This window comes from Trachurus japonicus, chromosome 24 (genome assembly GCF_045865225.1).
Source record: "Trachurus japonicus isolate A0001 chromosome 24, Traja_1.0".
Lineage (NCBI taxonomy): Eukaryota > Metazoa > Chordata > Actinopteri > Carangiformes > Carangidae > Trachurus > Trachurus japonicus.
In genome coordinates this window covers 19,238,728-19,358,645 of record NC_140930.1, presented here as the reverse complement: position 1 = coordinate 19,358,645, position 119,918 = coordinate 19,238,728, and the positions used below count along the sequence as shown (strand labels likewise).

The 119,918-nt window shown below is 40.1% G+C and overlaps 1 protein-coding gene and 3 long non-coding RNA genes across 8 annotated transcripts; all 4 read right to left on the bottom strand.

Moving 5' to 3' along the window:
- Nucleotides 1–1,336: 1,336 nt before the first annotated feature.
- LOC146961881 (uncharacterized) lies at nt 1,337–8,972 on the bottom strand. Of its 3 annotated transcripts, none has more exons than XR_015035224.1 (4): nt 7,503–7,639; nt 5,473–5,590; nt 4,386–4,597; nt 1,337–4,208 (listed from the first exon to the last, which is right to left on the bottom strand). It is a non-coding gene; the product is annotated as an uncharacterized LOC146961881 (long non-coding RNA). The 3 variants fall into 3 exon arrangements; XR_015035225.1 differs by lacking the exon at nt 1,337–4,208 and adding an exon at nt 8,950–8,972 and having other exon boundaries at nt 4,224–4,597; nt 7,503–7,588; XR_015035223.1 differs by lacking the exon at nt 1,337–4,208 and having other exon boundaries at nt 4,224–4,597.
- Nucleotides 8,973–10,684: 1,712 nt separating this feature from the next.
- LOC146961879 (uncharacterized) lies at nt 10,685–88,885 on the bottom strand. The gene is made up of 5 exons (XR_015035220.1): nt 88,801–88,885; nt 87,007–87,124; nt 77,314–82,638; nt 11,574–16,242; nt 10,685–11,471 (listed from the first exon to the last, which is right to left on the bottom strand). It is a non-coding gene; the product is annotated as an uncharacterized LOC146961879 (long non-coding RNA).
- LOC146961880 (uncharacterized) lies at nt 19,543–54,190 on the bottom strand. Of its 2 annotated transcripts, XR_015035221.1 has the most exons (4): nt 54,064–54,190; nt 50,375–50,487; nt 43,839–49,135; nt 29,614–30,535 (listed from the first exon to the last, which is right to left on the bottom strand). It is a non-coding gene; the product is annotated as an uncharacterized LOC146961880 (long non-coding RNA). The 2 variants fall into 2 exon arrangements; XR_015035222.1 differs by lacking the exons at nt 29,614–30,535; nt 43,839–49,135; nt 50,375–50,487 and adding exons at nt 19,543–22,050; nt 25,049–25,166 and having other exon boundaries at nt 54,064–54,121.
- A 3,624-nt stretch (nt 88,886–92,509) lies between the features above and the next one.
- On the bottom strand, nt 92,510–118,165 carry LOC146961878 (uncharacterized). 2 transcript variants are annotated; one of them, XM_085770953.1, is made up of 3 exons: nt 115,494–118,165; nt 112,254–112,775; nt 92,510–96,981 (listed from the first exon to the last, which is right to left on the bottom strand). In XM_085770953.1, exons 1-3 carry the CDS (start codon nt 118,153–118,155, stop codon nt 92,918–92,920), a joined length of 7,248 nt encoding a protein of 2,415 aa, XP_085627079.1. In that variant the 5' UTR covers nt 118,156–118,165; the 3' UTR covers nt 92,510–92,917. The 2 variants fall into 2 exon arrangements, with proteins under 2 accessions (XP_085627079.1, XP_085627080.1); XM_085770954.1 differs by lacking the exon at nt 112,254–112,775 and having other exon boundaries at nt 92,510–94,017; nt 114,501–118,165.
- Nucleotides 118,166–119,918: the final 1,753 nt, after the last annotated feature.

Below are 119,918 nucleotides of genomic sequence, written 5' to 3'. Positions count from 1 at the left end.
TGACCATAATCATCACCATGATCAAAATAATAACCATCATCATGACCATAATCACCACCATGATCAAAATCATAACCATCATCATGACCATAATCATCACCATGATCAAAATCATAACCATCATCATGATCATAATCATCACCATGATCAAAATCATGACCATCATCATGATCAGAATCATCATCAAGATCAGAATCATCATCAAGATCAGAATCATCATCAAGATCAGAATCATCATCAAGCCAGGGACAACTGCGATTTGAATGGCGTTTCCGTTTTGGAGCAGCTCTGCCTTTTTCTTTCTTACGTAATTTGGTTGATTCGTTTGACGCTTTCTCAAACACAAATGGTAGTTTGAAGACCTCATTTGTTCGGTGCAAATTCCTCTGGTAGGTTTTGGCTACGAGTTTGACTTTAGATGCAGCAGCAATAGAAAATACCCAACGTCTGTAATTCTGTGAGCTTATATCAAAGTTATAGTCAAGGATGTCATACAGAGTTTCCGGGTAATAGTGTCCTCGTTTCATTACAAGGAATTTATGTATCTCAGCCACTACAGCTCTGGTCAATAACTTTAAGTCAAGTTTCTCCTTTGTTACTGATTTTGATGTCACATCTAGGTCCAGACCTATCTTTGAGCAGAGTGGAAACATTTCTGCACTAGTCAGTTTAGGTGTCCATACTTGGTCAGCACGACTATGATCAGTCAACATGGCGGCTTCTTCCTTCTTTGTGAGCAGTGCCAGCTTTCTTTTTTTGATTGTTTCCTTCCTTTCATTGTGCTGCGTGGCAGAGTCGTCTTTCCGTTTTCTCACATCTCTACGGCCTTTGTTAGGACGTGGCTGTATAACAAAAATGTCATTGAACCAGGTTGGACCGTTGTGAAGAAGTGCTACTCTCTGCAACACTTCTACAGGATTCACATCTTGGCTCTGAATGTAAATGTTAAAGTTGTGTAGAAGAACATCTATTGTGAACTGTTTTTTTAGTCCACACAATTTTTTAGCAAAGTGAGCCACTTCCTTTATAACTGCCCGTGTCAATACATGCAGGGCAAGTTTACGTTTTGGTTTGTCTCTGTCCACACACAGGCTTAGACCTAAGTTCTTGCAGAGTGGGTAACTGTTCATGATCTTTTCTTCTTCTGCCTGGAAAGCAGTGGACAGATCCTTTGTAGACTTGTGTGCTGAGCTGTTTCCTTCAGAAAAGACTGTGTCAGTCATGGAATGTGGATGATGATCAGATGGATCCTGAACATGTTTTGAATTTCTGTCTTGGTAACATTTGGGGCAATATTTACCTTTTGCGTAAGTGGACTGATCTATAGAACTTGTGTCAGGGAGCTCAAAGGGCATTTTCAGGATTCTTAGTTTCTCATTATGACCAATTGCTCTGACTTTGTCGAAAACACGTTGAGCAAAGACACTGCGGCAGACCTCATTGTTGAAATTTAGATGAAAATTGTACTCAAGTATCTCTGTGATGAACTCTTTGTGGGCCAATTCCAGTGCTGCACCAAGAGTGCTGATTTCAAGCATGATCCCATTGGTCAGAAATTTTGATGGATCTAAATTTTGTTTTATCCCAGATGCCACATTGAAATCAATACCTAACTTTTTGCATCTGGAATAAGAATAAAATGGACAATGTTCGACATGAGGAAATGAGAGGATTTGCTGAATTTGAGTTTCACGCAATGTCCATAGCAATAAATCTGGCACATTGTCTTGTTCAATGTGAGTTGAAGGCCCTACAGTTTGGGTTTTGGTTGGAGCCTGGGAAAAGTCAGTACTACATGTATCTAAATTTGAGTTGTTCTGGCAGTCTTTCTTTATCGTCGGCAGATCTTCAACTGTGTGCTTTATCTCCTCGGAGCCCGTCAGATTTTTGTGATTGTGTTCATCTAAATTTTGATTTTTCAGACAACCCATTACCGCCATGGCTGAGAAATCTATTGTTGTGTACTTTTTCCTGGAGACTGACATAAAAGCTGCTAGACATTTTTGTTCCAGTATAACAGGAATTTGTGCGAGAATAGTTCTGGCAAGGTCAGAATCTCCGTTTGGTTGATCAAGATCAAAGTTGTGTCTGAGGATATCCAGACAAATCTGATCAAATGTTCCACACAACTTTTCTGCAAAGTTTGTCACTTCAGTCATTGCTCCATCGGTCAATTTATTGATGTCAAGTTTTTTAATTTCTTGACTGGAGATTACATTGAGCTTCAGACCAATGTCCTTGCAGAAGGGATAGAGGTCCACTCTGTGTTCTTTAGTTTCATCATGTGGATCAGAAGAACATGTGGGAGCAACATCACTCTCTGTTGCACTAGACATACAGCTGAATTCAGGGTTGACACTGCCCATGCTTTGATTGGCCATGTTGACTGATGACACAAAATCAGGAAGTTCAAAAACCTCTTTTGAAAGCTTGACTGCATCTTCACAATTTTTGAGCCATTTCACTCTGTTCATGAGTTCAGATGCAAAACTTTTCTTCTGGTGTTCACTCCAGTTGTCTAAGTCATAGTTGTACTCCAAAATCTCCATGATGAACTCTTCCTGGGATGAATTTATTGCCAAAGCAAATTTAGCAATTTCATACAGTGTTGACGTATTCAAAGAGTCAACACTTAAGTTCTGCTTTGGGCCGAATCCAACATTATATTCTAGGCCTAATGTTTTTGATTTTTTCAATGCGCAGTACTCCTTGTCAAGTGAGAAAAAGATTTGTTGTACACGGTTTGTACGTAACTTCCACATGTTGCTCTCTGTTTCCATTTCTTCTTCCTCCATGTCATATTTGTATAAAACATTTTCCTGAATCTCTGTCTCCTCTTCAGTTCCAAACAGCTCTCTTTCATTGGACTGAGTTACAAATGATGGGTCCACATTGAACTTTACACTTGGTAAAGTGGACGAACCATCAGTTTCTATGTCTAGGCCCAGAACTATCCCTTTGGAAATGTGATAGTAGTCTCCACTACTCCGCTTACATTTCTTTGCTTTTACAGCTCCTGTATATTCTTTCAACATTGTAGCTTCTTCCTCCTTTGTTAACAGTGCCAACTTTCTTTTTTTGGTCATTTCCTTCCTATCATTTTTCTGAATGGAAGTGTTCTCTTTCCATTTTGTCACATCTTTATGACTTTTGTAAGGATGTGGCTCAATAACAAAAATGTCATCGAAACATGTTGGGCCTTTGATTAGAGGTGCCACTTTGTACAAATCTTGGCACTGAATGTCAATGTTAAAGTTGTGTTCAAGAACATCCTTCATGAGCTGATATTTTGTTCCACACAATTGTATGGCAAAGTGAAACACTTCCTTCACAACCCCCCGTGTCAATACATGCGGATCAAGTTTACTTTTTGGTTTGTCTTTGTTCACACACAGGCTTAGACCTATTTTCTTGCAGAATGGGTACTTGTTCATTATCTTTTCTTCTGCTGCCTGAAAAGCAGTGGACAGATCCTTTGTAGACTTCTGTGTTGAGCAGTTTGCTTCAGCCAAGACTGTGTCAGTCATGGGATGTGGATCATGACCAAGTTCATTCACAGGGTCAGATACATTGTGAAAAAGAGTAGAATTTCTGTCTTGACATTTGGGGCAATATTTACCTTTTAGATAAGTAGATTGATCTATAGAGCTTGTGTCAGGGAGCTCAAAAGGCATTTTCAGGAGTCTGTCCTTTTTTGTTTTGACACTTGCTCTGATTTTGTCGAAAACACGCTGAGCAAAGACACTGCGGCAGACCTCATTGTTGAAATTCAGATGAAAATTGTACTCAAGTATCTCTGTGATGAACTCTTGTTGAGCTGAATGCAGTGCTGTGGCAAGAGTGTTGATTTCAAGCATGATCCCATTGGTCAGAAATTTGGATGGATCCAAATTTTGTTTTACGCCAGATCCTACATTGAAATCAATGCCTAATTTCTTGCATCTGGAATAAGAATAAAGTGGACAATGTTCTCCATGAGGAACTGTGAGGATTTGCTGGATTTGAGTTTGCCGCAATGTCCGTAGCAATAAATCTAGCTCCTTGTCTTGTTCAATGTCAGTGGAACTCCTAATATTTTTTGTTTTGATTGGAGCCTGGGAAAAGCCAGTACTACATGTAGGGTTAGAGTTTAAGTCATCTCTGTTGTCATCATTTTCTGAATCTGTGGCTTCATCAGAGTCTAAAGGACACGTGTAGTAGAAATCATCCTCCGCTGTATTGGAATGATGACACAGTGCATTTGTCTCTTCCTGTTCAGTATCTTCTGGTCCGTGTCGTTTAGTGCCACATTCTCTTGTTGTTGAAAGAGATATTTTTTCCTGTTTAAGTTTAAGATCAGACTGATTTATTTTGCTCAGTCGGAAATCAAACAGACGGACTTCCACTCTGGGCAGAGCTAATCCTTTCTCAAAGGTATTTTTCTGAAAGGAAAATGGCTCACTTTTAAACTCAGAACTGATTTTGGTACCAGTGGTGAGAAGTTGCTTGTCCTCTTCCTGCAGCTGTGGTGTTGGGAACCAAACTTCATTTTCTTCCTGTTGACTGTCCTCGTTGTCCATCTTCAGTGGTCTTCTTGATCTGCTCGTCTTTTGGAATACTAAAAAACAGCAACAACAAAAAAAACATATGTAATTAATCATTATATCATTATGATTAATAAGATAATCATTATTATCTTATTCATAACTATTGTGTATGCCCAAGATGGGACATGAAGGATGTCTACACCACTTGCAAAGTTTGAGCTATTTAAAATGTTACAACAAAATTGATGGGAGAATGTGTGCACCCATATGTGTTTATTGTGAAAAGGTATAAAAAGCTCACGCTTAGAATTTCAAGAACTGAAACTGAATCATAAAAATAAAAATTGTGAAAAAATCGGAAAATAATGGGCCATCAGACTCATTAACCAACACTAACACTGAAATAGACAGCACTGCAAATTTCGTTGCATTTTAAAAGTTGATTTAGCCTGTTTAATAGACTTTACGATTATGAATCAATATCTTTAATGGGCTAGTTCAACATTTTGGCAAATTCGTCTAAAGCCATAATCCCTATAGTCATAGGGGTGGGTTCATTACTTTTAATTATTGGTGCATGCTGTTTTGAGATCCGCGGGGCAGAGACGCAAGCTGCTCAATGAACACAATAGAGGTGAACAGTACAGGTCTCCTGTCCCTCAAAACTCATCAAATACACAACCCAACAACTACAAACAGCTCTTGCGGAGAAGTTGTGACCTGCACATTCGCCACGCTATGAAATAATCACGTATAATTATGTAACATTACGACACATGAAGCAAATACTCGAACGCTGGAGCTATGATAGAACTGGAGACGGACCGGACACGCACCAAAGTCTACGTGGCTGAAAGTCGGAATGGAGCAGAGACAGATCCAGTGGAAACTGGGAGTAAGATTTGGAGTGGATTGGTAAATATACTGTGTTCAATTTGCAACTCACCTTGGAAAACATGATCAGCTCAGCTGTGACTTGCTCCAACATCTCTGGGCCACATTTCGTACTGGCATCCTAGATATCCATCCAATCAGTGATGGGATTGTGCTGGTTCAACGAAGCCCTGAATGAAACACAATTTTGATATTTTACAAAAAAACAAAAAACAAAGCACACAGACAGTATACACATACACATAGTGCTCTCAATACGAAAAATAATATTCACAATTCTCTGTAATGTTGTTGGAATGTAAAGATAAATGACTGGAGGTGGATGCATTGTTACGGCCCCAGCCTATGGCTGTGTCCTGTCTGTGTGTGTCTGCGTGGGTGTGTCTGCTGTGTGGGTGTGTTTACAGGCTGCTGATTGTGGACCGGCTGGAAGCGCCTGTGTATGGTTCCCTGATTGGCTGGCTGATATAAACCTCTGCCGTGGGCTGCCTCGCTCTCTTACTCATCCCAGAGACCTCCAACCTGCTGCACCTCTTTTGTTATGTTCTGCACCTGACAACATGCACCACACATACTACATCACCCAAACACCTGCACACACCACTGACGCTCACTCCCACACCCCATCGCACATTTCCTTTGCTGTCAACGCAATAAAGTACATTGTATTTTGATCCATCGTGCTGCCTTGCCCTTTGTGTTGTTGCGGCCTCAGAGCCGGGCGTAACAGCATAAACATTTGTTACAAATCCAAATGATAGTATTATTAAGACAGAAAATTTGCTAATGATACAACACTCAATATAACTCAACTTGGCTAATGGGGAGTGTAGTGTTCACTTTTCCTCAAAATTTCTCCCTCACATGATTTCACTGACCTCATGACGTCTTCGTTGACGTCACCGAAAAGATGTAAGAAAGTTGGAGTACTATTTTTTATTCTCATGTCTCGCTCACTCCTGCACATTCACATTTAATTATGAAAGGTTTGGCATGATGTTCCAGTGGATTGTTAATTGTCAGACAAACCTCTAAAATCATGGTGTGACAGGAAAAAATAGACATGGACAAGTCATTCTTGTTATGGTATAACTACTTTTCAAGTGAATAATTCAAATATGGCCACTAAAAGCTGTATATTTGGACATAATTACAATATTCAATATGTAATATTGATAGATCTTGTTTTGATTGTGAATGCAATGGGCCTTTCCTGAATTTCACTGTTACTATCTCATTCACTAGCACAATCAATTGTTTTGTCAGTGGAGAAAATCATTGTTATTGTTTGCCACTAAAAGACAAAATTTCAGTGAGATCAGTAGAGTGAAGATTGTGATCATTGTAGGCTAGTCACAGATTTTTAACTACTGTGCTCTCAGCACAATGGTATACCTAATCTGGCTTTGCTTTGCTGACTTTTGTTATTGAATTTATTGTCCAAGACCTAATCTGATCTCTTTTTGTCAAATAAATATTCAGTTTACTATACTGTGTGGACATCTTTGCCCAACCAGTAACACTTTTGTGCATATTAATGCTGCTTATCTTCTGCATTCTGGGTAACTTAGAGTAGGCTACTCTTCCATGATAATCGCTATAAAAACTTGTTTTCAAAATGATTGAAATTGATCATGATCAACATCACAGTTTCCACTCTTATCTTTATATCTAAATATCGTGTTATGTCTCACTGCTCGTTTCCTCAAAACAGTAACCTAACTTCCATCCCCGGAGAGTCCCAGTCCTATCACAACGTCTTCTCTCGAGCGCAGGCATGAGAGCCAGGGAGCCGGCTGCTGCTGACCCCGGTTCAGCGACGTTATGAGCTCTTTATGCGCTGTAACAATGGTGTTACGGGCAGCTTACTTCTTTAATTGAAATAAATCACGGAAACATGCCACTTTATCACTTAAACAAGACCAGTAGTTGTATAAATCGTAGAGCCAGGGCCAGCCCATTATCTCCACCCATCGCGGTGTCGCTGCTTGTCGACTTCAGGTCGACTTACGTTACGTTAGAGAGGTTCATTCTCCGCCATGATAGAGAAAAAATGGACGAGTCAGACGGAGGTAGACTTACCAAACAATGCACAGTAGTTTGGTTTTCCTTTTTGGCACCACGCGTGGTTTCAAAACAAAGTCCTGTGATCAACCAACGACGGAAACCTCTGAACGATAAACACGGGAGTTTAAACAGGAAGCATACAAGACGGCAGAGCTTCTTCTTCTTTTTGTTTTCCGGAAGTTGGCATCCAGCACTCGGTGCAATAGCTCCCCCTTCTGTTCTCAGACCACAACACACAATAACCATAGTATAGCTACAACCTACCTTATAAAAAAAGCCCTTAACTTAAGAACTTCACTACTGCCCTGAGTTGTGCTCTCACACATTTTCCATTAGGCTACTCCCTTTAAATTAAATTCTTGGACGTCCTAACTCCCTCATCATTACTACTACTACTCCTCATCACCCCTCTCTGTGGCCATATGCCCTACAACTCAACCTTAAATCTCATTTTCACCACTTCCTCTCTCCTGTGCCCCATGCTGTATGTGAAATAAATAAAATGCCTCCCTTTGCCCTCTCTCTCCCACCTCTGGCCACTGGTTTTCCTCCAGATGACACGCTTAAGTTAACATCAGCCTTACTGATACTCGCTTCTATTTCTATTCTTCCTTTCCTTAACGCCCTCTTTGCTAACTCATCTGTCCTCTCTTTCTTCCTCACCCCTGCATGCGCTGGTAGTGGTACCCACATACATTTAACTTGACCTCCCCTATTCACTATTCGACTAAAGAACTCCATATAACATGTTGGCAATGAAATTATTTCAAGAACTGACAAAGAATCTGTAGGGGAAATAACTTCCACTATTTGCCATTCAAAGGAAAAAGACAATGAAGAGAGAGAACTGTGATCATTGTAGTCATACAGACTGTTACTGTAACTACTGTAGTACTATGGTCTGTACCTGATATTGATTTACTTTTGTTATTGAACATATTGTCCCGGACCTAACATGTTCTGTTTCCCCTCATTTTTGGAGCTAAATATCATATTATATACCATTGTGTAAACAGAGCTCAAGATATTAACCCCCTTAATGATACTGAAAATATAAATATATAAATGTTTATTCAATGAAGCTGAAGTCACAGAAAAAAAGTTGATACATTTAAATGCTGTATGTAGTATAAAAAAATGCAATAGTAGTAAAGATATTTTTGAAACTAAATCAGAAAAATATAAAATATGCAACACAGGAAAAAAAAACGTCTTACCCAGTAAAAAGTTCAAATATATATAGCTACACTACAGACCACTTTATCATTGTAATATTTTTTCCTGTTTAATTATTTTTGGCCAGTAGATGGCATAGTAGAGCCACTGAAGCCCCAAGAAGCTTTGCCCTTGAGTGAACCAATTTGATGGAATGCTTCTTGAGGCTTCATCTGGCCATCACTACCCTTGTTGGCACCACGCGTGGTTTCAAAGCGAAGTCCTATCGTCAACCCACGACTGAAACCTCTGCACTACAACCCGGAGCTCTGCTCAGTGTTATTTAAAAAAAAATAAAAAAAGTATGGATACATTGTTTATGCTCTTTTGATTATATCTTTACCTATGGCGATCAAAAGATTAGTATCACTTGATTTGGAGGCATCAGTGTTTACCTTATAATTCAGAATAATTATTCTCTATGTCTGTGAACTATGAAGGATCTATTCTTGAGGTCCCCTATTCTTTCTGCCATTGCAATTTAATGATACAATAACTGATAACCTAACTTAAGTGATGGAAATTAATTTACAGGTACTCAAAAAGTCATTTGGCAATGACACAGTTGAAGACAGGAACAAAATTAGATCTCCAAATGACGTGGGTACTTTATTCACGTTTTACTCTTTAGAGTTTGGCAGATGGCGTTCCAGTGGTTGTGTTGATTTGTCAGGCAAACCTCAGAAATCATGGTGTGATGGTGGAGAAAATCGCATGAGCAACATATAGGCTACACATATGCATGCATACATTCATACATTTATTTTGATTGGGAATACAATGGGGCTTATATGAATTCCACCAGTACCCCCCTGCTCATTAGTATAATCAATCATTCTGTCAATGGAGAAAATAACTTTCACTATTTGCCATTCAAAGGCAAAAGACAATGAAGAGAGAGACTGTGATCACTGTAGTAATACAGGCTTTTAACTTCTGCAGTTGCTTTTTCTCAGCACCATGGTCTGTACCTGATCTTGCTTTACGTTGTTATTGAACATATTGTCCCAGACCTAATAGCCTATGTTCTGTTTTCCTAAAATAAATGTTCAGTTAGAAATACATGTTGACATCCCCTGTCCAACCATAAGCAACACTGTTCATATCTTACCAGCAACTCCCGCATGACAAATTTTAATGGTGCTGCTTAGCTGGGCCAATTAAAACATGTTTAGTGCTTAATGAGCTAGCCACCTACATAAAGTCTTTTAAACAAATACCAGAGAAAAGTTTCCTTGGTCCCTGTTCTTTTTCAAACACTCTTCCACGATGTTGTAAAACGTCAGTGTGAACGCACTTTTAGAGTTAGTCTTTGTGCTAAAGATGAAACTGATTTCAAAATTACAGCAATGGATCATTATCAACATCAGTTTCCCCTCATCTTTTGAGCTAAATATCACATTTCTACCTTTGTATAATCAGAGCTCAGAGCTTGAATCAATGATACTGAAAATGTAAATGTTTATTCAAGGTAATAAAGCTTAGGACACAGAAAAAGGTTGATACAATGAAATGCTTTATGTATTAAAAGAATACAATAGTAGTCTATCAAGAAACAAGACACTTTCATTTTCATAGTACCTTGTGCAGTGTATTAAAAATATTGTTTAAACTATATCAGAAAAATATAAAATATACAACACAGAACTTTTTCATTTTTGTAGTATTGAATTGTGATACGATACATTCTCTGACAGAACAGTTGTCAGAAAAATACAGCTAACACCACTATTGTTTTGTATTGTAAAAAAGAAAAAAGAAAATCTCACGTGTAAATCATTAGTTAGATCATAATGATATCATCTCCATTTGATGTTTACTTTTTGTTTTTCAACACAGACAACATCATAAAGGTTGGACACAACTGGCACATTTTCTCACTCCATTTTAACGTAAATACTGTCATTGTCTTGTTGTGTCGTTATAATGCAGAATACTTGGGATCCTACAGATTCACCTGGGATTTTCACACTGCTCTCAGTGTTTGGACATACAGCTAGAACACCATCTCCTTCAGATACTTGTGGTCCGGCCAGATACTGGGCCTCCTCAGTTTCTGATTCTGTTTTTATGTTGCTTTCAGATGGTGGACACATGGCTAACAAACTACAACCAAGGGATCCAACAGGTTCACTTATTTCCACAGTGACTGGTTCAGGTTTAACAGCAACATGATATGATTCATCTTCATCCTCTTTGATCTGTACGTCTTGGAGAGAACCATCACAAACTCCACTCACTGGACTCTCTGTCTGCTGTTTTATTGTCTCAGGGTACGTGTCGGACTTGATGTCCTCCTCATGTAACCAAACTTCCGTATTAGTCTGCACATCAACAAGACAGGCATTACCGACGTCTGAACAGCATTTCAGTTGCTGAGCAGTCATCTCTGCTTCTGGTGATGTGACTGGTTCTGGTTTAACAACACCATAATGTGAATCATCTTCCTCTTTGATCTGTATGACTTCTTGGAGAGGACCGTCACAAACATGTCTCCCTGGACTCCCGGTCACTTGCATTATTGGCCCAGGATGGTTCATCCACAGCCTCATCCACGTGTTGACATCGAGAACATCGTCATGGCTGACAGGTGAACGGGATCTCAACTGCTGAACAGCAGTTTTTTTCTGATGAGATTTACCAGTTTTCTTATTTTGTCTCTCTTGCACTGAGTCGTATGCCTTGTCTTCAACTTCCATATTAGTCTGCACATCAACAAAACCGGCATGTCTGGCATCTGAACAGTGTTTCTGTTCCTGAGCAGCTTTGCTCTCTTTATTTTTTGTCTTTTCTGCTTCTTCCACACATACTTTGGAATTTTTCTGATTTTTTCTCTTTTGTATTGATCCATTTGACGCTTTCTGTTCAAACACAAATGGTAGTTTGAAGACCTCATTTGCTATGTGCAAATTCCTCTGGTAGGTTTTGGCTACGACTTTGACTTCAGATGCAGCAGCAATAGAAAATTCCCAACGTCTGTAATTCTGTGAGCTTATATCAAAGTTATAGTCAAGGATGTCATACAGACTGCCTGGGTAATAGGGACTTGTTTTCCTTATCAAAAATTTATCTATCTCCATTGCTACAGCTGTGGTCAATAGCTTTAAATCAAGTTTCTCCTTTTTTTCTGATTTTGGTGTCATGTCAAGGTCCAGACCTATCTTTGAGCAGAGTGGAAACTTGTCTGCAGTGATCAGCTTGCATGTCCTTACTTTGACAGCACCACTCAGATCAGTCAACATTGCGGCTTCTTTCTTCTTTGTTAGCAGTGCCAGCTTTCTTTTTTCGAGTGTTTCCTTCCTTTCATATTTCTGCACGGCAGAGTAATCTTTCCTCCTTTTATTTCTAGGAACTCTCTTAGAACATGTCTGAATAAGAACAATGTCATTGAACCATGTTGGGCCATTGTGAAGAAGTGCCATATTCCGCAACAGTGCCAAAGGATTCATTTCTGGACCCTGAATGTCAATGTTAAAGTTGTGTTCAAGAACATCCCTCATGAGCTGATGTTTTGATTTTTTTCCACACAAATTTTTGGCAAAGTGAAACACTTCCCTCATAACCCCCCGTGTCAATACATGCAGGTCAAGTTTACTTTTTGGTTTGTCTTTGAGCACACACAGGCTTAGACCTATTTTCTTGCAGTGTGGGTAACTGTTCATTATCTTTTCTTCTTCTGCCTGGAAAGCAGTGGACAGATCCTTTGTAGACTTGTGTGCTGAGCTGTTTCCTTCAGAAAAGACTGTGTCAGTCATGGAATGTGGATGGTGACGAAGTTCATTCACAGGATCAGATGGATCCTGAACAAGTTTTGAATTTCTGTCTTGATAACATTTGGGGCAATATGGACCTTTTGGATGAGTAGATTGATCCATAGATCTTGTGTCAGGGAGTTCAAAAGGCATGTTCAGGTAACTTCTTATTTTGGGGCTTTGAGCAACTATTTTGGCTTTGTCAAACATATGGTGAGCAAAAACACTGTGGCAGATCTCGTTTTTCAAATCTAGATGGAAATTGTACTCGAGTATTTCCATGATGAACTCCTTGTGGGATGATTTAAGTGCCTCAGCAAGAGTACTGATTTCAAGCATTATCCCATTGGTCAGAAATTTGGATGAATCAAAATTTTGTTTTACTCCAGATGCCACATTGAAATCAATACCTAACTTCTTGCATCTGGAATAAGAATAAAATGGACAATGTTCGACATGAGGAACTGAGAGGATTTGCTGAATCTGAGTTTCCCGCAATGTCCATAGCAATACATTTGCCTCATTGTCTTGTTCAATGTCAGTGGAACACCCTACATTTGGTGAAGTCATTGGAGCCTGGGAAAAGTCAGTACTACACGTATCTATATTTGAGTTGTTCTGGCAGACTTTCTTCATCGCCGGCAGATCTTTAGTGTGATTTATTTCCTTGGAGCCTGTTAGATTTAAGCGATTTTGTGCATCTAAATCTGGATTTTTCCAACAACTCATTGCCATGGCTGAGACATCTACCATTACCGTTCTTTTTAGAAAAGCTGCTAGATGGGTGTGTTCCAGTAAAACAGGAATTTGTGCGAGAATCATTTTAGCAAGGTCAAAATCTCCGTTTGGTTGATCAAGATCAAAGTTGTGTCTGAGGATATCCAGACAAATCTGATCAAATGTTCCACACAACTTTTCTGCAAAGTTTGTCACTTCAGTCATGGCTCCATTGGTCAATTTGTTGATGTCAAGTTTTTTGATTTCTTGACTGGAGATTACATTGAGCTTGAGACCAATGTCCTTGCAGAAGGGATAGAGGTCCACTCTGTGTTCTTTAGTTTCATCATGTGGATCAGAAGAACATGTGGGAGCAACATCACACTCTGTTGCACTTGACGTACAGCTGAATTCAGGGTTGACACTGCCCATGCTTTGATTGGCCATGTTGACTGATGACACAAAATCAGGAAGTTCAAAAGCCTCTTTTGAAAGCTTGACTGCATCCTCACAATTTTTGAGCCTTCTCACTCTGTTCATGAGCTCAGATGCAAAACTTTTTCTCTGGTGTTCACTCCACTGGCCAAAGTCATAGTTGTACTCCAAAATCTCCATGATGAAATCTTCCTGGGATGAATTCATTGCCAAGGCAAATTTTGCAATTTTAAACAGTGTTGACTTATTCAACAAGTCAGCACTCAAGTTTTGCTTTGGGTCAAATCCAATATTATATTCTAGGCCTAATCTTCTTGATATTTGTAATCTTCTTGTTCTAGTGTATGTGCAGTACTCGTCAAGTGAGAAAAGGATTTGTTGTACACGGTTTGTACGTAACTTCCACATGTTGCTCTCTGTTTCCATTTCTTCTTCCTCCATGTCAAATTTGTATAAAACATTTTCCTGAATCTCTGTCTTCTCTTCAGTTCCAAACAGCTCTCTTTCATTGGACTGAGTTACAAATGATGGGTCCACATTAAACTTTACAGTTGGTAAAGTGGACGAACCATCAGTGGTGGGGAGGAAAGACTGATTACCTAAACAACTTGGTTCTGACTCACTGTGGGTGTCAGTACTTGTTGGATTTTCTATGTCTAGGCCCAGAACTATCCCTTTGGAAATGTGATAGTAGTCTCCACTACTCCGCTTACATTTCTTTGCTTTTACAGCTCCTGTATATTCTTTCAACATTGTAGCTTCTTCCTCCTTTGTTAACAGTGCCAACTTTCTTTTTTTGGTCATTTCCTTCCTATCATTTTTCTGAATGGAAGTGTTCTCTTTCCATTTTGTCACATCTTTATGACTTTTGTAAGGATGTGGCTCAATAACAAAAATGTCATTGAAACATGCTGGGTCTTTGTGAATAAGTGCCACTTTGTACACTTTGTACAAATCTTGTCGCTGAATGTCAATGTTAAAGTTGTGTTCAAGAACATCCTTCATGAGCTGATATTTTGATTTTTTTCCACACAATTTTTTGGCAAAGTTAAACACTTCCCACACAACCCCCCGTGTCAATACATGCAGGTCAAGTTTACTTTTTGGTTTGTCTTTGTTCACACACAGGCTTAGACCTATTTTCTTGCAGAATGGGTACTTGTTCATTATCCTTTCTTCTGCTGCCTGAAAAGCAGTGGACAGATCCTTTGTAGACTTCTGTGTTGAGCAGTTTCCTTCAGCAAAGACTGTGTCAGTCATGGAATGTGAATGATGACGAAATTCATTCAAAGGATCAGATGGATCCTGAACAAGTTTAGAATTTCTGTCTTGATAACATTTGGGGCAATATTTACCTTTTGCGTAAGTGGATTGATCTATAGAACTTGTGTCAGGGAGCTCAAAGGGCATTTTCAGGATTCTTGTTTTCTCATTATGACCAATTGCTCTGACTTTGTCCAAAACACGCTGAGCAAAGACACTGCGACAGACCTCATTGTTCAAACTCAGATGAAAATTGTTCTCAAGTATCTCTGTGATGAACTCTTTGTGGGCTGAATGCAGCGCTGTGGCAAGAGTGTTGATTTCAACCATGATCCCATTGGTCAGAAATATGGATGGATCCAAATTTTGTTTTACTCCAGATCCTACATTGAAATCAATGCCTAATTTCTTGCATCTGGAATAAGAATAAAATGGACAATGTTCTCCATGAGGAACTGTGAGGATTTGCTGAATTTGAGTTTGCCGCAATGTCCATAGCAATAAATCTAGCTCATTGTCTTGTTCAATGTCAGTGGAACTCCTAATATTTTGTGTTTTGATTGGAGCCTGGGAAAAGCCAGTACTACATGTAGGGTTAGAGTTTAAGTCATCTCTGTTGTCATCATTTTCTGAATCTGTGGTTTCATCCGAGTCTAAAGGACAAGTGTAGTTGAAATCATCCTCCGCTGTTTGACTGGTACACACATTGGAGGGATGAGACAGTGGAGTTGTCTCTTCCTGTTCAGACTCTTCTGGTCCATGTCGTTTAGTGCCACATTCTCCTGTTGTTGAAAGATATCTTTTTTCCTGTTTAAGTTTAAGATCAGGCTGATTTATTTCTTGGAGAGGACCATCACAAACTCCACTCATCATCACTGGACTCCCTGTCTGCTGTTTTATTGTCTCAGGGTATATTTGGGGCTTGATGTCCTCCTGATGAAACCAAACTTCCGTATTAGTCTGCACATCAACAAGACAGGCATTACCGACGTCTGAAAAGCATTTCAGTTGCTGAGCAGTCATCTCTGCTTCTGGTGATGTGACTGGTTCTGGTTTAACAACACCATAATGTGAATCATCTTCCTCTTTGATCTGTATGATTTCTTGGAGAGGACCGTCACAAACATGTCTCCCTGGACTCCCGGTCACTTGCATTATTGGCCCAGGATGGTTCATCCACAGCCTCATCCACGTGTTGACATCGAGAACATCGTCATGGCTGACAGGTGAACGGGATCTCAACTGCTGAACAACAGTTTTTTTCTGATGAGATTTACCAGTTTTCTTATTTTGTCTCTCTTGCACTGAGTCGTATGCCTTGTCTTCAACTTCCATATTAGTCTGCACATCAACAAAACAGGCATGTCTGGCATCTGAATGAGGTTTAAGTTTCTGAGCAGATTTGCCCTTTCCATTTTTTTTCTTTTTTGCTCCTTCCACATATAATTTGGCATTTTTCTGATTCTGCCTCTTTTGTACTGATCCATTTGTCGCTTTCTGTTCAAACACAAATGGTAGCTTGAAGACCTCATTTGCTTTGTGCAAATTATTCCGGTAGGTTTTGGCTAGAATTTTCACTTTAGATGCAGCAGCAATAGAAAATTCCCAACGTCTGTAATTCTGTGAGCTTATATCAAAGTTATAGTCAAGGATGTCATACAGACTGCCTGGGTAATAGTGACTTGTTTTAGTTAACATAAATTTATTAATCTCTGCCACTACGGCTGTGGTCAATAGCGTTAAGTCAAGTTTCTCCTTTGTTCCTGATTTTGATGTCACATCCAGGTCCAGGCCTATCTTTGAGCAGTATGGAAATCTTTCTGAATCAGTTAGTTTAAGTGACTTTCTTATTAGAGCTCTATGAAGACAAGTCCACGTGGCAGCCTCTTCCTTCCTTCCTTCCTTTGTAAGTAGTGCCAGCTTTTGTGTTTGGGTTGTTCCTTTCTTTTCATTTTGCTCTGCAGTACATATTTCTGACTGTTGAACAACATCTGTAGAGTCTCTGTGCGGCCATGAAAAATCAATTTGAGTGGAACTCCCTACAGTTTGGGATTTGATTGGAGCCTGGGAAAAGTCAGTACTACATGCATCTAAATTTGGGTTGTTCTGACAATCTTTCATCATCACCAGCAGATCTTTTTCAGATCTTTCTTTTTTCTCTGTATGCAGCACCTGCTTTTGTGTTTTACTTGATTGCTTCTTTTTTTCTGACGTTGTATCTGACTGTTTAACGACATCTGTAGAGACTCCATATGGCCATGAAAAAATGTCAAAAATATCATTGAACCATGTGGGCCCTTTATTGTATCGTAGGGTCACCGCTTTATGGAACTGCAATGCATGGTTAAGATTTTGGCGCTGAAAAATGCCAAAGTTGAAGTTGTGTTCAAGAACATCATTTAATACTTTACGTCTTGTTCCACACAGTCGTTTGGCAAAAAAAGCTATTTCCCTCATAACACCCCATGTCAATAAATGTGGGTGAAGTTTCTGTCTTGGTTTGTCTTTGTTCACACACAGGCTTAGACCTATTTTCTTGCAGTGTGGGTTACTGTTCATTATCTTTTCTTCTGCTGCCTGGAAAGCAAGAGACAGATCCTTTGTAGACTTCTGTGCTGAGCTGTTTCCTTCAGAAAAGACTGTGCCAGTCATGGAATGTGGATGATGACGAAGTTCATTGACAGAATCAGATGGATCCTGAACAAGTTTAGAATTTCTGTCTTGATAACATTTGGGGCAATATTTATTTTTTGGATAAGGAGACTGATCTACACAGCTTCTGTGAGGGAACTGAACAGGTTGGTTCTCGAGGTCCCTTCTTTTAGATCTTAACAAAACACCTTTTCCGATCACAATGTTCTGAGCAAAGACACTGCGACTGACCTCATTGTTCAAATTCAGATCAAAATTGTACTCAAGTATTTCTGTGATGAACTCTTTTTGGGCTGATCCCAGTGCTGCAGCAATTGTGCCGATTTCAAGCATGATCCCATTGGTCAGAAATTTAGATGGATCTAAATTTTGTTTTATTCCAGATCCCACATTGAAATCAATGCCTAATTTCTTGCATCTCGGATAAAAATAAAGTGGACAATGTTCTACATGAGGAACTGTGAGGATTTGCTGAATTTGAGTTTGCCGCAGTGTCCATAGCAATACATTTGTCTCATCTATTTCAGTGTCAGCAGAACTCCCTACATTTGGGGTACTGACTGGGGCCTGGATGGAGCCAGTTGAAAAATCAATTTGAGTAGAACTCCCTCCAGTTTGGGATTTGATTGGAGCCTGGGAAAAGCCAGTACTGTCTAAAGTTGAGTTGTTCTGGCAATCTTCTTTCATCATCAGCTGATCTTCAGGTGAGTTCTTTATTTCTTTGGAACCTGTTAGATTTAATATACTATGTGATTCCAAATTCGATGTCATCTGACAATCCATTGCCTTATCGGAGATATCCTTAATTGTGTATTTGGTTTTATAAGTTAATATTAGAGTTCTTAGACGTTTGTGTTCCATTATAACAGGAATTTGTGCGAGAATAGTTCTGGCAAGGTCAGAATCTTCGTTTGGTTGACCAAGATCAAAGTTGTGTCTGAGGATATCCAGACAAATCTGATCAAATGTTCCACACAGCTTTTCTGCAAAGTTTGTCACTTCAGTCATTGCTCCATTGGTCAGTTTGTTGATGTCAAGTTTTTTATTTTCTTGACTGGAGATTACATTGAGCTTCAGACCAATGTCCTTGCAGAAGGGATAGAGGTCCACTCTGTGTTCTTTAGTTTCATCATGTGGATCAGAAGAACACGCGGGAGGAACATCACTCACTGTTGCACTAGACATACAGCTGAATTCAGGTTTAACACTGCTCATGCTCTGATTGGCCATGTTGACTGTCGAAACAAAATCAGGAAGTTCAAAAGCCTGGATCTTCCAGCCTGGAACTGGATCTTCACAATTTTTTAGCTTTCTCACTCTGTTCATGAGTTCAGATGCAAAACTTTTCCTCTGGTCTATGCTCCAATGTCCAAAGTCAAAGTTGTACTCAAGAATCTCCATGATGAACTCTTCCTGGGATGAATTCATTGTCAAGGCAAATTTGGCCATTTCAATCAGCATGGCATTTGTTGAAGAGTAAACATTGAAGTTTTGCTTTGGGCCAAATCCAACATTGTATTCTAGACCAAAGGTTTTTGAGTAACTGAATGAAGACTCATCAAGTGAGAAAAGGATTTGTTGTACACGGTTTGCACGCAACTTCCACATGTTGCTTTCTGTTTCCATTTCTTCTTCCTCCATGTCAAATTTGTATGACACGTTTTGTCGATTCTCTGTCTTCTCTTCAGTTCCAAACAGTCCTGTTTCATTAGGCTGAAGTTCAAATGATGGGTTCACATTTGAGTCTGCAATATGTAAACTGGAGGAACCATCTGGGGGGGTGAGGAAAGGTTGCCGATTACCCAAACAGCTTGGTAATGATGCTTTTACATCTGCTGTATATTTAGTCAACATGGCTTCTTCCTTCTGTTTTTGTAATGTCAGAATTCTTTTTTTGGTTGTTTCCTTCTTTTCGTTTTGCTCTGCAGTAGATATTACTTTCTGTTTAACGACATCTGTAGAGTCTTTGTGTGGCCGTGGAAAAATGACAAAAATATCATTGAACCATGTGCGCCCTTCACTGTATTGTCGTAAAGCCGATAGATTGAACTCCTCTGAAGGACAGAAACGTTGGCTCTGCAAAGTGCCAAAGTTAAAGTTATGTTCAAGAACATCATCAGTTAGTTTGTTTATTGTTCCACTCAATCTTTTGGCAAAACTAACGATTTCCTTCATAACCCCCCGTGTCAATGTACAAGTGTCCAGTTTGACTTTTGGTTTGTCTCTGTCCACACACAGACTTAGACCTATTTTCTTGCAGAGAGGATAACTGTCCATTATTGTTTCTTCAGCTGCTTGGTAAGCAGCAGACAGATCCTTTTCAGGCTTTTGTGCCAAGCGGTTTGCTTCTGCAGAAACAGTATCAGTCGAGTAATGTGGACGAGGATGATGAACGTGGTCAAGGTCAGATTCATCCTGACAAAGCTTAGAATTTCTGTCTTGATAACATTTGGGGCAATATCTGACCCATGGATAAGCAGATTCATCAATGACTCTAGAGTCAGGGAGCTCAAAAGGCTTTTTCAAATTTCCAGTTTTGAGAGTCTTTGTATAAGCAAAGCAGCGCGTTTCAGTTTCCTTTGCAAAGACACTGCGACAAAACTCATTGTTGAACTTCAGATGGAAATTGTACTCCAATATCTCTGTGATGAATTCTTTTTGGGATGACCCCAGTGCTGCAGCAAGAGTGTTCATTTCAACCATAATGCCATTGGTCAGAAACTTGGATGGATCAAAATTTTGTTTTATTCCAGATCCCACATTGAAATCCATGCCTGCTTTCTTGCATCTCGAATAAGAGTAAAGTGGACAAGGCTCTATATGAGGAACTGAGAGGATCTGTTTTATTTGATTACTCCGCAATTTCCACATCAATAATTTGAGCTCATTTTGATGATTACTTTCAGTGGAACTCCCTACACTTTGGTCAATGATTGGAGCCTGGGAAGACGCAGTACTACATGTATCTAAATTTGGGCACTCCATGTAGTCCATCACTAGTGTTGACAAATGTTGCGGTGTGTTTTTTAATTTCTTGAAACCTCCTATATTTGAGAGATTTTGGTGCTCCACTATAATAGGAATGCGTGTGAGGATAGATTCAGAAAGGTCAGCGTCTTCATTTTGAGAGTCCAGATCAAAGTTGTGTCTGAGGATATCCTGACAAATCTGATCAAATGTTCCACACAATTTTTCTGCAAAGTTTGTCACTTCAGTCATTGCTCCATTGGTCAATTTATTGATGTCAAGTTTTTTATGTTCTTGACTGGAGATTACATTGAGCTTCAGATCAATGTCCTTGCAGAAGGGATAAAGGTCCACTCTGTGTTCTTTAGTTTCATCATGTGGATCGGAAGAACATGTGGGAACAACATCACACTCTGTTGCACTAGACGTACAGCTGAATTCAAGTTTAACACTGCCAATGCTTTGGTTGGCTATGTTAACTGATGAGACAAAATCAGGAAGTTCAAAAGCCTCTTTCGAAAGTTTGACTGCATCTTCACAATTTTTCAGCTTTCTCACTCTGTTCATGAGTTCAGATGCAAAACTTTTCCTCTGGTCTTCACTCCAATGGCCAAAGTCAAAGTTGTACTTCAGAATCTCCATGATGAAATCTTCCTCAGATGAATTCATTGCCAAGGCAAATTTAGCAATTTCGAGCAGAACATGAGTAGTCAGAGAGTTAACACTCAAGTTTTGCTTTGGGCCAAATCCAACATTGTATTCTAGACCAATTTTTTTTGATTTTTGGAATGTGCCGTACCTTTTGCCTTGTGAGAAAATGATTTGTTGTACACGGTTTGCACGCAACTTCCACATATTGCTCTCTGTTTCCATTTCCTCTTCCTCCATGTCATATTTGTATGGCACATACAAACATGGCATTGGAACCTCTGCGTTCTCTTCGCCCACACACAGTCCTCTTTGATCTAACTGAGTTGTTAATGTTGGAACACAGGAGGAAACATCAGTGGTGGTGATGAAAGTTTCATGTGTACCTACACAACTTGACTCTGGGTCACTGTGGATGTCAGAAGTTGTTAGCTTTTTTAAGTCATCTTTGTTGTCATCATTTTCTGAATCTGTGGCTTCATCTGAGTCTAAAGGACACATGTAGTTGAAATCATCCTCCACTGGTTGACTGGTACACACATTGGAGGGATGAGACAGTGCATTTGCTTCTTCCTGTTCAGCATCTTCTGGTCTGTGCCGTTTAGTGCCACATTCTCTTGTTGTTGAAAGAGATCTTTTTTTCTGTTTATGTTTTAGATCCGATGAATTTCTTTTGCTCAGTCGGAAATCAAACAGACGGACTTCCACTCTGGGCAGAGCTAATCCTTTCTCAAAGGTGTTTTTCTGGAAGGAAAATGGCTCACTTTTAGACTCGGGACTGATTCTGGTACCAGTGGCGAGAAGTTGTGTGTCCTCTTCCTGCAGCTCTGGCGTTGGGATCCAATCTTGATTTTCTTCCTGTTGACTGTCCTCGTTATCCATCCTCAGGGATCTTCTTGATCTGCTGGCCTTTTCTGTATGTAGGTAGAGGGGAAACATATTAGTGATACATATACTGTATCTGAGCCTTAAGTTATGCTCAGTGTAAATATGTTAGCATCCCATTCATTTGACGATAATGTCACAGTAACAAAGAGGATTTGTATAAATGGCTCACTTTTAGACTCAGGACTGATTCTGGTCCTCGTTATCCATCCTCAGTGATCTTCTTGATCGGCTGGCCTTTTCTGTATGTAGGTAGAGGGGAAACGTATTAATGATACGCATTATATCTGAGCCGTATGCTTAGTGTAAAAATGTTAGCATCACATTTATTTGACTATGATATCACATAGTTTAGAGTAACAGAGAGTATCTGTAAAATTGTGCATCTTAGTTTGAGCTTTTTAAAATAAACCAAAAAAAAACTGCTGGGAGAATGTGTGTACCTATATGTTAAAGAAGCTGTATGTAAGACTGTGGCCAAAATGGTTGCTGCAGTGAAATTCAAAACACTGCCGTGTGTTGTTTCCCCTGTGAATCACCAGCTGTGTGTTTGTGGATCTGTGTCGATCTCGACAGGAATGAGATGCGTGTGTGTGGTTGGTGATCCACAAATGCAGAGTCACACTTCACAAACAGAATTTTCCGTTTTACAAATGGCTTTTGTGTTTTTACAAATGGAAAATTATACATTTACAAATACCCAATATATTTACAAATACACATTTATTTGTAAAAACCAAAATACAAGTTACAAATTATAAATTTGTATTTGTGGATAGCAAAACACGTGTGCAAACCAAGGAACATTTGTATATCACCCTCTGTGTGTTTACAGGTATTTATGAGACAAAAATAACTCCATACTGAAACTCCATGTTGCCAGACAGCTACATGCTAACCTCTGCTCTCCTCACTCACAGTCAGTCTCAAATGTGTTACCACAGAGTTAAAGGTAGGGTTGGAGATCCAGGAAAAACGCCCTCTAGCAGGCCACATTTTAAAAATACACCAGTCAAATGCCCAGCCCCTTTCCTCAGACTTCTCTCTGAAGCCACGTCTTCACCTTTCTGCGGACGTAGGTGAAGACAACCAATGCGCGTTGCCAGAGCTACACTGCCACCCACCAGACTGGAGTTGCAGCTTTTCCGCGGACATATGTGAAGACTTGTCATAGGAGGGAGATAGGAAGAGAGACAGCAGCTTGATTGACACATCACGATCCAACTGATTTTTATGTGATGTTAAAGAAAGATGGTTCGATGCTGTTTTTACAGGACTTCTCTCATTTTTGTGAAAAAGCACTCAATTAATCGGTTGCAATCGAAGTGTGGAGATGATTTCGTAAAAAATGCTCCAGAATAGGATCATCAACCCAACCTTTAACGTCACAAGCAGCTCTGTGTTTTCACAGTCCGACATTTCTCCTCCACTTTCTGACCGTCGGATCATAACACATGATGACCGAAGACAGGCGAACTGAGCGGGCCGGACTCATCTTATGAACCGCTCCACACATTCACCATTAGGCTACTTTATTTACCATCGGCTCCATTTCACCACATTTACTGCCTCTTTTCCAACTTTAACTTTGTATATAGCTTTAGCTGCAGCTCAAACCACTCACCACCCGCAGGCGGTGTATCAGGCAGAGAGATATCAAGGAAATATGACCATAATGACCGATAACAGAAATCAATCTTTTTTTTATAGCAATCTCAATTGGAGATCGCTTTATCTCCCAGCTGCAGCTCAGTGGTAGCTTAACTGGTAGCTCGGCAGAGGCCGAAATGCCACTGACTGTGTGATTGGGAGAGAGCTGTAGGTGGCGCAACAGGCCACAACACAAAATCAAATCATAAACATGAATTCTTAAATTTTTAAATGCAAATATTCTGGCTGTACTATTGTTGTCAGACACTTGAAAAAACTACCTTAATCCGAAACTGGACAACTGAAGTGCATGTAATGCGTTAGTCCGACTAATATCGGAGTTCTCTAATGGAAATCGATTTTCTTCAACATGTATATCTGACTGAAACTGGACAATGCAAGTGCGCATGCACCACAACAGTAGAGACGGCACAAAGTGGAGCAGAGAAGCTGCCTGAACCCGGCCAAGTAAAGAAAAAAAAAACCCAGCATCAGCACCAATTCAGTGCTTTTCACATATAGTGCGACCGGTGAGAGGATGTGTTTTATATATATTTAAAAAAGTGTACCCGGCCCACATGGGCACGTCTAGTCGGGGACTGTAGTTGAGAATTTATTAATCTTATTAAGTAATGATATATATTCCGTTTTTTACTGGTTGACAGGACAGCAGGCTGTAGTAACCCGCTGAAACGATGCATATCGTCACCTGAGGAGGCAGACACCATGACAGTTATTCGATTATCTCTGTTGCATGTAAACTGGGACAAGGACAGAAGTCCGACATGTCCGAAGTCCGAGTATTTCAAATTAACACTATTTCTTACAGTTTCTTTAACTGTTAACAGAAACTGGATCATACAAATAAAAATTGTGATGAATATAAAATGTAGCTTTCCTCTCTAGTGCTTAGATTTCTCTTGGTCGCTCTGTATAATTGCATACGATGATTGATAAAAAATTATTAAAAGCAAGTTCACCGTTTACCAAACCCATGGACGCATGGCTCCAACCCTCTGACTTTACTATTGGCCAACAATGACACTGGTTACCTTTAAAATTTGATTTAGCCTGTTTAATAAACTTTTTTTCACCTTGACTTCCTACAATTATGAATCAAAGTCCTTAAGTCAAAGACGGTAAACTGATACTGGCAGTGTAAAATATATTTCAGTTGAATACATATTTGGTGTACATGAGGAAGGAAAGGCTGTGTCCCTATTAACATGTATTTCCTCCTCTTACCTGAAGCTATACCGATCCTTTAGGAGTTATGTCTCTGAAAACATGACACTGGTTAAACCAACTGATTATCTCTGCTCACTCCTAAGACTTGGAGTGAAATGGTAAATGTACTGTGTTCAATTTGCAACTCACCTTGGAAAACATGATCAGCTCAGCTGTGACTTGCTCCAACATCCCTGGGCCACATTTTGTACTGGCGTCTTAGATATCCATCCAATCAGTGATGGGATTGTGCCAGTTTAACATAGCCCTGAAAGAAAACACAATTTTGATATTTGTCAATTCTTCCATGTATTGTTTCCACCGCATTCATAAAAGACTGATAACAGCAGTGATCTTATTCCTGACCATTTCATAGACTGTGAGCGTTGCAAACAAACCAACTAGCCATAAAATATATTGCAAAAGTATTTTGTCAGATAACTGGATCACGATATGAGTCAAGATTTCAGTTGGGATGGTCATGTGTGCTATTAATTAAGAATTAAGAATAGGTGCACTTGCGTGTAGTAATACAGGAGGTCAATGTGTGGAAAAAAGGTACTCCTATGTATAAAGAGAGAGAGAAAAAGATAGACCCTGGTTTCCGGGCCGGGTATGACTACAGGTTTGAGCCAATAAAAGTGACCCGATTCTCGACCCGAACGCAGCCCCCCCCCCAAAAAAAGAAGAAGAAAAAAAAAAGGAAGCGCATGGTTCGACCCGAGTTATTTGTATAGGCTGCTATGCTTTTGATCGGGTGGTGTTGTTCAGTCCGGCCCGTTGAGAACTCTGACTGACCCAAGGAAAGAGCCGAAGCCTAACCTATATATGGTCTATGGCTGGAGCACACATTTATTTACAAGAACAAGAAGTTTAATCGGCCAGTATTTTTTTTTAATTGGTTCCGATTAAATGAATGCTGCTCTGGATCCGACTCTTTCCTTCCTTTATTACTCTTTTAAAAAGGAAAAAGAGAGAGAGATGATCCTCAATAACAAGAAGCATTTTGTTTATGCAAATAAATAAATCTGTCTAAATTAGATATTAATATGCCACAAAACGGGGCGGTGTTTAGCTCAGTTGGTAGAGCCCCGTGTGTAGAGGCTGTAGTCCTCGCTGCAGGTGGGCCCGGTTCGAGTCCCGCGTCGGACGGCCCTATCCTGCGTGAATGCCGCAGCGAGGGTTTTGACAGGAGTTAGGAAGAGAGAGCACATCTCTCCCACCTTAGCTTCTCTCCACTGGCTTCCTGTAGGATTTAGAATAGACTTCAAAATCCTTCTGCTGACTTATAAGGCTCTTAATAATAAAGCTCCAACCTATCTGAAAGACCTCATCATTCCTTACTGTCCTACCAGAGCACTTCGCTCCCAGAACGCAGGTCTGTTAGTGACTCCCACTAAAAACAGACTGGGAGGTAGAGCCTTCAGTTACCGGGCTGCTCTACTGTGGAACCAGCTCTCTCCATGGGTCAGAGAGGCAGACACTCTAACTACATTTAAGTCTAGACTTAAGACCTTCCTTTATGACAGGGCTTTTAGTTAGGGCTGGTTCAGGTAGCTCTGAACCATTTTATAGCTACGCTGCTATAGGCTTAGACTGCTGGCGACACATCTGGTTACACAGAGCCCTCTCCTCTCCTCTCCTCCCCTCTCCCCACCCCTCCTCAGTATATTTTTGAACTGTCATTTTCTGTTGTACTTTGTAGTTTGGCCTTGGTGTCTCGCACTCTCTCTGTGTTTCCGCAGATCCACCGGAGCTCCATCTCTCTGCACCAGCCGCAGCCTGCATCGCCCCCCCCTCCCACCCTTTCCCCTGCTGTTAGACCGGCCTCCCCTCCCTTCCCATGGACCAGTCTACCACCCAGTCCTCCCATCGAGCTGGCCAGCTCTCCCTGCCCCCCCCCCCCTCACCAGAGGCTGCCTTCATCAACTCCTGCTAACATTTCCATATTTCGCACATTCTGTGACATAAACTGTAAACTGTTTTCTTGTCTGTAACAACATTTATTGCACGTCTGTCCGTCCTGGGTGAGGGATCCCTCCTCTGTTGCTCACCCTGAGGTTTCTCCAATTTTTCCCTGTTAAAAGGGTTTTCCATGGAGTTTTTCCTCAGTCGATGTGAGTGTCTAAGGACAGAGGATGTTGTTACAATGCCATGTAAAGCCCTTTGAGACAAACTGTTTGTAAAAACGGGCTATACAAATAAAATTGCCTTGCCTTGACCCCCCTCTCTGCCTCCCATTTCCTGTCACACTCTGAACTGTCCTATCTAATAAAGGCATGAAAAGCCAAAAAATATACTTAAAAAAAAACAAAAAACTGAACTGAACTGAACTGAAGACAAATGACAAAGCTCCTGGTGAACGTGCACGTGAGAGAGGGGGGTGGGGGTCAGTTGTGTGATAGCAGAATCAGCAGCTGGATTTTTCACCCACGGTCAGTATAGGTGCAGACTATAGGCAATTAGTGTGTCGATGTGTGTTTATTACTTTTTTGTCTTTTGTGTGATTTCGCGGGTGTGAATGCGGCGGCGGCGGGGGGGTTGTTAAGCGCCGCCCGTCGCCATGACGACCGGCGGTACTATCCTGTAATGGAAACGGTCTCTAGAAGAAGAGTACCTGGCTGGTACCAGAGCCGAGCCGAGCCGAGCCGAGTCGAGCTGGTACCATGTAGTGGAAACGGGGCATTTGTCTCACTGGTCTTTTCCTCAAAACAGTAACGGCAGAGAACTTCTACTGGCTCTGGTAACGGGTCGCCATCTTTGCTTTATCGCAATGTCTTCTCTGGAGCGCAGGCTGCTGAGCTTGGATCAGGGACGTTATGAGCTCTTCGTGCACTGTATCATGATATTACGGACAACTCACTTCTTTAATTAAAAAAAAAATCACGGGAGCTTGCCAAATCACTTTAACACCACCAGCAGTTGAACTATAAAAATCGTAGACCCGGTGAACATCTCCACCCATAGCTCTGGTCGCTGCTTGTCGACCTTCTATGAGATAGGTTAATTCTCCGACATGATAGAAAAAAAAGGACGAGACAGACGGAGGTAGACTTACCGAACAATGTACAGTCGTTTGGTCTCCCCTCCCCTGTTGGCACCACGCGTGGTTTTAAAGTCCTGTCGTCAACCCACGCCTGAAACCTCTGACTACAACCCGGAGTTTCTAACAGGAAGTACGGCAGATTCAAGATTGTGGGGACTTCAAAATAAAAGTTCTTCCTGTTATAACCATGACGTTTCAACCACCTCTTACACCAGCTCTCAAATTGTACCCAGAAATCCAGGGCGATTAAAAAGGAAGAAAAATGACGCACTTTGATTGGTTATATCTTTACGGATGGCGATCAAAATATCATCATGCGAGGACCTGATTTTGAGGCATCAGTGTTTACCTTATAATTCAGAATAATGATCTCTGTCTTCTAACTAGCCTACGAAGGATCTTGAGTTCCTATTCCTTATTTCACAGCAATTTAATTTAATTGTATCATTTAATGATACAATAACTGAACCAAACTAAAATGACGAAAATTAATATACCTGTACTCAAAAAGTGATTTGGCAATGGAACATTTGTGGACAGGATCAAATTTATAGATGTCCACATCTTATGTCCCAGGTGATCTGTGGTTTCTGATCTAGATTTTTTTTTAATCCAGTGAATGCAATGCGCTTCAGTAATGTGTATACATACATACATTATATATAAGTGGAAATACGATGGGCAATAATTTTTAACTACTGCAGTTACTTTTTCTCAGCACCATGTACCCGATCTTGCTTTAGCCTCCTACTGAACATAATCTCCCAGACCTTGTTCTGTTTCATAAAATAAATATTTGGTTTACAAGAAATACATGAGGACATCCCCTGTCCAACCATAAGAAACATTGTTCATATCTTACTAGCAACTCCTGAATGACAAATTTTAATGCTGTATATTTTCTGCATGCTGGGCAAATTACTCTTCAATGATGAAAAACAAAGAGTTCAATGAGCTAGCTGCCTACATAAAGGCTTTTTAACTTTTAAACCAGGGAAGAGTATCCCTGGTCCCTGTTCTTTCTCAGACACTCCTCCATGATGTTGTTACAGTAAATCTTTGTGCCAAAGATTAAACTGATTTCAAAATTACAGCAATGGATCATTATCAATTACTCTTTAATTGACCATCCTGAAAATAATAATACTAAAACAATAATAGTACGAAGTCTCCTTTCTCCTTTTTTTTATGTCTTTAGCTTTATTATATACACACACAATTGTCTATCAAGAAACAAGACAAGACACTTTCATTTTCATTGTACCTTGTGTAATGCAAAAAATATATTTTTCAAACTAAATCAGAAAATTATTAAATAAACAACACAAAATATTAGGGGGAAAAAAGTCCATTTACATTTCTGTTGTATTGAATTAAGTGATACGATACATTGAAACAGTTTTCAGAAAAATACAGCAAACACCAGTATTGTGTTCATTGTAAAAAACCTCACACAACATCACTCCATTTTAACTGAAGTACTGTCAGTGTCCTGTTGTGTGGTTATAATGGATCCTACAGATTGAAGTGGGATTTCAAACTTCACATCGTCAGTGTCTGATTCGGTTTTCACACTGCTCTCAGTGTTTGGACATACAGCTAGAACACCATATCCTTCAGATAATTGTGGCCCGACCAGACTGTAATACTGGGCCTCCTCTGGTTCTGATTCTGTTTTTATGTTGCTTTCAGATGGTGGACACATGGCTAACAAACTATAACCAAGGGATCCCACAGGTTCACTTATTTCCACAGTGACTGGTTCAGGTTTAACAGCAACATAAAATGATTCATCTTCATCCTCTCTGATGTGTACGTTTTCTCCACTCCCTGTCTGCTGTTTTATTGTCTCAGGGTATATCTGGGGCTTGATGTTCTCCTGATGAAACCAAACTTCCGTATTACTCTGCACATCAACAAGACAGGCATTCCTGACATCTGAAAAACATTTCAGTTGCTGAGCAGACATCTCTGCTTCTAGTGATGTGACTGGTTCTGGTTTAACAACACTGTAATGTGAATCATCTCCATCCTCTTTGATCTGTATGGTTTCTTGGAGAGGAGGACCGTCACAAACACGTCTCTCGGGATTCTTGCTCACCTGAATTACTGTCCCAGGATGTTTCGAGGATGCTGTGCCCTCATTCATCCACATTTTCTTGTATGTTTTGACATCAAGAACATCAGCATGGTTGACAGGGGAGTGGAATCTCAATTGAAAGGATTTACCAGTTTTCTGATTCTGCCTCTTTCGTACTGATCTATTTCTTGCTTTCTTCTGAAACACAAATGGTAGCTTGAAGACCTTTGCTTTGTGCAACTTATACGGGTTGCTTTTGGCTAGAATTTTGACTTTAGATGCAGCAGCAATAGAAAATTCCCAACGTCTGTAATTCTGTGAGCTTATATCAAAGTTATAGTCAAGGATGTCATACAGACTGCCTGGGTAATAGTGTTTTGGTTTCTTTAGCAAAAATTTGTGAATATCCAAAACTACAGCTTTGGTCAATAGCTTTAAGTCAAGTTTCTCCTTTTTTTCTGATTTTGATGTCACATCCAGGTCCAGACCTATCTTTGAGCAGAGTGGAAATCTTTCTAGTGGCCATCTTCTTCCATTTGCAGTGTTTGCACTAGTCAGGTTAGGTGTCCTTACTTTGACAGCTCCACTAAAGTCAGTCATGGCAGCATCTTCCTTCTTTGTTAGCAGTGCCAGCTTTCTTTTTCCGGTTGTTTCCTTCCTTTCATTTTTCTGCATGGCAGAGTCCTTTTTCCATCTACCTCTACGGCCTCTGTAATATGACCGAATAACAGAAATGTCATTGAACCATGAGAACCCTTTGTTGTATTGTGGGATCAAGACACTGAACAGCTGTGAAGGATTAAAATGTTGGCTCTGCAAAATGCCAAAGTTGTGTTCAAGAACATCATTACTTAGTTTAATTTTTGTTCCACACAATCTTTTGGCAAAACTAACGATTTCCTTCATAACCCCTCGTGTCAATGTACAAATGTCCAGTTTGACTTTTGGTTTGTCTCTGTCCACACACAGACTTAGACCTATTTTCTTGCAGCGAGGATAACTGTCCATTATTGTTTCTTCAGCTGCTTGGTAAGCAGCAGACAGATCCTTTTCAGGCTTTTGTGCTAAGCAGTTTGCTTCTGCAGAAACAGTGTCGGCCATGTAATGTGGACCAGGATGCTGAAGGTGGTCAAGGTCAGATTCATCCTGACAAAGCTTAGAATTTCTGTCTTGATAACACTTGGGACAATAAGTTGCTTTTGGGTGAGTAGATTCATCTATGACTCTTTGGTCAGGGAGCTCAAAAGACATTTTCAAAAAACGAGCTTTGTTAGTTTTTAAACAGCTTGTTTCAATTTCCTTTGCAAAGACACTGCGGCAAAGCTCGTTGTTGAACTTCAGATGGAAATTGTACTCCAATATCTCTGTGATGAACTCTTTTTCGGCTGACACCAGTGCTGCAGCAAGAGTGGTTATTTCAACCATAATGCCATTGGTCAGAAATTTGGATGCATCAAAATTTCGTTTTACTCCAGATCCCACATTGAAATCAATGCCTGTTTTCTTGCATCTCGAATAAGAGTAAAGTGGACAATGCTCCATATGAGGAACTGAGAGGATCTGTTTTGTTTGATTACTCCGCAACTTCCACATCAATAAATTGAGTTCATTTTGATGATTTTTGTCAGTGGAACTTCCCACACTTTGGTCAATCGTTGGAGTCTGGGAAGACGCAGTACTACATGTATCTAAATTTGGGTACTCCTTGTAATCCATCACTAGTGATGAGAAATCTTGGCTTGTGTGTTTTAATTTCTTGAAACCACTTACATTTGAGAGATTTTGGTGCTCCACTATGATAGGAATGCGTGTGAGGATAGTTTTACAAAGGTCAGCGTCTTCATTTTGAGACTCAAGATCAAAGTTGTGTCTGAGGATATCCTGACAAATCTGATCAAATGTTCCACACAATCTTTCTGCAAAGTTTGTCACTTCAGTCATTGCTCCATTGGTCAATTTATTGATGTCAAGTTTTTTATTTTCTTGACTGGAGATTACATTGAGCTTGAGACCAATGTCCTTGCAGAAGGGATAGAGGTCCACTCTGTGTTCTTTAGTTTCATCATGTGGATCAGAAGAACATGTGGGAACAACATCACACTCTGTTGCACTAGACGTACAGCTGAATTCAGGGTTGACACTGCCCATGCTTTGGTTGGCTATGTTAACTGATGACACAAAATCAGGAAGTTCAAAAGCCTCTTTTGAAAGTTTGACTGCATCTTCACAATTTTTCAGCTTTCTCACTCTGTTCATGAGTTCAGATGCAAAACTTTTCCTCTGGTCTTCACTGCACTGGCCAAAGTCAAAGTTGTACTCAAGAATCTCCATGATGAAACCTTCTTGAGATGAATTCATTGCCAAGGCAAATTTAGCAATTTCGAGCAGAACAGAAGTAGTCAAAGAGTCGACACTGAAGTTTTGCTTTGGGCCAAATCCAACATTGTATTCTAGGCCTAATCGTTTTGATCTTTCGAATGTGCCATACTGTTTGTCTAATGAGAAAAGGATTTGTTGTACGCGGTTTGCACGCAACTTCCACGTGTTGCTCTCTGTTTCCATTTCTTCTTCCTCCATGTCATATTTGTATGGCACATACAAACATGGCATCGGAACCTCTGTCTTCTCTTTACCCCCAGACAGTCCTCTTTGATCTAACTGAGTTGTTAATGTTGGAAACATGGAGGAAACATCAGTTGTGGCGAAGAACGTTTCATGTGTGCCCACACAACTTGATTCTGGGTCACTGTGGATATCAGAAGTTGTTGGCTTTTGTAAGTCATCATTATTGCCATCATTTTCTGAATCTGTGGCTTCATCTGAGTCTAAAGGACACATGTAGTTGCAATCATCCTCCACTGTTTGACTGGTACACACATTGGAGTGGTAAGACAGTGCATTTGCCTTTTCCTGTTCAGTCTCTTCTGGTCTGTGCCGTTTCATGACACATTCTCTTGTTGAAAGATATCTTTTTTCCTGTTTCCTTTTTAGATCAGACTGATTTATTTTGCTCCCTTCAAACTCAAACAGTGGGACTTCCACGCTGGATAGAGCTAATCCTTTTTCAAAGATATTTTTCTGAAAGGTAAATGGCTCACTTTTAGACTCAGAACTGATTCTGGTACTAGTGGTACGAAGTTGTTTGCTCTCCTGCAGCTGTGGTGTTGAGAACAAAGCTTGATTTTCTGACTGTCTAACGGCATTTGTAAGTTTTCTGTATCGTCGTGGAGAAACAACAAAAACGTCATTGAACCATGTGGGCCCTTTGTTTGGTCGACCCACCATGGAATGGAACCAACACGCATGATCAGAAATTTGGCGCTGATGAATACCAAAGATAAAATTGTGTTCAAGAACATCATTAATTAGTATATTTTTTGTTCCACACAATCTTTTGGCAAAACTAACGATTTCCTTCATAACCCCTCGTGTCAATGTACAAATGTCCAGTTTGACTTTTGGTTTGTCTCTGTCCACACACAGACTTAGACCTATTTTCTTGCAGCGAGGATAACTGTCCATTATTGTTTCTTCAGCTGCTTGGTAAGCAGCAGACAGATCCTTTTCAGGCTTTTGTGCTAAGCAGTTTGCTTCTGCAGAAACAGTGTCGGTCATGTAATGTGGACCAGGATGCTGAAGGTGGTCAAGGTCAGATTCATCCTGACAAAGCTTAGAATTTCTGTCTTGATAACACTTGGGACAATAAGTTGCTTTTGGGTGAGTAGATTCATCTATGACTCTTTGGTCAGGGAGCTCAAAAGACATTTTCAAAAAACGAGCTTTGTTAGTTTTTAAACAGCTTGTTTCAATTTCCTTTGCAAAGACACTGCGGCAAAGCTCGTTGTTGAAATTCAGATGGAAATTGTACTCCAATATCTCTGTGATGAATTCTTTTTCGGCTGACACCAGCGCTGCAACAAGAGTGGTTATTTCAACCATAATGCCATTGGTCAGAAATTTGGATGCATCAAAATTTCGTTTTACTCCAGATCCCACATTGAAGTCAATGCCTGTTTTCTTGCATCTCGAATAAGAGTAAAGTGGACAATGCTCCATATGAGGAACTGAGAGGATCTGTTTTATTTGATTACTCCGCAATTTCCACATAAATAAATTTAGTTCATTTTGATGATTATTGTCAGTGGAACTCCCCACACTTTGGTCAATCGTTGGAGCCTGGGAAGACGCAGTAGTACATGTATCTAAATTTGGGCACTCCATGTAGTCCATCACTAGTGTTGACAAAAGTTGCGGTGTGTTTTTTAATTTCTTGAAACCTGCTGTATTTGAGAGATTTTGGTGCTCCACTATGATAGGAATGCGTGTGAGGATAGATTCAGAAAGGTCGTTTTTTTCATTTTGAGACTCAAGATCAAAGTTGTGTCTGAGGATATCCTGACAAATCTGATCAAATGTTCCACACAACTTTTCTGCAAAGTTTGTCACTTCAGTCATTGCTCCATTGGTCAATTTATTGATGTCAAGTTTTTTCTTTTCTTGACTGGAGATTACATTGAGCTTGAGACCAATGTCCTTGCAGAAGGGATAGAGGTCCACTCTGTGTTCTTTAGTTTCATCATATGGATCAGAAGAACATGTGGGAACAACATCACTCTCTGTTGCACTAGACATACAGCTGAATTCAGGGTTGACACTGCCCATGCTCTGATTGGCCATGTTTATTGACGAAACAAAATCAGGTAGTTCAAAAGCCTCTTTTGAAAGTTTGACTGCATCTTCACAATTTTTCAGCTTTCTCACTCTGTTCATGAGTTCAGATGCAAAACTTTCCCTCTGGTCTTCACTGCACTGGCCAAAGTCAAAGTTGTACTCCAGAATCTCCTTGATGAAATCTTCTTGAGATGAATTCATTGCCAAGGCAAATTTAGCAATTTCGAGCAGAACAGAAGTAGTCAAAGAGTCAACACTGAAGTTTTGCTTTGGGCCAAATCCAACATTGTATTCTAGGCCAAATATTTTTGACTTTGTTAATGATTTGTACATTAAGGAGAGGATTTGTTGTACACGGTTTGCACGCAACTTCCACATGTTGCTCTCTGTTTCCATTTCCTCTTCCTCCATGTCATATTTGAATGGCACATACAAACATGGCATTGGAACCTCTGTCTTCTCTTTACCCCCAGACAGTCCTCTTTGATCTAACTGATCTTTAACTGTTACAGTTGGTAAACAAGAGGAAACATCAGTGGGGGTGAAGAAAGTCTCATGTGTACCTACACAACTTGACTCTGGGTCACTGTGGATATCAGAAGTTGTTGGCTTTTGTAAGTCATCTCTATTGTCATCATTTTCTGAATCTGTGGCTTCATCTGAGTCTAAAGGACACACGTAGTTGCAATCATCCTCCACTGTTTGACTGGTACACACATTGGAGGGATGAGACAGTGCATTTGTCTCTTCCTGTTCAGCATCTTCTGGTCTGTGCCGTTTAGTGACACATTCTCTTGTTGTTGAAAGAGATCTTTTTTCCTGTTTACATTTTAAATCAGACTGATTTATTTTGCTCAGTTGGAAATCAAACAGACGGACTTCCACTCTGGGCAGAGCTAATCCTTTTTCAAAGGTATTTTTCTGTGAGGAAAATGGCTCACTTTTAGACTCAGGACAGATTCTGGTACCAGTGGTGACAAGTTGCTGCTCCTCTTCCTGCAGCTGTGGCGTTGGGAACCAAACTTGATTTTCTTCCTGTTGACTGTCCTTGTTGTCCATCCTCAGTGATCTTCTTAATCTGCTGGCCTTTTCTGTATGTAGGTAGAGGGGAAATGTATATATGATACATATTATATCTGAGACATAAGTTATGCTCAATGTAAATATATTAGCATCCCATTCATCTGACTGTAATGTCACATAGTTCAGAGTAACAGAGAGGATTTCTATAATTATGTGTCTTATTGTTAGTGTACTTGGATATTTGGACTACTAAAAAACAGCGACAACAAAAAAACATGACATCAATCATTGTGTTGGGCCTTGAAGGGCTTATTTATAACTATAATTGTGTTTGCCCAAAGCAGGACCTGGAGATGCCTCCACTACTTTGCAAAGTTTGAGCTATTTAAAGCTTAAAAACAAAGTTAATGGGAAAATGTGTGCACCCTAATGTGCTTATTGTGAAAATGTATACAAAGCTCAATGTTAGCATTTAAAGAATGGAAACTGGATCATACAAATAAAAATTGTGAAAAATCTGAAAATATAGCTTTTCTCTCAGGTGCTGAGATTTCTAGCTCCCTTCCTCTCTTGGTCACTATATTAAAAGCAAGTTCACAGTTTACCAAACCCATGGAAGCATGGCTCCAACCCTCTGACTTTACTATTGGCCATTGGCCAACAATGACACCGGTTACCTTTAAAAGTTGATTTAGCCTGTTTAATAAACTTTTTTCACCTTGACTTCCTACAATTACGAATCAAAGTCCTTAAGTCAAAGAAGGCAGACTGATACTGGGAGTGTAAAATATATTTCAGTTGAATAAATATTTGGTGTCCCTGTTAACATGCATTTCCTCCTCTTACCTGAAGCTATACCTTACCCGATCCATCAGGAGTTATGTTTCATGATTCGTGACACTGGCCAACCTCAAATGATGTAATTAAATATACTGTTGAATTTGCAACTCACCTTGGAAAACATGATCAGCTCAGCTGTGACTTGCTCCAACATCTCAGGGCCACATTTTGTACTGGCGTCCAGTGATGGGATTGTGCTGGCTCAACGTAGCCCTGAATGAAAACACAATTTGATACAGTCAGTTCTTCCATGTATTGTTTCCACAGCATTCACAAAAGACCGGGAACAGCAGTAATCATATTCCTGACCATTTCATACACTGAGTAGGAGACGATGAGACACTAAATGTGTGCTTCCAAACAAGCCAGTTAGCCATAAAATATGTTGCTAAATATTTTGTCAGATAATGGGATCACGATATGAGTCAAGATTTCAGTTGTGATGGTCATTCGTGTGCCATTAATTTGAAAAATGTAGTTCCACATGAAATAGCTGTTTAACAGTAGGATAAAGAAGTGAAAAAAGATGGGGTGGAGTGAGACTGAAAAGACTGTTTTGGAGATGACCCTGTTAGTACACTGACTGGCTCCAGTGCCAGTTCTCCCATCTGTGCTCTCAGATGGCAGCTGGCTGATCTCAACTTACTGCAGGTAATACATGGACAATAGATAAATACCTCACACAAACCCACATCAAACATTTTTTTTAGTTTTGCTTTAAGTGGGCAATAAGTGTCCATGGACACCAGACTCTCAACCTTCAGTGCCAGCAATGCCTCCGGCCTCAGGGGGCAGTAGTGAGCCTATTATGGTGTAGTGCACCACAATAACAAGAACAAGACACATCACAGGAAACTGACTTGGAAAACGCACACAGGCTGTGAGCAAAAAACAGAGGCAGAAAAAAAGGATTGGTGGCTTCACAAGAAAACAAAAAAAAAGCACAGAGAGAGAGAAACACACGTACACACATGCACATGTATTAGGGCTCTTCACAAAAATGAATCACATTATTCACAGTGTAAATGACTGGAGGTGGATGTATTCATTAGATTCACATGACGTCACTGTGTTACTGATTGATTATCAAAAGCCCATTGAAACATGATTTGTTTTCAAAGCAGAAGTAAGCGATATTTTTGTGTTAATATAGGCTAAGCCTTAAAGGGACAACGAGGAGTTTCTAATCGGTTATAAAAAAGTCTCACGTTAATGTGGATGAATCTCCGCTACCCACACTTGTTAATGGGCCCATTTTCGATAAATATATCATTCTGTCTCTATCGTTATTTTGTTACTATTAGTGGTGGCGGAGATTCTGGTCGAGCCGACCAGCGTTTCTTTACTTTCAGTTTCGCAACGAGTCATGAGAATAACGTAGCTGAATCGCCGTTTATGGTCGGAACTACGACGGTATGTGAACCTCTTTGAACCTCTGACTTTAATTATTGATGAATGAAAACATGAGACCGTCTTGCGCCGGTCAAAAGAATTTTACGGTGTGCGCGGAGGCTCATAAATGTAGTGTGAAAACGCTTCGCTTTTCCAAAACTCCTCGTTGTCCCTTTAAATAGTTATATCTTCCGACAGCAATCACTTACATAGAGTGTTTGGACCGAAACACGGGTCTGTCAGTCACTCTGCTCTGCTCTGAGCCGAGGAGAAAACTTTCCTTGTATCCTACAACCTTTATCCAATGAGGAGAGAGAACGACATGAAGGGCTGTGTGTGCAGCCAAGGGATGCGCCTGAATGTGGTGACGTAGGGACAAGGACCAATAGATCCATGACGAGGGCGGGGACTGCTAACTCCATCGGCTGACAAGACGTTATGGTGCGTTCAAGGCAACCCGTAACTCGTGTTTTTCCGACCTGTGAAGTCGTACCAGTTTGATCTGGTACGAGTTCACGGGTCGGAAGTTACGAGTGGCCGTTATAGTGACTTTCACAGGTAAAACAGGTCAGAAAAACACGAGTCACGGGTTGCCTGGAACACTACAAAGTCGTAAGTTGTGACTTGAAGCTGTAATTTACGGTCTCAAAAGCCTGCCTGGAATGCAGCATTAGCCAAAACGACCGGATCGCTTACTTCTGCTTTAAGACAGAAAAATAACATCAACTAAATCTTACCCCACTAAAACTCAATTGTGTTCACTTTTCCCCAATTCCTCACAATTTCTCCCTTACATGATTTTGCTGACTTTGTGACATCTTTATCGCGGTCACGGAAAAGTTGCAATAAAGTTAGATTACTACTTTTTATTCCACTTCTGTAGCCTAGAAATCTAGACGCACCCTAGCGGCAGCAAAAATATTTTATTGATATAGTCTGGCTTGTCAGGCTACCACTTCTGCACATTCACATTTAATTCTGAAAAGTTTGGCATGACGTTCCAGTGGACAAACCTCTGAAATCATGGCATGACAGGAAAAAAAATACATATGGACATTCTTGTTTTGGTATATAACTTTTCATGTGAGTAATTCAGATATGACCACTAAAAGCGGTTTGGATATATAATTACAATAATGTCCCTTTACATTTTCAAATAAATCTTTTAGTAAAAAAAAAAAAAAAGCACTGGTTGAGGTCAAATCTTATAAATCTTACTCTGAGTGATATAAAGTCACTTTGGGGCAAAATCTACCTCTATGTACATGGCATGACTCAGTTTTTGGCAAATACTCCTCGCACGACACCGTCCCTCACTTTGAAACAATGTTTGGTCAAGCCAGCCCTCACGTTGTTTTACGGTGTGCGCATATCCTACACCAGGCATGTCCAAAGTTTACAAAGCTATTTTATATTTCACCAGAAGATGGTAGCAGACCTGTGGCCGCACGACCCTTGACCCTTTCCAGCCCATTTCTAAAATACAATATCAAATATGCAATGTTTACAATGAACCTAGATATGTTTAAGCTTCCTGAAGGTTTTTTTTTCTTCATTTTACGTGGACTTCAAATATGAAAAGCAGAGTGATTTTGGTAAAAAAAAAAAAAAAACTTGATTAGATTTATTTATTCTATGTGAAGAAATGAAAATAATGCCATTTGCAATAAAAAATGTATGAAATAGTTCATTTGCATATAAAGGATGTCAGGCTGAATGGTCAGCCACCTCACATTTATTTTCACCTTACAAAATCTGGCCCTCTTTGCAAAAGGTTTGCAAAGAAGTAAAAGCAAGCTTCTAGGGTGTCAACCTCTTTTATGGTGTCAACCAGAAAACATCACGTCAATTTGACGTAGCATTTCAGAATAAAAGCCCTCTGAACTTTCATATTTCACTGTGCTCCATGTACATTAAGATTAACATTAAAAAAACAAAAAAACCTAACAGTTATTACTCTTACTCAACCGTGCCACTTCAGACTGATAGTACTCAACCTCGAGTGTCACCCAACAGGTTAATCCATAGAGTCAATCTGATGTAGCATTTCAAAATAGAAGCCCTCCGAACTTTCACATTTCTCTTTGCTCTATCACAGTAAGACAGACTGACAGTACTCGACCTCAGACTCCCCATTATTACTCAACCGTTCCACTGTACACTGATTGTAGTACTCAACTCAGGATGACACCCAGAAAAAAAATCCGCAGAAAAGCCTGGCCTATATTCTGAAATGCTACATCAGATTGACCTGATTCTTTCTGGGTGTCATCCTGAGTTGAGTACTACTATCAGTGTACAGTGGAACGGTTGAGTAATAATGGAGAGGTTTTTTTTTTTATACATGTAGCCCACATGGCGTATGAAAGTTCAGGGGGCTTTTATTCTGAAATTCCATATCGCATCGCGTCGGGATTCCATACATCCTGTCCGAACTAGACAAACAAGACAAACCTTATTGTCAGTGAAAAGTTTACGTTCAGATGGCCTCTCTACTGAAATGCTACGTCAGATTGACTTGATGTTTCCTGATGACACCCTGGGGTCGTTTTGGAAGCTTGCTTTTACTTTGAAACCATTATTGCTCTTCCCGTGATGTGTAGTAGGCCACCTCCAAAACAACGAGGGCTGACTTGACCTGCAGTGAGTTCTTCATGCACATGTTCATCACTGTAACGGCGCTCCGCACACAAAATCTCAGCAGCATACTAAAACAACACAAACTGTAAACCGCAGAGTCCCGGTCCAGCCACTGAACATCTCCACCCATCGCTGTGGTCGCTGCTGGTGACTTCCTAGAGAGGTTCATTCTCCGCCATGATAGAAAAAAAGAGGACGAGACAGACGGAGGTAGACTTACCAAACAATGCACAGTCGGTTGGTCTCCCTCTCCCTTGTTGGCACCACGCGTAGTTTTGGGGGAAAAAAGTCCTGTCGTCAACCCACGACTGAAACCCCTCAACCCGGAGTTCACCGGAAGCATAGAAACGTCAGCTCGCGGGGACTTCAAAATAAAAGTTTTTAAAAGCTCACAAATTCTACCCTCTTTTGGTGACATTTTTACCGACAGGCAGCTATCAAAAAGGTCACCGTTCCAGTGTCACCTGATTATCAGGGCATCAGTGTTTACCTTAAAATTCAGAATAATGATCATCTCTTAGTGTCCGTTTGAGGTTTTTGAGTTTCCTATTCTGTCACTGCAATGTGCTTGCTGTCAGTCACAATAACTGCTACCCAAACTGAAGTGATGGAAATTAATATACTCAAAAAGTCATTTGGCAATGACACATTTGTAGCGAATAAAATTAAATCTCCTATGACTTATTTAATTTATTCACGTTTTATTGTAAGATTTGGCATGGAGGTGAATTTGTTGCAATCTAATTTCAGGATATGAAAAGAGCCACATTAACAACATGTGCTGTATTATTGTAATATTTAATGTGAAATTGAGTTGTGCATTATTGTAATGTATTTTGATTGTGACTACCTTCTGTGAATTTGACTGTTATTGTAACATCATTTGCTATGTTATTGTAAATTTTGGTATTTTGTTAATATTTGTGTGAAACTTTGACAAAGACAAACTTCAGAGTGATCTGACAATAAAGTGTTATCTTATCTTATTACACAGTTCATTTGCATAATCAATTGTGTTTTGCCAGTGGAGAAAATAACTTACTATTTGCCATTAAAATCCAAAAGACATACTTAATAAAGGTTGTCGAGTGCGAGTAAATGCATTTCATGCTCTGTTGTGGAAACTGATAAATTTATCTGTCGACACACAATGACACACAAAATTCTGTCTTAATGCTGTTGTCCAATCCCAATCTAATGAATTTGTAATCTGCACCCTTCTAAGCGTCCCTTGGATGTATTATTTTTTGAAAAATATAGTTTTTAATAAGAATCATCCATATTCAACCTTTAATCTTTGTGCCATAGATGAAACTAAAAGGGAGATACTTTGAAATTATTTATATATGTATAGAAAAAATACAGTAGTCTATAAAGACATAGGACACTTTCATTTTCATAGTATCTTGTGCAGTGTATTAACATTATTTTGAACATAAAATATACAACAGAATGAAAGAAAAGATCTGTTTGCATTTTTGTCATACTGAATCAACAATGCATTCTCTGACAGAACAGTTTTCAGAAAAATACAGCTAACACCACTATTCTGTTCATTGTAAGATACCTCACGTGTGAATCTTAATGATATCATTCCTATTTAATGTCTACCTCCTTCTGTTTTTGAACACAGACAACATCATAACGGTTGGACACAACTGGCACATTTTCTTTCTCCATTTCAATTTAAGTACTGTCAGTGTCCTGCTGTGCGGTTATAAAGCAGAATACTTGGGTTCCTACACATCGTCAGTGTCTGATTCGGTTATTTTTTAAATGAAATCAGAAAGACATACAATATACAACAAAATGAAAGAAAAGATCTGTTTACATTTTTGTCATACTGAACAAGTGATACGATACATTCTCTGACAGAACAGTTTTCAGAAAAATACAGTTTACACCACTATTCTGTTCATTGTAAGATACCTCACGTGTGAATTTTGTTTTTGAACACAAATGGCACATTTTCTTTCTCCATTTTAATCTAAGTACTGTCAGTGTCCTGCTGTGTGGTTATAAAGCAGAATGCCTGGGATCCTACAGATTCAAGTGGGATTTCAAACTTCACATCGTCAGCGCCTGATTCGGTTTTCACACTGCTCTCAGTGTTTGGACATACAGCTAGAACACCATATCCTTCAGATACTTGTGGTCCGGCCAGATACTGGGCCTCCTCTGTTCCTGATTCTGTTTTTATGTTGCTTTCAGATGGTGGATATATGGTTAACAAACTATAACCAAGGGATCCCACAGGTTCACTTATTTCCACAGTGACTGGTTCAGGTTTAACAGCAACATGATATGATTCATCTTCATCCTCTTTGATCTGTACGTCTTGGAGAGAACCATCACAAACTCCACTCACTGGACTCCCTGTCTGCTGTTTTATTGTCTCAGAGCATATCTGGGGCTTGATGTCCTCCTGATGAAACCAAACTTCTGCATTACTCTGCACATCAACAAGACAGGCATTACCGGCGTCTGAACAGCATTTCAGTTGCTGAGCAGTGACTGGTTCTGGTTTAACAACACCGTAATGTGAATCATCTTCCTCTTTGATCTGTATGGTTTCATGGAGAGGTCCGTCACAAACATGTCTCCCTGGACTCTCGGTCACCTGCATTATTGTCTCAGGATGTTTCGGGGATGCTGTGCCCTCATACATCCACAGTTCCTTGTACGTGTTGACATCAAGAACATCGTCATGGCTGACAGGTGAACGGGATCTCAACTGCTGAACAGCAGTTTTTTTCTGATGAGATTTACCAGTTTTTTTAATTTGTCTCTCTTGCACTGAGTCATCTGGACGCCGTTTCAGTTTCTGAGCAGCTTTGCCCTTTTTATTTTTTGTCTTTTCTGCTTCTTCCACACATACTTTGGAATTTTTCTGATTTTTTCTCTTTTGTATTGATCCATTTGACGCTTTCTGTTCAAACACAAATGGTAGTTTGAAGACCTCATTTGCTATGTGCAAATTCCTCTGGTAGGTTTTGGCTATGACTTTGACTTCAGATGCAGCAGCAATAGAAAATTCCCAACGTCTGTAATTCTGTGAGCTTATATCAAAGTTATAGTCAAGGATGTCATACAGAGTGCCTGGGAAATAGTGTCTTGGTTTCTTCATCAAAAATTTATAGATCTCCATTGCTACAGCTGTGGTCAATAGCTTTAAATCAAGTTTCTCCTTTTTTTCTGATTTTGATGTCACGTCAAGGTCCAGACCTATCTTTGAGCAGAGTGGAAACATTTCTGCAAAAGTCAGTTTAGGTATCCTTACTTTGACAGCACCACTCAGATCAGTCAACATTGCGGCTTCTTCCTTCTTTGTTAGCAGTGCCAGCTTTCTTTTTTCGAGTGTTTCCATCCTTTCATATTTCTGCACGGCAGAGTCATCTTTCCTTTTATCTCTAGGACCTCTCTTAGGGCAGGTCTGAATAAGAACAATGTCACTGAACCATGTTGGGCCGTTGTGAAGAAGTGCCATATTCCGCAACAGTGCCAAAGGATTCGTTTCTGGACCCTGAATGTTAATGTTAAAGTTGTGTTCAAGAACATCCCTCATGAGCTTTTGTTTTTCTCCACACATTTTTTTGGCAAAGTGAAACACTTCCCTCATAACCCCCCGTGTCAATACATGCAGGTCAAGTTTACTTTTTGGTTTGTCATTGTGTGCACACAAGCTTAGACCTATTTTCTTGCAGTGTGGGTAACGGTTCATTATCTTTTCTTCTTCTGCCTGGAAAGCAGTGGACAGATCCTTTGTAGACTTGTGTGCTGAGCTGTTTCCTTCAGAAAAGACTGTGTCAGTCATGGAATGTGGATGATGATGAAGTTCATTCACAGGATCAGATGGATCCTGAACAAGTTTTGAATTTCTGTCTTGATAACATTTGGGGCAATATGTACCTTTTGGATGAGTGGATTGATCCATAGATCTTGTGTCAGGGAGTTCAAAAGGCATGTTCAGGTAGATTATTTTGGGTCTTCGAGCAATAGTTCTGGCTTTGTCGAAAACATGCTGAGCAAAGACACTGCGGCAGACCTCATTTTTCAAATCTAGATGAAAATTGTACTCGAGTATTTCTGTGATGAACTTCCTGTGGGATGATTTACTGGTAAGTGCCTCAGCAAGAGTGTTGATTTCAAGCAAGATCCCATTGGTCAGAAATTTGGATAAATCAAGATTTTGTTTTATCCCAGATCCTACATTGAAATCAATACCTAACTTCTTGCATCTGGAATAAGAATAAAATGGACAATGTTCGACATGAGGAACTGAGAGGATTTGCCGAATTTGAGTTTCCCGCAATGTCCATAGCAATAAATTTGCCTCATTGTCTTGTTCAATGTCAGTGGAACACTCTACATTTGGTGAAGTGATTGGAGCCTGGGAAAAGTCAGTACTACATGTATCTAAATTTGAGTTGTTCTGGCAGACTTTCTTCATCGCCGGCAGATCTTTAGTGTGATTTATTTCCTTGGAGCCTGTTAAATTTAATCGATTTTGTGCGTCTAAATCTGGATTTTTCCAACAACCCATTGCCATGGCTGAGACATCTACCATTACCTTTCTTTTTAGAAAAGCTGCTAGACGGGTGTGTTCTAGTAAAACAGGAATTTGTGCAACAATAGTTCTGGCAAGGTCAGAATCTCCGTTTGGTTGATCAAGATCAAAGTTGTGTCTGAGGATATCCAGACAAATCTGATCAAATGTTCCACACAACTTTTCTGCAAAGTTTGTCACTTCAGTCATGGCTCCATTGGTCAATTTGTTGATGTCAAGTTTTTTGATTTCTTGACTGGAGATTACATTGAGTTTCAGACCAATGTCCTTGCAGAAGGGATAGAGGTCCACTCTGTGTTCTTTAGTTTCATCATGTGGATCAGAAGAACATGTGGGAGCAACATCACACTCTGTTGCACTAGACGTACAGCTGAATTCAGGGTTGACACTGCTCATGCTTTGATTGGCCATGTTGACTGATGACACAAAATCAGGAAGTTCAAAAGCCTCTTTTGAAAGCTTGACTGCATCTTCACAATTTTTCAGCTTTCTCACTCTGTTCATGAGTTCAGATGCAAAACTTTTACTCTGGTCTTTACTGCAATGGCCAAAGTCAAAGTTGTACTCCAAAATCTCCATGATGAAATCTTCCTGGGATGAATTCATTGCCAAGGCAAATTTTGCAATTTCATACAGTGTTGACGTATTCAACAAGTCAGCACTCAAGTTTTGTTTTAGGCCAAATCCAACATTGTATTCTAGGCCTAACATTTTTGACCTTGTGAATGTGCAGTACTCGTCAAGTGAGAAAAGGATTTTTTGTACACGGTTTGTACGCAACTTCCACATGTTGTTCTCTGTTTCCATTTCTTCTTCCTCCATGTCAAATTTGTATGAAACATTTTCCTGAATCTCTGTCTTCTCTGCAGTTCCAAACAGTACTCTTACATTGGACTGAGTTACAAATGATGGGTCCACATTGAACTTCACACTTGGTAAACTGAAGGAACCATCAATGGTGGGGATGAAAGGCTGATGATTACCTAAACAACTTGGTTCTGACTCACTGTGGGTGTCAGTACTTGGATTTTCTAAGTCTAGGTCCAGACCCATTCCTTTGGAAATGGGATGGTAGTATCCACTACTCTGCTTACATTTCTTTGCTTTCACAGCTCCTGTATATTCTCTTAACATTGCAGCTTCTTCCTTCTTTGTTAACAGTGCCAGCTTTCTTTTTCTGGCCATTTCCTTCCTTTCATTTTTCTGAATGGCAGAGTCCTCCCTCCACTTTGTCACATCTTTTGTCCACAGCAATAAATCTAGCTCATTGCCTTGTTCAATGTGAGCAGAACTCCCTACAGTTTGGGAGTTGATTTGAGTTTGAGTTTTGGTTGTTCCCTTCTTTTCATTTTGCTCTGCAGTACATATTTCTGACTGTTTAACGACATCTGTAGAGTTTACGTATGGCCACGAAAACATGTCAAAAATATCATTGAACCACGTGGGCCCTCTGTTTTTTAGGCTCACCACTTGATGGAACATATGTGCATGATTACAATTTTGGCGCTGAAAAATGCCAAAGTTAAAGTTGTGTTCAAGAACATCATTAATTACTTTAAGTTTTGTTCCACACAATCTTTTGACAAAAAAAGCTATTTCCCTCATAACCCCCCGTGTCAATACATGCGGGTCAAGTTTACGTTTTGGTTTGTCTTTGTTCACACACAGGCTTAGACCTATTTTCTTGCAGCGTCGGTAACAGTTCATGTTCATTATCTTTTCTTCGGCTGCATGGAAAGCAAAGGACAGATCCTTCGTAGACTTCTGTGCTGAGCTGTTTCCTTCAGCCAAGACTGTGTCAGTCATGGAATGTGGATGATCAGATGGATCCTGAACAAGTTTAGATTTTCTGTCTTGATAACATTTGGGGCAATAATATTTACCTTTTGGATATGTAGATAGATCTACAGAGTTTGGGTCAGGGAGCTGAACAGGCTTGTCCACGATGTTCCTCTTTGTAGATTGTAAAGCATATAATCCAGTTTTCTGAAAAACGTTCTGAGCAAAGGCTCTGCGAATGACCTCATTGTTCAAATTCAGATCAAAGTTGTACTCTAGTATTTCTGTGACAAACTCTTTTCGGGCTGAAACCAGTGCTGCACCAAGAACAGTCATTTCAAGCATGATCCCATTGGTTAAAAATTTAGTTGGATCTAAATTTTGTTTTATTCCAGATCCCACATTGAAATCAATGCCTAATTTCTTGCATCTCGAAAAAGAGTAAAATGGACAATGTTCGCCATGAGGAATTGTGAGGATTTGCCGAATCTGAGTTTGGCGCAATGTCCACAGCAATAAATTTCTCTCATTGTCTATTTTAGTGTCAGCGGAACTTCCTACATTTGGGGAAGTGATTGGAGCCTGGGAAAAGCCAGTACTACATGTATCTAAGTTTGAGTTGTTCTGGCAGTCTTTCTTCATCGCTGGCAGATCTTCAACTGTGTGCTTTATCTCCTTGGAGCCCGTCAGATTTTTGTGATTGTGTTCATCTAAATTTGGGTTTTTGGGACAACCCATTGCCGCCATGACTGAGAAATCTGTTTTTTTTTTTTTTTGGGAGGCTATCATAAAATTTACGATATGTTTTTCTTCTATTACAACAGGAATTTGTGCGAGAACCATTTTAGCAAGGTCAGAATCTCCATTTGGCTGATCAAGATCAAAGTTGTGTCTGAGGATATCCAGACAAATCTGATCAAATGTTCCACACAGCTTTTCTGCAAAGTTTGTCACTTCAGTCATTGCTCCATTGGTCAATTTGTTGATGTCAAGTTTTTTATTTTCTTGACTGGAGATTACATTGAACTTCAGACCAATGTCCTTGCAGAAGGGATAGAGGTCCACTCTGTGTTCTTTAGTTTCATCATGTGGATCAGAAGAACATGTGAGAACAACATCACACTCTGTTGCACTAGACGTACAGCTGAATTCAGGGTTGACACTGCCCATGCCCTGATTGGCCATGGTGACAGATGAAACGAGAGCAGGAAGTTTAAAAACCTCTTTTGAAAGTTTGACTGCATCTTCACAATTTTTCAGCTTTCTCACTCTGTTCATGAGCTCAGATGCAAAACTTTCCCTCTGGTCTTCACTCCAATGGCCAAAGTCAAAGTTGTACTCAAGAATTTCCATGATGAAATCTTCCTGGGATGAATTAATTGCCAAGGCAAATTTAGCAATTTCAACCAACAAGGAATTACACAAAGAGTGAATACTGAAGTTTTGCTTTGGGCCAAATCCAACATTGTATTCTAGGTCTAATGTTTTGAAACTTTTGAATATGCCGTACTCGTCGAGTGAGAAAAGGATTTGTTGTACACGGTTTGAACGTAACTTCCACATGTTGCTCTCTGTTTCCATTTCTTCTTCCTCCATGTCATATTTGTATGGCACATATAAACATGGCCTTGGAACCTCTCTCTTCTCTTTACTCCCAGCAATTTCATGTGTGCCCACACAACTTGATTCTGGGTCACTGTGGATGTCAGAAATTGTTGGATTTTTGAAGTCATCTCTATTGTCAACATTTTCTGAATCTGTGGGTTCATCTGAGTCTAAAGGACACATGTAGTTGAAATCATCTTCCACTGTTTGACTGGTACACACATTGGAGGGATGAGACAGTGCATTTGCTTCTTCCTGTTCAGCCTTTTCTGGTCTGTGCCGTTTAGTGACACATTCTCTTGTTGAAAGAAAGCTTTTTTCCTGTTTCCTTTTTAGATCAGACTGATGTCTTTTGCTCAGTCGGAAATCAAACAGACGGACTTCCACTCTGGGCAGAGCTAATCCTTTTTCAAAGATATTTTTCTGGGAGGAAAATGGCTCAATTTTAGACTCAGGACAGATTCTGGTACCAGTGGCGAGAAGTTGCTGGTCCTCTTCCTGCAGCTGTGGCGTTGGGAACCAAACTTCATTTTTTTGACTGTCCTTGTTGTCCATCCTCAGTGATCTTCTGGATCTGGATCTGGATTTGGACTACTAAAAAACAGCAACAACAAAAAAACATGACATCAATCATTGTGTTGGGCCTTGAAGGGCTTATTTATAATTATTGTGTGTAGAGCAGGACCTGGATACCTACCTCCACTACTTTACAAAGTTTGAGCTATTTAAAACTTAAAAACAAAGTTGATGGAATAATGTGTACACCTGTGTGTGCTTATTGTGAAAAGACAAAGCTCAATGTTAGTATTTCTAGAATGGAATCTGGATCATACAAATAAAAATTGTGAAAAATCAGAAAATATGGCTTTCCTCACAGGTACAGAGATTTCTAGCTCCCTTCCTCTCTTGGTCTAGGTCTAGCTCTCTTGGTCACTATAATTGCACACATTAAAAGCAAGTTACAGTATATCTACTTAGACCTAAAGGGGGGTACACACTACCTGATGATGGCGTCGGAAGGAGAGATCGGAAATAATGAACATGTTTAATATTTGTGACTAGAAATCCTGTAGTGTGTGGGGTGTTCCGAGGGGAGCCGAGCATGCACAGTGAGTAATGTCACGTGTACCGGACCAACAGCCAATCAAGACACGAGCTGAATCAGCTGACTGACTTTTATTTAACTGTTGTCATGGTGACTCGGGTATCAGGCCATCTGTAATACTTGTGATTCGTGCTGTAACGCATACAACCCATATTCCCGCCGTCTCCATGACTTTTCCATAGTCGTTTTTATTTTTTTCCTGCCAGTAATAGGCTTTGGTCCACCGTGTTTGTAAGTAAGTAAGTAAGTAAAATTTTATTTATATAGCACTTCTCACAGAGAAGACTCACAAAGTGCTTCACAGATACATAAAAAATACAAACATCATACCACTATTATACAAAATAAACAACAACAAAGCAGCAACATAATTGAAGAGACATGTTTGTTTACACTGAAGTCACGTTTGACCACGTGAGATATGGAATATCGAGCATGAAGAACCTGATACTCTGCTGAAGAACCGCTCTGTAGTGCACACCACACACTATAAGATCAGAAGAGAGAGATCTTGTGCGATCTGTCTTTTGTCATCATTAAGTGTGTGGTCTCCTAATCTGTGAAGGTTTGAAGAATCCTGTAGTGTGTACTCCCCAAAACCTGATCCTTTAGGAGTTATGTCTCATGATTCTTAAAACGTGACACTATCTAACCCTAACCTCAACTGATTATCTCTGCTCAGTCCTAAGACTTGGAGGGTAATGGATACTGTTGGATTTGCAACTCACCGTGGAAAACATGATCAGCTCAGCTGTGACTTGCTCCAACATCTCAGGGCTACATTTTGTACTGGCGTCTTAGATATCCATCCAATCAGTGATTGTGCTGGTTTAACGTAGCCCTGAATGAAACACAATTTGATACAGTCAGTTCTTCCATGTATTGTTTCCACAGCATTCACAAAAGACTGAGAACAGCAGTTATCTTATTCCTAGATAGATAGATAGATAGATAGATAGATAGATAGATAGATAGATAGATAGATAGATAGATAGATAGATAGATAGATAGATAGATAGATAGATAGATAGATAGATAGATAGATAGATAGATAGATAGATAGATAGATATCTTTATTGGTAACATACAGAATGTTTTAAAAACAATAAAACATACGTCTACACAACTGCTACCAAAGGGATAAAAACACAAAAAAGCCGTCGGCTTATTTCCATTGTGGTCCCTGAGTGTGTGTGTCCGTGCGTGTCAGTGGGTGTAAGTGCATGTCCATGAAGGGAATGTGTGGGTGTGTCTCCACACAGAGAAATCGGGGTGGGGGGACATAGACGCACTGTGTGGGAGCCAATGGACACTTAATGTGTGCTTCCAAACAAGCCAATTAGCCATAAAATATGTTGCAAAATATTTTGTCAGATAATGGGATCACAATATGATATATGGTTTAGTGCACCACAATAACAAGAACGAGACACATCATAGGAAACTGACTTGGCTGTGAGCAAAAAACAGAAGCATGAAAAACAAGATTGGTGGCTTCACAAGAAAACAACACACACACACAAAACACACCCCACTAAAACTCAATTTGGCTAATTGTGAGTGAAGTGTTCACTTTTCCCAATTCCTCACATTTTCTCCCTTACATGATTTTGCTGACTTTGTGACGTCTACATCGAGGACATGGAAAAGTTGTAATAAAGTTGGATTACTATTTTTTATTCCCAGCATGTCTCACTCACTTCTGCACATTCACATTTAATTTTGAAAAGTTTTGCATGACGTTCCAGTGGATTATTAATTGTCAGACAATCATGGTGTGACAGGAAGAAAAAAATACACATGGACATTCTTGTTTTGGTATATAACCTAATTTTCATGTGGATAATTCAGATATGGCCACTAAAAGCCGTTTGGATATATAATTACAATATTCAATTTGTAACACCAACTCAGATCTTATTTTGATTATAATGCATACAGACTTTTAAATATTCTTTTTTCTGCCCCAAAATAACTTTATATCACTCAGCATTCAGAGTACAGATGATGACAGATGATCATCTTTCTATAAGCACTGATATGGAGGAGCTGTAATCACATTAGGTTACCTGTGTGTGTGTGTGTGTGTGTGTGTGTGTGTGTGTGTGTGTGTGTGTGTGTGTGTGTGTGTGTGTGTGTGTGTGTGTGTGTGTGTGTGGTTGTGTTTGACAGTGACTTGAACTAAACCTGATGAAGGTGCCTGAATCAATGGTATAAAAGTTTTTTTTTTTTTAAAAACCAGCCCATAATAAGCACAGAGCTTTGAGAGAGAAGTCAATTAAGTACAAAAGGGAGCAACAGGAGGAATAAAGTCTGACCTGAGAACTGTATATGAAACTTGTTTGTGTAAATGTGGCTCAATCTGATCTGAGAACAGTTTCCAGAGCTGGTTCTAGAGTCTGTGTGTGTGTGTGTGTGTGTGTGTGTGTGTGTGTGTGTGTGTGTGTGACTTGACACATGTTAGGGGCCGTGTCCACGTCTCCGGTTGTGTTGCTGTCGGTAACGTAAGTCCCGCCCCTTCTTGATTCTGATTGGTCAGTGCAGGGAAAAGTGACATTGACTAAAAACGCGTCTGGTGGACACAGCCCCTAAGCTGCATCCTGTGTCAGTCTGATTTAGCCCGTGTATGTGTTTATAAACATTTAACGAGCACCAGTGGATTGTTTATAAACCTTAATGAGCTCTGGCCTGAGGTTCAGAGGTTACCATGGCAACTTGAGGTGGTTGCCAATGATGATAGGGGCCTGTAGCACCCTATAATGTAACAATTTACTGAAAATGTAATAAAATTAGCACTTAACTCAATCGAAAATATAATAAAATCCAATAATGTAATAACTTCACCAAAAATGTAATACCTTATTACATGAAAGAAAGAAAGAAAGAAAGAAAGAAAGAAAGAAAGAAAGAAAGAAAGAAAGAAAGAAATTAGTTAATATACAGATGAAGGGGGTAGAAGAAAGAAAGAAGAAAAAGAGAGAAAAAAGAGACAGAGGGTTTGAAAGAGATAGATAGATAGATAGATAGATAGATAGATAGATAGATAGATAGATAGATAGATAGATAGATAGATAGATAGATAGATAGATAGATAGATATTCATGAGAAAAAGATAAATTGTTGGAGATGTTTAGATCAAAAGTATAAAATCATTGAGAGGCTGATGAATGTGAGCTGAAAACCTGTGTGTGAGTCTGACAGTCTCTCTCTCTGTCTGTGCAGAAAGTAAAATTGTTGATAAGCGCCACAAAACTCCTCCCTCCCTAATGATCTGATTGATTACACCTGTGTGGCAGCCTGCCCTCAGAAGTTGCCATGGTGACAAACAATAACTGCTTACATTTTACTGTGTGGCACTGTGTTGTGTTCGTCTGTTTGTGTATGCGTGCATGTGAGTGTCTGTCTGTGTGAGTGTGCATGCCTGTGTTTGTGCGTGACTGACTGAATTCATTTCCTATGGGACATCCTCTGTCAGTCTGGTTTATCATGTGTCTGTGGTGGGGGGCTGTAAACATCCTAACGAGCAGCCAGGCTGCACCTGCACCTGTTCTATTTATAGACGTTGATAACGAGCTGGCCCCTACAGCTGGCCACCTGCACACAGAGCAGAGCAGAGCGGTGAGATTTGAGCTCAGTGCAGCTGAAAGGACTGATTTCAAAGTAAAATCAAGCTTCTACGGTGTCAACCTCTTTTATACAGTCTATGGTGGTAACCAGAAATCATCACGTCAATCTGACGTAGCATTTCAGAATAAAAGCCCTCTGAACTTTCATATTTCACTGTGCTCCATGTACATTAAGATTAACATTAAAAAACAAACAAACAACAAACAAAAAACTACCCGTTATTACTCAACCGTGCCACTTCAGACTGATAGTACTCAACCTCAGCGTGTCACCCAGAAAATCAGGTCAATCTTCTAGGGTCAATCTGATGTAGCATTTCCGAATAAAAGCCCTCCGAACTTTCACATTTCTCTTTGCTCTATCAGCAAGACAGATTGATAGTACTCGACCCCAGGATGACACCCAGAAAGAAACAAAACAGCATTTCAGCATAAAAGCCCGATTTTTTTCTGGGTATCATCCTGAGCTGAGTAGCCTACTCATCACATCAGTTTGCAGTGGAACGGCTGAATAATAACGGGGGGTTTATATAGCCTACCCTGTAACGTTATGGGCAACCGCTCAACAACGAGGGTTGGCTTGGCCTGCAGTGAGATCTTCATAACGGCGTTCCGTACAACTCGCTTCAAATCTCGGCAGCATACCAAAACAACACCAGCAGACAGTTAAACTCAAACCGCAGAGCCATAACATCTCCACCCATCGCTGTGGTCGCTGCTTGTCGCTTCCTAGAGAGGTTCATTTCTCCGCCGTGATAGAAAAATGACGAGACAGACGGAGGTAGACTTACCAAACAATGTACAGTCGATTGGTCTCCTTTGTTGGCACCACGCGTGGTTTTGAAGCAAGTAAGTCCTGTTGTCAACCCACGACTGAAACCTCTGAATACCACCCGGAGTTTCTAACAGGAAGCAACGTAGTCCGGGGCCGTTGACTCATAACGGTTGACTCGCTGTTTTGGAATCCAGGGAGCGAGAGACAGGCCTTTCCGTCAAAATAAAAGCACCAAGCTAATAAAATGCGGTGAAACGCTTTAATTTAAGGAATATAATTTACAACAAAGTCCCCGAGCCGTTAAGTTAACCTTTTGCTTTATTGCATTACAAGTTAATGTTTATTTTATTAAGTTTTATGTTGGTGAACACTTTTATTTTGGTAATTTCCGTCTCCGCTACAGACGGTAACCAGGATGTAGACAAAATTCGGAGGCTCGAGCACTGGAATAAGAGAGTAACGACAAGCGCCTCCTGATGGCGGAATATGGGTATTGCAAAAGTGCCCAGAACTGACCCTCCTCTGCATTGTTTGGTGACTGAGCGGTATTATCTTTTTCTTAACCGTTTAATTTTACAACAGAGACATATACAAACACATTAAACACAACACAAAAGACATACACTAGGTATTACAGACTATTAAATTCAATATAGCCTACTTAGAGAATCAATTATGCCAACATAATCCCACAGTGGGGTTGAATTTCTGTCTTCATCTAGTAATCATAAACATAGGCGTATACCGGCTAATTACAGTCTCTCATGTAGGTTGCATTCCTCACCACTTAAGTATTTTTTTAATAAGTCCTCCAGGGTCCCAACTATACCCCCTCCTCTATTACAGTTTCAAAAAGTATTGAGGCTAGTCACCGTTCCATCCATCATTAATTAATTCGATAAATCCTTTAAAGCCAGTTGTTCAACAACAAAAACATTTGGTTTTCCGTACCTTACAATTCAATTAATGATCCTCTTTACAGAGAGAAAATCAAGTGTTGCTAGTCGCATGCTTTTGTTTAATCAGATCCTACAAAATCCCGACCACCATATTCCAATTTAAATATGGGTTAACTAAACTATAAGATACGGGGGGTGTATGTTCCTTCATCTGTATAATTTTATATCTTACACATTTTGATAAGTAATTTCTTTGTATACGTTTGTATTCCTATTAAAATGGAGTTCCATTGTTTCCAATTGTGTAAGGTTGATCTCCGAGAATTCGTGTTACCCCATTGTTGTTATTGACTGTCTATTATCCATTTGAACTACAAAAACAGGGAGGAATAAAATGTGTAACAGTTGATACAGTGCCTCTGCTTATACATGTGTCTCACGTTCATCAACCAAGCCTTTATCTAGCCACAGTGACACCCTGAGGATAGCCTATGTATTTCAGTAGTATTTGTTGTTTAGTTGTATAATACTGCAAGAAAACATGGACTGATCAAATTATAGAAGTTGTCTATTAAAACCATAATTCAAAGTTCATAATTTTCCCCAGCCCCCAGCTGCACTAAATTGGGTTTCCAATCTCGTTAACATTTATGTCTCTTTCAATCAATTGGTTGAGAAGAGTCTTTTCCCCTCCCTGGCAGTGAACAAAGGATTCCCTCCATAATGGACATGAAGACACTTTTAACCCCATTTATTCCACCACTTTCATATAATCTTTTACTACATCCACATGAAAACTTTAATAATCGGTACCCATAAAAATTTACCCATGGTTTCAAACAGTACCATAAAGCAGGCAGACATAATTTGTTTTTGGTTCTCAGCAATAATTTAGATTTATCCAAGTCATAGCCAAACTGCTGCCGAGACTTCATAGTAATTCATGGTAAAGGTCCCAGATTAAAGGATATTTAACTGTTAAAAAAATAGCTAAAATAATATATGTTAGTAATTAGTCCAAGAGCCAGAAACCACCAATCGCAATCGAAAGGTGGGCCAAATTCTTGTTGCTATTTTTATTATTCCAATATATTCCCAGATTAAATAAATTGGTATGATAACCTTCGCACTACGCACAAGAGTAGCCTTACAGGGATAGTACACCCTAGAATGATATATGCCGCACATTAACTACACTCACCCTCAATGTTGGACTAATAAGGGCTGGAAGAAAGTATTTCAGAGTCCATCCTTCCCTTCTCTGAGTTTACAGGGGGTCTTGGTGTATCAGTGCATGTCCATATAACGGTTGTAAAGGGACACCAGAGCTCTTCGTAAAAAAAACCATCACACACACAAAAAACATCCAAATACCTCACATAGATGCCTCCGTATGGGGGTAAAAAATACCGTCTTGAGCTGAAGCCCCAAATTGCGTAAAATGTCCCGAAAAAAATTAAATAAGTCCTAATATTTTAAGCTTGTTTGTAGCGGAAGCTTCTCGAAGCTTCCTCTTCCTGGTCCGTCCAAATCTCGCGTGATTCGCAGTACAACCGCCAGACGCCAGGCGCAAAATTCACGCGAGATTTGGAAACGGACCAGATGAGGAACTTTGAAGAAAGCTTCCGCTAACAAACAAGCTTAAAAATAATATGACTTATTTAATTTATTCGTGACATTATTAAGCAACTTTGGGCTGTCCAGCACAATACCGGACAATTTACAATACGAGCAGCAAAGGAGGTAATTTGGATGTTTTTTTGTGTGTGTTATTTTTTACACAAAGAAAGGAGCTCTGTGTCCCTTTAACAACCGTTTTATATGGACATGCACTGCTAGCGCTGAGACCCACTGTTAACTCAGAGAAGGGACTGAGGACTCCTGAAACTTCTTCCAGCCCTTAGACCATCATGAGGTGAGTAGATAATGGAGTCGAAATATTCAATTCTAGGGTGAACTATCCCTTTAACAATAATTATCAATCATTGCACCACTATTTTGGCCCAAAGAAAATGCCATATACATAACCAATTATGGCCATTTCTTCCGTGCTTGCACATTTTCATAATTTGTGTGCCACCGACTGATGATTTAGAGCGCCTTCGCAGAGCAGAAAGGCCCTGCAGATAATAAATTGATATGCAGGAACCACAAGTTGGCGCTAAAAACCACTGGTGCATGAGGAGCGATGGGGAAAATCGCTTTAATACTGCGGTTTAGCAGGAAGTAGCAAGCGGACTTTTGTGAAATCACTATTATACAGGGAAACATTTTTAATGGTTTATATATACAACCAAGGTTAAGACGGCTAAGATGTACGTGGTGTAAATATAGAGACATTAACATTATAGCATAATATTACATCAATAAGGTTTTTAGGGTTATTTAGGGTAACTAGGGGCCATTGTTCAATTAGGCTGACTGCAGAGACGAAGAAACTGTTTCTTCGTGTGTTGATGTCCTGGTTCCGGAAGGACCGTAGCCTTTTGCCATAGGGGAGGGCAGGAAAGAGTTAGTGTCCAGGGTGATAGGGGTCAGGTAGCTATTTCCTGGCTCCTGCTCTCCGGGTCCTGGAGATGTACAGCTCTTGAATAGAGATGGGAGGCTGCAGCCGATCAACCCTCTGGGCAGAGTGAATGACACGCTGCAGTTTGGCCTTGTCCTCTGGCAGGAGCTGTCAGCACACCAGACTTAACATGTAGGATGTGGATTCAGTTGGTGGCAGTTGTAAGTAAGTTTCACGTACAGCATCTTTCACAGGGAGGGTATGAAACATCTTCAGCTGCAAGTAGAAGTGTATAGCCTAAATCCTCAGCTGATGCTTCTTCTTGGTGAGAGGAGCTGAAGTTCTGCTCCCCTATCTGAGCTCACTGGGAGATGGTGGTACCCCTGAAGCATAAGGACACTCAACCAGGGTCGCAGTAGAGTCACAGAGGATAACAGTGGGGATGGCAGGTGGGTCCGTTTCCTGAAGTTCACTATCATCTCCACTGTCTTTCAGAGGCGATCAGACATCCAGGATGTTTTTCCAATGCTGCACCAGACACCCGAGGCTCCGTCTCTCTGGCACTGTAGGCCCGATCTAACGTCCCAAATCAGAGATGAGGCAGATGAGGGTGGTGTCAGACAAATTTCAGGGAGCTTGACAGACTGGAGTCCATATGTCAGCTGTTGGTTTAACAGGGAGAACAGCAGAGGATAAAGGGACGCAGCCTATGGGGGGATCCAGTGCTGATGTTCCTGGGTGTCCAGAGACATGCCCTTCCCCAGCCTCACGAACGAACACGGCTGTCTGTCAGAGAAGTCCCGTAATCCCACCTCACATGGAATATCAGGCACATTAAGCTGTAGAGCATGTCGACGGAGCAGAGCTGGGATGATCGTATTGAAGGCAAAGCTGAAGTCCAACAAACAGTATCCTAGGGCGAAGGATCCTGGGGAGGTCCAGTGCTAGTTGGTGCCATGTTTAACCAGTGACATCCTACATAACTGTTATCTTGTAGGTGAACTGTAATGTCCTTGAAGGTGGGTCCAAGACGAGGCACTCAAAAGTCTTCATGACCACAGAAGATCAGAGCCAACGGGTCTGTAGTCATTAATGGCCATGAGATCCTTGTCTCTTTTGGTGAACTGTAAACAATGGCTGAAGGCCTTGAAGAAGCAAGCTTGGCACATACATGGTCTCCAGTGAGGTGTTAAAAATGTGTGTGAACACACCGGAGACAGCTGAATTGGCTCAGTGCTTCAAGGGTGGATGGGAGGAGACTTAATACCCCTATCCCACTTGGCCCAAAAAACCACGTTTTAAACCCCACAAAACGCACCGAAACCCAGCGTCAACCAACCCGGGACCTCTGTCCGACTAACCCCATTTCGCCGACCAAAACAATTTCTTTATTTTTGCGTCCATTAGTCCCGACCTCCCCAAAATATTTCTCCGACCAGCCCTAACCCTCAACCTTAACCCGACACCTAACCTTAACCACTGTAGAAGTGGGTAGTCGGAGAAATGAGCCGAAGTATGCCCCCGCCGACGACCTGCGTCCAAATGATCTCGGCAAGCGACACGGGTTAAAATCGTCTTCAAGATCGGCTCGGCTTCTGATCGGCTTGCAGGTGGGAACCACCAGACCCGGCTCAACCCGCTAATTTATGTGAATGACATTATGGGCGTTTACGTGAAGCCACACATCAATCGCACCAGTCAACGTCTCACGTAGGGCCTACCTAAAACAAAGCTCTGCTTGCAATCAAGACTGGGAATTGCAGATCAAAGAAGCGACGAGTCTGTTTAACCTGACAAGTTAGTGCCGCGAACGTCCATCAAAAGGCCGGACGTCCGCGGCAGAACTCGCTGTCCCTCACGTCGGCGGGGCGGCCAGGGGCATGAACACGGTGTTTCTCACACTGCGAATGAAAGCGGGGCTACTGGTTTATGCGGGGGTTAGACAGACAAACCCGTCTCAATTTTGGTCAATGGGAAAAGGAGCCAAAAATTGCCGATTGTTAGCGGGTTCGAGAACCCGCATTTAAACAAACCAGCGACGACCCGCAGATGTATAGACAAACGACTATAGTATTGGGGCCTGCAGCTTAGCAGCTGGTTCGAGGCCGTTTAAACATTCCCTCTTCACTCACCTCTCCACTTTTGATTTGCTTTGATTTCTATGATGGAGAAGGTGTGAGAGGTGTGTGGTGGAGGGTGGCACATGGGAGGCACTCCGATGGGCTGGTGGTCGGAAGAGTGGGGGATAACAGGTCCTGTTCCCATTGTCCTTTCAAAGTCGGCAGTAGAACTCGTTCAGGGCTGTTGGCCAGAGCGTTAGGTCAATTGACACGAGGACACTTAAATACTGTTACTTGGCCATATGCTCCACATTAATTGTGACAGATGAAGGACAAGCACTTTAGGTTTAGCGATTTTAATTGTGGTAAACAAATAATTTGGTTTGTTCATGTTATTGCTTGAAAAGAAAAACACTTCTAAACAACGTTGTCTATTTTTCCATGAGTATGTTCTAATTTTTAGCACATTATCATTTACATAATCCTGGAGGTGAGTCTATTAATTATTACAGTATTGGTCTTGATAAAATGGGGTAAAAACATCCTTGAACGTGAATTTTAAGGCACTGAGTGGCTCCGAACAAACTCAAGGCATAATACCGAACAATCGCTAATACACAGTTTTTTTCAAGTTTCCACTCTAACCGGACCCACTATTCAACACATGATAAACCACCACTGAAGCTACCAGTTTATGCAATGTGTTAACAAGGCCAAACTGTTCACTAGAGATGTCTACCAAGATCAAAAAAACAAACTAGAAAGATTGCCCACGCCGTTCGATTGCGGGGAGGTCCAATTTATTGGGGGTCTTGCTCATGGACGATAATATAGACAGGTATATAGCCCCCCTTTATTTTGTATGCTTTACAAGCTTATGAGGCTGGCAAGTGCGGTATTTTCAATAATTTAAGGACATTTCTAGACCATTCACGTTAATAGCATAAAAAAAAAAAACAGTTTTCTACATGAATGTTTCAATCTAAATTTTATAATAAACAAATTATAAGTGTGATGTAATATGACCAAGACAACTAAAAACAAAAACACGGCCGTTTTCATCAATTTACAGGCAGGGAGGCAACACACATAACATTGGAGTGAATGGGTTTTCTGGGCACTTTTGCAACACCTATATCCTGCCACTTGGGGCGCATAACCCTTACCACTGGAGTCAGTGGAAGTGTATTCGAGGCTATACAAACGGCAGATCGCGAGGACTTCAAAATAAAAGTTTTTTCATATTCTAACCATAACATTTCCGTCACCTCTTACAGTACACCAGCTCACAAATTGTACCCTCTTTTGGTTACATTTTTACCGACAGCTATCAAAAAAAAGTCATCATTCCAGTGTCACCTGATTATAAAGAATAATGATCATCTATAGATGCAAATATAATTAGATCTCCTATGACTTACTTTATTCACATTTTATTCTACGATGTTTCAAGGCATGGCAGTGAATTCGTTGCAATCTAGTTTTCGTATGAGCTACATTAACATCGCTATATTATTTATTGTGAAATTGTGCATTATTGTAATGTATTTTGATTGCGACTACCTTCTTTGAATTTGACTGTTATTACCCTGCTCATTAGCATAATCAATTCTATTTTGCCAGTGGAGAAAATAACGTTAACTATTTGCCATTAAAATCCAAAAGACATAGGCTACTTAATAAAGGTTGTCGAGTGCGAGTAAATGCATTTCATGCTCTGTTGTGGAAACTGATGTATAAATTTATCTGTCGACACACAATGACACACAAAATTCTGTCTGGTTGTCCAATACCAATCTAATGAACTTGTAATCTGAACCCCCTCTAAACACCCTGTGGATGTATCATTTTTTTTAAAATATAGTTTTTAATAAGAATTATCCATATTCAACCTTTAATTTTTGTGCCATAGATGAAACTGTTTTAAAAAATTACAGCAGTGAATCATGACATCATTTCCCACTCATATAAACTAAATATCATGTTATATTCTATTGTGCAAACAGAGCTCAAAATATTTTCCCTTTAATTACTGATTTTTTTTTTAAAGAAATAAAGATGAAGACACAAAAAGGGAGATACTTTGAAATTATTTATATACAGTATGTATAGAAAAAATACAGTAGTCTATAAAGACATAGCACACTTTCATTTTCATAGTATCTTGTGCAGTGTATTAACATTATTTTGAACATAAAATATACAACAGAATTAAAGAAAAGATGTTTACATTTTTGTCATACTGAATCAACAATGCATTCTCTGACAGAACAGTTTTCAGAAAAATTCAGCTAACACCACTATTCTGTTCATTGTAAGATACCTCACATGTGAATCTTAATGATATCATTCCTATTTAATGTCTACCTCCTTCTGTTTTTGAACACAGACAACATCATAACGGTTGGACACAACTGGCACATTTTCTTTCTCCATTTCAATTTAAGTACTGTCAGTGTCCTGCTGTGCGGTTATAATGCAGAATACTTGGGATCCTACACATCGTCAGTGTCTGATTCGGTTTTCACACTGCTCTCAGTGTTTGGACATACAGCTATAACACCATCTCCTTCAGATACTTGTGGTCCGGCCAGACTGTAATACTGGGCCTCCTCTGTTTCTGATTCTGTTTTTATGTTGCTTTCAGATGGTGGACACATGGTTAACAAACTATAACCAAGGGATCCCACAGGTTCACTTATTTCCACAGAGACTGGTTCAGGTTTAACAGCAACATGAAATGATTCATCTTCATCCTCTTTGATCTGTACGTCTTGGAGAGGCTGTTTTATTGTCTCAGGGTATATTTGGGGCTTGATGTCCTCCTGATGAAACCAAACTTCTGCATTACTCTGCACATCAACAAGACAGGCATTACTGACGTCTGAAAAACATTTCAGTTGCTGAGCAGTGACTGGTTCTGGTTTAACAACACCATAATATGAATCATCTTCACCCACTTTTACCTGTATGATTTCTTGGAGAGGCCCGTCACAAACATGTCTCCCTGGACTCTCGGTCACCTGCATTATTGTCCCAGGATGTTTCGGGGATGCTGTGCCCTCATACATCCACAGTTCCTTGTACGTGTTGACATCAAGAACATTGACATGGCTGACAGGTGAATGGGATCTCATCTGCTGAACAGCAGCATGAACAAAACAGGCATGTCTGGCATCTGAACGACGTTTCAGTTTCTGAGCAGCTTTGCCCTTTTTATTTTTTGTCTTTTCTGCTTCTTCCACACATACTTTGGAATTTTTTCTCTCTTGTATTGATCCATTTGACGCTTTCTGCTCAAACACAAATGGTAGTTTGAAGACCTCATTTACTTTGTGCAAATTCCTCTGGTAGGTTTTGGCTACGATTTTGATTTTAGATAACGCAGCAATAGAAAATTCCCAATGTCTGTAATTCTGTGAGCTTATATCAAAGTTATAGTCAAGGATGTCATACAGAGTGCTTGGGTAATAGTGTCTTGGTTTCTTCATCAAAAATTTATAGATCTCCATTGCTACAGCTTTGGTCAATAGCTTTAAATCAAGTTTCTCCTTTTTTTCTGATTTTGATGTCACGTCAAGGTCCAGACCTATCTTTGAGCAGAGTGGAAACCTGTCTGCAAAAGTCAGTTTACGTGTCCTTACTTTGACAGCACCACTCAGATCAGTCAACATGGCAGCTTCTTCCTTCTTTGTTAGCAGTGCCAGCTTTCTTTTTTCGAGTGTTTCCTTCCTTTCATTTTTCTGCACGGCAGAGTCATCTTTCCTTTTATCTCTAGGAACTCTCTTAGTCTGAATAAGAGCAATGTCATTGAACCATGTTGGGCCGTTGTGAAGAAGTGCCATTCTCTGCAACAGTTCTAAAGGATTCAAATCTAGACTCTGAATGTCAATGTTAAAGTTGTGTTCAAGAACATCCCTCATGAGCTCAACTTTTTTCCCACACAAATTTTTGGCAAAGTGAAACACTTCCCTCATAACCCCCCGTGTCAATACATGCAGGTCAAGTTTACTTTTTGGTTTGTCTTTGAGTGCACACAAGCTTAGACCTATTTTCTTGCAGTGTGGGTAACTGTTCATTATCTTTTCTTCTTCTGCCTGGAAAGCAGTGGACAGATCCTTTGTAGACTTGTGTGCTGAGCTGTTTCCTTCAGAAAAGACTGTGTCAGTCATGGAATGTGGATGATGACGAAGTTCATTCACAGAATCAGATGGATCCTGAACAAGTTTTGAATTTCTGTCTTGGTAACATTTGCGACAGTATTTACCTTTTGCATAAGTGGATTGATCTATAGATCTTGTGTCAGGGAGCTCAAAGGGCATTTTCAGGATTCTCGCTTTATCTCTATGACCAAGTGCTCTGATTTTGTCCAGAACACGCTGAGCAAAGACACTGCGGCAGACCTCATTGTTCAAATTTAGATGAAAATTGTACTCGAGTATATCTGTGATGAACTCCCTGTGGGATGATTTAAGTGCCTCAGCAAGAGTGTTGATTTCAAGCAAGATCCCATTGGTCAGAAATTCGGATGGATCAAAATTTTGTTTTATCCCAGATGCCACATTGAAATCAATACCTAACTTCTTGCTTCTGGAATAAGAATAAAATGGACAATGTTCGACATGAGGAACTGAGAGGATTTGCTGAATTTGAGTTTCCCGCAATGTCCATAGCAATAAATTTGCCTCATTGTCTTGTTCAATGTCAGTGGAACACCCTACATTTGGTGAAGTGATTGGAGCCTGGGAAAAGTCAGTACTACATGTATCTAAATTTGAGTTGTTCTGGCAGTCTTTCCTCATCGCCGGCAGATCTTTAATATGGTGCTTTATTTCCTTGGAGCCTGTTAGACTTAATGGATTTTGTGCGTCTAAATCTGGATTTTTCCAACAACTCATTGCTATGGCTGAGACATCAACAATTTCCTTTCTTTTAAGAAAAGCTGCTAGATGGGTGTGTTCCAGTAAAACAGGAATTTGTGCAACAATAGTTCTGGCAAAGTCAAAATCTCTGTTTGGTTGATCAAGATCAAAGTTGTGTCTGAGGATATCCTGACAAATCTGATCAAATGTTCCACACAACTTTTCTGCAAAGTTTGTCACTTCAGTCATTGCTCCATTGGTCAATTTATTGATGTCAAGTTTTTTGATTTCTTGACTGGAGATTACATTGAGCTTGAGACCAATGTCCTTGCAGAAGGGATAGAGGTCCACTCTGTGTTCTTTAGTTTCATCATGTGGATCAGAAGAACATGTGGGAACAACATCACACTCTGTTGCACTAGACGTACAGCTGAATTCAGGGTTGACACTGCCCATGCTTTGATTGGCCATGTTGACTGATGACACAAAATCAGGAAGTTCAAAAGCCTCTTTTGAAAGCTTGACTGGATCTTCACAATTTTTGAGCCTTCTCACTCTGTTCATGAGCTCAGATGCAAAACTTTTTCTCTGGTGTTCACTCCACTGTCCAAAGTCAAAGTTGTACTCAAGGATCTCCATGATGAAATCTTCCTGGGATGAATTCATTGCCAAGGCAAATTTCGCAATTTCAAACAGTGTTGACTTATTCAACAAGTCAGCACTCAAGTTTTGTTTTGGGCCAAATCCAACATTATATTCTAGGCCTAATTTTCTCGATCTTATGAATGTGCAGTACTCGTAAAGTGAGAAAGGGATTTGTTGTACACGGTTTGTACGTAACTTCCACATGTTGCTCTCTGTTTCTATTTCTTCTACCTCCATGTCAAATTTGTATGAAACATTTTCCCGAATCTCTGTCTTCTCTGCAGTTCCAAACAGTACTCCTTCATTGGACTGAGTTACAAATGATGGGTCCACATTGAACTTCACACTTGGTAAACTGAAGGAACCATCAATGGTGGAGATGAAAGACTGATGAGTACCTGTACCAGTACTTGTTGGATTTTCTAAGTCTAGGTCCAGACCCATTCCTTTGGAAATGGGATGGTAGTCTCCACTACTCTGCTTACATTTCTTTGCTTCCACAGCTCCTGTATATTCTCTTAACATTGCAGCTTCTTCCTTCTTTGTTAACAGTGCCAGCTTTCTTTTTTTGGTCATTTCCTTCCTTTCATTTTTTTGAACGGAGTCCTCTCTCCATTTTGTCACATCTTTTGTCCACAGCAATAAATCTAGCTCATTGCCTTGTTCAATGTGAGCAGAACTCCCTACGGTTTGGGATTTGAATGGAGCCTGGGAAAAGCCAGTACTACATTTATCTAAATTTGGGTTGTTCTGACAATCTTTCTTCATCAACAGCAGATCTTTCTCAGATCTTTCTGCATTCTTTGTAGGCAGCGCCAGCTTTTTAGTTTTGCTTGTTCCCTTCTTTTCATTTTGCTCTGCAGTACATATTTCTGACTGTTTAACGACATCTGTAGAGTTTACGTATGGCCATGATAAAATGTCAAAAATATCATTGAACCACGTGGGCCCTCTGCTGTTTTTTAGGCTCACCACTTGATGGAACAGATGTGCATGATTAAAATTTTGGCGCTGAAAAATGCCAAAGTTAAAGTTGTGTTCAAGAACATCATTAATTACTTTAAGTTTTGTTCCACACAATCTTTTGGCAAAAAAAGCTATTTCCCTCATAACCCCCCGTGTCAATACATGCAGGTCAAGTTTACTTTTTGGTTTGTCTTTGTTCACACACAGGCTTAGACCTATTTTTTTGCAGAGTGGGTTACTGTTCATTATCTTTTCTTCTGCTGCATGGAAAGCAAGGGACAGATCCTTTATAGACTTCTGTGCTGAGCTGTTTTCTTCAGCAAAGACTGTGTCAGTCATGGAATGTGGATGATCAGATGGATCCTGAACAAGTTTAGATTTTCTGTCTTGATAACATTTGGGGCAATATTTACCTTTTGGATATGTAGATTGATCTATAGAGCTTGGGTCAGGGAGCTGAACAGGCTTGTTCATGAGGTTCCTCTTTTTAGATTTTAAAGCATATAATCCAGTTTTGTGAAAAACGTTCTGAGCAAAGGCTCTGCGAATGACCTCACTGTTCAAATTCAGATCAAAGTTGTACTCTAGTATTTCTGTGACAAACTCTTTTTGGGCTGAATCCAGTGCTGCACCAAGAACAGTAATTTCAAGCATGATCCCATTGGTTAAAAATTTAGTTGGATCTAAATTTTGTTTTATTCCAGATCCCACATTGAAATCAATGCCTAATTTCTTGCATCTCAAAAAAGAGTAAAATGGACAATGTTCGCCATGAGGAATTGTGAGAATTTGCCGAATCTGAGTTTGGCGCAATGTCCACAGCAATAAATTTGTCTCATTGTCTATTTTAGTGTCAGCGGAACTTCCTACATTTGGGGAATTGATTGGAGCCTGGGAAAAGCCAGTACTACATGTATCTAAGTTTGAGTTGTTCTGGCAGTCTTTCTTCATCGCTGGCAGATCTTCAACTGTGTGCTTTATCTCCTTGGAGCCCGTCAGATTTTTGTGATTGTGTTCATCTAAATTTGGGTTTTTGGGACAACCCATTGCCGCCATGACTGAGAAATCTGTTATTGCGTGCTTTTTCTTGGAGGCTGACACAAAAGTTACTATACATTTTTTTCCCAGTATAACAGGAATCTGTGCGAGAACCATTTTAGCAAGGTCAGAATCTCCATTTGGTTGATCAAGATCAAAGTTGTGTCTGAGGATATCCAGACAAATCTGATCAAATGTTCCACACAACTTTTCTGCAAAGTTTGTCACTTCAGTCATGGCTCCATTGGTCAATTTGTTGATGTCAAGTTTTTTCATTTCTTGACAGGAGATTACATTGAGCTTGAGACCAATGTCCTTGCAGAAGGGATAGAGGTCCACTCTGTGTTCTTTAGTTTCATCATGTGGATCAGAAGAACATGTGGGAGCAACATCACACTCTGTTGCACTAGACGTACAGCTGAATTGAGGGTTGACACTGCCCATGCTTTGATTGGCCATGTTGACTGATGAAACAAGAGCAGGAAGTTTAAAAACCTCTTTTGAAAGTTTGACTGCATCTTCACAATTTTTCAGCTTTCTCACTCTGTTCATGAGCTCAGATGCAAAACTTTCCCTCTGGTCTTCACTCCAATGGCCAAAGTCAAAGTTGTACTCAAGAATTTCCATGATGAACTCTTCCTGGGATGAATTCATTGCCACGGCAAATTTAGCAATTTCAAGCAACATGGTATTACCCAAAGAGTGAATACTGAAGTTTTGCTTTGGGCCAAATCCAACATTATATAGGCCTAATCTTCTTGATATTTTGAATGTGCAGTACTCATCAAGTGAGAAAAGGATTTGTTGTACACGGTTTGAACGTAACTTCCACATGTTGTTCTCTGTTTCCATTTCTTCTTCCTCCATGTCATATTTGTATGGCACATACAAACATGGCATTGGAACCCCTCTCTTCTCTTTACTCCCAGCAATTTCATGTGTGCCCACACAACTTGATTCTGGGTCACTGTGGATGTCAGAAATTGTTGGATTTTTGAAGTCATCTCTATTGCCATCATTTTCTGAATCTGTGGGTTCATCTGAGTCTAAAGGACACATGTAGTTGAAATCATCCTCCACTGTTTGACTGGTACACAAATTGGAGGGATGAGACAGTGCATTTGCTTCTTCCTTTTCAGCCTCTTCTGGTCTGTGCCGTTTAGTGACACATTCTCTTGTTGAAAGAAAGCTTTTTTCCTGTGTCCTTTTTAGATCAGACCAATTTCTTCTGTCCACTTCTAACTCAAACAGTGGGACTTCCACGCTGGATAGAGCTAATCCTTTTTCAAAGGTATTTTTCTGGGAGGAAAATGGCTCACTTTTAGACTCAGGACTGATTCTGGTACCAGTGGTGACAAGTTGCTGCTCCTCTTCCTGCAGCTGTGGCGTTGGGAACCAAACTTCATTTTTTTGACTGTCCTTGTTGTCCATCCTCAGAGATCTTCTGGATCAGCTGGCCTTTTCTGTATGTAGGTAGAGGGGAAATGTATATATGATACATATTATATCTGAGACATAAGTTATGCTCAATGTAAATATGTTAGCATCCCATTCATCTGACTGCAATGCCACATAGTTCAGAGTAACAGAGAGGATTTCTATAATTATGTGTCTTATTGTTAATGTACTTGGATATCTGAACTACTAAAAAACAGCAACAACAAAAAACATGACATCAATCACTGTGTTGGGCCTTGAAGGGCTTATTTATAACTATTGTGTGTAGAGCAGGACCTGGATATACCTCCACTACTTTGCAAAGTTTGAGCTATTTCAAACTTAAAAACAAAGTTAATGGGAAAATGTGTGCACCCTAATGTGCTTATTGTGAAAAGGTATAAATGCAGAGCTCAATGTTAGTATTTCAAGAATGGAAACTGGATCATACAAATAAAAATTGTGAAAAATCAGAAAATATGGCTTTCCTCACTTCTAGCTCCCTTCCTCTCTTGGTCAAGTTATACCTGGTCAGATCTAAAGGGGGGTACACACTACAGCTTAATCAGGCCAATTTTTATCCCGATGTCCCCGTTACAATCAAAGCCAACAAAGGCCTGATTATCTGATGTTTGCAAACGACATCCTGTCTGATTTTCCTGTGTTGCGGGGTGTGATTTTGTCCGATTCGCTCGGAAGGCGTCGGAAGGAGAGAGGAATAATGAACATGTTTAATATTTGTGACTAGAAATCCTGTAGTGTGTGGGGTGTTCCGAGGGGAGCCGAGCATGCACAGTGTGTAATGTCACGTGTACCGGACCAACAGCCAATCAAGACACGAGCTGAATCAGCTGACTGACTTTTATTTAACTGTTGTCATGGTGACTCGGGTATCAGGCCATCTGTAATACTTGTGACGCATACAACCCATATTCCCACCGTCTCCATGACTTTTTCCATAGTCGTTTTTTTTTTCCCTGCCAGTAATAGGCTTTGGTCCACCGTGTTTGTTTACACTGAAGTCACGTTTGACCACGTGAGATATGGAATATCGAGCATGAAGAACCTGATACTCTGCTGAAGAACCGCTCTGTAGTGCACACCACACACTATAAGATCAGAAGAGAGAGATCTTGTGCGATCTGTCTTTTGTCATCATTAAGTGTGTGGTCTCCTAATCTGTGAGGGTTTGAAGAATCCTGTAGTGTGTACTCCCCAAAACCTGATCCTTTAGGAGTTATGTCTCATGATTCTTAAAATGTGACACTATCTAACCTCAACTGATTATCTCTGCTCAGTCCTAAGACTTGGAGGGTAATGGATACTGTTGGATTTGCAACTCACCGTGGAAAACATGATCAGCTCAGCTGTGACTTGCTCCAACATCTCAGGGCCACATTTTGTACTGGCGTCTTAGATATCCATCCAATCAATGATGAGATTGTGCTGGTTTAACGTAGCCTTGAATGAAAAACAATTTTAATATTTGTCAATTATTCCATGTATTGTTTCCACAGCATTCATAAAAGACTGAGAACAGCAGTTATCTTATTCCTTCACACACTGAGTAGGAGACGATGGACACTAAATGTGTGCTTCCAAACAAGCCAATTAGCCATAAAATACATTGCTAAATATTTTGTCAGATAATGGGATCACGATATGAGTAAAGATTTCAGTTGTGATGGTCATTTGTGCTATTAATTTGAGTCTGACAGAATTAAGAATAGGTGCACTTGCGTGTAGGAATACAGTAGTTCAATGTGTGAAAAATGTAGTTCCACATGAAAAAGCTGTTTAACAGTAGGACAAAGAAGTGAAAACAGATGGGGTGAAGTGAGACTGAAAAGACTGTTTTGGAGATGACCCTGTCCACAGAAGTACACTGACTGGCTCCAGTGCCAGTTCTCCCATCTGTGCTCTCAGATGGCAGCTGGCTGATCTCAACTTACTGCAGGTAATACATGGACAATAGATAAATACCTCACACAAACCCACATCAAACATTTTTTTTTAGTTTTGCTTTAAGTGGGCAATAAGTGTCCATGGACACCAGACTCTCAACCATCAGTGCCAGCAATGCCTCCGGCCTCAGGGGGCAGTAGTGAGCCGATTATGGTTTAGTGCACCACAATAACAAGAACGAGACACATCATAGGAAACTGACTTGTAAAATGCACACAGGGTGTGAGCAAAAAAACAGAGTCATAAAAAAAAGATTCACAAAAAAACAAAAAAGAAGCACAGAGAGAGAGATACGTACACACATGCACATGTATTAGGGCTCTTCACAAAAATGAATCACATTATTCACAATGTAAATGACTGGAGGTGGATGCATAACATTTAATTTGTTTGTTTTCAAATTCAAATCACGGTATAATTAAAGGTTGGGTCTGTTGTTTTGTGCCCCAAAATAAACATTAGACCTATACAAATGAAATCCGTCTTAATCATCACCTGTGGGCTTCTAGTCCTGTGTGGTGGCTGTGTCTGCAGCGCTCCTTCCCCCTGCCAGTATTTCGGTCTTTTCAGAGCATAGATATCTATTCATTAGATTCACATGACGTCACTGTGTTTCTGCGCCGCCATATTTGTGTCCGAATCAGGGCAACCTGGGCACAGATCACAGCGTCACGTTACCAGAACAAGTGGAGTAGTAGGAGGAAATCAGCAAGAGACCGAAAATTGACGTTATTTGAAAGATGCCAGGATTATATTGTGCTGTTGACTGTGATAGCAGTCGCCAAAGAAACCCCGGACTGCAGTTTTATTCCATCCCAAAAGACGTATTATAGGCGGAATAAATGGTTGACTGCAGGCAGTCTATCAGTGGCAGCATGGGCTGTGACAAGTCTCACAAAAAGAGGGGATGCACTTTTTTTTTAATAACATGGATATATTGAATTCTGCATTTTGATTACTTTCTTATTAATTACTCACTGATTCTGTATTCAGTCTTTTATTTCTGTATAACAGACCGTTGCTAAGTAAAACGGCCCGTTGCTAGGGACGCCGCTCTGATCAGCGCAGCAGGGCAGAAGAACTATCAAGGATTTTTACCTTGTGTTTCATTTTTACCAGCTTCAGACTAATTGTGATGTTACGTGACGTGACGTCACTGCAACCTATGAATAGAGTGCCGAAGCGGAAGCAGGAAGTAACGGCGCCATGGGTCCTTAACTCGGAAAAAGTCTCCATGTAAGTGAACGGGAGTCAAAGTTTTATTTCGTGATCCGATTGAATTGTGCCATGAGAAAAAAATATGACCTCTACCTGTTTAAAACATCACGTTTCGTGCAGCAGTTTGTTGTAAAACTATTGTAGAATAAAATTCCGAAGAATCCGTAACCAGAAAGACTACAGGTCGCGTAGGTGACGTCACACACCAAATGCCGCCCTTTCCCGTGTCAGTTGGTGACCGCAAATACTACTAATCAAATACTGTACTTTGTACTCACCGTTTCAAAAACGAAATCAATCAATCATTTTGTTTGAGAAAGGTCTAGTACCGAAACGTTGCATAATAAAATTCTGCAAGTTGGCTTAGTGTGCGGGAACTCTTCTTTTTCTAATTTGGACTTGATTGTCGCCCTCCGACGCACCTGCCTGAGAAGTGGATGTGCGAAGATTTTTGCTTTTTCCAAAAACGAAATCAAACAATACATCAACTTAATTAGTCAATCTGAAAATAAGAAAGCCATAAAGACCATAGTACTGTTTTCTCTGTTTCCATGCTTTTGAATAGACCTTGTGTTTGCCTAACATGAAATTATGTAAACATCATCTTGTTGACATTATTCCACTTTTAATTGTACCCCTCCTACCTCATTTTCACATTGTACTTTCCAATTCACAATGATATACTTCAATAAAAAATAAATAAATAAAAATAAAAAAAAGTGTCAGTTGGTGACGTATTTTTTGTGGGACACCAGATCTGTAGTCTAGAGCAGTGGTTCTCAACCTTTTTGAGTCGCGACCCCCAATTTAACATGCACTTCTGTCCGCGACACCCCCCCCCCCCCCCCCCCCCCCCCCCCCCCCCCCCACACACACACACACACACACACACAAACACACACAAACACAAACACACACACACGCCAGTGTGAACGCATGATGGATAAAGCGCAGCGCTGTCCGCGGTGGGTTTTTTTTTTTTTGCCTTTTTAGTTCTTGATCCCTGCGCTGAAAAAATCTATTGGCTGCTGTAGTTTTGTCTCCATGGCCAATGTTTCGACCTGGAGGTTTTCATCAGGGCAAAAGAACAAAACAAAGTGACGTAGTTTAAATAGATGCGGGTGGCGAGTTGATGCGGTGTCCACACACCCGGGCTGGTTTATGTGACATGCGAGGACCTGTCGGCGCAGGAGCGAGTGGAGCGTGGATGCAAGCCAGTCTCCTTCAACCATGCACGGAAAAGGGGAATGATAAGAAAAATGTTTCTAATTTATTAAGAAACAATGCCCAGGTCAGCAATGCATGCCAAGAAACATGTCATTCATTTATCCCCTCCAGTCAACACAGCTGGACACACACAACTCAACTGACGTGTAAATGTAAATAAGTGTTTCAATAGCACTTTTACGATACACGTTTATATCGATAACGTCTGGAAAACCACCTCATGAGAGCGTAAAAATGTTTTCGCGATATTTGAGACTTTTTTTTCAAAGTTAAGGTGTCTCCATTACCTGTTTTTACCAGAATCTCACGCGCACAGACCAGAACCATACCGCTTGATACAATGAATTTTGGACAAACAATGAAGCGAAAAAAAACAACTAAAACAACTCTCTGTAACGACCTTTACTGTTATAATGTTTAAGTAGCCTAATGATTAAGTTTAAGTTCTGCGATTTCAGACTTTCTGTGAACGCATGGCCCTATGTGGTGGTGAGGTGAGGTGAGGGGCAGGAGAGAGAGAGCGGTGTCTGTGTGAAATGAGAAGGGCAGACATGAGACAAGTGGACAGGTTCGTTGTTATTGTTTTGGTGTAGTTACGGCCGACAGTAACTGGTTTTGAGTAATACAATGCATGTTTGAGAGTCGCTCGTCGTCCTTCTAACGTCCGGTCGGACGCTACATTAATTAATTAATTAATTTTGCATATTTATATTTTTCCAAAATGATTTGGCGACCCCCAGAAATCATCTCGCGACCCCAACTGGGGTCGGGACCCCAAGGTTGAGAATGGCTGGTCTAGAGCGTCCTCACACAAAATACATTCTACTTGCCGTTTTATGATAATCAGTTAGGCTATTAAAAAACAAACGAACAAACAAACAAACAAAAAACTACCCGTTATAACTCAACCGTAAAAAATCATGTTAATCCATAGGGTCAATCTGATGTAGCATTTCAGACTAAAAACCCTCCGAATTTTCACTTGCTCCATCAGTCAAACAGACTGATAGCCTAGTACTCGACCTCAGGATGACACCCAGAAAGAAAAATATACACACAAACGCACACGGAATTAAATATGAAAGCTGAAATGCCACCGCTTCGCGTCGGGGTTCCATACATCCAGATAACAACCTCCGGACAGTGAAAAGTTTACGTTCAGATGAATTTTCTACTGAAATGCTACGTCAGATTGACTTGATGTTCCTGAGGTCGTTTTGGAGGAAGCTGGCTTTTACTTTGAAACCAGTACTTTCTTGCTCTTCCCTGTAGCAAGCCACCGCCAAGGGGTTGGCTTGGCCTGCAGTGAGATCTTCATGCACTGTAACTCACTTCTTTAGTCTAAAAAATCTCGGCTGCATACCAAAACAACGCCAGCAGTTAAACTGTAAACCGCAGAGTCCGGTCCAGCCACTGAACATCTCCACCCATCGCTGTGGTCGCTGCTTGTCGACTTCCTAGAGAGGTTCATTCTCCGCCATGATAGAAAAAAAGAGGACGAGACAGACGGAGGTAGACTTACCCAACAATGTACAGTCGATTAGTCTCCCTTGTTGGCACCACGCGTGGTTTTGAAACAAAGTCCTGTCGTCAGCCCACGACGGAAACCTCTGAATTACAACCCGGAGTTCACAGGAAGCAAAGAAACGGCAGATCGCGGGGACTTCAAAATAAAAGTTTCTTCATATTTTAACCAACGTTTCCGTCACCTCTTACTTCAGCTCATTTCTTTTGGTTAAATTTTTACCCACAGCTATCAAAAACATCATCATTCCAGTATCACCTTTTATTATAAGGGCATATGTTTACCTTAAAATTCAGAATAATGATCATCTGACTATCTTAGTGCTTGCTGTCAGTCACAATAACTGCTAACCAAAACTGAAGTGATGGAAATGAATAGGCTATACGTACTCAACGAGTCATTTGGCAATGACACATTTGTAGCGAATAAAATTAGATTTACTTTATTCACGGTTTTTATTCTAAGATGTTTGGCATGGCCTTCCGGTGAATTCTCTGGTTGTCACAAACACTCATCACCATGATTTTAGAATCATGGTGATGAGTGTGGAAAAAATACACAAGAGCAATCTAGTTTTAATATATGAAAAGAGCCACATTAACATCGCTATATTATTATAATATTCAATGTGAAATTGTGTATTATTGTAATGTATTTTGATCGTGACTACCTAATGTGAATCTGACTGTTACCCTGCTCATTACTCAATTGTGTTTTGTCAGTGGAGTAAATAACTTTTCACTATTTGCCATTAAAATGCAAAAGACATAGGCTACTAAATAAAGGTGGTGCAGTGCGAGTGAGTTGTTTTGTCAAGTGCCAGTAAATGCATGCAGTAAAATGTCATGTGGAAATTGATGTATAATCTGTCGGCTGAATGAGACACACAATTCTGTCTTAATGCTGTTGTCTGATCCTGGTCTCAGTGCTGTGAGACACCAGTCAGCTATGTGGAAACACTGGTATGACATGACAAATTTGTATGTACTGTATTTGTCTTTTTTATATGGACATGGAGTCTAATAATAAAGTCTATCTAATCTAATAAACGTGTAATCTGCACCCCTCTAAACGCCCGTGGATGTATAATTTTTTAAAAATACAGTAGTTTTTAATAAGAATTCTCCATATTCAACCTTTAATTTCTGTGCCATAGATAACAATGTTTTCAAAATTACAGCAGTGAATCATGATCAACATAATTTCCCACTCATATTTAGAGCTAAATATCATGTTATATATTCCATTGTGTAAACAGAGCTCAAAATATTTTCCCTTCAATTGCTCAAACTGAATATTTAATTTTTTTAGAGTAATAAAGATGAAGACACAAAAATGGAGATACTCAAAAATATTTATGTGTATAGAAAATACAGTAGACACTTTAATTTTCATAGTAGGCTAGCTTGTGCAGTGTCATAAAATTATTTTTGAAACAAAATCAGAAAGGCAAAAAATATACAACAGAATGAAAGAAAAAATCTGTTTACATTTTTGTAGTAATACGATGACAGAACAGTTTTCAGAAAAATACAGCTAACACCACTATTCTGTTCATTGTAAGATACCTCACGTGTGAATCATAATAATATCATTCCTATTTAATGTCTACCTCCTTCTGTTTTTGAACACAGACAACATCATAACGGTTGGACACAACTGGCACATTTTCTTTCTCCATTTCAATTTAAGTACTGTCAGTGTCCTGCTGTGCGGTTATAATGCAGAATACTTGGGATCCTACACATCGTCAGTGTCTGATTCGGTTTTCACACTGCTCTCAGTGTTTGGACATACAGCTAGAACACCATATCCTTCAGATACTTGTGGTCCGGCCAGACTGTAATACTGGGCCTCCTCTGTTTCTGATTCTGTTTTTATGTTGCTTTCAGATGGTGGACACATGGTTAACAAACTATAACCAAGGGATCCCACAGGTTCACTTATTTCCACAGAGACTGGTTCAGGTTTAACAGCAACATGATATGATTCATCTTCATCCTCTCTGATGTGTACGTTTTCTCCACTCACTGGACTCTCTGTCTGCTGTTTTATTGTCTCAGAGCATATCTGGGGCTTGATGTCCTCCTGATGAAACCAAACTTCTGCATTACTCTGCACATCAACAAGACAGGCATTCCTGACATCTGAAAAACATTTCAGTTGCTGAGCAGTGACTGGTTCTGGTTTAACAACACCGTAATGTGAATCATCTTCACCCACTTTTATCTGTATGATTTCTTGGAGAGGTCCGTCACAAACATGTCTCCCTGGACTCTCGGTCACCTGCATTATTGTCCCAGGATGTTTCGGGGATGCTGTGCCCTCATACATCCACAGTTCCTTGTACGTGTTGACATCAAGAACATTGACATAGCTGACAGGAGAATGGGATCTCATCTGCTGAACAGCAGCATGAACAAAACAGGCATGTCTGGCATCTGAACGACGTTTCAGTTCCTGAGCAGCTTTGCCCTCTTTATTTTTTGTCTTTTCTGCTTCTTCCACACATATTTTGGAATTTTTTCTCTCTTGTATTGATCCATTTGACGCTTTCTGCTCAAACACAAATGGTAGTTTGAAGACCTCATTTACTTTGTGCAAATTCCTCTGGTAGGTTTTGGCTACGGTTTTGATTTCAGATAACGCAGCAATAGAAAATTCCCAACTTCTGTAATTCTGTGAGCTTATATCAAAGTTATAGTCAAGGATGTCATACAGAGTGCTTGGGTAATAGTGACTTGTTTTCCTTATCAAAAATTTATAGATCTCCATTGCTACAGCTTTGGTCAATAGCTTTAAATCAAGTTTTTCCTTTTTTTCTGATTTTGATGTCACGTCTAGGTCCAGACCTATCTTTGAGCAGAGTGGAAACGATTCTGCACTGACCAGCTGACATGTCCTTACTTTGACAGCACCACTAAGATCAGTCAACATGGCGGCTTTTTCCTTCTTTGTTAGCAGTGCCAGCTTTCTTTTTTTGGTTGTTTCCTTCCTTTCATTTTTCTGCACGGCCGAGTCATCTTTCCCTTTATCTCTAGGAACTCTCTTAGACTGAATAAGAACAATGTCATTGAACCATGTTGGGCCGTTGTGAAGAAGTGCCATTCTGTGCAACAGTTCTAAAGGATTCAAATCTAGACTCTGAATGTCAATGTTAAAGTTGTGTTCAAGAACATCCCCCATGAGCTGAATTTTGTCTGCACACAATTTTTTGGCAAAGCGAAACACTTCCTTCATAACCCCCCGTGTCAATACATGCAGGTCAAGTTTACTTTTTGGTTTGTCTTTGAGCACACACAGGCTTAGACCTATTTTCTTGCAGCATGGGTAACTGTTCATTATCTTTTCTTCTTCTGCCTGGAAAGCAGTGGACAGATCCTTTGTAGACTTGTGTGCTGAGCTGTTTCCTTCAGAAAAGACTGTGTCAGTCATGGAATGTGGATGGTGACGAAGTTCATTCACAGGATCAGATGGATCCTGAACAAGTTTTGAATTTCTGTCTTGGTAACATTTGGGGCAATATATACCTTTTGGATGAGCAGATTGATCCATAGATCTTGTGTCAGGGAGTTCAAAAGGCATGTTCAGGTGACTTTTTGGTTTGGAGCATTGAGCAACTTTTTTGGCTTTGTCAAACATATGGTGAGCAAAAACACTGCGGCAGATCTCATTTTTCAAATCTAGATGAAAATTGTACTCGAGTATATCTGTGATGAACTCCTTGTGGGATGATTTAAGTGCCTCAGCAAGAGTACTGATTTCAAGCATGATCCCATTGGTCAGAAATTCGGATGGATCAAAATTTTGTTTTATCCCAGATGCCACATTGAAATCAATACCTAACTTCTTGCATCTGGAATATGAATAAAATGGACAATGTTCGACATGAGGAACTGAGAGGATTTGCTGAATTTGAGTTTCCCGCAATGTCCATAGCAATAAATTTGGCACATTGTCTTGTTCAATGTCAGTGGAACACTCTACATTTGGTGAAGTGATTGGAGCCTGGGAAAAGTCAGTACTACATGTATATAAATTTGAGTTGTTCTGGCAGTCTGTCTTCATCGCCGGCAGATCTTTAATAGTGTGCTTTATTTCCTTGGAGCCTGTTAGACTTAATGGATTTTGTGCGTCTAAATCTGGATTTTTCCAACAACTCATTGCTATGGCTGAGACATCTACCATTTCCTTTCTTTTAAGAAAAGCTGCTAGACAGGTGTGTTCCAGTAAAGCAGGAATTTGTGCAACAATAGTTCTGGCAAGGTCAAAATCTTTGTTTGGTTGATCAAGATCAAAGTTGTGTCTGAGGATATCCTGACAAATCTGATCAAATGTTCCACACAACTTTTCTGCAAAGTTTGTCACTTCAGTCATTGCTCCATTGGTCAATTTATTGATGTCAAGTTTTTTGATTTCTTGACTGGAGATTACATTGAGCTTGAGACCAATGTCCTTGCAGAAGGGATAGAGGTCCACTCTGTGTTCTTTAGTTTCATCATGTGGATCAGAAGAACATGTGGGAACAACATCACACTCTGTTGCACTAGACGTACAGCTGAATTCAGGGTTGACACTGCTCATGCTTTGATTGGCCATGTTGACTGACGACACAAAATCAGGAAGTTCAAAAGCCTCTTTTGAAAGCTTGACTGGATCTTCACAATTTTTGAGCCTTCTCACTCTGTTCATGAGCTCAGATGCAAAACTTTTTCTCTGGTGTTCACTCCACTGTCCAAAGTCAAAGTTGTACTCAAGGATCTCCATGATGAAATCTTCCTGGGATGAATTCATTGCCATGGCAAATTTAGTAATTTCAAACAGTGTTGACTTATTCAACAGGTCAGCACTCAAGTTTTGTTTTGGGCCAAATCCAACATTATATTCTAGGCCTAATTTTCTCGATCTTATGAATGTGCAGTACTCGTAAAGTGAGAAAGGGATTTTTTGTACACGGTTTGTACGTAACTTCCACATGTTGCTCTCTGTTTCCATTTCTTCTTCCTTCATGTCAAATTTGTATGAAACATTTTCCCGAATCTCTGTCTTCTCTGCAGTTCCAAACAGTACTCCTTCATTGGACTGAGTTACAAATGATGGGTCCACATTGAACTTCACACTTGGTAAACTGAAGGAACCATCAATGGTGGGGATGAAAGACTGATGATTACCTGTACCAGTACTTGTTGGATTTTCTAAGTCTAGGTCCAGACCCATTCCTTTGGAAATGGGATGGTAGTCTCCACTACTCTGCTTACATTTCTTTGCTTCCACAGCTCCTGTATATTCTCTTAACATTGCAGCTTCTTCCTTCTTTGTTAACAGTGCCAGCTTTCTTTTTTTGGTCATTTCCTTCCGTTCATTTTTCTGAATGGCAGAGTCCTCCCTCCATTTTGAACAAGGCAATGAGCTAGATTTATTGCTGTGGACAAAAGATCTGACAATGTGAGCAGAACTCCCTACAGTTTGGGATTTGATTGGAGCCTGGGAAAATCCAGTACTACATTTATCTAAATTTGGGTTGTTCTGACAATCTTTCTTCATCAACAGCAGATCTTTCTCAGATCTTTCTGCATTCTTTGTAGGCAGCACCGTCTTTTTAGTTTTGGTTGTTCCCTTCTTTTCATTTTGCTCTGCAGTACATATTTCTGACTGTTTAACGACATCTGTAGAGTTTACGTATGGCCACGAAAACATGTCAAAAATATCATTGAACCACGTGGGCCCTCTGTTGTTTTTTAGGCGCACCACTTGATGGAACAGAAATCCATGATTCAAATTTTGGCGCTGAAAAATGCCAAAGTTAAAGTTGTGTTCAAGAACATCATTCATTACTTTAGATTTCGTTCCACACAATCTTTTGGCAAAAAAAGCTATTTCCCTCATAACCCCCCGTGTCAATACATGCGGGTCAAGTTTACTTTTTGGTTTGTCTTTGTTCACACACAGGCTTAGACCTATTTTTTTGCAGAGTGGGTTACTGTTCATTATCTTTTCTTCGGCTGCATGGAAAGCAGTGGACAGATCCTTTGTAGACTTCTGTGCTGAGCTGTTTCCTTCAGCCAAGACTGTGTCAGTCATGGAATGTGGATGATCAGATGGATCCTGAACAAGTTTAGATTTTCTGTCTTGATAACATTTGGGGCAATATTTACCTTTTGGATATGTAGATTGATCTACAGAGCTTGGATCAAGGAGCTGAACAGGCTTGTCCACCAGGCTCCTTTTCTTAGATTTTAAAGTATGTAATCCAATTTTGTGAAGAATGTGATGAGCAAAGGCTCTGCGAATGACCTCACTGTTCAAATTCAGATCAAAGTTGTACTCTAGTATCTCTGTGATGAACTCTTTTTGGGCTGAATCCAGTGCTGCACCAAGAACAGTCATTTCAAGCATGATCCCATTGGTTAAAAATTTAGTTGGATCTAAATTTTGTTTTATTCCAGATCCCACATTGAAATCAATGCCTAATTTCTTGCATCTCGAAAAAGAGTAAAATGGACAATGTTCGCCATGAGGAATTGTGAGGATTTGCCGAATCTGAGTTTGGCGCAATGTCCACAGCAATAAATTTGTCTCATTGTCTATTTTAGTGTCAGCGGAACTTCCTACATTTGGGGAATTGATTGGAGCCTGGGAAAAGCCAGTACTACATGTATCTAAGTTTGAGTTGTTCTGGCAGTCTTTCTTCATCGCTGGCAGATCTTCAACTGTGTGCTTTATCTCCTTGGAGCCCGTCAGATTTTTGTGATTGTGTTCATCTAAATTTGGGTTTTTGGGACAACCCATTGCCGCCATGGCTAATAAATCTGTTATTGTGTGGTTTTTCTTGGAGGCTGATATAAAGGTTACTGTACGTCTTTGTTCCAGTATAACAGGAATTTGTGCGAGAATCATTTTAGCAAGGTCAGAATCTCCATTTGGTTGATCAAGATCAAAGTTGTGTCTGAGGATATCCAGACAAATCTGATCAAATGTTCCACACAGCTTTTCTGCAAAGTTTGTCACTTCAGTCATGGCTCCATTGGTCAATTTGTTGATGTCAAGTTTTTTCTTTTCTTGACTGGAGATTACATTGAGCTTGAGACCAATGTCCTTGCAGAAGGGATAGAGGTCCACTCTGTGTTCTTTAGTTTCATCATGTGGATCAGAAGAACATGTGGGAGCAACATCACACTCTGTTGCACTAGACGTACAGCTGAATTCAGGGTTGACAATGCTCATGCTTTGATTGGCCATGTTGACTGATGACACAAAATCAGGAAGTTCAAAAACCTCTTTTGAAAGTTTGACTGCATCTTTGCAATTTTTGAGCTTTCTCACTCTGTTCATGAGTTCAGATGCAAAACTTTTCCTCTGGTCTTCACTCCAATGGCCAAAGTCAAAGTTGTACTCAAGAATTTCCATGATGAACTCTTCCTGGGATGAATTCATTGCCACGGCAAATTTAGCAATTTCAAGCAACATGGAATTACCCAAAGAGTGAATACTGAAGTTTTGCTTTGGGCCAAATCCAACATTATATAGGCCTAATCTTCTTGATATGTTGAATGTGCCGTAACCATCAAGTGAGAAAAGGATTTGTTGTACACGGTTTGAACGTAACTTCCACATGTTGTTCTCCATTTCCATTTCTTCTTCCTCCATGTCATATTTGTATGGCACATACAAACATGGCATTGGAACCCCTCTCTTCTCTTTACTCCCAGCAATTTCATGTGTGCCCACACAACTTGATTCTGGGTCACTGTGGATGTCAGAAATTGTTGGATTTTTAAAGTCATCTCTATTGCCAACATTTTCTGAATCTGTGGGTTCATCTGAGTCTAAAGGACACATGTAGTTGAAATCATCCTCCACTGTTTGACTGGTACACACATTGGAGGGATGAGACAGTGCATTTGCTTCTTCCTGTTCAGCCTCTTCTGGTCTGTGCCGTTTAGTGACACATTCTCTTGTTGAAAGAAAGCTTTTTTCCTGTTTCCTTTTTAGATCAGACCAATTTCTTCTGTCCACTTCTAACTCAAACAGTGGGACTTCCACGCTGGATAGAGCTAATCCTTTTTCAAAGGTATTTTTCTGGAAGGAAAATGGCTCACTTTTAGACTCAGGACAGATTCTGGTACCAGTGGTGAGAAGTTGCTGCTCCTCTTCCTGCAGCTGTGGCGTTGGGAACCAAACTTCATTTTTTTGACTGTCCTTGTTGTCCATCCTCAGTGATCTTCTGGATCTGCTGGCCTTTTCTGTATGTAGGTAGAGGGGAAATGTATAGCCTATATGATACATATTATATCTAAGACATAAGTTATGCTCAATGTAAATATGTTAGCATCCCATTCATCTGACTGTAATGCCACATAGTTCAGAGTAATAGAGAGGATTTCTATAATTATGTGTCTTATTGTTAGTGTACTTGGATAATTGGACAACTAAAAAACAGCAACAACAAAAAACATGACATCAATCATTGTGTTGGGCCTTGAAGGGCTTATTTATTCATTAGATTCACATGACGTCACTGTGTTTCTGCGCCGCCATATTTGTGTCCGAATCAGGGCAACCTGGGCACAGATCACAGCGTCACGTTACCAGAACAAGTGGAGTAGTAGGAGGAAATCAGCAAGAGACCGAAAATTGACGTTATTTGAAAGATGCCAGGATTATATTGTGCTGTTGACTGTGATAGCAGTCGCCAAAAAAACCCCGGACTGCAGTTTTATTCCATCCCAAAAGACGTAAATTTATAGGCGGAATAAATAGTTGACTGCAGGCAGTCTATCAGTGGCAGCATGGGCTGTGACAAGTCTCACAAAAAGAGGGGATTCACTTTTTTTAAACCTAACTTCTAACCTAACATGGATATATTGAATTCTGTATTTTGATTACTTTCTTATTAATTACTCACTGATTCTGCATTTAGGGTCTTTTATTTCTGTATAACAGACCGTTGCTAAGTAAAACGGGCCGTTGCTAGGGACGCCGCCCTGATCAGCGGAGCAGGGCAGAAGCACTATCAAGGATTTTTACCTTGTGTTTAATTTTTACCAGCTTCAGACTAATTGTGATATTAGAAAAATGACTTGTAGCTTGTTAGAGGGAGAGTGGAGGCTCTCTGCCTCCCTCACCGCTGCTGGAACCAAACCTGCGATCAGAGCGGACAGAGCGGACGGGCCAGCGCAGTGTCACAGCTGTGACCAGCTGTGTCTGTGCCACCGCGAGTCCGTGACACAAACGTGTCCCGTATCGTAATCTCTTATGACAGACAGGACGACATAAATGCGCACATCGTAACATTTACATGATAATTCATCAATCTACTGATTGATTATCAAAAGCTCGTTGAAAACAACTACACACGAGTCGACCGAGAGGAGGGTGAGGAGCAAACAGTGGAGAAGTGACCGGACTAAGGACTTTGATCAACATTACGTCTCAAATTAATTAATTAATTCATAAACTGTGTAATAAGTGGGATAATATATAGTTTGTCTGTTGTTATAGAGATATAAACCCAGACAGGATGTATGAAACCCTGTCATTTTGTTAAGAAACTGTCATTTCCATCCTGCGGTTTGCATGCTGTCATATGAGGAGACCTGTCAAATCGGACACAAATATGGCGGCGGTCCCTTCGACGTGACGTCACTGCAACCCATGAATAACTATTGTGTGTAGAGCAGGACCTGGATATACCTCCACTCCACTTTGCAAAGTTTGAGTTATTTAAAAAGTTGATGGGAAAATGTGTGCACCCTAATGTGCTTATTGTGAAAAGGTATAAATACAAAGCTCAATGTTAGTATTTCAAGAATGGAAACTGGATCATACAAATAAAAATTGTGAAAAATCTGAAAATCTGGCCTTCCTCACAGGTGCTGAGATTTCTAGCTCCCTTGCTATGGAGCTAAAACACTGCCATCAAGCAAAACTGAAAGAAAAAATGTTGAAAGCTTGAAACCCCGTGTTTGAAAGCATACAAAAGATTTGTATGTGTAAATAGTGTTTTGAAACATTATTTTGTATTTGAATTTTCATTTCAAATCTCTGCAGCGTTTCTTTGTTTTTTTTCCTTTCACTTCTTTACAACTACAGCACTGTTTTTACAGTGTTTCAACAACACACTTTCAGAGTTCAAAATTTGGCACCATACTATTCTCCCAGTATAATTTTGTTATCCAGTTTTGAAACCTTGTAAATGGAGATCTGAAAACTGGTGTGAATATATTTAGAAAAAAAGTGTTGACATGTTGAAACCTGAGTTTTGAAAGGGTGAATCTCTGATTTGAAAATTTTGAAGGAGTAAATAGTGTTTTGAAAGGCTGAAATAAAAATTCAAACTCTGAAAACATTATTTTGTATTTGAAAATTCATTGCAAATCTTTGTCTTTTTCTTTTACTTCTGTACAACTACAGCACAACACACTTTCAGAGTTTCAAATTTGGCAGTGTTCTCACTGAAACTAAGTTTTGAAACTCTGTGAAAAAGTTTTGAAACTCTGAAGACAGAAGGCAGGATTTAGTAACAACCTTCTCAGCCTATTGGTTGCTGAATAAGCTTATAGTCCAGTGACATATCGTCCTGTCGATCGGCCACACGAGACTGACAGACTGCTCCACCAATGCAGTGACAGAGCAGAAACGCGCTTGCTCACTTCCCCCGCTGTCGTGAATCCAGATATTGATTGTTGCCGTAGTACAGTGGGTAGAGCAGTTGCCTGCCACGCAACGACTATTCTCCCAGTATAATTTTGTTATCCAGTTTTGAAACCTTGTAAATGGAGATCTGAAAACTGGTGTGAATATATTTAGAAAAAAAAGTGTTGACATGTTGAAACCTGAGTTTTGAAAGGGTGAATCTCTGATTTGAAAATTTTGAAGGAGTAAATAGTGTTTTGAAAGGCTGAAATAAAAATTCAAATCTCTGAAAACATTATTTTGTATTTGAAAATTCATTCCAAATCTTTGTCTTTTTCTTTTACTTCTGTACAACTACGTGAAAAAGTTTTGAAACTCTGTCAGAAGGCGGGATTTAGTAACAACCTTCTCAGCCTATTGGTTGCTGAATAAGCTTATAGTCCAATGACATATCGTCTCATGTGGCCGACATGAGACTGACAGACTGCTCCACCAATGCAGTGACAGAGCAGAAACGCGATCGCTCACGTCCCCCACTGTCGTGAAGTCAGATCATTGATTGCTGCCATAGTACAGTGGGTAGAGCAGTTGCCTGCCACGCAGGTGAGCTTGGATCGAATCCAAGACAAAAAACTGTCAATGTGCACCCCTTCCTGGATTCGATCCAAGCTCACCTGCGTGGCAGGCAACTGCTCTACCCACTGTACTATGGCAGCAATCAATGATCTGACCTCACGACAGTGGGGGACGTGAGTGATCGCGTTTCTGCTCTGTCACTGCATTGGTGGAGCAGTCTGTCAGTCTCATGTCGGCCACATGAGACGATATGTCATTGGACATATTGGACATAGCTTATTCACATTGGACATAGCTTATTCACATTGGACATAGCTTATTCAGCAACCAATAGGCTGAGAAGGTTGTTACTAAATCCCGCCTTCTGTCAGAGTTTCAAAACTTTTTCACGTAGTTGTACAGAAGTAAAAGAAAAAGACAAAGATTTGGAATGAATTTTCAAATACAAAATAATGTTTTCAGAGATTTGAATTTTTATTTCAGCCTTTCAAAACACTATTTACTCCTTCAAAATTTTCAAATCAGAGATTCACCCTTTCAAAACTCAGGTTTCAACATGTCAACACTTTTTTTTCTAAATATATTCACACCAGTTTTCAGATCTCCATTTACAAGGTTTCAAAACTGGATAACAAAATTATACTGGGAGAATAGTGCCAAATTTTGAACTCTGAAAGTGTGTTGTTGAAACTGTTGAAATGCTGTAGTTGTAAAAGAGTGAAAGAAAAAAACAAAGAAACGCTGCAGAGATTTGATATGAAAATTCAAAGACAAAATAATGTTTTCAGAGATTTGAAATTTTATTTCAGCCTTTCAAAACACTATTTACACCTACAAATCTTTTGTACACTTTCAAACACGGGGTTTCAAGCTTTCAACATTTTTTCTTTCAGTTTTGCTTGATGGCAGTGTTTTAACTCCATACCTTCCTCTCTTGGCCACTATAATTGCACACATTAAAAGCAAGATATACCTCGTCAGACCTAAAGGGGGGTACACACTACAGGTTAATCGGGCCAATTTTTTTTTTTTTCCTGCCAGTAATAGGCTTTGGTCCATCCACCATGTTTGTTTACAATGAAGTCACATTTGACCACGTGAGATATGGAATATCGAGCATGAAGAACCTGATACTCCGCTCTGTAGTGCACACCACACACTATAAGATCAGAAAAGAGAGATCTTGTGCGATCTGTCTTTTGTCATCATTAAGTGTGTGGTCTCTTAATCTGTGAAGGTTTGAAGAATCCTGTAGTGTGTACTCCCCAAAACCTGATCCTTTAGGAGTTAGGCCTATGTCTCATGATTCTTAAAACGTGACACTATCTAACCTCAACTGATTATCTCTGCTCAGTCCTAAGACTTGGAGGGTAATGGATACTGTTGGATTTGCAACTCACCGTGGAAAACATGATCAGCTCAGCTGTGACTTGCTCCAACATCTCAGGGCCACATTTTGTACTGACGTCTTAGATATCCATCCAATCAGTGATGAGATTGTGCTGGTTTGATGTAGCCCTGAATGAAACACAATTTTAATATTTGTCAATTATTCCATGTATTGTTTCCACAGCATTCATAAAAGACTGAGAACAGCAGTTATCTTATTCCTTCATACACTGTGTGGGAGACGATGGACACTAAATGTGTGCTTCCAAACAAGCCAATTAGCCATAAAATATGTTGCTAAATATTTTGTCAGATAATGGGATCACGATATGAGTCAGGATTTCAGTTGTGATGGTCATTCGTGTGCCATTAATTTGAATCTGACAGAATTAAGAATAGGTGCACTTGTGTGTAGGAATACAGTAGTTCAAAGTGTGAAAAATGAACTTTCCACATGAAATAGCTGTTTAACAGTAGGATAAAGAAGTGAAAAAAGATGGGGTGGGGTGAGACTGAAAAGACTGTTTTGGAGATGACCCTGTCAGTACACTGACTGGCTCCAGTGCCAGTTCTCCCATCTGTGCTCTCAGATGGCAGCTGGCTGATCTCAACTTACTGCAGGTAATACATGGACAATAGATAAATACCTCACACAAACCCACATCAAACATTTTTTTTAGTTTTGCTTTAAGTGGGCAATAAGTGTCCATGGACACCAGACTCAGGGGGCAGTAGTGAGCCTATTATGGTTTAGTGCCCCACAATAACAAGAACGAGACACATCACAGGAAACTGACTTGGAAAACGCACACAGGCTGTGAGCAAAAAACAGAGTAATAAAAAACAAGATTGGTGGCTTCACAAGAAAACAAAAAACAAAGCACACACACAGAGAGAGATACGTACACACATGTATTAGGGCTCTTCACAAAAATGAATAAATGACTGGAGGTGGATGTATAACATTTGATTTGTTTGTTTTCAAATTCAAATCATGGTATAAAGACAGAAAAATAACAACAACTAAATCATACCCCACTAAAACTCAGCTTGGCTAATTGTGTCCACTTTTCCCAATTCCTCACAATTTCTCCCTTACATGATTTTGCTGACTTTGTGATGTCTACATCGAGGACATGGAAAAGTTGCAGTAAAGTTGCTTCATACTGATAGGCTAGTACTCAACTATCAGCTAAAAAACCAGGTTAATCCATAGGGTCAATCTGATGTAGCATTTCAGAAAAAAAAACCCTCCGAATTTTCACATTTCTCTTTGCTCCATCAGTAAAACAGACTGATAGTACTCGACCTCAGGATGACACCCAGAAAGAAATAAAAATCAGCATTTCGGCATACATACACACACACAAATATGAAAGCTGAAATGCCACCGCTTCGCGTCGGGGTTCCATACATCCAGATAACAACCTCCGGACAGTGAAAAGTTTACGTTCAGATGGATTTTCTACTGAAATGCTACGTCAGATTGACTTGAGGTCGTTTTGGAAGCTTGCTTTTACTTTGAAACCAGTACTTTCTTGCTCTTCCCTGTAGTTAGCCACCGCCAAGGGGTTGGCTTGGCCTGCAGTGAGATCTTCATGCACTGTAACTCACTTCTTTAATCTAAAAAAATCTCGGCTGCATACCAAAACAACACCAGCAGTTAAACTGTAAACCGCAGAGTCCGGTCCAGCCACTGAACATCTCCACCCATCGCTGTGGTCGCTGCTTGTCGACTTCCTAGAGAGGTTCATTCTCCGCCATGATAGAAAAAAAGAGGACGAGACAGACGGAGGTAGACTTACCCAACAATGTACAGTCGATTGGTCTCCTTTGTTGGCACCACGCGTGGTTTTGAAACAGTCCTGTCGTCAACCCACGACGGAAACCCGGAGTTCACAGGAAGCAAAGAAACGGCAGATCGCGGGGACTTCAAAATAAAAGTTTCTTCATATTCTAACCATAACGTTTCCGTCACCTCTTACTCCAGCTCACTATTTCTTTTGGTTAAATTTTTACCTACAGCTATCAAAAACATCATCATTCCAGTATCACCTTTTATTATAAGGGCATCAATGTTTACCTTAAAATTCAGAATAATGATCATCTGACTATCTTAGTGCTTGCTGTCAGTCACTAACTGCTAACCAAAACTAAAGTGATGGAAATTAATAGGCTATACGTACTCAACGAGTCATTTGGCAATGACACATTTGTAGCGAATAAAATTAGATTTACTTTATTCACGGTTTTTATTCTAAGATGTTTGGCATGGCCTTCCGGTGAATTCTCTGGTTGTCACACAATTAACCTCTGAAATCATGGTGATGAGTGTGGTGGAAAAAATACACAAGAGCAATCTAGTTTTAATATATGAAAAGAGCCACATTAACATCGCTATGCTGAAAGCATTCACACTATTGTTCTTCCACTCCGCCATTTTCTTTATACTTTTGACACTTAACTAGTCCTTAGCCTACTTTGTGCTATTTCAACAATTTTCACATCAAAATGTTCAGCCTTTTCGGGACAGGTGTGCTATGACTTTTCTCTTTTCAACTATTCATACTTTTTGCAATATTCAACTATTTCTGATTTTTTTTCCCCCCATAGAGAATGCATTGGAACAGTCTTGAAACTCTTCAAATCTTCTTACTTCTTTCAGCCTTTAAAGCGTCCACATACTTTCAGCTAGAGACTTCATTCAAGTTCTGAGCTGTAGACAAACTTCTAATGTATTCATCCTGTGTGTACAACTTTTTCATAGCTTGTACCGTTTTTGAGATAAATCCTTTAAAAGCACATGAGGATTTCTGACAAATTTCACACTTTTCAATGATTGTGTATGGGGTTGGGTCAGAGTGGGTGACGTCATCGTAGAGTGCAGGAGATCCAAAAAAGCGACTGGAACTTTTCTTCTGAAACTGCCAGCAAAGCTACAAATTACACTCTACACTCATGATTTTGGAAACAGTTTGTAGCCACGCTTGTCTTCTTTCTCACAATGCCCTCAAAAATGCACAGAGACTCAGAGAATAATTTAAAATATTTTTTTAAATGCAGCCTGGGTGCTCTCTCTCTCTGCCATTCAGCCCAATGCAATTTTCTTCACAGCAGAGTAGCAGGAGCTCAACTTTTTAATTCGCTGGAATGGGCATTATACTTTGTTTGATTTCATCAAAAAATAGTCACAAGTCACAAAAAAGTCCTCTACTTACTTGTTGTGGCTCATACTCTTTTATTATTTTTTTAAGCATCATTGAAAAATCTCACATTCATGAAAGTCTCAACCTCTCTTCTCCACAACTCCATTGTAGTGTAGTGGTTAAGGTGGCTGCTTGCCAACCCCAAGGTCACTGGTTCAAATCCAAAGTGAGCATTCTTGTTATGTTATGTTGAATTCTGCTCCCCTCCCCCACCCTCAATTGGTTACAGGTGTTCTTTAAGAGACGCATTAATTGCTACTGCCACCGTTTGCAGCACATCATCACATTACAATGGCAACATGCTTATGTCTGTGCTCTCTGTGACAAAGCGGCAGAGTAAAGGTTTAGTGATCATGAGGTTGTGGGTTCAATTCCTGGTTCAAATCTTGCCTCAACAACAATTATAGTGAATTATTTTCCCAGTCGTCCTCTGTTGACTTCTGATAACTTGCTTCATGTTGAAACTGCTGCTCTCAGCCTGAAATTCACAGAAATTTTCATTGTAAGTCATTCAAGCTTGACTCTCAAGCTTTCTTGGTGTTGACACACTGTGTTTCCAACAGGTGCAGCTTTGGGCTCGTTAACTTCAGAGTGAGACAGAGTGCAGCTCATCAACAGACAACAGTCTCTGTAACTGTGTGTATACTGTGGTTTTGAGGCAGAGTGGGAGTCTACTGACCATGAGGTTGTGGGTTCGATTCCTACCTCGGTCAAACATTTGTATGGTTTGCACTGTTTGCTAATTCTGCAACAGCGTTCAGCTGCTTTCAGCATTCACACCATTTCCATTCTTGGAAATGCTTTTTCTAGTTCCAGTATCACCTTTTATTCTAAGGGCATCAATGTTTACCTTAAAATTCAGAATAATGATCATCTGACTATCTTAATGCTTGCTGTCAGTCACAATAACTGCTAACCAAAACTGAAGTGATGGAAATGAATAGGCTATACGTACTCAACGAGTCATTTGGCAATGACACATTTGTAGCGAATAAAATTAGATTTACTTTATTCACGGTTTTATTCTAAGATGTTTGGCATGGCCTTCCGGTGAAATCTCTGGTTGTCACACACCTCTGAAATCATGGTGATTAGTGTGGTGGAAAAAATACACAAGAGCAATCTAGTTTTAATATATGAAAAGAGCGACATTAACATCGCTATATTATTATAATATTCAATGTGAAATTGTGTATTATTGTAATGTATTTTGATCGTGACTACCTTCTGTGAATCTGACTGTTACCCTGCTCATTACTCAATTGTGTTTTGTCAGTGGAGTAAATAACTTTTCACTATTTGCAATAAAATGCAAAAGACATAGGCTACTAAATAAAGGTGGTGCAGTACTGTGCGAGTGAGTTGTTTTGTCAAGTGCCAGTAAATGCATGCAGTAAAATGTCATGTGGAAATTGATGTATAATCTGTCGACTGAATGACACACAATTCTGTCTTAATGCTGTTGTCTGATCCTGGTCTCAGTGCTGTGAGACACCAGTCAGCTATGTGGAAACACTGGTATGACATGACAAATTTGTATGTACTGTATTTGTCTTTTTTATATGGACATGGAGTCTAATAATAAAGTCTATCTAATCTAATAAACTTGTCATCTGCACCCCTCTACACGCCCCATGGATGTATGATTTAAAAAAAAATATAGTTTTAAATAAGAATTCTCCATATTCAACCTTTAATTTCTGTGCCATAGATAACAATGTTTTCAAAATTACAGCAGTGAATCATGATCAACATAATTTCCCACTCATATTTAGAGCTAAATATCATGTTATATATTCCATTGTGTAAACAGAGCTCAAAATATTTTCCCTTTAATTGCTCAAACTGAATATTTAATTTTTTTAAAGTAATAAAGATGAAGACACAAAAATGGAGATACTCAAAAATATTTATGTGTATAGAAAAAATACAGTAGACACTTTCATTTTCATAGTATCTTGTGCAGTGTAATAAAATTATTTTTGAAAAAATCAGAAAGGCAAAAAATATACAACAGAATGAAAGAAAAAATCTGTTTACATTTTTGTAGTTTACATTTTTGTAGTAATACGATGACAGAACAGTTTTCAGAAAAATACAGCTAACACCACTATTCTGTTCATTGTAAGATACCTCACGTGTGAATCATAATGATATCATTCCTATTTAATGTCTACCTCCTTCTGTTTTTGAACACAGACAACATCATAACGGTTGGACACAAATGGCACATTTTCTTTCTCCATTTTAATTGCTCAAACTGAATATTTAATTTTTTTAAAGTAATAAAGATGAAGACACAAAAATGGAGATACTCAAAAATATTTATGTGTATAGAAAAAATACAGTAGACACTTTCATTTTCATAGTATCTTGTGCAGTGTAATAAAATTATTTTTGAAACAAAATCAGAAAGGCAAAAAATATACAACAGAATGAAAGAAAAAATCTGTTTACATTTTTGTAGTAATACGATACATTCTCTGACAGAACAGTTTTCAGAAAAATACAGCTAACACCACTATTCTGTTCATTGTAAGATACCTCACGTGTGAATCATAATGATATCATTCCTGTTTAATGTCTACTAACTTCTGTTTTTGAACACAGACAACATCATAACGGTTGGACACAACTGGCACATTTTCTTTCTCCATTTCAATTTAAGTACTGTCAGTGTCCTGCTGTGCGGTTATAATGCAGAATACTTGGGATCCTACACATCGTCAGTGTCTGATTCGGTTTTCACACTGCTCTCAGTGTTTGGACATACAGCTAGAACACCATATCCTTCAGATACTTGTGGTCCGGCCAGATACTGGGCCTCCTCTGTTCCTGATTCTGTTTTTATTTCTGTTTTTATGTTGCTTTCAGATGGTGGATATATGGTTAACAAACTATAACCAAGGGATCCCACAGGTTCACTTATTTCCACAGAGACTGGTTCAGGTTTAACAGCAACATGAAATGATTCATCTTCATCCTCTTTGATCTGTACGTCTTGGAGAGGCTGTTTTATTGTCTCAGAGCATATCTGGGGCTTGATGTCCTCCTGATGAAACCAAACTTCTGCATTACTCTGCACATCAACAAGACAGGCATTACTGACGTCTGAAAAACATTTCAGTTGCTGAGCAGTGACTGGTTCTGGTTTAACAACACCATAATGTGAATCATCTTCACCCACTTTTATCTGTATGATTTCTTGGAGAGGCCCGTCACAAACATGTCTCCCTGGACTCTCGGTCACCTGCATTATTGTCCCAGGATGTTTCGGGGATGCTGTGCCCTCATACATCCACAGTTCCTTGCACGTGTTGACATCAAGAACATTGACATGGCTGACAGGAGAATGGGATCTCATCTGCTGAACAGCAGCATGAACAAAACAGGCATGTCTGGCATCTGAACGACGTTTCAGTTCCTGAGCAGCTTTGCCCTCTTTATTTTTTGTCTTTTCTGCTTCTTCCACACATACTTTGGAATTTTTTCTCTCTTGTATTGATCCATTTGACGCTTTCTGTTCAAACACAAATGGTAGTTTGAAGACCTCATTTGCTATGTGCAAATTCCTCTGGTAGGTTTTGGCTACAACTTTGATTTCAGATAACGCAGCAATAGAAAATTCCCAACGTCTGTAATTCTGTGAGCTTATATCAAAGTTATAGTCAAGGATGTCATACAGAGTGCTTGGGTAATAGTGTCTTGGTTTCTTCATCAAAAATTTATAGATCTCCATTGCTACAGCTGTGGTCAATAGCTTTAAATCAAGTTTCTCCTTTTTTTCTGATTTTGATGTCACGTCTAGGTCCAGACCTATCTTTGAGCAGAGTGGAAACTTGTCTGCAAAAGTCAGTTTAGGTGTCCTTACTTTGACAGCACGACTCAGATCAGTCAACATGGCGGCTTTTTTCTTCTTTGTTAGCAGTGCCAGCTTTCTTTCTTTGGTTGTTTCCTTCCTTTCATTTTTCTGCACGGCAGAGTCATCTTTCATTTTATTTCTAGGAAATGTCTTGTGAATAATAACAATGTCATTGAACCATGTTGGGCCGTTGTGAAGAAGTGCCATTCTCTGCAACAGTTGTACAGGATTCAAATCTTGACTCTGAGTGTAAATGTTAAAGTTGTGTAGAACAACATCCCTCATGAGCTGAATTCTAGTTCCACACAATTTTTTGACAAAGTGAAACACTTCCTTCATAACCCCCTCTGTCAAAACATGCAGGTCAAGTTTACTTTTTGATTTGTCTTTGAGCACACACAGGCTTAAACCTATTTTCTTGCAGTGTGGGTAACTGTTCATTATCTTTTCTTCTTCTGCCTGGAAAGCAGTGGACAGATCCTTTGTAGACTTGTGTGCTGAGCTGTTTCCTTCAGAAAAGACTGTGTCAGTCATGGAATGTGGATGATGATGAAGTTCATTCACAGGATCAGATGGATCCTGAACAAGTTTTGAACTTCTGTCTTGATAACATTTGGGGCAATATGTACCTTTTGGATGAGTGGATTGATCCATAGATCTTGTGTCAGGGAGTTCAAAAGGCATGTTCAGGTGAGTTATTATTTTGGGTCTTTGAGCAACATATCTGGCTTTGTCGAAAACATGCTGAGCAAAGACACTGCGGCAGACCTCATTTTTCAAATCTAGATGAAAATTGTACTCGAGTATATCTGTGATGAACTCCCTGTGGGATGAATTTAGTATGTCAACAAGAGTGACGATTTCAAGCAAGATCCCATTAGTCAGAAATTTGGATGGATCAAAATGTTGTTTTATCCCAGATGCCACATTGAAATCAATACCTAACTTCTTGCATCTGGAATAAGAATAAAATGGACAATGTTCTACATGAGGAACTGAGAGGATTTGCTGAATTTGAGTTTCCCGCAATGTCCATAGCAATAAATTTGCCTCATTGTCTTGTTCAATGTCAGTGGAACACCCTACATTTGGTGAAGTCATTGGAGCCTGGGAAAAGTCAGTACTACATGTATCTAAATTTGAGTTGTTCTGGCAGTCTTTCCTCATCGCCAGCAGATCTTTAGTAGTGTACTTTATTTCCTCGGAGCCTGTTAATTGATTTTGTGCGTCTAAATCTGGATTTTTCCAACAACTCATTGCTATGGCTGAGACATCAACAATTTCCTTTTTTTTAAGAAAAGCTGCTAGACAGGTGTGTTCCCGGAAAACAGGAATTTGTGCAACAATAGTTCTGGCAAAGTCAAAATCTTTGTTTGGCTGATCAAAATCAAAGTTGTGTCTGAGGATATCCAGACAAATCTGATCAAATGTTCCACACAACTTTTCTGCAAAGTTTGTCACTTCAGTCATGGCTCCATTGGTCAATTTGTTGATGTCAAGTTTTTTGATTTCTTGACTGGAGATTACATTGAGCTTCAGACCAATGTCCTTGCAGAAGGGATAGAGGTCCACTCTGTGTTCTTTAGTTTCATCATGTGGATCAGAAGAACATGTGGGAGCAACATCACACTCTGGTGCACTTGACGTACAGCTGAATTCAGGGTTGACACTGCCCATGCTTTGATTGACCATGTTGACTGATGACACAAAATCAGGAAGTTCAAAAGCCTCTTTTGAAAGTTTGACTGGATCTTCACAATTTTTGAGCCTTCTCACTCTGTTCATGAGCTCAGATGCAAAACTTTTTCTCTGGTGTTCACTCCACTGTCCAAAGTCAAAGTTGTACTCAAGGATCTCCATGATGAAATCTTCCTGGGAATAATTCATTGCCAAGGCAAATTTAGCAATTTGAAACAGTGTTGTATTCAACAAGTCAGCACTCAAGTTTTGCTTTGGGCCAAATCCAACATTATATTCTAGGCCTAATTTTCTTGATCTTTTGAATGTGTAGCACTCGTCGAGTGAGAAAAGGATTTGTTGTACACGGTTTGTACGTAACTTCCACATGTTGTTCTCTGTTTCCATTTCTTCTTCCTCCATGTCAAATTTGTATGAAACATTTTCCCGAATCTCTGTCTTCTCTGCAGTTCCAAACAGTACTCTTTCATTGGCTTTTCCTTTGGAAATGGGATGGTAGTCTCCACTACTCCGCTTACATTTCTTTGCTTTCACAGCTCCTGTATATTCTCTTAACATTGCAGCTTCTTCCTTCTTTGTTAACAGTGCCAGCTTTCTTTTTTTGGTAATTTCCTTCCTTTCATTTTTCTGAATGGCAGAGTCCTCCCTCCACTTTGTCATATTTCTTGTCCACGGCAATAAATCTAGCTCATTGCCTTGTTCAATGTGAGCAGAACTCCCTACAGTTTGGGATTTGATTGGAGCCTGGGAAAAGCCAGTACTACATTTATCTAAATTTGGGTTGTTCTGACAATCTTTCTTCATCAACAGCAGATCTTTCTCAGATCTTTCTGCATTCTTTGTAGGCAGCGCCGTCTTTTTAGTTTTGGTTGTTCCCTTCTTTTCATTTTGCTCTGCAGTACATATTTCTGACTGTTTAACGACATCTGTAGAGTTTACGTATGGCCACGAAAACATGTCAAAAATATCACTGAACCATATGGGCCGCCCCGCGTGGTTTTTTCGGCGCACCACTTGATGGAACAGAAGTGCATGATTAAAATTTTGGCGCTGAAAAATGCCAAAATTAAAGTTGTGTTCAAGAATATCATTCATTACTTTATATTTCAATCCACACAATCTTTTGGCAAAAAAAGCTATTTCCCTCATCACCCCCCATGTCACTACATGCGGGTCAAGTTTACGTTTTGGTTTGTCTTTGTTCACACAAAGGCTTAGACCTATTTTCTTGCAGCGTCGGTAACAGTTCGTTATCTTTTCTTCGGCTGCATGGAAAGCAGTGGACAGATCCTTTGTAGGCTTCTGTGCTGAGCTGTTTCCTTCAGCCAAGACTGTGTCAGTCATGGAATGTGGATGATCAGATGGATCCTGAACAAGTTTAGATTTTCTGTCTTGATAACATTTGGGGCAATATTTACCTTTTGGATATGTAGATAGATCTACAGAGTTTGGGTCAAGGAGCTGAACAGGGTTGTTCATCTTTTCAGATTTGAAAGCATGTAATCCAATTTTGTGAAGGTGGTGATGAGTAAAGGCTCTGCGAATGACCTCACTGTTCAAATTCAGATCAAAGTTGTACTCTAGTATTTCTGTGATAAACTCTTTTTGGGCTGAAACCAGTGCTGCACCAAGAACAGTCATTTCAAGCATGATCCCATTGGTTAAAAATTTAGTTGGATCTAAATTTTGTTTTATTCCAGATCCCACATTGAAATCAATGCCTAATTTCTTGCATCTCGAAAAAGAGTAAAATGGACAATGTTCGCCATGAGGAATTGTGAGAATTTGCCGAATCTGAGTTTGGCGCAATGTCCACAGCAATAAATTTGTCTCATTGTCTTTTTTAGTGTCAGCGGAACTTCCTACATTTGGTGAAGTGATTGGAGCCTGGGAAAAGCCAGTACTACATGTATCTAAGTTTGAGTTGTTCTGGCAGTCTTTCTTCATCACTGGCAGATCTTCAACTGTGTGCTTTATCTCCTTGGAGCCCGTCAGATTTTTGTGATTGTGTTCATCTAAATTTGGGTTTTTGGGATAACCAAATGCCGTCATGGCTAAGAAATCTCTTATTGTGTACTTTTTCTTGGAGACTGAAGTAAAAGTTACTATACGTCTTTGTTCCAGGATAACAGGAATTTGTGCGAGAATCATTTTAGCAAGGTCAGAATCTCCATTTGGTTGATCAAGATCAAAGTTGTGTCTGAGGATATCCAGACAAATCTGATCAAATGTTCCACACAGCTTTTCTGCAAAGTTTGTCACTTCAGTCATGGCTCCATTGGTCAATTTGTTGATTTCAAGTTTTTTCTTTTCTTGACTGGAGATTACATTGAGCTTGAGACCAATGTCCTTGCAGAAGGGATAGAGGTCCACTCTGTGTTCTTTAGTTTCATCATGTGGATCAGAAGAACATGTGGGAGCAACATCACACTCTGTTGCACTAGACGTACAGCTGAATTCAGGGTTGACAATGCTCATGCTTTGATTGGCCATGTTGACTGATGACACAAAATCAGGAAGTTCAAAAACCTCTTTTGAAAGTTTGACTGCATCTTCACAATTTTTCAGCTTTCTCACTCTGTTCATGAGCTCAGATGCAAAACTTTCCCTCTGGTCTCCACTCCAATGGCCAAAGTCAAAGTTGTACTCAAGAATTTCCATGATGAAATCTTCCTGGGATGAATTCATTGTCACGGCAAATTTAGCAATTTCAAGCAACATGGAATTACCCAAAGAGTGAATACTGAAGTTTTGTTTTGAGCCAAATCCAACATTGTATTCTACGCCTAATCTTCTTGTTATGTTGAATGTGCCGTACACGTCGAGTGAGAAAAGGATTTGTTGTACACGGTTTGAACGTAACTTCCACATGTTGTTCTCCATTTCCATTTCTTCTTCCTCCATGTCATATTTGTATGGCACATACAAACATGGCATTGGAACCCCTCTCTTCTCTTTACTCCCAGCAATTTCATGTGTGCCCACACAACTTGATTCTGGGTCACTGTGGATGTCAGAAATTGTTGGATTTTTGAAGTCATCTCTATTGTCATCATTTTCTGAATCTGTGGGTTCATCTGAGTCTAAAGGACACATGTAGTTGAAATCATCCTCCACTGTTTGACTGGTACACAAATTGGAGGGATGAGACAGTGCATTTGCTTCTTCCTGTTCAGCCTCTTCTGGTCTGTGCCGTTTAGTGACACATTCTCTTGCTGAAAGAAAGCTTTTTTCCTGTTTCCTTTTTAGATCAGACCGATTTCTTCTGTCCACTTCTAAATCAAACAGACGGACTTCCACTCTGGGCAGAGCTAATCCTTTTTCAAAGGTATTTTTCTGCAAGGAAAATGGCTCACTTTTAGACTCAGGACAGATTCTGGTACCAGTGGTGACAAGTTGCTGCTCCTCTTCCTGCAGCTGTGGCGTTGGGAACCAAACTTCATTTTTTTGACTGTCCGTGTTGTCCATCCTCAGAGATCTTCTGGATCTGCTGGCCTTTTCTGTATGTAGGTAGAGGGGAAATGTATATATGATACATATTATATCTGAGACATAAGTTATGCTCAATGTAAATATATTAGCATCCCATTCATCTGACTGTAATGTCACATAGTTCAGAGTAACAGAGAGGATTTCGATAATTATGTGTCTTATTGTTAGTGTACTTGGATATTTGGACTGCTAAAAAACAGCAACAACAAAAAAAACATGACATCAATCATTGTGTTGGGCCTTGAAGGGCTTATTTATAACTATTGTGTGTAGAGCAGGACCTGGATATACCTCCACTACTTTGCAAAGTTTGAGCTATTTTAAACTTAAAAACAAAGTTGATGGAATAATGTACACCTGTGTGTGCTTATTGTGAAAAGGTATAAATACAAAGCTCAATGTTAGTATTTCAAGAATGGAAACTGGATCATACAAAAATCTCTAGCTCCCTACCTCTCTTGGTCACTATAATTGCACACATTAAAAGCAAGTTATACCTAGTCAGACCTAAAGGGGGGTACACACTACAGGTTCATTTTTATCCCCATGTCCCTGTTACGATCAAAGCCAACAAAGGCCCGATTATCTGATGATGGCGTCGGAAGGAGAGATCGGAAATAATGAACATGTTTAATATTTGTGACTAGAAATCCTGTAGTGTGTGGGGTGTTCCGAGCACGCACAGTGTGTAATGTCACGTGTACCGGACCAACAACCAATCAAGACACGAGCTGAATCAGCTGACTGATTTTTATTTAAAGCAGAAGTAAGCGATCCGGTCGTTTTTCTGACTTCTTGTCAGCCGATGGAGTTAGCAGCCCCCGCCCTCGTCATGGATGTATTGGTCCTCGTCCCTACGTCACCACATTTACGCGCATCCCTTGTCTGCACACACAGCCCTTCATGCCGTTCTCTCTCCTCATTGGATAAAGCTTGTAGGATACAAGGAAATAAAATAAAAGTTTTCTCCTCGGCTAACAGCAGAGCAGAGTGACTGACAGACCTGTGTTTCGGACCAAACACTCTATGTAAGTCAGTGTTTCCCCTAGAATATTTTTTAGGCCCGGTGGTACTCAAAGAAAAATCCTGAACAGACGAGGCGCGTGGGACAGCACGCACCCCCCTCTATTAAATATAAAAGGAGCCCCACATCAGGGTCCGACATTAAGGTTTTTTCCTACTTGTCCTGTCGGGCAAGTACTTCTCAAATCTACTTGCCCCATCTAAATTCTTACTTGCCCTGCCTGACAGCTTGGACGCACTAGATGCGGAACCGAAGTGCAGCGCCCTGGAGCGGAGGGAGTTTCAGTTCCGAAGCCCAGCTTCCGCGTGCAGTGCGTCCAAGGGGTAAGAGGGTTTTTTTCTGGCTGTGTGGTGCATACTTTCGCTCTTGATTTATATCTTACTAAAATCCTTCCTGTTGACTGTATACAACACCACACAACACTTATTTCTTCGGAAAGAAGTATTTATCATTATTTATAATTACATTTAAATGGCAACCATTGCAGACATGCAAAATTAAATGCTAGTTCACATTATTTGACCAGTAGCAGTTACACCCTCCGTCCCCTATCTGAACAGGTGAGCCAGGTGTTTAATGCCCAATTGCAGTTGAAATCTTGAACTGAAGGGCCTTTAATTGCCAAAAACATTAACCTCGACAACATTTTAACAGATAGCTGGCTCCTCCAATCAGATTTTGCATTCACATGCTGCAGTGGACAATTTAGCTTCAGTATTAATTCAGTATCTAAAATAAATATTATTAGACAGGACCAATTAAAAAAAAAAATTGACCTGAACTACTGGAAATAGCCTAGACTTTTCCATGTTATTCTAGTTTATTGAGATGCCCCTGTAAAACTCAAGGATGTGGGACATTGAAACAACAATGACAGGCAAACAGCCAGTCATCTAACAGCTGTATAGTTCAGTTGAAGAGGGTTATACCGTAACGTAAAAAGGACAGGTCAGCTCGTCGGTATGGTAACTAAACGGTAACAGGTGACTGTTACTGCGTGCGTCTGCCCCGAGTCTGAAACAGCGGCGGCGTTAAAGAAGCAGCGTCAGGACGCTCACCTTCAGTAAACGCTCGCTGAAATCGCGGATTAAATACGACGAGCCGCGAGCGACGTACATCTCACCTGGTAGAGCACACCTGCTGCAGCGACCCAGTTGGATCCCACCAGGCAGTCCCTTTGCTCCGCGTCAATCCCTCCTCTCACTCTCTCTCCCCCCTCCCCTGTCTGTCTCGCATGACGCGCGTCTGTCACGCGCGATATTTTTTCTTTTTTCCAGTAGTTTACTTGCTACAAACCTCAACATCACATAATATGCTCGCACACTCGTATCATTACTAGGCAGTGAAGCAAGTTAACTCGCGTTGCAGAACAGGGCTGCACAGAAACAGAAATGATTATTGATTTCTGAATGAATGGATATGTCGCTTATTTTTGCCATATTATTATTATTTTTTTTTTGGCCTGGCGGGGGATCTCGTTGGCCTGGGGGCCCGCCAGGCCTGTACAATGGTAGGGTTCCGCTTACTTCTGCTTTAACTGTTGTCATGGTGACTCGGGTATCAGACCATCTGTAATATTTGTGACTTGCGCTGTAATGCATACAACCCATATTCCCACCGTCTCCATGACTTTTTCCATAGTCGTTTTTATTTTTTTCCTGCCAGTAATAGGCTTTGGTCCACCGTGTTTGTTTACACTGAAGTCACGTTTGACCACGTGAGATATGGAATATCGAGCATGAAGAACCTGATACTCTGCTGAAGAACCGCTCTGTAGTGCACACCACACACTATAAGATCAGAAGAGAGAGATCTTGTGCGATCTGTCTTTTGCCATCATTAAGTGTGTGGTCTCCTAATCTGTGAGGGTTTGAAGAATCCTGTAGTGTGTACTCCCCAAAACCTGATCCTTTAGGAGTTAGGCCTATGTCTCATGATTCTTAAAACGTCAACTGATTATCTCTGCTCACTCCTAAAGCCTGGTTTATGCTTCTCCGTCGCGGCAACAGCGTAGCTACAGCGTCGACGCAGACCCCTACGCGAACCCTACGCCGTAGCCTGACGTGCACCTCCAGAAAATCCTGACTATGCGTTGTGTCGACGCGAACCGCAAGGACTGTGATTGGTCCACTCAGAGCGTCAGTGTGGTAATTCACCCGTTCGACTGGTCGGACAGACCACCTCCGCAAACGTCTTCTTTGTCGTCTGCGCTTCAACATTTGCAATAAAAGCGTTTGTTTTTCAGTTGCCATTGTTTACTGTGACCGGAAGCAACGCATTCCTCGATGCAGAACTTTGAATGGTCAAAGACGGCGTCGGGTCTACGCCGTAGGTATGCCGTCTACACGATGCGGAAGCATAAACCAGGCTTAAGACTTGGAGGGTAATGGATACTGTTGGATTTGCAACTCACCTTGGAAAACATGATCAGCTCAGCTGTGACTTGCTCCAACATCTCAGGGCCACATTTTGTACTGACGTCTTAGATATCCATCCAATCAGTGATGAGATTGTGCTGGTTTGACGTAGCCCTGAATGAAACACAATTTTAATTTTGTCAATTATTCCATGTATTGTTTCCACAGAATTCATAAAAGACTGAGAACAGCAGTTATCTTATTCCTTCACACACTGTGTGGGAGACGATGGACACTAAATGTGTGCTTCCAAACAAGCCAATTAGCCATAAAATGTGTTGCTAAATATTTTGTCAGATAATGGGATCGCGATATGAGTCAGGATTTCAGTTGCGATGGTCATTTGCGCAATTAATTTGAGTCTAACAGAATTAAGAATAGGTGCACTTGCGTGTAGGAATACAGTAGTTCAATGTGTGAAAAATGAACTTTCCACATGAAAAAGCTGTTTAACAGTAGGATAAAGAAGTGAAAACATTCTGAATTAAGCGTGAAAAAAGATGGGGTGGGGTGAGACTGAAAAGACTGTTTTGGAGATGACCCTGTCCACAGAAGTACACTGACTGGCTCCAGTGCCAGTTCTCCCATCTGTGCTCTCAGATGGCAGCTGGCTGATCTCAACTTACTGCAGGTAATACATGGACAATAGATAAATACCTCACACAAACCCACATCAAACATTTTTTTAGTTTTGCTTTAAGTGGGCAATAAGTGTCCATGGACACCAGACTCTCAACCATCAGTGCCAGCAATGCCTCCGGCCTCAGGGGGCAGTAGTGAGTCTATTATGGTTTAGTGCACCACAATAACAAGAACAAGACACATCACAGGAAACTGACTTGGAAAACGCACACAGGCTGTGAGCAAAACCAGAGGCATAAAAAAAAGAATATATATATATACACATATAATATATATAAAAAAATACACATCAGTGTTTCCCGCAGCGCTTTCCTGTTAAGGCGGCCGCCTTAACAACAAAGAGCTGCCGCCTAAACTAACATCTTAAAAAAAAAAAAAAAAATGTAGCGATATTCGCCGCCGCCTCCCCCCCCCCGTCGGACGGACGATGGCCGCATCCTCTCACACACATACACACCACAGAGAAGCGCGCACGCATAACAGCAGCGCGTGTTGAAAGCGAAACTTTAATACGGCATGGCACGTCCCCCCCCGTCGATCGATCCGCCCCCCCCCCCCCGTCAACAGATCTCCGCGCGACCCCCCCCCGTCAACAGATCTCCGCGCTACCCCCCCCCCCCCCCCCGTCGACAGGTCAGACACCACCTTAACTAACAAATTTTCTGGGGGAAACACTGCACATGGACATTCTTGTTTAGGTATATAACCTAATTTTCATGTGGATAATTCAGATATGGCCACTAAAAGCTGTATATGTTTGGATATATAATTACAATATTCAATATGTAACACCAACACATAGATCTTGTTATGCTTATGAATGCATACAGACTTTTAACTGCTCTTCTTTCTGCCCCAAAATGACTTTATATCACTCAGCACTCAGAGTAAGATTTACAAGATTTGACCTCAACCAGTGCTTTTTACCACTTGAAAATGAGTAAAGGGACACTACAATGTAAACATCAGACTATTAGGCTACAACATTAAAACAATAAGTCAGTGACTCACAGTCATATCTGCTGAATTCACGAGAATGAAACGGAAGACTAATGCTGTCATTGACCCAGGTGAAAGTTGGTTTTGTACGTCTGTACGTCTGTCTGTCTATGTTTCAGTTTGGCTGTATGTTTGTCTGTACGACCGTCTGTTCAAAATACATTCTTTTTTTTCCCCTCAAAACTTATGAATTCAATCATAATAGTGGACACAGGTCAGATCATGTTCATATTTAGATGTCAAACATTTTTGTCATTACATTCTGATGATTACGTTTCAGTACAGTGTAAAATACTTTCTTAAACATGTAGGCTCACTCTGCTGAGTGATCCCAAGTCATTTTGGGGGCAACATATCCTTCTATGTACAATACCAGAGGCATGAATCAGCTTTTGGCAGGCGAAATAGCCTGATTTTTGTAATGTCCCTTTACACATTTAAGCACTGGTTGAGGTCAAATCTTATCTTACTCTGCTGAGTGATATAAAGTTATTTTGGGGCAAAATATCCCTTTATGTCCTACAACACCAGAGGCATGAATCAGTTTTTGGCAGGCACAATACTCGACACAGTCCCTCACTTTGAAACAATTTGGTTTACGGTGCGCGCACATCCTATTATCATGGCAAGAGCAGAGGGCAAGAGAAAGGACTGATTTCAAAGTAAAATCAAGCTTGCAATCTGACGTCGCATTTCAGAATAAAAGCCCTCTGAACTTTCATATCTCACTGTGCTCCATGTAGTACATTCACTGTGCTCCATGTAGTACATTCACTGTGCTCCATGTAGTACATTCACTGTGCTCCATGTAGTACATTCACTGTGCTCCATGTAGTACATTCTCACACACACACACACACACACACACACACACACACACAGGCCGGGACTTTATATATATATTTTTTTAATATATATATATATATTTTTGTAAACCTACTCGTTATTACTCAACCGTGCCACTTTAGACTGATAGGACTCAACCTCAGCCTGTCACACACACACACACACACATTAGGGCCGGGACTTTATATATATATTTTTTTAATATATATATATATATATATATTTTTGTAAACCTACTCGTTATTACTCAACCGTGCCACTTTAGACTGATAGGACTCAACCTCAGCCTGTCACTCAGAAAAAATCTGGTTAATCCAAAGGGTCAATCTGATGTAGCATTTCAGAATAAAAGACCTACGAACTTTCACATTTCTCTTTGCTCCATCTACAGTAAGACCAACTGATAGTACTCGACCTCAGGATGACACGCAGAAACAAGAAAATCATCAAATATTAAAGTTCAGGGGGCTTTTATTCTGAAATGCCATATCGCTTCGCGTCGGGGTTCCATACATCCTGTCCATATATCTATCATGGTCCATAACAACCACGAACAGTGAAAAGTTAACGATGGCTTTTCTACTGAAATGCGATTGAATTGATGTTTCTTGTTGACATCCTGAGGTCGTTGAAGCTTGCTTACACTTTGAAACCACAGTCTATGTTTGAAACCAGTATTTTCTTGCTCTTCCCGTAATGTGTAGTAGGCCACCGCCAAACAACGAGGGCTGACTTCATACACGTGTTATGGCTGCCTTGGCCTGTAGTGAGTTCTTCATGCACTTTAAAAGGCGTTCATCGCACAACCCACTTTAATTTAAAAAAAATCTCGGCTGCATACCAAAACAACACACAACTATACTTCCGGGTAGGAAACCAGCATGAGAACAATGGCGACGGACGAGTTTCGCTATATCTAATTTTTCATATCACTACATCGCCATTTAGAATAATCTGGTGTTTGTAAAGTTTATAAAACCAGTGATTGGACAAACATTACTATTTCTGTGTGCACGTTTTTGTAATTAGTAACGGTTAGCCTACCTGTTTAACTTTAATAACTCAGTGACTCAATAAACGATCCATGAAATGGAAAAATATTTTCTCCAGCGGATACCTTAGTTACAACAACCATAGGGTTACAACATGATTGAGCTAAACGGGAGGGTTTTAACAGCTGGCGTCCTGATGTTAGCTTAGCTACCGTCCTGATGTTAGCTTAGCTACCGTCCTGATGTTAGCTTAGCTACCGCCGTTAGCTGTCCCTGCTGCAGCCACTGATGCTTTCTCGACACGGTGATTCCCTCAAACTGAATAAATACCACACATCATTTCAGATTTATTTAAACGGTGATAGGGCGTGAAAAATGTGATAGCTAAACTCTCGTTCGTTACTACTGTTCTCATTCAAATTACGTGCTGGTTTTCTACCCGGAAGTAACTTAACTTAGTTGTAAACAACAAGGCGATTCGGTCTATAAGTTAAATCGCAGAGTTCGGTCCAGACACTGAACATCTCCACCCGTCGCTGTGGTCGACTTCCTATGAGAGAGGTTCATTCTCCGCAATGATAGAAAAAGGACGAGACAGGCGGAGGTAGACTTACCAAACAATGTACAGTCGGTTGGTCTCTCTTCTTGGCACCACGCGTGGTAATGTCCTGTCGTCAGCCCACGACGGAAACCTCTGAATACCACCGCAGGAAGGACTTTGATACAACCCGGAGTTCACAGGAAGCAAAGAAACGGCAGATCGCGGGGACTTCAAAATAAAAGTTTCTTCATATTCTAACCATAACGTTTCCGTCACCTACTCCAGCTCACTATTTCTTTTGGTTACATTTTTACCAGTATCACCTTTTATTATAAGGGCATCAATGTTTACCTTAAAATTCAGAATAATGATCATCTGACTATCTTAGTGCTTGCTGTCAGTCACAATAACTGCTAACCAAAACTGAAGTGATGGAAATTAATAGGCCATACGTACTCAACGAGTCATTTGGCAATGACACATTTGTAGCGAATAAAATTAGATTTACTTTATTCACGGTTTTTATTCTAAGATGTTTGGCATGGCCTTCCGGTGAATTCTCTGGTTGTCACACACCTCTGAAATCATGGTGATGAGTGTGGTGGAAAAAATACACAAGAGCAATCTAGTTTTAATATATGAAAAGAGCCACATTAACATCGCTATATTATTATAATATTCAATGTGAAATTGTGTATTATTGTAATGTATTTTGATCGCGACTACCTTCTGTGAATCTGACTGTTACCCTACTCATTACTCAATTGTTTTGTCAGTGGAGTAAATAACTTTTCACTATTTGCCATTAAAAGACATACTAAATAAAGGTGGTGCAGTGCAAGTGAGTTATTTTGTCAAGTGCTAGGAAATGCATTTCATGCTCTGTTGCGGAAACTGATGTATAAATGAATCTGTCGACTGAATGAGACACAAAATTCTGTCTTAATGCTGTTGTCTGATCCTGGTCTCAGTGCTGTGAGATACCATGTCAGCTATGTGGAAACACTGGTATGACAGCCTCCTTTAAAGCTCCAGTTGGTAAGTTGACGAAAGTGAAAGTAAACTCCGCGACTTGGTCGGAAATTTCAAGACAATACTCCGTCAGGTCCCTTTATGAACCTCTGCCAAGCGCCCCACACACACACAGACACACACAAAGTAGCCATAAACGCACCCACAGAGAAAAAAAAAAAAAAAAAAAAGATGTACCGTATCCATAGCACGACGTGTAGGAGCGGCGATTGGCTGCTCCTCCTGCTCCCTCTACCTGACTGGTGGAGAATCGTCGGGCGCGGTGGATTTTGGCAAATACGATTACAGGCTGTAGGTGGAGCCAGAGGAGTTGGATTTTGTCCTAAATTACTCATTTAATGTCTGACCATCAGAATATAGTGACAGTTCCAGCAAATATGACTGAATAATTGTTACCAACTGAAGCTTTAAATGTGTATGTATGTTTGTCTTTTTAAATGGACCTGGAGTCTAATAATAAAGTCTATCTAATCTAATAAACTTGTAATCTGCACCCCTCTAAACGCCCGTGGATGTATAATTAAAAAAAATATATATAGTTTTTAATAAGAATTCTCCATATTCAACCTTTAATTTCTGTACCATAGATAAAAAAATTTTCAAAATTACAGCAGTGAATCATGATCAACATAATTTCCCACTCATATTTAGAGCTAAATATCATGTTATATATTCCATTGTGTACAGAGCTCAAAATATTTTCCCTTTAATTGCTCAAACTGAATATTAAATTTTTTTTAAAGAAATAAAGATGAAGACACAAAAATGGAGATACTCGAAAAATATTTATGTGTATAGAAAAAATACAGTAGACACTTTAATTTTCATAGTATCTTGTGCAGTGTAGTACAATTATTTTTTAAAACAAAATCAGAAAGGCAAAAAATATACAACAGAATGAAAGAAAAGATCTGTTTACATTTTTGTAGTAATACGATACATTCTCTGACAGAACCGTTTTCAGAAAAATACAGCTAACACCACTATTCTGTTCATTGTAAGATACCTCACGTGTGAATCATAATGATATCATTCCTGTTTAATGTCTACTAACTTCTGTTTTTGAACACAGACAACATCATAACGGTTGGACACAACTGGCATATTTTCTTTCTCCATTTCAATTTAAGTACTGTCAGTGTCCTGCTGTGCGGTTATAATGCAGAATACTTGGGATCCTACACATCGTCAGTGTCTGATTCGGTTTTCACACTGCTCTCAGTGTTTGGACATACAGCTAGAACACCATATCCTTCAGATACTTGTGGTCCGGCCAGATACTGGGCCTCCTCTGTTTCTGATTCTGTTTTTATTTCTGTTTTTATGTTGCTTTCAGATGGTGGATATATGGTTAACAAACTATAACCAAGGGATCCCACAGGTTCACTTATTTCCACAGTGACTGGTTCAGGTTTAACAGCAACATGATATGATTCATCTTCATCCTCTTTGATCTGTACGTCTTGGAGAGAACCATCACAAACTCCACTCACTGGACTCCCTGTCTGCTGTATTGTCTCAGCGTATATTTGGGGCTTGATGTCCTCCTCATGTAACCAAACTTCTGCATTACTCTGCACATCAACAAGACAGGCATTACTGACGTCTGAACAGCACTTCAGTTGCTGAGCAGTGACTGGTTCTGGTTTAACAACACCGTAATGTGAATCATCTTCATCCTCTTTTTTCTGTATGATTTCTTGGAGAGGCCCGTCACACACATGTCTCCCTGGACTCCTGGTCACCTGCATTATTGTCTCAGGATGTTTCGGGGATGCTGTGCCCTCATACATCCACAGTTCCTTGTACGTGTTGACATCAAAAACATTATAATGGCTGACAGGTGAACGGGATCTCAACTGCTGAACAGCAGTTTTTTTCTGATGAGATTTACCAGTTTTCTTATTTTGTCTCTCTTGCACTGAGTCGTATGCCTTGTCTTCAACTTCCATATTAGTCTGCACATCAACAAGACAGGCATGTCTGGCACTACTAAGATCAGTCAACATGTCAGGTTCTTCCTTCTGTGTTAGCATTGCCTGCTTTCTTTTTTGGGTTGTTTCCTTCCTTTCATTTTTCTGCACAGCAGAGTCATCTTTCATTTTATTTCTAGGAACTCTCTTAGTCTGAATAAGAACAATGTCATTGAACCATGTTGGGCCGTTGTGAAGAAGTGCCATATTCCGCAACAGTTGTACAGGATTCAAATCTTGGCTCTGAATGTTAATGTTAAAGTTGTGTAGTAGAACATCCGTCATGAGCTCAATTTTTTTTCCACACAAATTTTTGACAAAGTGAAACACTTCCCTCATAACCTCCCGTGTCAATACATGCAGGTCAAGTTTACTTTTTGGTTTGTCTTTGAGTGCACACAAGCTTAGACCTATTTTCTTGCAGCATGGGTAACTGTTCATTATCTTTTCTTCTTCTGCCTGGAAAGCAGTGGACAGATCCTTTGTAGACTTGTGTGCTGAGCTGTTTCCTTCAGAAAAGACTGTGTCAGTCATGGGATGTGGATGATGACGAAGTTCATTCACAGGATCAGATGGATCCTGAACAAGTTTTGAATTTCTGTCTTGATAACATTTGGGGCAATATATACCTTTTGGATGAGTGGATTGATCCATAGATCTTGTGTCAGGGAGCTCAAAGGGCATTTTTAGGGTTCTCGCTTTATCTCTATGACCAAGTGCTCTGATTTTGTCGAAAACATGCTGAGCAAAGACACTGCGGCAGACCTCATTGTTCAAATTTAGATGAAAATTGTACTCAAGTATTTCTGTGATGAACTCCCTGTGGGATGATTTAAGTGCCTCAGCAAGAGTGTTGATTTCAACCATGATCCCATTTGTCAGAAATTTGGATGGATCAAAATTTTGTTTTATCCCAGATCCTACATTGAAATCAATACCTAACTTCTTGCATCTGGAATAAGAATAAAATGGACAATGTTCGACATGAGGAACTGAGAGGATTTGCTGAATTTGAGTTTCACGCAATGTCCATAGCAATAAATTTGCCTCATTGTCTTGTTCAATGTCAGTGGAACACCCTGCATTTGGTGAAGTGATTGGAGCCTGGGAAAAGTCAGTACTACATGTATCTAAATTTGAGTTGTTCTTGCAGTCTTTCTTCATCGCCGGCAGATCTTTAATCGTGTGCTTTATTTCCATGGAGCCTGTTAGATTTAATAGATTTTGTGCGTCTAAATCTGGATTTTTCCAACAACCCATTGCCATGGCTAAGACATCTGCCATGTCCCCTTTTTTAAGAAAAGCTGCTAGACGGGTGTGTTCCAGTAAAGCAGGAATTTGTGCAAGAATACTTCTGGCAAGGTCAAAATCTCCATTTGGCTGATCAAGATCAAAGTTGTGTCTGAGGATATCCAGACAAATCTGATCAAATGTTCCACACAACTTTTCTGCAAAGTTTGTCACTTCAGTCATGGCTCCATTGGTCAATTTAGTGAACTTAATTCTTTCATTTGGTTGACTGGAGATTACATTGAGTTTGAGACCAATGTCCTTGCAGAAAGGGTGGGGGTCCACTCTGTTATCCTTAGTTCCAGTGTGGGAATCAGGAGAACACAAGGCAGAAGCATCACACTCGGTCGTTTTTGATGAAATGCCGACTCCAGGTTTGACACTGGCCATGTTAACTGATGACACCAGACAAGGAAGCGCAAAAACCTCTTTTGAATATTTTACTTCACTGTCAGAATTTGTAAGTCGTCTCACTCTGTTCATGAGTTCAGATGAAAAACTTTTTCTCTGGTCTTCACTCCACTGTCCAAAGTCAAAGTTGTACTCAAGGATCTCCATGATGAAATCTTCCTGGGATGAATTCATTGCCAAGGCAAATTTAGCAATTTCATACAGTGTTGACTTATTCAACAAGTCAGCACTCAAGTTTTGTTTTGGGCCAAATCCAACATTGTATTCCAGGCCTAATCTTCTTGATCTATTGAATGTGCAGTACTCGTCAAGTGAGAAAAGGATTTGTTGTACACGGTTTGCACGCAACTTCCACATGTTGCTCTCTGTTTCCATTTCTTCTTCCTCCATGTCATATTTGTATGGCACATACAAACATGGCATCGGAACCTCTGTCTTCTCTTTACCCCCAGACAGTCCTCTTTGATCTAACGGAGTTGTTAAATTGCTCTCCTGCAGCTGTGGTGTTGGGAACCAAACTTGATTTTCTGACTGTCTAACGACATCTGTAGATTCTCTGCATGGTTGTGGAAAGGGGACAAAAACATCATTGAACCATGTGGGCCCTTTGTTTGTTCGTCCTACCATGGAATAGAACCAACGTGCAGCATCAGAATTTTGGCGCTGAAAAATACCAAAGTTAAAGTTGTGTTCAAGAACATCATTAATTTCTTTATTTTTTGTTCCACTCAATCTTTTGGCAAAATTAATTATTTCCCTCATAACCCCCCATGTCAATGTACAGGTGTCTAGTTTGACTTTTGGTTTGTCTCTGTCCACGCACAGACTTAGACCTATTTTCTTGCAGAGAGGATAACTGTCCATTATTGTTTCTTCAGCTGCTTGGTAAGAAGCAGACAGATCCTTTTCAGGCTTTTGTTCCAAGCAGTTTGCTTCTACAGAAACAGTATTAGCCATGTAATGTGGACCAGAATGCTGAAGGTGGTCAAGGTCAGATTTGTCCTGACAAAGTTTTAAATTTCTGTCTTGATAACATTTGGGGCAATATTTTGGATGAGTAGATTCATCCATAACTCTCGAGTCAGGGAGCTCAAAAGGCATGTTCAAAAACTGGGTTTTGTTAGTTTTTAAATACGTACTACAGCTCCTTTCAACTTCAAGTGCAAAGACACTACGGCAAAGCTCGTTGTTGAACTTCAGATGGAAATTGTACTCCAATATCTCTGTGATGAATTCTTTTTGGGATGACGCCAGTGCTGTAGCAAGAGTGGTTATTTCAACCATAATGCCATTGGTCAGAAACTTGGATGGATCAAAATTTTGTTTTATTCCAGATCCCACATTGAAATCAATGCCTGCTTTCTTGCATCTCGAGTAAGAGTAAAGTGGACAATGCTCCATATGAGGAACTGAGAGGATCTGTTTTGTTTGATTACTCCGCAATTTCCACATCAACAAATTGAGTTCATTATGATGATTATTGTCAGTGGAACTTCCCACACTTTGGTCAATCGTTGGAGCCTGGGAAGACGCAGTACTACATGTATCTAAATTCGGGCACTCCTTGTAGTCCATCACCAGTGATGAGACATCTTGGCTTGTGTTTTTTAATTTCTTGAAACCTGCTGCATTTGAGAGATTTTGGTGCTCCACTATAATAGGAATGCGGGTGAGGATAGTTTTACAAAGGTCGGCGTCTTCATTTTGAGACTCAAGATCAAAGTTGTGTCTGAGGATATCCAGACAAATCTGATCAAATGTTCCACACAACTTTTCTGCAAAGTTTGTCACTTCAGTCATTGCTCCATTTGTCAATTTGTTGATGTCAAGTTTTTTCATTTCTTGACTGGAGATTACATTGAGCTTCAGACCAATGTTCTTGCAGAAGGGATAAAGGTCCACTCTGTGTTCTTTAGTTTCAGCATGTGGATCGGAAGAACATGTGGGAACAACATCACTCTCTGTTGCACTAGACATACAGCTGAATTCAGGTGTAACACTACCCATGCTTTGATTGGCCATGTTGACTGATGAGAGAAAATCAGGAAGTTCAAAAACCTCTTTTGAAAATTTGACTGCATCTTCACAATTTTTCAGCTTTCTCACTCTGTTCATGAGTTCAGATGCAAAACTTTTCCTCTGGTCTTCACTGCACTGGCCAAAGTCAAAGTTGTACTCCAGAATCTCCATGATGAAACCTTCTTGAGATGAATTCATTGCCAAGGCAAATTTAGAAATTTCGAGCAGGACAGAAGTAGTCAAAGAGTAGACACTGAAGTTTTGCTTTGGGCCAAATCCAACATTGTATTCTAGGCCTAATCGTTTTGATCTTTCGAATGTGCCGTACTGTTTGTCTAATGAGAAAAGGATTTGTTGTACACGGTTTGCACGCAACTTCCACGTGTTGCTCTCTGTTTCCATTTCTTCTTCCGCCATGTTATATTTGTATGGCACATACAAACATGGCATCGGAACCTCTGTCTTCTCTTTACCCCCAGACAGTCCTCTTTGATCTAACTGAGTTGTTAATGTTGGAAACATGGAGGAAACATCAGTGGTGGCGAAGAACGTTTCATGTGTGCCCACACAACTTGATTCTAGGTCACTGTGGATGTCAGACATTGTTGGCTTTTGTAAGTCATCTCCATTGCCATCATTTTCCGAATCCATGGCTTCATCTGAGTCTAAAGGACACATGTAGTTGCAATCATCTTCCACTGGTTGACTGGTACACACATTGAAGGTATGAGACAGTTCATCTGTCTCTTCCTGTTCAGCCTCTTCTGGTCTGTGCCGTTTAGTGACACATTCTCTTGTTGGAAGAGATCTTTTTTCCAGTTTCCTTTTTAGGCCAGATCGAGTTCTTCTGTTCACTTCTAACTCAAACAGTGGGACTTCCACGCGGGATAGAGCTGATCCTTTTTCAAAGATATTTGTCTGAAAGGAAAACAGCTCACTTTTAAACTCAGGACTGATTCTGGTACTAGTGGCAAGAAGTCGTTTGCTCTCCTCCTGCAGCGGTGGTGTTAAAATAAGTTTCTCATTTTTTTCTGATTTTGATGTCACGTCTACGCCCAGACTGATCTTTGAGCAGAGTGGAAACATTTCTGCACTGAGCAGCTGACATGTCCTTACTTTGACAGCACCACTAAGATCAGTCAACATGGCAGGTTCTTCTTTTTTTGTTAGCAGTGCCTGCTTTCTTTTTTGGGTTGTTTCCTTCCTTTCATTTTTCTGCACAGCAGAGTCACCTTTTCTTTTATTTCTAGGACCTCTCTTAGGACATGGCTGGATAACAAGAATGTCATTGAACCATGTTGGGCCGTTGTGAAGAAGTGCCATTCTCTGCAACAGTTCTACAGGATTCAAATCTTGGCTCTGAATGTAAATGTTAAAGTTGTGTAGTAGAACATCCCTCATGACCTCAATTTTTTTTCCACACAAATTTTTGACAAAGTGAAACACTTCCTTCATAACCCCCTCTGTCAATACATGCAGGTCAAGTTTACTTTTTGGTTTGTCTTTGAGTGCACACAGGCTTAGACCTATTTTCTTGCAGTGTGGGTAACTGTTCATTATCTTTTCTTCTTCTGCCTGGAAAGCAGTGGACAGATCCTTTGTAGACTTGTGTGCTGAGCTGTTTCCTTCAGAAAAGACTGTGTCAGTCATGGAATGTGGATGATTATGAAGTTCATTCACAGGATCAGATGGATCCTGAACAAGTTTTGAATTTCTGTCTTGGTAACATTTGGGGCAATATATACCTTTTGGATGAGTGGATTGATCCATAGATCTTGTGTCAGGGAGCTCAAAGGGCATTTTCAGGGTTCTCGCTTTCTCTCTATGACCAAGTGCTCTGACTTTGTTGAAAACACGCTGAGCAAAGACACTGCGGCAGACCTCATTGTTCAAATTTAGATGAAAATTGTACTCAAGTATATCTGTGATGAACTCCCTGTGGGATGATTTGAGTGCTTCAGCAAGAGTGTTGATTTCAACCATGATCCCATTGGTCAGAAATTTGGATGGATCAAAATTTTGTTTTATCCCAGATCCTACATTGAAATCAATACCTAACTTCTTGCATCTGGAATAAGAATAAAATGGACAATGTTCGACATGAGGAACTGAGAGGATTTGCTGAATTTGAGTTTCACGCAATGTCCATAGCAATAAATTTGCCTCATTGTCTTGTTCAATGTCAGTGGAACACCCTGCATTTGGTGAAGTGATTGGAGCCTGGGAAAAGTCAGTACTACATGTATCTAAATTTGAGTTGTTCTGGCAGTCTTTCTTCATCGCCGGCAGATCTTTAATCGTGTGCTTTATTTCCATGGAGCCTGTTAGATTTAATAGATTTTGTGTGTCTAAATCTGGATTTTTCCAACAACCCATTGCCATGGCTAAGACATCTGCCATGTCCCCTTTTTTTAGAAAAGCTGCTAGACGGGTGTGTTCCAGTAAAGCAGGAATTTGTGCAAGAATACTTCTGGCAAGGTCAAAATCTCCATTTGGCTGATCAAGAACAAAGTTGTGTCTGAGGATATCCAGACAAATCTGATCAAATGTTCCACACAACTTTTCTGCAAAGTTTGTCACTTCAGTCATGGCTCCATTGGTCAATTTAGTGAACTTAATTCTTTCATTTGGTTGACTGGAGATTACATTGAGTTTGAGACCAATGTCCTTGCAGAAAGGGTGGGGGTCCACTCTGTTATCCTTAGTTCCAGTGTGGGAATCAGGAGAACACAAGGCAGAAGCATCACACTCGGTCGTTTTTGATGAAATGCCGACTCCAGGTTTGACACTGGCCATGTTAACTGATGACACCAGACAAGGAAGCGCAAAAACCTCTTTTGAATATTTTACTTCACTGTCAGAATTTGTAAGTCGTCTCACTCTGTTCATGAGTTCAGATGAAAAACATTTTCTCTGGTCTTCACTCCACTGTCCAAAGTCAAAGTTGTACTCAAGGATCTCCATGATGAAATCTTCCTGGGATGAATTCATTGCCAAGGCAAATTTAGCAATGTCATACAGTATTGACTTATTCAACAAGTCAGCACTCAAGTTTTGTTTTGGGCCAAATCCAACATTGTATTCCAGGCCTAATCTTCTTGATCTATTGAATGTGCAGTACTCGTCAAGTGAGAAAAGGATTTGTTGTACACGGTTTGCACGCAACTTCCACATGTTGCTCTCTGTTTCCAATTCTTCTTCCTCCATGTCATATTTGTATGGCACATACAAACATGGCATTGTAACCTCTGTCTTCTCTTTACCCCCAGACAGTCCTCTTTGATCTAACTGAGTTGTTAATGTTGGAAACATGGAGGAAACATCAGTGGTGGCGAAGAACGTTTCATGTGTGCCCACACAACTTGATTCTGGGTCACTGTGGATGTCAGACATTGTTGGCTTTTGTAAGTCATCTCCATTGCCATCATTTTCCGAATCCATGGCTTCATCTGAGTCTAAAGGACACATGTAGTTGCAATTATCTTCCACTGGTTGACTGGCACACACATTGAAGGTATGAGACAGTTCATCTGTCTCTTCCTGTTCAGCCTCTGCTGGTCTGTGCCGTTTAGTGACACATTCTCTTGTTGGAAGAGATCTTTTTTCCAGTTTCCTTTTTAGGCCAGATCGAGTTCTTCTGTTCACTTCTAACTCAAACAGTGGGACTTCCACGCGGGATAGAGCTGATCCTTTTTCAAAGATATTTGTCTGAAAGGAAAACAGCTCACTTTTAAACCCAGGACTGATTCTGGTACTAGTGGCAAGAAGTTGTTTGCTCTCCTCCTGCAGCGGTGGTGTTAAAAAAACTTTCTCATTTTTTTCAGATTTTGATGTCACGTCTAGGTCCAGACCGATCTTTGAGCAGAGTGGAAACATTTCTGCATTGAGTATCTGACATGTCCTTACTTTGACAGCACCACTAAGATCAGTCAACATGGCAGGTTCTTCTTTCTTTGTTAGCAGTGCCTGCTTTCTTTTTTGGGTTGTTTCCTTCCTTTCATTTTTCTGCACGGCAGAGTCATCTTTCCTTTTATTTCTAGGACCTCTCTTGGGACATGGCTGAATAACAAGAATGTCATTGAACCATGTTGGGCCGTTGTGAAGAAGTGCCATTCTCTGCAACAGTTCTACAGGATTCAAATCTTGGCTCTGAATGTAAATGTTAAAGTTGTGTAGAAGAATATCCCTCATGAGCTCAATTTTTCTTCCACACAATCTGTTGGCAAAGTGAAACACTTCCCTCATAACCCCCTCTGTCAATACATGCAGGTCAAGTTTACTTTTTGGTTTGTCTTTGAGTGCACACAGGCTTAGACCTATTTTCTTGCAGAGTGGGAAACTGTTCATTATCTTTTCTTCTTCTGCCTGGAAAGCAGTGGACAGATCCTTTGTAGACTTGTGTGCTGAGCTGTTTCCTTCAGAAAAGACTGTGTCAGTCATGGGATGTGGATGATGATGAAATTTATTCACAGGATCAGATGGATCCTGAACAAGTTTAGATTTTCTGTCTTGATAACATTTGGGGCAATATATACCTTTTGGATGAGTGGATTGATCCATAGATCTTGTGTCAGGGAGTTCAAAAGGCATGTTCAGGGTTCTCGTTTTCTCTCTATGACCAAGTGCTCTGACTTTGTCGAAAACACGCTGAGCAAAGACATTGCGGCAGACCTCATTGTTCAAATTTAGATGAAAATTGTACTCAAGTATTTCCATGATGAACTTCCTGTGGGATGATTTACTGGTAAGTGCCTCAGCAAGAGTGTTGATTTCAACCATGATCCCATTTGTCAGAAATTTGGATGGATCAAAATTTTGTTTTATCCCAGATGCCACATTGAAATCAATACCTAACTTCTTGCATCTGGAATAAGAATAAAATGGACAATGTTCGACATGAGGAACTGAGAGGATTTGTTGAATTTGAGTTTCCCGCAATGTCCATAGCAATACATTTGCCTCATTGTCTTGTTCAATGTCAGTGGAACACCCTACATTTGGTGAAGTGATTGGAGCCTGGGAAAAGTCAGTACTACATGTATCTAAATTTGAGTTGTTCTGGCAGTCTTTCTTCATCGCCGGCAGATCTTTAATCGTGTGCTTTATTTCCATGGAGCCTGTTAGATTTAATAGATTTTGTGCATCTAAATCTGGATTTTTCCAACAACCCATTGCCATGGCTAAGACATCTGCCATGTCCCCTTTTTTTAGAAAAGCTGCTAGACGGGTGTGTTCCAGTAAAGCAGGAATTTGTGCAAGAATACTTCTGGCAAGGTCAAAATCTCCATTTGGCTGATCAAGATCAAAGTTGTGTCTGAGGATATCCAGACAAATCTGATCAAATGTTCCACACAACTTTTCTGTAAAATTTGTCACTTCAGTCATGGCTCCATTGGTCAGTTTAGTGAACTTAATTCTTTCATTTGGTTGACTGGAGATTACATTGAGTTTGAGACCAATGTCCTTGCAGAAAGGGTGGGGGTCCACTCTGTTATCCTTAGTTCCAGTGTGGGAATCAGGAGAACACAAGGCAGAAGCATCACACTCGGTCGTTTTTGATGAAATGCCGACTCCAGGTTTGACACTGGCCATGTTAACTGATGACACCAGACAAGGAAGCGCAAAAACCTCTTTTGAATATTTTACTTCACTGTCAGAATTCGTAAGTTGTCTCACTCTGTTCATGAGCTCAGATGCAAAACTTTTTCTCTGGTCTTCACTCCACTGTCCAAAGTCAAAGTTGTACTCAAGGATCTCCATGATGAAATCTTCCTGGGATGAACTCATTGCCAAGGCAAATTTAGCAATTTCATACAGTGTTGACTTATTCAACAAGTCAGCACTCAAGTTTTGTTTTGGGCCAAATCCAACATTGTATTCCAGGCCTAATCTTCTTGATCTTTTGAATGTGCAGTACTCGTCTAGTGAGAAAAGGATTTGTTGTACACGGTTTGCACGCAACTTCCACATGTTGCTCTCTGATTCCATTTCTTCTTCCTCCATGTCATATTTGTATGGCACATACAAACATGGCATTGGAACATCTGTCTTCTCTTTACCCCCAGACAGTCCTCTTTGATCTAACTGAGTTGTTAAATTGCTCTCCTGCAGCTGTGGTGTTGGGAACCAAACTTGATTTTCTGACTGTCTAACGACATCTGTAGATTCTCTGCATGGTTGTGGAAAGGGGACAAAAACATCATTGAACCATGTGGGCCCTTTGTTTGGTCGTCCTATCATGGAATAGAACCAATGTGCAGCATTAGAATTTTGGCGCTGAAAAATACCAAAGTTAAAGTTGTGTTCAAGAACATCATTAATTTTTTTATTTTTTGTTCCACTCAATCTTTTGGCAAAATTAATTATTTCCCTCATAACCCCCCATGTCAATGTACAGGTGTCTAGTTTGACTTTTGGTTTGTCTCTGTCCACGCACAGACTTAGACCTATTTTCTTGCAGAGAGGATAACTGTCCATTA

Bases quoted from the DNA above. Each gene is read 5' to 3' on its own strand.
- LOC146961878 (XM_085770953.1), bottom strand. From the start codon at position 118,155: ATGGAAATACTTGAGTACAATTTTCATCTAAATTTGAACAATGAGGTC. The intron at 112,776-115,493 runs GTATTGATTTCA...GCAAGAAAGCAG, and splicing joins TTCCAGATGCAAGAAGTTAG to GCATTGATTTCAATGTGGGA. The intron at 96,982-112,253 runs GTCTAAGTCTGT...GCAAGAAAATAG, and splicing joins TCCTCTCTGCAAGAAAATAG to GTCTAAGCCTTTGTGTGAAC.